Source organism: Cibotium barometz, chromosome 17 (genome assembly GCF_041138505.1).
Source record: "Cibotium barometz isolate CiBa-2024 chromosome 17, ASM4113850v1, whole genome shotgun sequence".
NCBI lineage: Eukaryota > Viridiplantae > Streptophyta > Polypodiopsida > Cyatheales > Cibotiaceae > Cibotium > Cibotium barometz.
In genome coordinates, this window is record NC_141062.1 from 35,106,739 (window position 1) to 35,250,917 (window position 144,179).

Here is a 144,179-nt window from a genome sequence, read left to right on the forward strand (position 1 = left end):
TCGCCACCTAAAGGACAAGGACATCAAGGTTGGGGATAAAGTCCTGATATATGGAGTGCGTAACGAAAAGAAGAAGCTCAAATATGCTGGTAAGGGACCGTATAGAGTATGTGAAATTACCCCGCAAGGTACCATCAGAGTGGAGACTCTCGACGGAGTTGAAACCATTGGATTCCTTAATAGGAGTAAATTCAAAAGATACTATGATCCCCTAAGCCAAGAGGAGTTATATGCAATCCATCAAAAGAAGGCAGCTAAATAACAAGTTGAGCTTAAGAAAATACAAGCGAGAGTTGAAGCAAAAGAACGTCAACAGCATGCTAGGCGCCAACGAGAAGCCAACTTGGGAATTACGCAAGTATTTTTCGAGGAGGCAGAGGAGGATTCACTAGAATCTGACCCACCTCTAAGATACCCAATTGAGTTACAGAGTCCTTACGGGGAGGTGCTGTATAATGCATTATTGGATACAGGAGCTCAACACAATTTGCTATCATATGGCGTGTGGTCAACTTGGAAAACCACCTTTATCCAAGAGTGCTATCCAAGTTCAAGGTATCAACAAGAAGAAAACCCCTGTCTCAGGAATTCTGCACACTCCGGTTGCCTATGATAAGGGGACCGTAATTCAAAGCTTTTTGGTTATGCCTACTGGTACCATGGAAGGCAGTGTAAACTTAGGGTGCAAATGGATGTTGGCCACCAAGTGCAATATCGATTGGGCAACCAGATGAGTCACAACACAAGAACCAACACTCAGTATGACCGCTCAAAATCCCGCTCCTAAGCCATCGACTCTGGACAAAATGTTGGATAACAAAAAATCACAAAGTCCAGTGGCAAAACCATCTTTGATTGTTTGCCACCCCTCTAACGCTTCAACGCCAAGAGTGGAAACATGCAGGGTGGTCTCTAAAGCTCCGCTTACTATGCCAAAAAATACATACAAATGGGTCCCTAAAGCTTTGTTAACAGCTACTTCCCTAGCTCAATCTCATTCAGACAAGCAGCCTCGTAGGAAGAAAGCAGCTACCCACCCGAGAAAGGGCAATGTAACATCACGATGGATCCCTAAAAAATTATTAGTAGCCCAAGGTTACTAGGAGGGGAATGACCAGATTTGGGTCCCTAAACATAAGCTGAATCCCTCTACATCACCTGTAAAACCTTGCAAACCAATTGTTGCCACCCCAACAACAATTCAAGACCGTGCACCACTTCTTCCAGAGTTAGTTTGGATCCCCAAACGATATCGATCAATACCACCTAGCTCAGGAAGGGGGGAGCCACATGAAGCTTCTAGCTCCTTATGCCAAACACATGTTGATATAGAAGTTTCTTCATGCTCTACACCTACTCTTGTCAACACCCAACAAAAGACCAATGAGTCTACGTCTCCCCTTGTAATAGTATCGTCGAAAACCATTTCCTCCATTCGTCAATGGGAGCGTACACTAACATCTCTGCAATTGGATGTGGCCACAAGGGTCATAAAAAGCTATTTGCCCACATCACAACCTATGACCCGCTGGACAAATTGGTTCCAAGAGGCTGCAACATCATTGCAAAAAATATGATCTACCCAAGGAAAGGGGGAGCATGTACTCACGCTCGACAGTCTAATGCTTCCTCCTTAACCTTCTCCCCTGACCATGTAATTGCCAAATTCAAGGGGATGTATATATATAGCTTCATACACAAAAAAGAAAAGAAAAGAAAAGCAAAAAATAGTAAAAGGAGCAAGTGCACATTAAGCAGAAATATCTGTATATACAATCAAGAACTAGATTGACGTGTCATAAACCTACTGATGCTATATCTGTGTTTGCAAATATGGCAGATGCATGATCATCATACACTTCATCCACTCCCACCTTTGGTGAGAGGTATCATCTGTACCTTTCTCAGATATTTCACATGTGCTATCCTGTAATTGAAACTGAATGGAATCATATAGATGTACTAGCCAGAGAGGAAAATGTTGAGGAATTAGAATGGCTAATTCGCCTATTGACCATGACTGACCCCTACTCCGTAGAGGACATATCCCTGATAGCCCAATGCTTTCCTTTTCCACAAGATGACTATCCTCGCATGGTTACATTCTTGATGAGTTTATGTGGATGGGAAAATGAAAAGGAAATATCTGACAATGATGAATGGACGGATGAAACTCATGGCACCACTGAGGTTGACTTTATTTATTTGGATGATGCGGATAGAGGCTTAGCCTTAGGGCTAGAGCCAAGACTCTACAACATCCTCTTACCGTATCCTCAGTAGCAGATTGGTAGGTAGGTTAGTGTTTTCAAGTTTTTTCTAGTTTGGATTCCTTAAACGAGCCTTTAATTTTTCACACTGATGTGCCTCTCGAGGTATAGTGCTTGTTAGTTGGTTGTACAGGTGGAAAAGTTTGAGGTGGGTTTGCTTTCAAGTCGTGAGATAGCCGCAACGCTCATACATAAATATCTCATCAAATTGCAGGCATTTTTCTCATCGAATCAAGGAGATCTTCAAAATACAGGTGTAATTCTTCCATACCCACTCTCTTTCGTTTTTACTATTCAATTAATTGCATGAACTATAATGCATGACCACATGGAAATTGTCAATGTACTACTTAGTTTTTGAAGTTGCCTGACGTGCTAGTGTGAATCATTAATGAGTTTAACCTTATTGGATATATTCTTGAGAATGCATGCAGTCTTTAGTTAACCTTGGAATACGATTGTCTTAGGTCTAGGGTCAAACCATCTTAATGTTTGACACCTGGCCATGTGTGTGTTGACCTCTAGGACATAGCTTTTACCCCTTTGTCTAAAGGATGCAAGACAAATTATAGTTCAGGAGCGAAGATCAAAAGAAGTAAATTTAAAAAAAAAAGCCTACAATAAATGGCAATACAAGTTTATGATGTGCTTTAATGTTGGCCTATCGCCTTATTGATACTTGGTAGGCGAGGAGTATTCTACTCCAAACCGATGCCTTGGTTGGTAGGGGGGGTAGCCTTGCCTAAGGTGAACTAATAGATTCCTGGATAATGCCTTGTGTTAGACATGGTACCAGGATCGATGTTAGTTTTACCTTAGGAAGGTCGCCATTATGTGTAAAAATTGTCACGTGCATAAAAAAAAATAAAGGTAAAATGCTCCTGTAACTCTAATGTTTCTTGTGTCCCTAGACTCGTGGTATTAACTTGTTCTTAGAGTAGACACAGTGTGGTCATCTGTTTATTTAATAAGCTTGGTTATTTTCCTTGACTTAGGCCAGTTATAAACCTTGATTAACCTTTGACACCTTGCTAACTCTTGATTTACTTTCAATAATTATTAAACTCCTGTTAATTTGCTACACTAGCTCATTCATGTGACCCCTTAAACTAAGTCTCATAGTAATATCCATTGTGGTCTAATATGCTTGAATTTATAAACTTTATATCTTTTGAATTCCAGTATACTTTCACTCTACTTCCCTGTTTTGCAGACGGTCTACCACAACAACCCTATCGAGCTTACCATACCATAGCTTCCGAGGACAGAATCTACATCAAGAAGGGGGGCATGTTAACCTATGACGGACAATGAGACGTACTATGTTTTATGTCATGTAATTAGTTTAACTATTCTGAGTCATGGGCCAGGCTTGTCGGCACCATATGCAAAGGATAAAGGGATTGGGTGATCGCCGATGAGAGGCGCACCTTGAATATCAATAGGATAAGAGTTAGGATCGGCCGACCATGTATGGACGCCCATGTGTGAACGGCCAAGTCACCTATAAGAGTCAAATGTAACCCTAAAACCCTCATTCTCATGTGTTGAATACAAGAGTGCTCTTGCCTTATCCTCTTGGTTTCCTTCTCTTGTGTGAGAGAGAGAGAGAGAGAGAGAGAGTGAGAGAGCGATCGAGCACTATGTAGCGGCACGGCGGCGGCGAGGCGGTAGAGCGGCGACGACGGCGGCTCCTTCTTCACAGCTGCGACGCGGGAATCCTTCACGGCGGCGGTTTGAGCGGTGAGTGACACACCCTTGCATTCTGTTTGAGCTTGCTTTCCTGGTTGTATGCTTGCAGCCATTCGTGGCTCGCATACGGTGTTCGGCAAGTCCCCAGCAATGACCTGTTCGGCAAGTCCCCAGCAATGACCTGTGCGGCAAAAGCGCACACAGTCTTTAACCTTTATGGGCCTATCTTTCAACAGAATCCATACGCAAGAAAGGAAATCCCACACCTTCTTTTCCCACCACTGGACATGAAATGAAAAGATGCGAGCATGTTTCCAAGCATGTAGTATAAAACACACAATTACTAGAAGCAATCCACCGCTTTCGCAAACTGGTCCCCCACTAGTAGGCCTCCAACTAGCATGTGCCATAGGAACACCTTCCCTTGATATGGAATCTTAGACCACCAACCTTGTAAGATTACTTCCTTCCTTTAGGCCCTACTTTTCTTGGTGTTCCATACCCTATCGGCCTTCTCAGTGATCCATCGCTTATCTTCCACCATCATATGGTACACTTGATTTGTACACACTGGACAATTTCCTGAGGCTTTCTAAATGCCCAATCTAACGAAGGTTTCTCATCCTCCAACTGAGGAATATCACCAAATGGTGTAAGGCATATGCTCACCTTCTCCCATAACTGTACATATCCATGTGGAACTCGAAAATATTGATGGATTTTTCAAAAAGACAATAAGCGGCCTCTACCTTGCAACAAAGCATCCATAATTATCACTAGTCCCAATCAAGCCATTTTATTAAATTTTGGCCGCTCAACAAGTTTGTCAGGCCACTCCAGAAATCGTAAAGTAGCCAACACCTCACCTACCATAGAATTCAATTGCAACCACTAATCTAAAGGCTTCCATTTAGTGTGTGCCAACACCTCCTTCCATGAGATCATTAAATGAGAAAGGAGAGGTGAAGCCACCACTCGAACCTGTTGGGAACCATTCACTACATCCCACCATGTACCATCAAGCCTAGTATTACCATGCACAAGTGCAACCTCCTCCACGAGGGACTTAGCCATTACCACCCATGGCTCTTAAGATACACACATATCTTGAAATAAAGGCCATCTCCTAGCGACCATATGTAATATGACATCTAATAGGGTTGCCCTCCACTCCTCTTTGGAGTAGTAACATGTTCCCAAGAAATCCACATCTGCCCTGGCTTATTTCCTGCTCTTTTCCATAGCATAAATCTAATTAGTTGTTATATTGGATGCAATGATTTGCCCGTCCATGGCAATAAAAGAAAGAAAAAAGATATCATTCTAATCATAATGGATTGTGCCACTTTGAGCCGAACATGCATAGGCTACCAACCCTGAGCTTTCCAATACACAAACTTATCATTTATCCTTGCAAAAAATCCATGCCAACAAAGCCTGTGAATCAACATTTATCCTTGCAAAAATCCATGCCAACAAAGCCTGTGAATCAACATCAACTCCAATCGGATAACCCAAGTGACAGGTGATGCATCCCCTTTGTATGACCTATCCATTCCATCCCAAACCAAGAAAATTGCTCTCGGCACAGCTTATTAGAGTATATTTCTGCATATTAATGTATAACCCTAAAGCAAGACCAAAAGTATGCTAAACAGCTATAGCCTTCTGAACATTATCTCTTTGAGCCTTAAGGAACATGAAAGAATCATCTACCAATGCCTGACTAACCATCTACTCTCTGCTTGGAAGAGTAAGCCCTACAACGTCACCGTCCTCCACTAGCTTATCCAATCAAGATAAGATTGGGTGTGTAACAATTGCAAACAAGAGAAGGCTAAGTGGGCATCCCTGCATGACCAATCTCATCCAATGAATGGGCTCAGTCATCCCACCATTAATCATAAGCCTAGCCACCGCATGTTGGCTAAGGGTATAAATCAAAGAAGACATGCGAGAGCCAAATCCCATATCCTGCATAAGCTGTGAAAGAAAAGACCAACTAATGTGATCATAAGCCTTTTCAATATCCAGTTGAATCATAACCACCTCTTGCCTCGAAGCCCTTGCATAATCAATTCCAATTTGTACATTTAGTATATTATGTAAAATATTTCAACCTTTAATAAATCCAGATTACCTTGGATGAATCAAAGTAGGAAGAAATCGTTGTGCAACTTGTTGTGGCCAAGACCTTTGCAAGTATCTTATACATGGCTCCCATCAATGCGATTAGTCTCCATTGACGTAGATTAACTGGGGATGGAAAGAGGCTGGTCGGTGCTTCAGGATACCTTGCTTCTTGATGCACCTCAAGAAGAGAACCATGAGGTGGCTTTTGACTTTCAAGTTACACAAGCTAATCGGATTTTGTAGCCATATGTGATGGCCAATCATGTTAGGGCTACCAAGGTTCCAATAGAGGAAGTGGTAGATGCCCGAGTGGAAACATGGTGGTTTGTGGCACAAGTGGAATCCTTTCTTAACAAGGCTGCAATTTTCTTTTTTACTAGATGAATTCCATTCTTCAACAAGATTACATATTGGTTAAAGGATGTATTAGATGGTAATTTTGTGGAGAAGATCTTTGTATGATTCCAGAGGATTATATGAGGCCCTATTATCATTCAAAGAAGTTCAAGATTTGGTTATGCAAAAAGTCCCGTTATTTCTAGATGGACAGTTAGAGCATGTTATACCCTGGTGCCCTATGGCAGAGTATAGAGATATGTTGCACCATGCATGCCCTATTTGGATTGAGGTTGTAGATTTTCCATCAACTATGTGGGAATTGTTACCATTGGCCACGTGTACTATTGGGGAGGTGTTGGTGGAGCCCAAAATGTTGTCCAAGAATAAAAACAACGTTTGCATGCTGTGGGATACTAGGAAGCCTCAACCTCAATAATTGAGGTTATGCATGGATGGATTCGACCCTTTGTATTTTGAATTAAAGTGGGGATTGTTTTGCAGGCCATTGCTTTCGTTGTGGGGAGATGGGTCACTCTCTCTGTTTCTCTATCTCTCTCTTTATTTTTTCGTAATAGAAGACATATTACCAAAATTTACTTTACAAATGGCCACATGGCCGCCATGCGATGTACTAGCTTTCCCTCACTAATTACTCCGTACCACATGTGTAGCTCAGAGTACCCTCATCCCAATATATAGGTGTCATTCTCTACCAAATGAGCTTACCCCCCGCGCAAGGAAGAGACTTGCCATAATAGTAGCCCTTTTATACCACCTATGTGAGCTGTAATACCCACTTTTGCGTCAAATATGAAAGAATTCTTAGTTAACCAAATATGCCACATACCTGTCCACCTAAAAAATGAAAGAAAATTGTAATGTTCTGGGTTATTTGTCCCATTCAAAATCTTGCAAAAATCCAACCTTTAACCTTTATGGGTCTATCTGTCAATGAAATCCCTACACGAGAAAGGAAATCCCACACCTTCTTTACCACACCGGACATGAAATGAAAATATGCGGGCATGTTTTCAACCATGTAGTACAAAACACAAAATTACCAAAAGCAATCTGTGGCTTTCACAACTAGGTTCCCCAATGGTAAATCTCCAACTAGCATATGCACCATAGGAACACCTTCCCTTGATATGGAATCTTAGACCACCAGCCCTGTAAGATTACTTCCTTCCACTAGGCCCTACTTCTCCTGATACTCCATACCCTATTAGCCTTCTCGGTGATCCAGCGCTTATCTTCCATCATCATATGGTACACGTGATCTGTTATATGCTGGACAATGTTATGAGACTTTCTAAATGCCCAATTTAACCAAGGTTGCTGATCCTCCAATTGAGGAATATCACCAAACAGTGTAAGGCCTACCATTACCTTCTCCCATAACTGTACATACGGAACTCAAAAATATTGATGGATTTTTTGAAAAGGCAATAAGTGGCCTCTATGTGGCAATAAAGCATCCATAATTCTCACTAGTCCCAATCGAGCCATTTTATTGAATTTTGGTCGCTCAACAAGTTTGTTAGGCCACTCCAGAAGTCGTGAAGTAGCCAACACCTCACCTGCCATAGAATTCAACTGTAACCCGCTGATCTGAAGGCTTCCATTTAGTGTGTGCCAACACCTCGTTCCTTGAGATCATCAAATGAGAAAGGAGAGGTGAAGCCACCATGCAAACCTATTAGGAACCATTCACTACATCCCACCATGTACCATAAATCCTAGTATTACCATGCATTGCACTCAAGAATCAATAAGTGAGATATAAGCTTATGGCTTGAATGGATGCCCTAATGGATTCTAATTGCCAGTCACATACATTCTTTGCTCATTTATAGCAAAAGCATGCACGGGAGAATATTGTTAGGATGCAAGATAGGCAAGGAGTATTAATTACCAATCCTACTTGTGTTCTAGATGTGTGAATGGACTTTTCTTGCCATTTGTTGGGTCTGCAAAACAACAAGAGGTTATATCTCCTGATGTCATTGCTGCTAGAGAGTCTTTGTTTCACTTGGTCCATCACCAGGTATCAACATTTCTGTAAATGAATTGGAAAGAGATATTTCTGTGGGGATGAGGTGGAAGATGTGTTGAATCATTTGCATAAAGAGAAAAGTACAAGATGAGCTTTTCATGAAGTATGTTGATGAGTTGAAGGTCCCTCTTGCTTCTATTTTTTAGGAGGTGTGAAATATAGGTATCATGCCTACGAGTTCGAAGATTGGGCGTGTACGCTTATTACCTAAAGTTCCATCCCCAGTTAATCTATGTCAATTGAGACTAATCACATTGATGGGAGCCATGTATAGGTATTTGCAAAGGTCTTGGCCAATAGGTTGCAACAATTTCTTCCTATTTTGATTCATCTAAGGTAATCTGGATCTATTAAAAGTCAAAATATATTGCATAATATTTTGAATGTACAAATTGGAAATTATTATGCAAGGGCTTTGAGATAAGAAGTGGTTATGATTTAACTGGATATTGAAAAGGCTTATGATCATGTTAGTTGGTCTTTTCTTTAATAGCTTATGCAAGCTATCAGATTTGGCTCTCGCATGTCTTCTTTGATTTATACTATTAGCCAACATGTCGTGGCTTGGCTTATGATTAATGGTGGGGTGACTGAGCCCATTCATTTGATGAGATTAGTCAAGCAGGGATGCCCACTTAGCCCTCTCTTGTTTGCAATTGTTACACATCCAATCTTATCTCGATTGGATAAGCTAGTGGAGGACGGTGAAGTCGTAAGGCTTACTCTTCCAAGCCAAGGGCAGATGGTCGGCCATGCATTGGCAGATGATTCTTTCATGTTCCTTAAGGCTTAAAGAGATGTTCAGAAGGCTATGATTGTTTGGGATACTTTTGGTCTTGCTTCAAGGTTATACATTAATATGTAAAAATCTACTCTGATAAGTTGTACCAAGATTGATTTGCGTGGTTTGGGATCGAATGGGCATGTCATACAAAGGGGATGCATCATACGCCACTTGGGTTATCCGATTGAAGTTGATATTGATAAATAGGCTCTATTGGCATGGATTTAAACAAGGATAAATGATAAGTTTGTGTATTGGAAATCTCAGGATTGGCCTATGCATGTTCGGCTCAAAGTGGCACAATCCATTATGATTAACATAATATCTTTTTTCTTGACTTTATTGCCATGGATGGGCAAAGCTTTGCATTAGATACAACAACCAATTAGATTTATGCTATGGAAAAGAGCAAGAAATAAGCTAGGGCAGACGTGGATTTCTTGGGAGCATGTTAGTGACTCTGAAGAGGAGTGGAGGGGCAGCCCTATTAGATGTCAGATTACATATGGTCGCTGAGAGATGGCCTTTATTAGGCATGGAGGGAAAAAATATATAATACGAAACCTCTTTTGGACTCTCATTAGACAAATGAACAATGTGCACACACAATCTTCTAGATCTTATTTGGAGAGAGAGAGAGAGAGAGAGAGAGAGAGAGAGAGAGAGAGAGAGAGAGAGAGAGAGAGAGAGAGAGAGAGAGAGAGAGAACTATGGGCTTGTTCTTAGTAAGTTTCAATTTCTATCCATTGGCACTAAGCAAAGCAACAATTTCTTGTACTTCTAAGTGGTCAATAGCTATAGTAGCTTAGCTTGACTAGCAGCCTAAGAACAATAGCGATATCAATAATGAGTGAGAGATAAAGGTTGAGGAAGCAATAGAACAAAAGAGAGCACTTATACCACTTGTCAAAGTATCACTTGTACACCTATGCATGTTGCAAATTATAACGGTGGTAGTTGACCATTTAATTGTTACGGTAATTAGTAGCACGTGAGCAAGATGTCATATATGCCCTCATGTTGCATTCTACCGACGTGAATACCTCTCTCTCTCTCTCTCTCTCTCTCTCTCTCTCTCTCTCTCTCTCTCTCTCTCTCTCTCTCTCTCTCTCACTCTCTCTCTCTTTGATGTGAGGGACTGCCACACAAAGAAGGGAACAAAGTTCTCAAAGCACCCGGCCACAAGCAAATTTTTCTTCAGCACATCTCTCCCATGTAGCAAATCATCTGACTTCCATTAACCTATTTGCAACATCTCTCCCATGTAGCAAATCATCTGACTTCCATTAACCTACTTGCAACATGCATGGGTTCAAGTGATACTTTGACAAGTGGTACAAGTGCTCTCTTTTGTTCTATTGCTCCCTCAACCTTTATCTCTCACTCATTATTGATATGGTCTCCAATGTCAATCTACTTCTCTATAGGAGACCTTTTGCCATGCCCCGCTCGATTTTCTAGTTTGCTCAAAAAAAGTCGCTCTTGGAGTATGGTAGAACTTGAATTCTCAAAAGAAACTTATAGTTAATTACTATAGTTAAGCTAGTTTAGACGTACAACAAGTGTAATGTCAGCATAGTGAACACAATTAGCTAAAGGATAACTTGTCAATTGGGAAAATTACAATGAGATACAAATGGCTTGCAAAACACATGGCTAAGATCTACCGTAACTCCTCACAAAGTTAATATACCTACCATGTCCTTAGAAAAAATATATCACTAGTGGAAAGATCTATGGCACATGGAGAAGCTATCTAGTTGGTAGGAGAAGCATTATAGCAAAGTAAAGCTACAATGGAAAGGCTCAATAAGCAACTAGTGGAGAGTTCTATTTTTGCTAAAAAAACAGTGTCATGAAAAACGACAACAAAATCATGCAAATGACAACTCAACTCTGTTTTTGGAAAAAAAACCCCCAAAATATACATTTTTTAAAAAATTATGGAGACAAAAGACACACATTCATGTCAAACATTAAAAAAAAACACTACTTTTGTGAAAAAAAATGCATAAAACATTACTTACATTTTACTCTAAACCCAAAAATGTCCAATTAAAAAAAGAATTACAAAAGAGAAGAAACTCTTCCAATCAACTACGAGAGTCATTGGACCTTTTTCTTAAAAATATCAATTATTTTCTGGTGCAAGTGTCAAGAAGTTTTTTAACTCAAATCCATACATAACAATTTCTATATCATGCAATTTAAGCATATTCACATGTCGACAAATTTCACTTTCCTTCCCTTTTTTGCTTTGCTTAAGCATCTCTAGATCATACTTTCCCTTATGCATGGATAAGTTTTGTACTAATACACATTTCTACACTGCGTGTTGTACGTAGCGTGTTATCAACAAACAGGTAATAAAATTGACTTTACTTTTAGACCTAATATAATTTGATGAAACTTTTACATGGGGTTAGTGCATTGTTTAAGAAAATAAATTTTCTTTGTATACAAAGTTGATCCAATGGTTGAATTTAAGCATATTTTGCTATTAAGACATGTAGATTATGGAGTCCATGGCCATAGAAGAGGTTTATTGAAAGAAAAGATGTCTCTAGATTTAGATAGAAATCCAACAATCGAAAAGGTCAAATTTTAGATGGTAGTGAGTACTATAATTTATCAGTTTAATTTATTTTGATTTAATAGTTCGATTTAGAGTTATAGTCTTTGTAAAAACAGTTTTCAGTTTATAACGTGAGTCATAAAAATGATAACAGTTGTCATTTTAAAAAACTAATGGAAATTTTGGATTTCACTTTGATGACAAAGTGGATTCTGGAATCCAAATTTTCATTGAGACTAACGTTTCTATCGTGACATCAAAATTTTCGTTTTAAAAAAAAAGAAATTTTGGTCCATAATGAACAAAAATTTCTCTTTTATTAGATAAAAATTTTAGTTCGTCAAAAAATTTCGTCGATGAAAAAACATTCCATTAAAAAACTCCATCGATGGAAAAATTCACGTCAAAAAATTTTGTCAAAAAATTCCATCGATGGAATTTTATTTCCATCGACGGAAATTTGGATTCCATCAATGAAATTTTTGCCAGAATTTTTTCTGTTGATGAAATTTTTGACGAAAATTTTTTCATCGACAGAACTTTTTGACGAATTTTTTTGGTCGATGGATTTTTTTTTTCCATCTAATAAAAGCAAAAATTTTATTTATTATAGACCAAAATAATTTTTTTTGGATGAAAATTTCACTCTCATAATAGAAACGTCAGTGTGTCCCAAATTTTGGATTATAGAATCTATTTTGTCAACAAAGTGGATTTTGGAATCCAAATTTTCATCAATTTTTCAAAACGATAGATGTCATTTTCATGCCTCAAAATTTAACTGTTATAAACTAAAAACTCTGTTTTCTGAAAGACGATAACTCTAAATCGAACTATTAGACCAAAATAAAGTAAACTGATAAATTGTAGCACTCACTACTATCTAAAATTTGACTATTTGGATTGTTAGTTTTCTATTTGAATATGGAGAAATCATTTCTTTTAATAAGCCTCTTCTATGGCCATGGACTCCATATACCTACTTAACATTAAATATATGCTCTTATTCAATGATTAGATGAGGTGCAATGATTGGGATGAAGTTAGTTAAATTTTTGGAGAAGAAAAAGTATATTTTTGTAATTCTAAGTAAATAATATATTATAAACATGCATGAATTATTAGTAGTTTTAAAGAATATTAGATCTCGTATTGACCTTGTTTTTTCTATTTTGTTATTTGACACGAAAAGTGAAAAAATTTTCACCTTTAAATTAGTAATATGTACATTTTTAAAAAGAAGTTTAAAACTATGGTTATTTTGTAAAAATTTTAAATAAATTTCTCTTCAATGTCTCTAAAAGAGTGTAAAATTGATCAATATTTAGGACTAGTGAAAAATCAAGACAACTTGTTGCAAATGACAACTCATGACTTGTTGTCGTTTTTCATGACTCATTGTTTAAAGCGCCATAAGAGACTATGATAGTCACATGATAAATATATATGTGTGTATACCACACATTGAATAAATTTATGACTATTTTAAAAGTTCCTCATAGCAACAAGGAATAACCATGCCAACAATTGTAACCTCCCAAATAACATTAACCACTAGAAGTCACCGACCCTAATATGTTCAATTTAGAAAATTAACCTCCCTAGCAACATTAACCACAACGTCATTGACCTTGACATGTTCAATTTAGAGAATTTATTAGAGCTACCAAGATACCTCCTATCAATTCACAAGAGTTGGCCACCACTGAACATGGAGATTCAAGTTTATCAAGATCCACCACTAGTGAGCTAATGCAATGAAGATAACCTCCTATGCCTATGCAATTAAGATGAAGGAGACTTATATTTCTCAAAAGGCTTTTAGGTAGCTGCAAGGTTGACCCTACATAAACATGGATGTCAAAAGGCTCAATCAAGTGCTTACATAGGCTGCTCAAATAGGTGAGCATTCATGCTCACCAAGGTCACATCATCTCACGCGAGTGCTTACATAGGCTGTTGAAATAGGTGAGTATCCATGCTCTCCAAGGTTGCCATCTCTTCAATACTAACCCTCCCCTTTCTCCAACAAATATTAACTACACAAAGCCACTCCCACCATATCACTTTACATAAATCATTGAGCACACCATATTCACCTTACATAAATCACCGAGCACACCATATTCACCTTACATAAATCACCGAGCACACCATATTCACTCTACATGAATCATTGAGAACACCATTTAATGTACATGTCCCTTAGTGGGTATGGAATTCTTCCATGAAGAGGTTACCCTAGAGACATGTAGAAACTTGTTTGAGCTTCCTTTACATCCATTTCAATTTGTGGTGTTCAATTTTTTGTGTCACATCCTATAAGACACAACACTCCTCAATGATGATGATGAAGAGACCATCTTGGAAATGGACTATGACTTAACACCAAAGGGCTTACTTTGATAAAGCCTCCAATGGTTCTATGGTAATTTATGGAGAGAAGCAAGATCTACCCATAGGCACTTAGTAAACTACAATCATATAGTGGGGTAGTATCGTTCAATTATACAATCATTTGCTTGCCAACCTAACTAGAAAGGTGTTTGTTTTATTCATTTGCTTGCCAAACTAACTAGAAAGGTGTTTGTTTTTTATTCATTTTCTTGCCAGCCTAACTAGAAAGGTGTTTGTTTTTTATTCATCACATGATGCCTACTATGAGAATGAGAATCTCTTTAAAGATACAAATCACTTTTTTGAGGGCAGAAAGTCACCCTTGCCAAATGACAAAGGAGAAGTGTCTTGGGACTAAAGATGACTCTATCTTGATTAAAGACCATAGCCGCCAAGAAACCCCTCATATATTAACACAACATGCTACCTTTTTCTCTTCTCAAGGTCTTATTAGTAAAGTACAAGCTAAATTAGCTCATGTTCTTAAGTAAATGGTCAAATACAAACCCTTTATCACCTCCAAAGCACATTTCAAACCCAATACCTAAACTGGTCAAAGAGCTTCATAGAGCCTCATATAGTGAACCCAAAGTCTTGTGCAAGAACCAATGATCCCTTAAAAACAAAATCTAAGGGAGAAATTAATTTCAAAAACAAAGAGCCCCAAGCCACCCAAATGAGACCAAGCATTGATTGATGTAGTAGTTGTAGACTTAGAAGAAAGCCACAAAGGAAAGCATGCCTCCATGGGGAATCAATGATAACTTCCTTTTCTCTCCTTTTTATGCTTAAACTTTAAACGAGGTATTGGTACACATAGCTTACATGAATTGTAGGTTCAATCCCACCTCTGAGTAAATATAACTATTATATGAGGGACTTAGTAGGACTAACAACCTTTTACCTTTGAAAGCTTAAGTTTGGATATAAGTTCTCCCTTTGTAAGGAAATTCAGAACTATGGAGAGACTTGTCTAACATTAGATGAATGGAAACTTAAGAACCCAAATTGAAGAGCTCGTAGAGATAGAGAAAACTCTCATATTTTGAGCCATAAAACAATAAAATTATTGCCCAAAGTACTCATAAACAAACTTGGGTAGTACTTTGAAAAAGTAACAACATTCTCTCCAATGTGCATAAAAGAAAAATTGGTAATCTAGTATTGGAGTTAGCATAATATCCAAGAGTTACTAGGAGCCCATGGTAGATACAGGCTTGATGGTGAAGTTTTCTCATGAGAACATCACAAAACCCATGGGAGTCCATAAGGATGTAAAAATTAAAACCTTAAGATCGAGTTCCCACCATTTATATGTTGTGATAGGCTTCCAAAAAAGAAGATCCTACAATGTGATCCTTGGAAGGACTTGCATGTGTGATCCTTGGAAGGACTTGCATGTGTGAGATGCAAGGCTAAACATGATTGGGACACCAATCACATCTAGATTTGCAAGGGTGATCATAACTTGAAAGTTATTTTAAAAATTTGGAAGACTCACATAATGCATGAAGGAATTCTTGAAGACAAGAGCTCAAACTACTTTCACCAACCTCTGCTAATCATGCACTACTAATAGTGAACATGATCCTTGTTTTAGATTGTGTTTTAGCTTCAAATCCCATTTTTGTTTCTTATTCCTATTAACTTTCATCCTATTTTTTTCTCTCAGCTTTTTCAAGAGTACCCAATATATACAATGGCACACTTGGTCCTCTGACAATTCTAAATGAGTTTTGTTTGGAAACTTGTAAATCCTTATAGTCCTGTTCTATGGAGCTCTTTATGTCTTGGTATAACTCATGTTAAGCCCTTAAAGGTGCAAGTGCTGATGTTATGCTAGCTTCACCACCATGAGAGAAGAGCATTCCTCCAAATGAGGTTTTGAGAGACTGCTTTAATTTCATAAGGGATTCATCGAATTCCTCACGTGATTTCTCAACGGTATAATTCGTGCAATCTATCTCTAATGACTCTTCTGTAGAGAGTATGTCTTCCTCTTGAAAGGGGAAGCAGTACTCCTCTGGGTTTTGTATTTTGGTTGCTTTTTTAGGATTGACATTATTAGGTTCAATCACAACCACTGGTCCTGTAAGATACTCAACCATGCTAAGCATGCTCTCCTGAGCTTGCTTTTTGCGTTCTACCCATGTCATGTGATCATGATTTTTAATCTGGGGTGGTTGGGTGGGTTCTAGTTTCTTGATTGGTCTATTAAGTGCATTGAGTAACGAATCAAAACTTGTTTCATCCTCACTAAGTGATGTATTAGAGCTTGTTTCATCTTCTAACTTTCTTTGGATCATCAAGTTTTCTTTATGTTTGCCCATGCGACGAAATTGAATACTCTTGGGCTTTTGTGTCATGTGTCACATGTATGGGTTTTGTGGTTTGTGTGGTAGCCCTTGAGGTAGATGCTTCTGTATCATGTGTAGCTTTTGGCTATTTTGGGTTTATGTCCTCCACAGGCTCCTTTTCCCTGTCCTCTATTTTAAGCTTGGTTTGGATAGTTTGTTATTCCTTGTTTTTCTTGGTTTTAGAAGGTTTTGTTTTCTCTTTTGGTTTTTGCTTTAAGGCATGTTCTTCTACCCATTTCGAAGTGTTATCTTTTGTATTGTTTTTTTTTAACACTCTCTCATGCCTTGGCTTGTAAGCGTGTAAGCACATTCAAGAGTACCGTGGACAATTGCCAGTTTTGTACACTTAAGATATTAAGAGTTGTATTTTGTGAGACAAGTCACATTGAAGCAACTCGTCTTGGGCAATCTTGGAACATGTGGTCAATGCCACATCATTCACACATGGGTTGCAAAGTGTTAGTGACTATGGGCATGGAAGTATTCCAAACTGTGTAGTCTGCCACTTTGTGAGCTCCATGACAATAGAAACACTGAAGGGTTTGCTTAACTGCTTCCTGAGCAGTTTCTACCCTTTGGACTGTTTCTGTTTGGTGCATGGAAAATCGAGTTTTTGAGTCAATTATTGATGAATGAGGACACTTTGTAGTATCATGACCAAAGGATTTACAATATATGCAGTACAGAAAGACAACGCCTTGTATGCACAATGGGGATTGGGATGCTCATAGTGATTGCAGCTACACAAGGCATTTCTCTCCTCACTAGTAGAGGCATTAAGGATGATTGGTTTTGAAGGAACTCATCCTCTCTTAGAGATGTCAATTGAAAGCTTTTAAGCAAGGCTACATAGAATTTGGGGAATGACAATTCCGAGATCAATCTTTCTTTTGCCAATGCTTCACTTGGTTTAGATGTGGAACACCTCACAACATGATCATCTTCCAGCATGTTATCATCTAAACGTACTGCTTCTTTACAATATTGATCAAATGTTTCTGGATTGGATACAATGATTAAGTTGTGTAAGCAGTTTTTCTTTAAGCCCATCATGAAATATCTTTTCAATTAGAAATCGTTTAATTTTTTCCATGACTCACATCGTGAGTCCAAGAGTTTTATCCGTAGGATAAAGTCTCTAATTGTTTCGTTTGGTCGGGCTCAATTGAATAGAGTTCTTTTACTGCACTCAATTGATCACCTTGTCTTGAAAAAACGTGGATAAAGGATGTTTTCAAGGTTCTGAAGTTGGTCTTGATTGCCGGCATCAATGCGATGAACCATCGACTAACTTTTCCCTCTAAGCATAGGTTCAATGCATGTACCTTGGTGGGGCAGTTGGGATTTCCAAAGGCTTCGCATCGGTGTTCAAACATTTGTATGAATTGAACAGGATTAGTTGTTCTGTTGTATTCACACATAATTGTGGAAATCTATATGACTGTATTTTTGTATGAGTCACTGACGCCGTTATGTGAGTGCTCTTATTGGTAGGAACTCATTGAGTTCTTGGGCAACCCCCCTTCCTAGACTAGTCATTAGTATGTCTAAAGTGTGGGCATCCAGGGGTTGGAAAGGGTTGGTACCTATAGGATTTTTGGAAATGTTAGGTAAAGGACCAAAGCTCGGTGGGATTGAAATGATATGGGGATGTAAAACCCAATGACATACTTGTTGTAGGCATGGCAAATGGGATTGGGAGTATAGTTTATATAGCCTTTGTACATATCCAGAGCAGGTTGCACAATTTCTTTTTAAGATTTGTATCATTTCAATGTGGCTTGCAAGGTTAGAAAGGGACTGATGTGATTGTTTTTATGGTTGTTGCATTTGATGTGTGGTCTACGTGGTGTAAATGGTTCATATATGTAGAAATATGCATGCTTTGTATTTAGTTAGTGTATATACTGTAAATGGGATCCGCTTTGGTCTATATGGTCCATATGTTCTATATATTGTTGGAATTAGTTGCATGTGATTTTTATGTGGGGGTTTTGGTCTTATCTAATTTGTTATGTTTTGGTCTTGTCTAATTTGTTATGTCCATGTAATCCGCATATAGCAGGGATGGGTTCCATTTGATCTATGCATGCTTGGTATAGTCCCTATGTGGTGTGTAAAGTTGACAGTACCATACTGCAAGGAAGAGGATCCAACCTTAATGGATTTCTATAATGTTGAATGCAAAAAGTGGTTCATATGATTAAGCATTATTTTCAGTTTATTATGGAAAAAATTATGCACTCATATTATCATTTGTATTTGCATTTCTGAGGATTTGAGAGAGATTTGGAGCTGCCATTCTAAGGTTTGAGAGGAGATTTGCAACAAGGAGGCTGCATAGAAGCTACCCAAGAGTTGCAAAAGGGATTTTTGCAACATGGGAAACCTGCTCATCATCATGGAAGCTGAAAATAGAGATTTCAGCAAGTATGAAGGCTATGGAGTGTTCGGTGTCAACAAGGAAGCTGCCAAGGAGACAAAGGTGTCTCAAGAAGGTTGGTTTTGTGAGTTTTGCCTCATGAAATTTTGGAAAAGGGTTGCTATTTTGGGATGTGTGAATCCCTTAGTAACTTGCAGTTTGGCAAGGATGTGAGGTGCATGCTTGTTCATGTGAAAACAAGCAACTGTGGGGGTTGGTTGGAGCCCAAGTGGAGAAGATTTTTCTCATTGAGTAGCTATGAAGATGAGGCAAGTTCGAGAGTGCTTCAATGGGAAGCACTATGTTAATGCAAATTTTTTGTTTCCGGTTGTGATGAACACAAAGGCATGAGCAAATGGTGAGTGCTTTATGGAAGGAAACACTAAGGAGTACACAAGGGTGATGCATAAATGAAGAACCTTGGATAGCATGCAAAGGAGAAGCATACTGATTTTGGAGCTCATGTGGGATCAGCAATCAAAGCAAGTGGATTATCAAGCAGCAAAGAGCTATAGAGAAGAACTAGTAGAGTGCAAGAGCCGGATATGGAAAGAAGAAGAAGAAGAAGAAAGAACAATGATCATGGCCAGCCCAATCATGAGGTATGGAAACTGTGGAGCAATCGATTGTCAAAGTAGCAACCACGATCTGGGAGAGAAGGTGAGCCACACGGCGCCAAAAGCCGTGCACTGGCGTCGGAGGCTACAGTCGTAGTGACGGATGGTCGGAATGATAATGTCAATACACGATTCAAGATAGACATGAATGCAATACTATCGATTCACGATTCAATATTACTATCAAAATTTTATGCCTCGATCATCAAAGCCTCTTCCTCAACGCAACACTCAGAGGCCAAGGAAAAAGAAAAGTACTCCACAATGCCAACCAACCTATGCGAGTTTCTCAAAGAACTCCACCAAGTCAACAAGTGTGGGTACCAAAAAGATTACTACCAGCACAAGGGCACTATCAAGATAATACCAAAGCTTGGATTCCCAAGAGCATCAAAAAGTCTCCTCAACCTGTTCAAAGAAATAAACCTCAACACCAAAGCCATCAACCCCACCAGTTTATAATGTACATCAAAGATGGGTGCATGTGCATGTGCTTCAACAACAAGGATACTATGATGGTAATCCCATCATATGGTGCCAAATTTGAACAACGCGAAGAAAGCCTCACCACCGACTTCAACCCCAATAGCTTCACGTAAAGTTCGATAAGAATGGAAACCCAAGCAACACCAAGCAAGTCACTCAACCACTCTTGTGGATGCAACACCTATACAAGAGCTTGTGTGTTCAAGCAACCCCAACGGTAACCAACTAGCAGTCTTACCTATCGCCTCGATAGCATTTGAGCCAAAAATTCAAGAATCAATTCTCACGTCTGTACACGAAGACTTATGAGCGCATCAAAGACAAACTCACAATGCTCTTTTCACCCCTCTGGATGTGAAGCGTAAGTGCAGAAGCTACATGGCGGACATAAGAACCTATTCTCACCAAAGGAGAAGAACCACAAGAACCTGTTGCTCGCAAGGTGGTAGTAAAAAACATACAAACACAAGGGAGTTACACATAGGGCCTACCTAGAAGTTGTAGAAAATCACAAGCAACTCCCAAAGATCTTCAATAGCCATTATATTTTCTTAAGCTTATAGCTTACTGTTCTTTTGGCTATGTTAATGTAGCAACTGCTCCATGAGTACATATCCATACTCATGCACTGGAGAACATTTGCACCAAAGCCTCACCATTGATAACTTCCGTACGTAGAGGGTGAAAGCCTGGTCAATGGTACAACCCATCGCCTGGAATTTTCCTTCAAATTATAAACCTCTCCAAACGATGCTACCATCTTCACAAATTAATGATCTCCAATCCTCAGTAAAGATATCTATATTAGCCTCACAAGTCGAAGTAATTCTTTCAATCCTCGCCCAACAATGGCTACTTCAAACGCAGAGCAGTTCAATAAGAGTCTATATGACTCACTTCTTGTACTTCATGTATATCTGCGTCATAAGAGTACTTAAATACACATAAAATAAAATAAAATAAGAGTACTTAAATACACATAAAATAAAATAAAAAACACATGGGAAAAGCACGCAGGAAAAGATCCTACTCATCAACAACATTTGATAAGAATCTTGCCACACAAAGGGACATCATCGAAGGCCAATTTCTTCAAATGATGAATGTCGCTTCAATGAATTAAATGAGGAATTAAAAATCACCGTCTCGTTCTGATAATTATGTCTACTTTCCTCCAAATCCTTCCCTCTCTTCTCTCCCATCATTAACATCTTTTAGCGTCCCCACACTAACACAAATCACATGTAACCTTGCTTATGATTGCCAAAAACAAAGTGAGCAAAAAAACCCCAAAAAATGCTCACACAAATATAAAATTGCAATCATTCGCAAAAAAACCCACCCTCCACCCCGTTTTAGGAACTCCCAATAAACCACTAACCTTTTCATTCCCTAACTAGCTTTTCTTATTCCTTATATGGAAGAACAAAGACCATTGAATGTCACTCAACATCAAAACCATTGACAAAGCTTGTCCATTCTCCCCACACAAAGGTTTTCAACGTGATCACGAGGATGCGATCGCCATCAGGAGGGGGAGATGTTAACCCATTCCTAGGGTTAACAAGAGCTACCACAATTATCTTATATCAAGGAGTCAAGGTAGATATACCAAAGGGTCATACATTCAAGATACAAAGCAATAGTGTCCAAAGCTACAATTTGGACGGGCGCCCGTATAATGGTGTAAGAGTATTTATGGCAATTCCCGCTTCAAGAGCATGTGGTAGCATGTAGAAAGAAGTCCCAAGTGATGTACTCCATTGTTATATTATGAGAGTAGTTATTGTAATAGCATTAGGCCTCTTATGAGCCTAAAGTGCCCAGCCGACCACAGTTTGAGTGAGTGTGAACACTTATGGCCATGTATATAAGTGAATTTCTCTTATAATACAACATACTCTCCCATTGTGCAATTGAGTCTTGATCTTGCTAACCCTCTTGCTAATCTCTCTCCCTAATGCATTCCACACAAATATGTGTACGTACCTGCACGTGTATATACACTTACATTCGCTCACATGTACACCCACATTTGCACGCACCTCCAGTCACACACATCACATTTACATACACATTCCCATTTACATACACATTCCCATTTACACGTATACTCACCCTTGCATAGCACATGTAATCGTCTTTTCACACGCCCACATTCATTGTTGACACATGTGCATCTGCAAGCGCATGCACACACTCGTGTGACTGAGGCCCTTTGTGAAAACTTTTTCCTTGGCTCTATTATGATTGGCAATAGCTCTTTATATAAGTTTAGAAAGCATATAGCTCTACAAGTCTATTTCTATCAACAAATATCTCCATGTAAGGGCTTGTTCCTATGCCTTCTAGCTTTTCTTGAGCTTGCACTCTCAATGCTCCCCCTCAAGATCAAGTTGAATTAATGTTCCTGTCTTCAACTCCAAGTAGTTGTCAAATTTTTCAAACTTCTCTCTTGCCAATGCTTTGGTAAGATATTTGTAATTTGATCTTCAATCTTCCCAAATCTTAGATCAACTTGAACTTACAACACTTTTTTCTCTGATAAAGTGATAATGTACCTCAATGTATTTTGTATGCGCAAGAAACATTAGATTCTTTGCCAATTGAATGGAACTAATGCTATCACTATATATAGGTACCAGGTTATTCAAGGTTATCTCTAAGTCTACTCAGAGTTATTGCATCCATATGGAGCTTATGCTGAAGCTCTATATTCTACGTCTATATAGTACTCAAGTCTACTTAAAATTGTTTCTTTGATGTCCAAGAAATAAAACCATTCCAAATTGAGCAACACATGCTTATGGTGCTTCTTCTTGTTGATGGATCACCTGCCCAATTTGCATCACAAAATGTATGAAGTTTAAACTCATCTTCACACCAATAGTAAAGTCCATGATTTACCGTGCTTTTGACATATCTCAAGATTCTTTTCATTGCATCCATGAGAGGTTTCCTTAGGCTTTGCATAAAGTAGCTTACCATTCCAACTATATGAGAAATATCTAGCCTTGTAATTATGAGATAAATGAGTTTTCCTACAAGTTGTCTATACAAATTTTGATCCTCAAATATTAATCATTCGTCTGCAACAAGATTCAAAGGTGTGGCTATAGGTTTATAATTTGTCAAACCATAAATAATTTTTTTCGCTTTTGATTATTTCCACTCCAAGGAAATATCTTAAGTCCTTCATGTTGAATTCTTCACAAAGTTGTGCCTTTTCTTTCGCATTCTCTTCTTCATCATTCCTTGTCAAAATAAGGTTATCCACATAAAGTACTAAATTTATAATGTTACTTCCTTCTAACTTACATAGATTTAAAGATCTACATAACTATGGTAAAGCTTAAATTTCTCAAATAATCCATGTGTTAGATGATGCAGGTCTTTATACCCTTGAGGTTTTTCCATATAGACCTCTTTCTTTAAGTAACCATTGAGAAAGGCATTTTTCACATCCATTTGATGAAATATCCGACCTTGATTTTCTCCTAAAGCAATGATGGTTCTCACCATTTCCATCTTTGAAACAGGTGAGAAAGTTTTGTTTCCATCTTTGAAACAGGTGAGAAAGTTTCTTCATAGTCTACTCCATAAATTTATGAATATCCTTTAGCAACAAGTCTTGTCTTGAACCTATTTACACTTCCATTCGAGTTGTATTTGATCCTATAAACTCATTCGCATCCAAGAACCTTCATGTCATATTTGTATTTGATCCTATAAACTCATTCGCATCCTAGAACCTTCATGTCATATTTGTATGATGTAAGATCCCAAGTTTAATTCTCTTGAAGAGCATCAGTCTCTTCATCCATAGCCACTTTCCACTCATGGCTTTGTATAGCATCCTCAAACCTTTTTGGTTCTTCCAATTCTATCACTTTTGTCATATAAGCATAATTTTTAACCATAAAAGAGTCGTAGGTCAACCTTTGAATTGGATGTCTTACCCTTGTAGATATTAGAGGTTGAATATCTTCAAGGTCTTCACTCCCTAGTTGATTTAAGGAATCACTTCTTCAATACCACTAGTGCCATTGATTGATTTAAGGAATCACTTCTTGACTACCACTAGTGCTCGGTTCAATCCCTCAATTGATTTAAGGAATCATTTCTCGAGTACCACAAATTTTTGGTTCAATAGTGATGGTGAAGGCCTCTTGTACATGAAGGCATCTTCTCCTCTTTTGCTTCTTTGTGTAAAGGTTAGACCTCACTTGTTGAGAATTATCTCTTCATGCTTGTCATACCATCCATGTGTCTCATCAAAGTCAATATCTATGCTCACATACATCTTCTTTTTTGTAGGATAATAGCATTTCTAAATAGCATTTCTAAATACCCTTATGCTCACATACATCTTCTTTTTTGTAGGATAATAGCATTTCTAAATACCCTTATGTAAATTAATTCCGATGAACCCACATCTTAAAGCTTTTGGCTCAAACTTTCTCAAGCTTTGTTCGTATCTCATCTGGCATATGTGGATAATGTGAGCATCCAAACATTTTCAAGTTTGCCACATCAGTCTTTTGTCTTGTGAACTTCTCTTTTGGAGATGTATGGATGAATTGATGTTGAAGAGATCAATTACTCAAGAAAACATCATAATTACATACCTCTTCCCAATAATAGTCTAGCATGTTTTTCTCATATAACATGGCTCTTGCCATCTCTTCACTGTACCAATTCTTCCTTTATGGCATGTATCTTGGAGTCAACTATCTTTTGACACCTTGTTGCTTTAAGTATTTGTCAAATTCCCATGACATATACTCTCCTCCACTTGCTTGGAGTCAACTATCTTTTGACACCTTGTTGCTTTAAGTATTTTGTCAAATTCCCATGACATATATTCTCCTCCACCATCACTTCTCAAGATTTTGATCTTGAGACCACTTTTTTTTTCAACTTTTGCTTTGAATTATTGAAACTTATCAAAAGCTTCACTTTTAGCTTTTAAAAAAGATATCCAAACCTTTCTTGAATAGTCATCAATGAAGGTTATTTAATATCTTGCTTCTGCAATGCTTTGTGTTTATGTTGGCCCCCCTAGATCAGTGTTTATAAGCTCCAAATACTTTTGATAAATTTATCCTTCTTTGTTGAAAGGATTTCTTGATGACTTTGCTTTTTCACATGGTTCACATAATCCAGCCACCAATGATCCCCTTTAAGAGTTGGTAATCTCTTTACCAGTCCTTTATAAGCTATCTCCTTCAATCAAGAGACACTTATGTGACCAAGTTTTTTGTGCCAAAGCTCAATCTCTAACATAGATGAGCTTCTCATATATGCACATGCCTTTGATATAGGCATCGCATCTAAAATGAACATCCTTCTAACTTTTTCACCTCTTACTAAACCTTAAGTGTGTTATAATCTTGCACAACACACCCATATGTATTCCTTGTTACTTGCATATTTTGCTCCACAATATGTTCAACTGATACTAAGTTCTTTGTAATGCCTGAAACATAAAGAACATTGCTTAAATGTTGAACTTCGCCTAGTAGCAAGATGTGGTGTATCATCTCCAATAGATACTTTCATCTTCTTAGTGACTTCTTGTTTTGACGCAGACAAGTCTTCTCTTCCAGCATGTGATTTAAACATACGGAATCTATGTATCGTTTGTCTTTTTCTAAAGACTCTACCATTGACTGATGATACCTAGCAAACAGGTTATGTTTGTCTTTATCTTTTCTCTCTCCTTCTGTTGAGGCATAATAACCTTGCTTTAAAGTGCCATTCCTAATGTCTCTTTACTTCAAATAGCAATCTCGAGCCTAATGTTCCATCTTACCACAATAAATGCAAGCATCTTTGTTGTTTTGTTCTCTTCCACCATTATAGCCTCCTCAATTTGAGGATTGTCTTCCACCTCATCCTCTTTGATTATCTTCTGCCTTGTCTTCTTTGAGTGTTCCTTTTACTCCCCCTATCTGTGGAGTCATCATGGCTATTGTTACCCTAGCTTCTTTCGAAGTTACCACCTCTTTGACCTTGATGTCCTCATCCTCGGCCATCACAAAAACCTAACCATTAAACACCCTTTTTTGAGGCATCACATTGGTATTCCTAACCATGCTTTGTGACCCTTATTAATGATGCACAAGGTAGAAGTTGATTCATGTAGCATCTTGAAGACCTTTAAGTATGATTTTTTAGATTCATTAGGTATCCTACCTTATATTAAGCATCCATACTAGTTGTTGACCGAATCATTAACATGTAAAGCTTTAACGGAACACTAAACCTTATTAGAGGCATGCTTATATAAGAGTAAATAAGTCCCTACTAAAACTATAGATTCATAGTAACTTAATATCTAGCAAGATATTGATCAAAACCTTCTTCAAATATAGTTTTGACAACCCACAATGACATAGTTGGGCCTGGTCAGATTTATGTCCACCTAGCATGTAGTGCACGAAGAGAGCCCCAAGAAAACCCGCCGACCAAGGAGAGACACACATGGAGAAGTGAAATTTTTTGTTTGGAGAAGTGCACCCACATGGGCACACCCTCCGCCCATTGCCCATGCACGTCACCACCATATCTCACTACATGCATTATAATCTTTTCACTTCTTGTATCTCACGGCACAAACAAACACTTCCACCTATAATTAATCTCGTCAATGCTAACCCTGTACATCTGTGGATGGGGGAATCATGGGGCACAAGTGTGACCCATGGTACGACCCATCGCATATAGAGAACCCTCTTGACCTTGCAAGTACCTCCGAAGCGCTTCGATGCTTATGACCTCTACTTTAGCTCCAATTCAACACCAATAACACCTCACCCTGACCGATGTATTTGCCACAAAGACACCCAATCTCTAAGCATCACACTATGAGATCCAAGCATAATTCCCTATTAGGCCAACACATCCTGGACTGCCATCTACTTCGGCTCCAATTCAACACCAATAACACCTCACCCTAACCAATGTAATAAATGACAAAGGCGCCCAATCTTCTCTAAGCATCACGCCATGAGATCCAAGCAGAATACCCTATCACGCTGACATCCTAGACTACCATCTACGCCTGCAGATCATTCCATGATGGTCCTAACACTTATTCTGCCAATTAAACGATGCGGACCACTTCTACCAACTACCTCATGTTGAAGGGTCCACACCACATCTACAACCAACGAAGATCTGGCATGAAGCACCTGTACATCGCTTATCAATTTCCATGCTGCCTCAACAAGCTACCTATCATCAAAGGTACCCAAAGCTACTCATCACTTTGCCTTGCATTTGGCTATGAATTGGTCCCGAATTAACCACTTAAACTTGGCTGCCAACTCCAGGCATATCGTGGACCATTCACACCATCCCCTGCTCGACAGCAGCTTCACCACTAACTTGGGTACGCGAGGACATGGTCATCATTAAGAAGGGGATATGTTAACTAATCCATAGGTTAATATGGTTTCGCTTACCCGACCTATCGTAAGATTCTTGGCCATCTTCCCTGCGCGAACGGAAACTTACTTTTGTAAGACAATGCTAGAATATATACAATCTTACCATGCACTTAATGTCAAATAGACAGAGTCTATCGACTTAGTGTACATGGTTGCTTAAGACTAGTAATAGAGACCGGACCATTTTTTAGTTTGCCGACCTAGTGTGAAATCTAGTCACTTGTATATAAGTCATTTTTATAGTAAGCAATGGGACGATCATTCCCTTGCAATATTTTACTTGTGAGCTCTCTCTCTCCCCTGTATGTGCTTGCTTGTATGCTTTGAATCTTACTTGCTTGATGGATGCATGCTAGATAGGTGTGATTATAGATTAATAGCTTCCTCTTCTTCCTTCACCTACATAAGAGAGAACCATCATGAAGGAACATATCTTCTTGCCTCCATCTAGGCATTGACAACTCTCCCGTCACCCCTTCGACAAGGAGCATTCTGGTGTGAACAGAGTGAGAACATAACGATGAACAAGCTAGTGCACCCATAATGGGAAGTTGCATTTTTACAACTCGAAGGCAAGCCCCAATGACACATGCTTCAACAAGGCTAAGGTAAGCTCTTGAACAAACAGATAGTAAGAATCTTTGTATACATCATAGGTTAGCATGCATGAATTGGATCTATAAGTCTAGATCCAAGAACCATTGTATGTATTCTTGTTTTGGAATATACATTAGGTTAGAATTACGTCTCTTATATTATATGTGTTTGCTAAACATAAGATTAACATTTAACTTAAAGCTTTAACTTAATGTTAATCAAGACCACACTCAACCTATAACAATCGTTCGATAGAAGTTTTTGCATGTTAATGAGCATTTTGAAAATTAAGGTTTACATTTTAGGACTTACATACCAAAATTAGGCTCTCTTTTTTTTCGTGCATTAGTTCAACCCCAAATTCAGTGTGCATATTTGCAAACCAAATTAAGGTTTGTGTTTTAGGATTCATCCCATTTTTGCATTAGCCTAGGTTGCATGCAGTCCAGGACTTGTAAAAGTCTTACTCTAGATCTAACCTAGGTATGAAATGAAATCTTTTAGATACTCGCTCTACAAGAACCCTCACCCCAACGGAGAAATTTCAAGAGATACATGCTCGCCATTAGTAGAGTTAAAGAGATTGAAGCCAACAAGTCCAAACAAGAATTTAAAGAACTTGAGGCGGAATGAAAGCACAAAATCGGCAATGGGAGAAAGAAGTGCGTCAAGCAAGGCTTCATGCAGAGCAGATGCAAACCATGATCTTCAACGAAGTGAATGATATATTCATGGCGTGGGTATTGAAGGAGAGCTGGGATACTTGATGGAATCACCCAAGGTTGAGGAGCCGGGAGAGCTTTCAAGACAAGATGAGCTCCTAGGAGACACGATCACTGAAGGAGGTTTCCAAGGAGGTGTGTCTTTGTCCAAGGTTTCCAAGGAGGTGTGTCTTTGTCCAAGGTTCCAACCAAGGAGGTGTGTCTTTGTCCAAGGTTCAAGTGCCACAACCAAAATCACCGAAGCAAGTCTCCAAGGAGGTGTTTTTGTAGTGCCACAACCAAAATCCATGACCGAAGCCGAACTTCTGATCTTGTAGGTGGATCTGTCCAAATCCCATTTGGAAGAGGAAAAGATCAACCTGACAAACCTCAAGGTGTCTCTCTCCAAAATCCTCTTTGAAGGATGATGTCAACCTCACAACTTTCAAGGAAAAAAACTCTCCAAATCAAATGAGGAGAAGGATGAGGTTACATGTGATTTAACAGATCCAATGGACATGGAACAAAGCCTGCAGATGGACCAAAGCAAAATCTGACATGCTTTCCCATTGCATCCAATATCTTGTAAGCCATGGCCTATTTGAGGCTGTATTGGCACAGCCCAAATAGTAACTGAACATAACCAAGACATGCACCCATGGATGGGACATGATTGGGGCATGGTTTGGTTACAAAATGTGACTAATTGGACAATGCTTTATAGACTGAAAAGAGAAACCAACTTGAAGACAGCTTCCCTCCTTGCAAAAGGAGGCATCAGACACTTCAGTATGCACGCATATGCGAGACTTTACAGGACCACAAGGACAGGAGCTACTTCTCTTATGCGATAGCAAGTGAAGCACATCAAGAATCTTTTCTATGCATCATAGGTTGGTAAGCATGAGCTAAATCTACGTGCAAATCCAAGAACCATTGTACATAATCATGTTTTGGAATATACAATAGACTAGGATTACCTCTCATCTTCTATGTGTTTGTTACAACATAGGATTAATGTTAACCTCTCTTGATTAGCTCAAATCACGATCAGGTTTCTGGAACACTTGTGACACTTTCTGCGACACTTTAATATATAAGATTTCAAATCATCTTAGTGTAGAGAGTGGTAAAATAAAATGTTTGAAGAGGGGTGTGCCCTTAATTTACAAACTAAGATTAATTCAAGGTTTTTATATAAATAAAATAGCTCCAACAGAATCCTTCCAGGTCCAACTTACCTCAATTGAAACATTTATTCCAAAGCTCATGGACAATGAGTAACGTTGCTAGGAAGCAGAAACTCCACCACTTAATACCTCTATCAAAGAGGTCTCACAAGCTGAAGCTATGAACCTTTGCTGCTTACAATTTTCATGGAATTTCCACACCCCATCAAGATAAGATAATCCTTTGTGTCGATTGCATAATGCAATGAGAACCTTCAATGTTTTATTCAATACAGAGGGACAAAACAACAGTAGTGGCCACTTATTATATCCCTTTGTATGCATTCATATAATAAGAAATGAAAACTAATAATTCTCTATTTTTGCCTATACAATGCTTCCACTATTAAGGAATGGAAACTAAAAATTATGTGTATTTGCCTATCCAAGTCAGGAGGTATTGTCCATGTAAGCGAGCAGCAGGTCCTTCACAGTCCCTCTGTCCGGCATCTTTGCTGCTGCTCCATAAATTGGGGCCATGCCATCTTCAAAGCTACCAGGATTTTCTTTCACCTGCACACGTGCCAAAGGTCAAAAAGCCAAAATATGTATACTCTTTTTGCACAAACAAAAAGCCAAAAACATGAGGAAAAGATGCTTAAAATTTCCAAATAGCCAGAAAGAAATGTATGTATGTAATGTATCTATCATTTATATATCAATTTTATGTACATATGTGTGTATGTATCTGTTATATTGTATTGCATATATGCATGTATGTGTGTGTGTATCTATTGTATTGTATGTAAGTATGCATTGTATTGTATGTATCATATGTATATATATCTATTGTATGTGTGTGTACGCATGTGTGCAAGTGCAAGTGAAAATGGTGTATAATTCTAGTCCTTTCCGCTAATGGACTTCAAGAAAATCAAGAAAAGAACTGGAGTAGCTTTTACTGTCTTCACAGCCATTGCCAAGTCCTTTAGAAACTCCTCTATCACCCCGACATGTTGCAAAGTCACACAAATATGTATGCTGCAGTCAACAACACAGAGAAAGTAATTACACGAATCTCTTTCGTACAATTTTTCTTTTCCATGGTTCAGTTTTCATCATCGATACACTTTACTACCTTTTTGGTCTCATGGACGCTCTGGATCTTTTGAAGCCCTCAAAATCTCTCTCTCTCTCTCTCTCTCTCTCTCTCTCACACACACACACACACACACACACATGCGCCCACACAGAAAGCACATCTATACACTAATCTACATACATGAATACCCATGTATAAACACACACATACATGTATAAAACATATCATTATATGTCAAGAAAGAAAAAGCCTCCATGGACACCGTTAATTACCATATATTATCATCATGAGTATCCCTGTACCTGCTTGGTTTATGCAGTGCGTTGAGACTCCACCCTTTAGCAGTCATTGCATCATTCACTTTGTAAATGTCAACCACATGTGAGGCAAACGCGATGACTGTCATGTCAGGCTTTCCCACAACATATAGATCTGCAATTTCCGAGATTCTGCCAAGAAAAAAAACACAGTCAGCATCATTTTTAGTCGAGATGATCTTACCTTTGCTTTTGTCTAGAAAAACTGCACGACGCCTTGACACATGGGTACTCACCCCTTCTTGAGCTTTTCTGATGCCTGCATCACTTGTCGGGATGCATCCATGTATCCTACAAGACACAGGACAAACACGGCAACAATGATACACATGTAAGTAAACAAGAAGCTCTCAATCAAAGAATTAAGCTGATATTAGAACACCAAATATAAATTAAGATCAAAATTGTTTTTACCATCCATTCCAAGAGAGATCAAAGAGGCCCAAGCCCCAGCAATCAAACCACCAGATCGGCTCCCAGCCATGGAGGGTGAAATATACAGCCCCCCCGACCACTCCGTCACTTACAAAGTACGAAAACAACAATATCTTGATTTGAGACTAGATGCATTACCATCAGAAATGAACTTTTAACTTGCAAGAAAATTTATTTGCATACCAAAATTAGTTATTTTAGCTAATGCTAGTTGGGCAGTTCGATACACTCACACATACATGCATGAATGCAAACAAACATGCACGTGTCTATGAGTATATGTATGTATGTGTGCATACGCACATATGCATGTACATATACAGAAATACATAGATATGTGTGTGTGTGTGTGTATACACACACACACACACACACACATAGAGAGAGAGAGAGAGAGAGAGAGGTGCAAGAGTTAAAGCATAGATGAGCTGACCGGCAACAAATTGATGCTGTTGTAGGAAGATATTTACGACAGTTATCATTCCCGAATAGATTTGCAGCAATTTAAAGGATGTGTAAGTAACTCAAGATTTTGATTTTTTTTAAACCAAATGATGTGAGAAACATGAATCTTTTCAATAAATTGCGCAGGTATTTCTAAAGAAGCTGCATGCCGACAAAAGCACCCATGTGAAAATTATCAAGTGTCAGAAAGCTACAGACGCACCCGACGAATTTCATGGTTTCGGTAGAGCACAACGCTTGTGCCTTTTGGTCCTAAACCATATTTGTGTATATCCACTGATATGGACGTCACTCCTGGTACCGTGAAATCAAATGCTGGAAGGGGATACCTAGAGAAACAGATCAAGTGAGACGATAAAAAGGTTACCACACCAACTGCATAAATTCTGTAGATTTCTAAATAGTTGAATAAAAGCTTGTTGCAGGAAAGCACGATGTGAGAAATTCCCATTGAACTTAAAAAACCCCCACCAGCTTTTTCACTTGGCAGCTGAAAACTTCTTTAGAGTAAACATTCAAATGACACGACACGTAACGACACTGAAATACAAAGTTTCTTTTGGAATTCGATGTTGCCTGGTTTTTCATATGCATTTCTCCTCAATTTTTGTGAGTGCACACGCATGGTTTGAAGCAAGGATCATATGTGTAGGCGCATGTATCACCATTTGGTCAGGACACCCTGGTTCTAGCTAGTCTCTAGGACAACCAGGTGGACAAGTTCAAGCTAAATGAAAGGAAGATTGTCCAATGCAATTTATTGCAAGGCATATCTGCATGCTTAGAACTATTTTTGGCGTGAAATGTTTTCCTGCCCGCAAGTTCTGTATGTTCAGTTTACAGGTAGTAGACACCCTTCTTTGAACCGTGCACGTGAATCTATATTCTGACCTTGCTTGTGGGCTGTAAATGTTGAGTTACGCTTAACCCTAATGAGCAAGAAATGGGGGTAGAAAACGAGAGAGAGAGAGAAAGCGCAACACGAGCAAGGCTGAAGTCTACAGTTCACCGTGAGAGGAAAGAGGTGTCAATAACCTCTCACCATGCTTCTACACCACATGGTACTCCATCCCATTATCATGCCTCGTCACTCCATACAATCCATCACAAGGAACCAACTCATCTTTTCGCATATACAAGGATTGAACCAAAGCGCTATATTCCTCGTGAAGATAAAGGCAAGAGTAGAGCCGAGACTAATGAAGAGGATGATCATCACAAGAAGAGAACTAAAGTGTTCAATGCAAGATACAAATCAGTTAAGTTTAAGAACTTTCATGGAGAGATTGACTCTAGGCAAGGCTTTATCTTTTATCTCCTAGTTTGAAATTTCATTTCATGAGCGAGAGTTTTTGTCAAATCCCCGTAGGATCACCTCGCAGAACGCTCCTGATACAAGACTTGCTCGAAACCTGCAAAACAAACCAAGCAACGTGAAGGGGGTGCAGGCCTCACTCACCTCCCAACCTTGACAGTCGTGGGCAAGCCCAGCAGTCTTGGCTGTCCCCATCGAGCCACAAGCTGAGCTAACTAGTTGGACGTGCCGACCAATCTCTACCTCGTGACGTCCCATACCGCCATGAAGCTGCCCTCGCGGGCCTCGAGACTGCTGCGGGCCTTGGCTGCATAAAGCAGGTGCAAGTCTGCACTAGATCCAAGCTCCTAACCATAGAGCTCTCACAAAGACACGTGAGACTCTATGAACTATTGACTAACCTTGGCCACCCTTTCATAGGCTCTTGGCCGGTCATCAAGCATCAACACTTGGGCGCCCACTCATCCATACTTGGGTGCCCGCCCGTTAGTCTATCCCTAGCCCAGCTCTCCAATCAGCCTGCCTAGCTCCAAGCTTCCCCAAGCCTCAAAGCTAGTCTTGTGTGCGTGTAGCACACGGTAGATACATACTGTGTACATGACATACTCCCCTTCCTCTAAGAGCTCACTAAAAACCCAGGGTAATCTTTCTGAAGGGTAGTCAATGTCTCCCATGTAGCGTCCTCCTCAACACGATCCTTCCACTTGATCTTGTATTCCGTGAGAAGTGTATTACGCAATCGTCTTTCACGAAATCCAAGGATCTTTTCTGGTTCGTGTGGAATAAATGTCATGTCCTCGACATCTATGATTTCTTGAAGAGTAACTAACTGGTCTGTCCCACCCAGTACTTCCTTAAGAATACGGAATGAACTTTCACATGAGAAGGTAAATCCAGTTCATATGCGACTGAACCAATCTGTTGTGTAATACGAAATGGTCCACAGTATCTAGGGGATAATTTCGGAGATCGCCCTGTCCGTAAAGTCTCGGAATCTTTGGGAACTCGCAAATACACTATCGTTCCTTCAGAGAACTCTCTCGGTGAACAATGTCTGTTAGAAAAAAATATGTCTCTGTCTTGAGCACTTCTAATAGATTCCTTCGCAACTTGTAACATTTCTTGCATATCTTGCAGAAAATTACGTACTGCATCATGTTGAAGTCCTAAAAACTCCACGGTAAGATGTGATCTAGGTTGAAAACCATACATAAGCATAAAAGGACTAAAACCTGTACTCGTATGCTTAGTACTATTATATGCAAATTCTAACATAGGAAGATAATCCTCCCATGAACTCTGTCTTTTGGAGACATGCTTGAAGCATATCCTCCAAAATCTGATTATTTCAGTCTGGCCATCAAATTGAGGATGATATGAGAAACTCAAGTTCAAAGTTGTTTCCAACTTCTCAAAAACAAGTCTCCAAAAGTCAACCGGGAGTGGACTCTAGAGCTCGCTCTCAGTACTTTGAAGACTCAGGCAGTTGAGTTTTCGCATCACATGAGCGATCTGGAGATGACAGATGTGATAGGCCGACTTTGGGAGTTGGCTCATTTTTTCTTGGATCCCGGGAGTGTGGATACCTCAGGGATTCGTCATTTGGTCGTGCGCATAGTGGCAAACTTGGCACGCGACCCTGGATATGTTAGTATACACGAGGTTGCTCTGTCAGAGCAGGAGGCAGTCGCCATGGGCCACAGCCACTGGCGCCTGATCCGGGATTCTTGCAGTACACCGGGTGGGCAGATTCGCAGCCGTTCGGATGGGGACTACTCTCCATCCAAGCCGCTTGCGAAGGCCCGCCGTACGGCTGAGACAGCATCCACCTCAGCAGGGCATCCATGAGGATTATCTCATGGAATGTACAGGGCCTTGGCGGAGCACACTTTATACGCTATCGAGGCTGCTTGAGGCAGGAGCTTCAGAGATGCCTGGTTGGTGGCAGCATTGACATTTTGATGATGCAGGAGCACCACTTGGGTGAGAGCAGGATCCGGAGATATGGTTCGGTGATGCCTGGTAGATGAGACACTTTTTGGTCTGCAGGGTTTGGTCCTTTGGGTGGACAGGGAGGAGTATGCATGGTTATTGCAGATGTATGGCGGCAGGCCATTGTGGATCGAGGGATCATTGTGCCTGGTAGAGCACAGTATGTCATTCTGAGGATGCATGATGAGCTATTGGGTGTGCTCAACATCTATGCGCCCAATCATGCTAGTGCCAGAGCAGAGTTCTGGACTCAGGTTACAGATGCATTGCCAGAGGCCGCACATTGGTGTGTTGGGGGAGACTTCAACATGCTTGAGGACCCGGCAGATAGGGTGGGAGGCAGTCATGTTACAGTGCACGGCACGGAGCTTGCAGCTTGGGACCGGTTTTGCATGTCACTGAGGATCACTAATGCATGGCAGCATGGGGCTTTCTCCCGGTCTCAGGACAGTCTTAGTTTCTCTCGGTCGGATCGCCGGCAGGGAGGGACTAATCTATCACGGATTGATCGCTTTTATGTGGGCGACTGGTTAGGGGAGCGAGGGGGCTCCGTCGGCATTCTCGCTGGCACCTCATTTTCAGATCATGCGCCAGTTATATTGGCATTGGAGGAGGGGACCCGGGAGCCCAGCTTGCAGTTGAGGATCCCAGAGAGGGTACTTACAGATCCCAGTCTCGCTGAGGACATTGAGAGGATCTGGCATGATAGTCAGTGCTCTGACCAGGATGCAGCGGGCCAGTGTGCCCAGGGACTCATTGATCTTAGCTCTTTTCTACACGCTGCAGCTTTGACACGACTGGGAGAGATTCGCGAGCGGGAGCAACGGCTGAGACGCAGCCTTGCTTCGCTACAGCGCCTTCAGGAGCAGCAGCCTGCATGTGAGTGGGTGGCGTCCCAGCTAAGCCAGGCACGCCAGGAGGTTAGAGAGGTAGAGGAGCAGAGACATGAGTTTTACCATCGTCGTCAGGCCTCTCAGTGGACGCAGCTTGGTGATAGAGTGACTGGAGAGTTTTTTGAGATCACTGGACCCCGTCATGCGCGAGCAGGAGTCCGCCAACTTGGTAGACCGGATGGATCGGTAACTACTGAGCTCGGGGAGATCAAAGCCATTGCTACTGCATTTTATAGTGACCTGCTTTCAGCGGAGCCAGCCACTGAGATCGAGATGTTTGCAGACAGACTGTGTGGGCCCATGTGCAGAGGAGGGTCACAGACCATATGCGTACAGTTTTAGGTGCGCCTCTGTCAGAGATTGAGCTTGCCGAGGCCTTGAGGGTCCTGCCGCGACATAGTTGCCCAGGGGAGGACGGACTGACGCCGGCCTTTTTTATGCGCTATTGGGACCTTTTGGGGCCAGGCCTCCGCAGGGGCTTTCAGCATGTTTTGGACACTGGGGTGATGCCGCAGAGCTTTTCAAAGGGCTTGATCTATCTTATCCCCAAGGGGGAGGGAGTATCAGATGACATTCGGCATTGGAGGCCTATTACGATCCTCAACACTGTCTACAAGGTCTTGGCAAAGGCCTTGAGTTTGAGGATCCAGCCCTTCTTGGGGGAGTTGATTCATGCTACTCAGACAGGATTTGTCAAGGAGCGCAGTATCCTTGACAACATCTTTACTTTCTGGGAGGCGACGGCCCGAGCTAGATTTCTTGGCGAGGACTTGGTCGTGATGCTTCTCGATTTTGAGAAGGCATACGATAGAGTTGATTGGGGGTTCTTAGAGGGCACTATGCTTCGCCTGGGCTTTGAGCCAGGATGGATCAGAGGGGTGGCAGCTCTGTATTCCACAGCTCGTAGCCAGGTGCTGATTGCAGGAGGACGGGGGCCGAGTTTTGAGCTGACCAGATCAGTCCGTCAGGGGTGTCCTCTCGCTCCTTTCCTTTTTCTCTTCTTTGCGGAGGCTATGAGTATGTATTTGACGGCAGAAGAGGTTGGTTTGAGAGGATTGCAGCTCCCAGTCCGGGGGGAGGACCTGCTTGATGCTGAGTTTGCAGACGACACGGGCTTATTTTTGCATGGCCATGAGGCCAATCTTATTCGGGCTGAGCAGTCACTCCAGGTTTTTAGTGCAGCTTCGGGAGCACTGATCAATTGGCGCAAGACAGTGGCCTTTTGGATCAGTAGTGCTCCCACTCCGGCATGGAGCCCGGACCCCGGTTTTAGATGGATTCCTCCAGGCACAGCAGTGCGGTATTTGGGATGCCAGATTGGCCTTGATTTGTCACCTGAGCAGCAGATTGCCCCGCTTCTTCTGAGCATTCGGAAGAAGCTATTGTATTGGAGTACAGCTCGACTATCCTTGGCTGGGAGGGTGGTGGTGGCAAATCAGGTGCTATTAGCGACCATGTGGTACATTACGTCTTGCTGGATTTTCTCGAGCTCTTGCATCAGCCAGGTATAGAGGCTGATCAGGAACTTTCTGTGGTCCGAGAGGGACGGTCAGCCAGCTCGGCCAAAGGTTGCATGGGCAGTTATTACACTTCCGCTGGCTCAGGGCGGTTTGGGCATTATAGATCCAGTCGATCAGAGTAGAGCCTTATTGGGGAAGCTTATTGTTCGGGGGTTGCTTCCAGGCGCTGAGCCTTGGAAAGAGCTCCTCTTGCAGCGACTACAGGCTCGGGCGCCCCCAGCAGGGGGTACTTGGGCACCAAAGATTCGCTGGATCTTCATAGAGATGAGGAGGACAGGCCTCAGTAGAGGATGGGAGGACAGATTTGCTTTGAGCATCCTGAGAGCTTGGGAGCTGCTGAGACCGGGGCTCTCTCAGCGGCCTCCTTCTTGTGTTGAGGAGCGGGCTAGACAACCGCTCATCTGGAGCCCAGCGGTTCGCACGGAGCAGGGTCATATGCTGGGTTCTCGGCCTCGTCTAGCCTGGGGACCTTTAGCGGCAGGCCCAGCTCGTAGTTTTGGAGACTGGCAGGCTTTCTGCAGTCTACCAGAGGAGATCTAGGTGGAGAGGCTGAGTCACTTCAGAGAGGGGTTGATTATGAGGGATGATATACAGGAGGCACACAGAGGAGTGGTTCACGCCTCTCGAGCCAGTGGCCCCAAGGTGGATGGGAGCCTTTACACAGTTGGAGATCCTGATTGCTGTCAGAGCTAGCACTGAGGATGGCAGATGCCTCTACTATGAGATTCAGGATGAGGGCAGACTCCAGAGAGTGGAGGTGGAGTCGCCTTTGGTTGCTGAGTGCACCTTTCAGAGGATTCGGGTAGTGGCCGCCGCTTCTCGGAAGTGGCATATTGACCCCGACCCTGCTGATGTGCTCCCGGATTGGCGCATATGGGCATATGCAGCGCGCCCCTTGGCCCGGCTACAGTGGGACCCCAGGGAGTACGAGTGGCATGATCCTTATGCATCCCTTGAGGCCACAGAGATCACCTTTTTCCAGTATACTGTTCGGCTGGGGCGGCATATTTTGACGGCGAGGAGGACGGTTTCTCCAGCGGCAGCGGGGCATTGGCGACTACAGGGACTCTCACAGGAGTTCCTTGAGGATTTCTGGGCTCGGCTCTGGGCTAGTCGGCAGGCCCGCAGGATCTCGGCTTTTCAGTGGCTGGTCGCCCACAGGGGCTCAGCAGTTGGCACTTGGCTTGTTTACAGCGGTCTTCCGGCGGCCTGCGTCCGATGCGGCCACCCTATGGAGACACAGAGACATTGCCTTTGGGACTGCCCTCAGGCACAACAAATTTGGCTGCGGATGCTGCGTATTCTGGCCCCCCTCTCTCCAAAGGGTATGTTTACGTGGGGTGCCGCTGCTTGGTCGACTTCGTCAGGGCCTGCTATGGGCTATGAGATGGAGCAGGGCAGTCAGGCCATCAGATTTATTAGGGGTCAGCCTCGCCTGGTTCCGGCACCGGATTTCTCGTCCGCCAGCTGGACACAGGAGAGGGATTTACGATGGGAGCTCCTCAGCAGCCTCACCATCTGGTTCACCTGGAGGGCTCGGTGCTTTACGGCCTTTGAGGGGAGATTGGAGCCACCAGCAGAGACTGTACGGGGGATTTGGCAGGAGTTGATTCACACCCTGCGAGGACAGTACGACCGCATCCGGGGAGACTCGGATGAGGCGATCTTACGGCGCCAGGCCTTTCACACCACTTGGCGCTGTGGCCCTTTCTACACCTTACACACGGGATCCCCCCGCTGGCACTACAGGCCACCTGATTGACTTTCCCCCCCCCCTATTGTATGATTTAGCCGCTCAGTTCTTTGTACTGATGCTTGTATTTTGCAGCACCTAGGGAGAGTCTCCCAGGCTGCCATGATGTATTCGCTGCTCTATCTCTCTTAGGAGCAGGAGAGATCTTTTGTAGCCCTACGGGCGTTTTTATATAACTAATGAAAGGATCTTTTCTCGGGGAAAAAAAAAAAAAGTCTCCAAAAGTCACTTCTAAACTTGGAGTCCCTATCATTGACTATGTCCTACGGTAAGCCGTACAGTCTAAACAATTGCTCGATAAACTGCCTTGCTAATTGCGTAGCTGTAATGGTCTTTTGTGTCGGTAAAAATCTAGCCATTTTTGTCAAGCGATCCACCACAACCCAAATAGAATTGTGGCCTTGACGTGTTCTTGGCAATCCAGTAATAAAATCCATGGAAATACTTTCCCATTTATTACCCGGGATTTGTAAAGGATGCAACATCCCAGCTTGTCTAAAGTATTCAGATTTATTTGCTTGACAAACTTGACACTTGAGGACATAATCTTCTACATACCCTTTCATCTTTAGCCAATAAAAAGTGTGTTTCATTAAAGCTAATGTCCTGTGTACCCCAGGATGTCCAGCAGAAGGGGGGTCGTGACACTTCCTAAGAATCTTCGACCTAATGTATGGGATCTGTGGTACACAAATTTTGTCATTACGGAATAGTAAACCATTCCGAATCATCCACTGGCCTCCCGCAGCCTAAATGGTAGGCTGCTTAGTCACTGAGTCTTGGTCAATCAATGAGCTCCCGTCCTGGATCTTCTGCCAATATGGACCAAAATAACTATCAGTTCTGCAAAGCTCTCTCAATGACTGAAATAAGTCAGTAGAAATCTCGGTGAACGACAAAGTATTCACCTCTCTAATTCGACTAAGCGCATCTGCGACACTATTCATAGACCCCTTTCGATAACGAATCTCAAAAGCAAAATCTTGCATTAACTGAGCCCATGGAGCTTTCCTTCCTCTCAAATCATCTGCATCACACACATACTTGATTGACTGATGATTAGTCAATACCACAAACTTGGAGCCATATAAATAATGTCTCCAAACCTTGAGTGTGAATGACAGCATAAAGCTCCTTCTCAAGGGTTAGCCAACAAGACTGAGTGTCGTCTAGCTTTTTACTCTCAAAAGCAACAGGTCTATCATCTTGAAATAGAGCAGCCCCGATTGCATAGAGTCACTGGCATCAGTTTCAAGAACATAAGGCCTACTAGGATCGGGTAGTGCTAAGATAGGTGCTTCCTTAACTTTATCTTTCAAAAGTCTGAAGGCCATATCCAAATCGTTATTCTAAGTGATAGGTTGATTCGACTTACGTCCACGACCTTTCAACAAGTTGGTTATCGATAGTGTGAGCTGAGAGTACTCCCGCACAGATTTTCGAGGAAAAACAACAAAACCGAGAAAAGAATGAAGTTGTTTCACAATCTGCGGTATAGGCCAGGCAAGAACCTTCTGAACGCGGTCATAATCAATGCTCAACCCATCTCGAGTGATCTTGTGTCCCAACTAAATGATTTCTGTCATAAAAAACTCACATTTACTTAATTTAGCATATAGTTGATTTTGACTTAAAATAGTTAAGACAATCGTGAGGTGTCAAACGTGATCCTCAAGAGTACGACCATAAACTAAAATATCATCCAGAAACACAAACAAAAATTTTCCCAAATGTTCACGAAAAAGATCGTTCACCATTTGCTGAAAAGTGACTGGAGCATTGGTTAATCCAAAAGGTAATACGAGAAACTCGTAATGGCCATACCTAGTCCGAAAGGTGGTTCTTTCTACATGCCTTTCATGAATACTTATCTGGTGATAGCCAGTCGTAAATCTATCTTTGTGAAATACTTTGCTCCGGCTAACCAGTCAATCAAGTCATCTGATCTAGGGAGAGGATAACGGTTCTTGATTGTCAGCTTGTTTAATCTCTTGTAATCTACACACATTCTCTAGGTGTTGTCCTTCTTTCTCGTAAGTAACACAGGTGCACCCCAAGGTGATTTACTTGGACGGATCTGGCCCATCCTCAAATAATCTGCGAGTTGTTTGGCCAACTCATCTTCCTCAGCTTGGCTCATCCTATAAGGTGGAATACTAACAGGTTGAGCACCAGGGACCAGGTCAATACGATGATCTACTGCCCTTTCAGGTGGTAAGCTTGATAGCAGTTCCTTAGGAAATACATCTTGAAACAAATCAAGTATCTTCTTTAATTCTCTGCTTTCAAACACACTCCGTAGAAGGTATGAGAAATGAAGAAAGTGGAATCAAGAAAGCATTATACAAAGAAGAATCCATTATATTTCCAAAATCAACGTTATTTACAAGAGGTCCCTGAGAGAGATGTATACAATCACCTAAGATACAATATTCGGTGTTCCTATGTTCAAAAGAAAAAATATGACTAGACCAATCTATCTAGACCTGAAGGATCTTAAACCACTCAATCCCTAATAACAAGTCTACATGCTCTAGATGCATAACATAGCACTCCAGAATATCTTCATAGTCTTCTGGATCGGTAGCTTCTCCACCTTTCGATCCCATACTTGCTGTCCCGCAAGTAGGCGTACTTCATAGGTATGATCGCTAGGTGTTGTGTCCAGACCCAATTTCTGCACAAGTTTGTAATTAACAAAGTTATGTGAGGTGCCAGGGTCCAAAAGAATGTGGATTCTATGGCCATTCACTTCTCCATAAACTCGGAGAAGATCATGCAAGCCAAAAACTTTAGAGTTGAACAGACAATCAGAACATGAACTAGGGAGAGAAAGTACAGTGACTGAAGTACCTGTCAAAGACAATTTGTTGGCTGCCTTTGGCTTGGGACCTCGTAGGATTTTAAAAAAATAATTTAAAAAAAAACAAAAAATTACAAAAGGAAAGCTTTAAAGCTACACATGTTTTTTGAGAAGGCCTAATAAATATGCCTCCAGTGGGCTTCTTGCCACACATCTCCTCAAGCTCTGTAGGACTCTTCCTTGTTCAAAGCCAAGCTTTTCTCTCCTCTTGCTCTCTTTAAGATGTCGACCCAAGAATATGAGATGGAACCCATTCCCGAACGTGAAGACCTGCCAATGGCGATCTTTTCGACGATTTTGTTTCAAAATCTATTTTTCTAGAGTTTAAAGTTGCTTTTGAAGCTTCTTTCTCGGAACGTCAAGCACAAGTCGCCGCATAGATGCAGGCTTTACAGAATTCCATTTCTTTATTGATCACTACCCTATCTACTCTCTCGGGTATGGATACCTTGGCATCTGCTTTAGGCCCCAACATTACTCCAGAACAGTTTGGGGACGAGCAAAAGCAACCTACCAAGAAGATAGTGGACACATGGCTACACAAGTGACAGGTCCATTTCCAGTTTTATCCATATGACAATGGCAAAAAGATTCAGTTAGCAGCAGGTTTCCTCTCAAGCAAAGCTTTGCTTTGGTGAAAAGAACTCAAACCTAAACCAACTTGGGCACAATTTGAAGAAGTCTTCAAGAAAGAATTCCTCAGAAAGGAGGATGATTACGATATCGTTGCTCAGTTTGCCAGTTTGACCATGACCTCGCAGAGCCTCACTTATGAGGTCTACCTCCAGAAATTTAGAGGCTTGCAGATGAAAGCTACGAAGATGGATTCTACTACTCTTTTGGGTTTCTTCATAGCCAGTTTACCCGACTCGTACCGTTTACAGGTTAAAAACAACAAATGCAAAACTTTGGACGAGGCCATTCATTCTGCTCGTATTTATGACGATACAATGGTCTCTTCCAAATCTAAACCTGTGACCGAGCACAAAATGAAGTTCTCCGCACCGATGACTAGCATGACACAAGGAAAGTCTTCGGACCAACCTTCGAAGAATTCTACTTCGACCCTAGCAAAGAAAAACCGTCTCCTCAAGGCTTTGAAGCTCAAGAAGGAGGGACATTGCTTCATCTGTGAAAAAAAAGGACATACGTAACCAGTGCCCGAAGAAGAAGGATGTAAAGACCAATGCAGAACCCAAGCCAAAGGCAGCCAACCAATTGTCTTTGACAGATACTTCAGTCACTGTACTTTCTCGCCCTAGTTCATGTTCTGATTGTCTGTTCAACTCTAAAGTTTTTGGCTTGCATGATCTTCTCCGAGTTTATGGAGAAGTGAATGGCCATAGAATCCACATCCTTTTGGATCCTGGCAGCTCACATACCTTTGTTAATTACAAACTTGTGCAGAAATTGGGTCTGGACACAACACCTAGCGATCATACCTATGAAGTACGCCTACCTGCAGGTCAGCAAGTATCGGATCGCAAGGTGGAGAAGCAACCGATCCGGATTCAGAACTACGAAGATATTCTGGAGTGCTATGTTATGCATCTAGAGCATGTAGACTTGTTATTAGGGATTGAGTGGTTTAAGACCCTTCAGGTCAAGATAGATTGGTCTAGTCATATTTTTTCTTTTGGACATAGAAACACCCAGTATTGTATCTTAGGTGACTGTATACATCCCTCTTAGGGACCTCTTGTAAATAACGTTGATTTTGGAAATATAATGGATTCTTCTTTGTATAATGCTTTCTTGATTTCACTTTCTTCATTTCTCATACCTTCTATGGATGTCAATGAATTAAGTGTGTTTGAAAGCAAAGAATTAAAGAAGATACTTGATTCATTTCAAGATGTATTTCCTAAGGAACTGCCATCAAGCTTACCACCTGAAAGGGTAGTAGATCATCGTATTGACCTCGTCCCTGGTGCTCAACCTGTTAGTATTCCACCTTACAGGATGAGCCAAGCTGAGGAAGGTGAGTTGGCCAAATAACTCGCAGATTATTTGAGAATGGACTAGATCCGTCCAAGTAAATCACCTTGGGGTGCACCTGTGTTACTTACAAGAAAGAAGGACAACACCTCGAGAATGTGTGTAGATTACAAGAGATTGAACAAGCTGACAATCAAGAACTCTTCCTAGATCAGATGACTTGATTGACCGGTTAGCCGAAGCGAAGTATTTCACAAAGATAGATTTACGTACTGGCTATCACCACATACGTATTCATGAAAGGCATGTCGAAAGAACCACCTGCAGCCAAGGCCGGCAGCAGTCTCGAGGCCCGCGAGGGCAACTTTCTGACGGTATGGGACGTCACGAGATAAAGATTGGTCAGCACGTCCAACTCGTTAGCTCAGCTTGTGGCTCGGTGGGGATAACCAAGACTTGTGGGCTCTGATACCACTATCAAATCCCCGTAGGATCACCTCGTAGAACGCTCCTAATACAAGACTCGAAACCTGCAAAACAAACCAAGCAACGTGAAGGGGGTGCAGGCCCTGACTCACCTCCCAACCTTGACAGCCGTGCACAAGTGTTGGTTGTCCCCACCGAGCCACGAGCTGAGCTAACTAGTTGGACGTGCCAACCAATCTCTACCTCGTGACGTCTTATACCACCACGAAGCTACCCTCGCGGGCCTCGAGCCTGCTGCCGGCCTTGGCTGCATAAAGCAGGTGCACGTTTGCACTAGATCCAAGCTCCTGACCATAGAGCTCTCACAAAGACACGTGAGACTCTATGAACTATTGACTAACCTTGGCCACCCTTTTATAGGCTCTTGGCCGGTCATCAAGCATCCACACTTGGATGCCCGCTCGTCCATACTTGGGTGCCTGCCCGTTAGTCTATCCCTAGCCCAGCTCGCCAATCAACCTGCCTAGCTCCAAGCTTCCCCAAGCCTCGAAGCTAGTCTTGTGTGCGTGTAGCACATGGTAGATACATACTATGCACATGACAGTTTTCAAAAAGATCAAAACTCACATGTGGAAGTGTAGATGGAAGGAATTGCTACACATTGGTGGTTGAACAAGAAGCCTTCCGGCAACACCATCACCACATGGGCTGAATTTAAAGACAAGTTTTATGCCCAGTTTTTGCCACCCAATTTTGCCAAAAACATATGCAAAAATGGGGATTGGTTGTATCATACATGTTTGGAATCAATGCCTTACCTCTGAGTTTGTGTGTGAATCCACTCTTAAGAGTGAGAAACTATGTGAGTGTGTGAACCACCTCTTAGGGGGGTTTTGAATAATATCTAGATATTTGTGAGTAGACCTAAGCAGTGATGTCACCGAGGCAGCCTTTTGTACGTATAAAAGGTACTTGTACTCCAAGGATTTAATCAAGCAACTATCGCATCATTTGGGTTGTGTACTTTCACTCCCTCTATAGTTTTCACTCTCTTTCTCTATCTATCCATGTCGACTGCTTCAACACACCAGTCATGGCTGTAGTCTATGAACCTCCCTAGCCTGTGGATTGTACCAACATTTGGTATCAGAGCCGCACTTGTGTTGCTGCTCCTACCATCGCTGACGTTACTGCCTGCACACACAAGTGATGCTTTAGATTTGGGACAGCTCCAGCAAGCAGGCGGCAATGTGCAATAAAGTAGTGACCTCAACAACAGAGAAACAGCAGCACCATAAGCAAATCAAAGGTCAATTTTAGGGTTTTTGCATTTTTCAAAAATAAGATAAAATTAGGGTTTTGGGCAGATTTTTTCAAAAATTGAAAGTACATCTGTGACATTAGGATCATGCTCTACCCTGCTAAAGATTTAAATTAAAAAAGCCCCTTAGTCAAAAACCCAAATTTTTTAGGGTTTCATAAGCTGAAACTTTATTTTTTGGGGACTGGGGCATTTAGCACCATCTTTGTAAGGTTAGACACTGGCTCATCAATAAGAGCTAAGACCCCTTATCTCCATCATTATGGGTTCACATTTGTTCATTGAAAAGCTTGATGGGGACAACTTTCACACCTGGGAGACCAAGCTAAAATTCAGCTTGATGTGTGAAGGCAGATCTGGTCTTACTTTGAGGGGGAAGAAAAGATGCCTAAAGTAGGGAAAGATGCAACACTAAAGTCTGGAAGCTCAGAGATCAGAAAGCCTTTGGTTTGATAGTCCTAGGGTTGTCCGGACAGCTTCATACATCATGTAGCAGATCTCCTAACTTCAAAGGAAGCTTATGTGATGTTAGACAAGCTCTTGGGAGCTCGGGGGGGCCGCGGGGCGGGGGGGACTCCAAGGTTCCCCTATAGATTGAGTTCTATGGACACTGATACAGTCACATGAGAGCTTTGACGCTCATGTAAATAAAAAGATGAAGTTCCTAATGAACCAGCTTGCAACACTCACAGAAAATGTGGAGGAAGATGAAGCCACAGCTGTACTCATCAAGTCAATCCCTGAAGACTCCTACGGATACCTCATCACCACACTCAAAAATCTATAGTCAACTTCTTCAAAGAAGAAGAGAAGAAGCTCAAGAACAAGGGAGTGGGGGAGACCGTTCCTTTTTCATCAAGAAGAACAATAAAGCAATATGGTGTTTCTTTGTGGAAGAAACAACCATGCTGAGAAGGACTATTATTTGAAAAAGTCATGCAGACGTTGTGGTAAAAATAACCACAGTGAGAAATATTGCTACCACGAGAAAGAAGATGCAAACATCACTAAGGAGAAAGAGCTTTCCACAGAGAAAGCAAATTATTGTAATGATGAATGGGCTTTCTAAAGTCCTAATGTGTGTCTGTTTGTATACAGTTGAGTTGTGTGTTGTGTTGTGTTTTGTTTTGTGAGCTTGTGACCTGATCCTACGTGTACTCTACCCATCAGATCCCATAACTGGCCTGTGATACTAGAGTCATGTGATTTATCCTTGACCCGGAAAACTGGCATGAGAAACCATGTGCCTAGATTTATCCTTGATACGGTATGAGATACTCCCTTGAGGGGGGGATTGTTGGGAATCAAGATCTTACTTGTGAGTTTGTGTGTGAATAATCCACTCTTATAGTGAGAAGCTATGTGAGTGTGTGAACCGGGGGTTTTAAATAATGTCTAGATATTTGTGAGTAGTTGATCAAGTAGTGATGTCACTCAAACAACCTTTGTACTTACAAAAGATACTTGTACTTCATGGAATTAATCAAGCAACTACCACATCATGTGAGTCGTGTGCTTTCACTTGCTCACTAGCTTTCACTCTCTTTCTCTCTCTATCCTTGTCGACTGCTCAACGCCATAGCCATGGCTGTAGTCTACGAGCCGTCCTCACTTGTGGACTCAATACAGAGGGAGAATCAATCACTTCATAAGTATCGAAGTTTTGGAAGGCATTTTCAGAGGTGATTCCCTTCATGAGAATTGATGAAGAGGAAAAGAACAGAAAGTTTGAGTTGGACCTTCAACCCATCTTCCAACATGGGCTTGAAATTTATCCGAATCAAACTTTATAGCAACTCATAAACTCAGCTTTCCCCCGCCGAACTAATCAATGTTAATGGGTGCAATCCAAGATTGATAACAGCTTGGAGAAAGGGAAGAAAAAAGTTGGTCCATTTTTGCAAAAAGGTGGACAGCCAACTAAAAGGGACATCAAGGATGCTAAGAATGTCCCAGCAGCTGAAAATGAACAGAAAGAAACTGGAGCTGCAAAGCGTAAGAGGTAAGAGACATCCCTAGACTTTCCAAAGAGAAGAAGGATTCTTACATCTGCCAGAAGAGATGCTAGAAAAGACCACGTGCTTTCTCAATGTCCAGAGATACACAAGAAGATAACCAAGCTGTGAGCACTCCTACTAATGCATAGTTATGAAGTAGAGACAACTTGGGACACAGTTTGAATGCATAAATGATTCAGAGAAAAAAATCTATATGGTTGTTGTTGCCATGGGTCTATGAGTACCTAAATAAGGATGGTTGCTGCCATGGGTTTGTGAATATCCTCAATGCATATGCATAGTCATCTGGACATAAAGCATGGTTATTTGGAATGCTTATATGCAGACTTTCACCTAAAAGTACACTTATGCTAGTATACATTATAAATATATATGTGTGTCTTATATCTCATATGTTTGATACATTATGAGCTTAATCCATAGGGATTAATCACTTTGATCTGACTTAAAGTTATGCAAGTAATTACAAAGTGTTTGTAATGTTTTTGATACAGGGGATCGTCACTAATGCATAAGATATATTCAGCCAATGTCTCCAAGATTTGAGAGATGCTTTGAAGCAAGCTGTAAACCGGCCTCGGTCCAGACAAAACCAAAGGGCGGTGTGAAACAAACACTTGCACACAAAACACTTCAACACCTTTGAGGACCAAGAAAAGGAAAACAAACAGGGGGAGCTAGAGTGCTCCTGCAAACAGTACACGAACACCAATTGGCCCCAAAACGCAGTGGCGTCCCTTGCGGTATTTCTTTAATTGATTATACGAGAGCTTTGATTAAAATAAGGCTAGAAACTCAGCCGTCACAGTAGAACTCCTGAAGCCTGCAAAGACTCTGCATCATGGCTTCATATCCACTCAGCATCCACAAACAAGTCCAACCATTGTTCACATCAAAAGACTCACACATTGAGTCTGCATACAGAAGCTTTCTCCCATGATCAGGGCTGCCACAACCATCCATAGTCTCTCACCCACCCCCTAACACATCGAGTGCTTCTGCATCACAACACAAACTCCCAAACTGTCTCCCAAAAGAGAACTCGCATCACAGCACAACATACCATACAGTCGACACACCTGTACCAACCCTCTCTACCTTCCAAGGATACTATCCATCTCTATCATGGATTCCCTGTCCCCTGTCCAATCAATAGCAAGGCTGTACCAAACATGTGTTCATTCTTGTACCTTCTGCCTGCATGTGACCTATCTCCTGGAGAACCATGAACATGTTTCCTCGAGAAACCTACGACCTCTTTCCACGTGAAACCCTTAGGCCTATTTCCCTTTGAAACCTTTGTCCTGTTTCCATACAGAACCATTCATAGCACCATTCAACAACAGTGCCAACAACGACATAAGTTACCTGTTCCCTCATGAAACATCTGGAAACATAGAGATGCCTATAACTATAGGGCCCTCTGTTCCTTTCCAGCAAGAAGAAAACAATCTGCTCCATGAGCATGCAGCCATACGAGCTTGCATCACTCCCATGACAAGGAACACATTCAAGTGACCTGTACTTGCAGCAGGAAACCCAAACACATAGTTGAATTTGCTGCCCAGCCTTGTACTCCCTCCTACAGTCCACGCTTCTATGTCCAGCACTGTTTGTATGAACAACAGTTCAGCTGACAATCAGCTTCTTGCCAAAAGGAGAGAGAAGAAGAAGATCATGTAGGCGCCTGTATATTCAGCCACACAGCAACCAACCAGTCCTCCAAGAGCCAAAGAGCGAGAGAGAAAAGAAGGCATGTGTCTCTGCCTTGAAGCGCAACACAGCAGCCAACTTTTATATCCCAAGAAACATGCATAAAGAAGTATGAGGCTGTGCCTCTGCACTCTGCAGCACAGCCCGCCTGTATCCCCTTCCAAAAAGCAACATATGATCAGCAGCGCAGACCCCTTCTCTAGCTGATTTTTTTTTCAAAAGCCAGAATCCAGCAAGTCATGCGTAAACTGCCTTTTCAGCTGTGCCTGTAGCCTCAGTAGCATAGCCCACCTGCATCCTTCCGAAGAGCCACAGTAGGCCTAAAGCGCAGCCCTGAAGCACAGCCCGCCAGCCCCTTGTTTTCTCCCAAAAAGCAAGAGAGAGAGAGAGAGAGAGGCGTGTCTCCCAAAAGTGGAGTAGCCTCCCAAATTAGCTTTTGGGCCACCAAAGGTTATAAAACCTTTTAAATTAAATTCTCTTTGTCCCCTTCACACTTGGGGTTGTCCACACATGGGTTTCCTTTTTGACTCCAAACTGATGCCATTCACACTGTCCACCATGTCCCTGTGCACACCTATATACTATCCAAAGAAAAACACAGGGTCGTGACACAAGCTATGGTCACTTTATGCCCTATGTTTAGAGGTTATGTATCTCATGATGAGACTAAAGTAGGAATATCTATTGGATCTTCAAGAAGAAGAACCCAATGGCTTGCTTTGTCACATATGAAGTATGTCTTACACATTGGAAATCATGAGTGCAAGTGGATTAGCAAGCTCATATCTTACTACAGAGAGACAAGGGCATAACAAGAGCTTTACTGAAATCCACCTTTCTTCTATGTTTGGAGACAAATACAAACTGCATGCGGTAGAGTATCACGTGAGTCCACCTCTCCTCCGATATGGAGTGCATGTGGTAGTATCACAACCACCTCTCCTCCAATATGTAGTGCATGTGGTAGAGTATCACTTGAGTCCCCCTCTCCTCCAGCATGGAGTGTACGTGGTACAAGTTTTATTTGAGTCCACCTCTCCTGTGTGGTAGATCTTCTCGATCCCATCTCTCTTTAGTGTTTGTAATCAAACACTAAGTGCATGTGGTAGAGCTGACCTAAGTCCATCCCTCTATGTTTGTAAATCAAACACAGGGTGCATATGGTAAGAGTTCTCTTGGTTGAACCTCTTTCAATTGAGGATTGTTTAGAAGCCGGAGGGGATGTCACCATTTGGTCCTAACACCCTGGATCTAGCCAGTGTCCAATGAGGCTCAAAAACCAAGTGGACAAGTACAAGCTAAATGAAAGGGAGATTGTCCAATGCATTTTATTGCATGGCATATCTACATGCCTGGAACTGTTTTTCATGTGAAATGTTTTACTACCTGCAAAAACTGTATGTAGCAAGGTCAGAATACAGCTTCACACACGTCTTACAAAAGGGCATCCGGTGTGGGTACCCAAGCACCTGTGAGGGCATTTGTATGGGCACCTCTCAGTTATGGAGAGGTGTGGCCATTGGCGAGGTGGCCCAATGGCCACCTTTGAGCATGGGAATAACACAAATCTCTCTATCTTCAAGTCAACTATGCGCATCTCTACAGGAGGAGATTTTCAGCCATCCCTTCTACAAAAACAGTCCATACATGTTCTTGAACTATCTATAATAGTTTTAAGTGTGTGTCAAGCGTCTGGGGTACATGCGCTCGCGCGTGCGCGTGTGTGTATGTGTATATGCGTGCAGGAAGGTGTTGTTAGCAGTCATCTCCTGTCTGTACCATTTTTCTGGGTCGTTGAGGGCTGTCTGCACTAGCCGACTCTATCTATGGTGGCCGACTATTGTTGTGCAGGCCGATTGGCTATTTGCCAATCGTGGACACCCTGGCAGCCTGTCGGCTGATTTAGAGCTGGCCGACTGGTGCCGTAGGGTGGTATAAATACCACCCTTGCCCCCACCTCCCACATTGTACCGGATCTTGTATATAGAGCAGAGTTCATACAGCTTCTCACACTCTCTCTTCTGCGTTTGTTCTTCCACGCTTAGTCCTACGTTTTCAGGCTGGTGGTTCTCTTGCGTTTGCTCATCTTCATCGTGGAGTCTTGCTGTGTGTGCTCTCAATTGTTTGTCTCATATCCACTGCGTAATCCGACATGGTATAAGAGCCCTAGGTGGCTTGAAGGTTGGAGACTTTGGAGGGCTTGCGGGACTGTTTCTTGAAGACATTGGAGCTTGCGGGAGATTTGAAGAGCTTGCGAGACTGCTGGTTTTTTGGTGCTGATTGGAGATCTCTTGGGCTGTTCGGGACTTGGAGATTGGGTAGAAGGCAGCCATCACCGTTGGACAGCCACCTTGCATAATGGTTCAAGCATCTTTTTCATTTTTTTTCCCACCCACCCTCCCTTCACAAGACCAAAGTAACCCCCCCGAGATGGCAGACTTGCTTGAGATGGCCGAGAAGTACGTGAAGATCCCTACTGGCTCTTCAGCAGGAGGTTCTTCAGGCTGGGAAGGAGATATCTTCTTTGTTCGTGAGAAGATTTTTGCTGACGACATCTTGCTAGAGTTTTGTTTGACGGGGTACAATGCGGCGGACCTCTTCACAAAGTCTCTACCGCCCATTAGGTGTTTCTCCATTTTCCCTTATTTTTCCATGTATGTTTCCCATTTTTTTGGGTCGTGGAGGGCTGTCCGCACTGGCTGACTCTATCTACGGTGGCCGATTGCTATATGTGTCCTGGCCGACTGCTGTTGTGCAGGCCGACTGGCTATTTGGCAGTTGTGGACACCCTGGCAGCCTGTCGGCTGATTTAGAGCTGGCCGACTGGTGCTGTAGGGTGGTATAAATACCACCCTTGCCCCCACCTCCCACATTGTACCGGATCTTGTATATAGAGCAGAGTTCATACAGCTTCTCACTCTCTCTCCTCTGCGTTTGTTCTTCCACACTTAGTCCTGCGTTTTGAGGCTGGTGGTTCTCTTGTGTTTGCTCATCTTCATCGTGGAGTCTTGCTGCGTGTGGCTCTCAGTTGTTTCTCATATCCGCTGCGTATTCCGACAGGTGTGTGAGTGGGTGTGTGCATGATTGCGCGTGCGTGCGCGCGCACATGAGTGCAAGTTTGTGGGCAGTAAGGGGGGTGTGTGTGTGAGTGGGCATGCATGTGTGGAAGGGCAGGTGTGTGAGCACACGCACGACGATAAGTGTAAGCTAGTGTGTATGTGTGTGTGTGTCCATGTGCATGTGCATGCATGCATGTACGTGCGCGTGCGCGTGCTTGGATGCCTCTGTGGGCAGGCGCATGCATTGTGTGTGTGTGTGTGTGTGTGTGTGTGTGTGTCGTGGGTGGGTGCATGTGCATGCGCAACTTGGTGTGGTTGTGCGTGTGGGCACATGTGCATGTGTGCCAACACGTTCATAGCCCAGAAAAACTTGAATTTGAGTATGACTAGGAATATGCATGCAGAAGTAACAACCGTTTCAAAGTCCTGAAAGCCATACCCCAGTTTGCGTGCAAACGGTAGCACAAAACCACCCAGGCAGAGATCAACATGAAAACAAATGCCCCTCTTCTGAGCTAAGGCACCCAATTCCTGCATCAACAAAGAGCCCGTGTCAATATCAGTTCATCACACCGAACAAATACTAAAATTCTAAGTACCAGCAAAATCCTAAAGAAAAAAAGCTTGTTTAGATGGTATAGAAAGAACCATGGAGATTTACTTCAATTGGATCTATAATTCCATGGGGAAAACCCGGAGCAGAGCCGACAATCTGCATAAATCATTCCCGTAACTCAGATCACCAAAGCAGTGGATTATTAAAGAAACTAGTCTACACTCTTTACACCTTACCAGGATCGTGTTTCGGTTCACCAGCCGTCTGATGCTTTTCACATCTGCTTGGAACTCTCTATTCACAGCTGCCCGCCACAGCTTAATCTTGAAATATTGGGCTGCTTTATCATATGCTGAATGTGCAGATTCAGGTATAATCCTGCCATACATGAGATGGTGCCTTTGAGCCAACTAAAAGCTAGGCTGGATTTTAGAGACCACACAGACTTAATGGTCTTCAATGTTTGCTCACATCTCAGGGTTTGTGATACCCTTGGTTGATCTCATGTAATCTCGGGTAGACTTGACCGCCATCAAAATGCTCTCTGTACCGCCCGAGGTCATGTTTCCGCATACTAGATTTCCTGCAGGCTCCTCCTTGGCACCTAGCAAGGAAGCCGTAATTGCGACTACCTCTGCTTCAAATTTTGATATGCTTGGGAAAAGGTCCGGATGCAATGGATTGGTGTGTGCAAACCTTCAAGAAAATGCGAGTAGAGAGAATCAAAAGGTTAGTGAAACGCCCATTTGCATTTCATCCATGCTTACAGCATCTATAAAAGAGCACTTCTAGCCAGGAAACCGGATCCTCATGAAAACCTACAGTAAGTCTATCCCTCTCTACGTCTGGCAGGCTTCAAAGGCCATCAATTCCCCAATGGAGGAGACTGAGCCTCTATCCCACCACTTATCATATAATCACTGGCTCCCAAGGGGGGGCACCCATGCCCATCACGGATGGAGTCGTTCCACGTGATGGGTTGTCTATCTTTGCCTCCATGGCTGGAAATAACTGTCTCAGACCAAACCTAAGCAGACAGTTTGAAATTGCACTCACATTGCATAAGCAGCATTTAATGTGTTGAAATGCCCTTCAGTTTCATTCCCGCCAATGTACCTAAATAGTAAACATTAACACACCACAAATAAGTATAACCTTCAAAGATCCAAATGCAGGTGTGCACTATAGTCTAAGGAAATAAGTCCATTAGCTTGTAAACACACAGTAATCCAAAGACCCAAATGCACGTGTGCACTATAGTCTAAAGAAATAAATCCAACACGTAGTAATCCATAAATGCAGAGGAACTTTCTTCCTTTCACCTCCCAGCCATGCATCAATCTTAGCATAGCATGAGTGCTCGCATATCTTTTGCCTCTTCATGTAAATCTTCCAGAAGCTTCTTCAATCGTCACCCGTGGTTTGAGTAAGTCCCCAGTGGCTTTACACCCTTTGGGATGTTACACCTTTAATCACTTCAATCAATGCCTTGGGCTTAACCCCCTTGGCATCCTTATTCAAAAATTGTACCTTTTTCAATCATTAGACTGCTTCTTAACATCCACTGGGGGCTACCCCCTAGATCCCCAACTAATGCCAGACACCTTTTCCTTGCATTCTGAGGCCAAAACAAGCACCCAAACGTATCTGCATGGGCCCAAAGCTGAGCTAGTGTACAAGGAATGGTTTATACAGACCCATTCGATACTTATCAAACTGTGATCACGGAGATCTCCAAAGTCTGACCATGGTCTACAGAGGCTATTTAGAGAGTCACGGTCTAGCCTGTCCACACACCAATCATATACATTCATTGTCTATTGCACCCTACTTTTCTTCTAGCATACTCGTCCAGCTCCAAATAAGACATCGAAGCTCCCTTCACCCAAGCACACAGCTGTGGAGCTTACAACCATCAATTGTAACAGCAACGTTAGTAAAACAGTATTTTTCTCCATCTTATTTTTGTACGCTTGTCAAAGTTACACTAAGCCTGCTTCAAAAATATAGCTCGGGACATCTGATATCACGTCCTGAAACTGTTTCTGTTTACCTACATCACAATGGAGTAACAAAAAAAAATACAATGATATTAGTACCTACACTGCCCCAGAACTTCTCCCTTGCCACACTGCATCTTTTGACTTCTCGTACTTCAACCTATCAAGAACTTCAACACCCAATCCTTTTTGAGGTAATTCAGATAGCCAACTCTCTCGACCGGATTTTCCACCACTTTTCATTTTGTTCACTACCTGTAAAAAGAAGAGATGCTATCAGATAGAATCCATTAAGGCATGAAAACCACTTTGGATTGAAAAGCCTAGTGCACAGTCCATCTAAACAATTCAAACTTTAAACTTGGAAAAGCAACACGCAGCAATACCACCTTGCAACACACTCTCTAGGCATTACATGCCCACAACCACCTTTCCTAGAGCCATGCACTGTCCAATCTTTGCTTCACATGAATCAATGATAACAAACAAGCCCAATTCAGGCATTTTACACACTATCAAATAACCATTAGAAACTAATATGATTACCCAAAATCTTGACATCTTGAAATAGCAAAGGCTCACTTTGTACAACCCTGCCCATGAACATCAGCAATCCAGCTGCACAGATCCACAACAATACCTAATGGACATTAGCTAGCAGTTTGCTGGTAGCACTACCCCATCTCCCTACGTACCTCACATGCACCTTGAGCCTCCTAGCCATGTCCCTCTTTCCCACTCCCAGTACACCAAATCTTACAACATTGGTGCACTAACAGAGTATCCTTTTAACCACCTTTTATCAATGAAGAAACAATGACAGGAACCAGCTGAATGTTACATGCACGGAATCTGATCGTACTTGTTAGCAGTGAGAACATGCTAAAACACTGATTAACATGCAAGGAAGAGCGAGAGAGGGAGAAAGAAAGAAAAGAAAGAAAATAATATTAATGTTTGCCAAAGACCCCAAAGGTCTATGAGACCAGAAGCGATACAATGGTACCATGGATATATTGAGCCATGAAAAAGTAAAAGAAAAGGTAAAAAGAAAACATCTAACACTAGTGTATGTACATGTAATCAGCAAACGATCCTCTAGAGCGAGAGATTCCGTGATCAGCTAATGACGATACCCGCCTCAACTAGAACCGATCTACTGGTGGAGGGAATGTCAAGCCTTTGTGATGGAAGCATGTATGTCATATCGACAAGAATCTCATGGATCTGTTCCTCTCGAGATGGAGGGTCGTGGTTGAGAAGAATGCGGGGGAGATGGTGAGCATGAGCTCCTTGTAAGCAAACTTTTCACACACACACAAAAGTAAACAAGCACATGAGAGAGATGGATGGCTGAATTTTCCACTAGCTTCTTCACTTCTCTACAACCATAACATAAAGAAAGAGTACATGCTATAAGGGAAAGTACTCTACTACTAAAACATACAAGGTCCATAGTAAGAACCCAACTATATGAGTCACACCTTAACTATGCTATAACTCTAAAAACCAAGGTGGTTGTCATTCAGCCTGTAAATACTGCCAGCATATCAAGCATAATCTCACCCATCCCAACGTGTCATCCATATCTACCCTAGTTGAGCTCGATAGACTACTCATCCTCCTCATCTTCAAGCTTGAATGATGATGAGTGAGTGGTGAACCGGTATCTCCTCAACAATGGTGGAGGATCCAGGTCTGTCCTCTGAAAGAGTCGGCATCTGGTGCTCTGGATCTCCTCTACCAATCACTCCTCTCCCTCTCAAATGTGTACTACGAGTATACACCCTGGTGCCTTTAGAAGTGGAAGGACGACTCTACTGAGCTGAAAAAGTGAGAGAAGTGGTCGTGAGAGACCAAGATTGAGCTCGAGTGACTCGTCTATCAATGCCCTCGAGCCCTCTGTGAACCTGTCTATATATCTTCTCATGCTCATCATGTACTAGTTGCACTCTCCTCAGCATGCTGCTGTTTGCAACGATCGAGCTTCTCAACGTCAACCTACATACCATGTATTCACTAGTAGTTATTAGTGACTAGTCACTTTAAACTTTTATTTTTAAGGGTTCGAAAAGCATGGTACCAATGCGGTACGTATTGAAAGTACCGAACAGATGAGTACGAGTATGGAATGCAACTATGCAGTGAAGAATAGGTTCCCAATGCCCAGGCATAGTTGCCAGGCGTTTCATGAAACGTGTTTCATAAACGTTTCATTCATTTTCCAAAAGTTTCAAAAACGTTTCATACAAAAAGGGGGGGTACAGGCCTCAAAATTTATATACATGTTTATAATATGTTAAAAATATGTTGCCTTCCCTGCAAAACAATATTAAACATGCATCATTTACACATTAAAACATGTTTACAAGCTAAAACTAAACAATCTAGGTGACCCAATTACAGTGGGCACCCAACTAAGTCACTGACCAATTGGCATAAATAAATTGGCAACATCAAGAATCAAGATCTGAATTTCATCATCGATAATGGCAACTACTCAATAATGGCACTCAAAGTGATCACAAAAAGTTTGAATCCTGAGCTGATACAAAAAAAGTAAATTGAAGTCTGAAATACACAAAGTAAAGCATACTGAAGCCTGAAAGATACAATCATGCATGAATGATGACAAATAGTAAACTAGAGGAGCTTGATAGCCCCAAAGACTAGAGTCCTCAATATGGAGTGTGGACACTGCCAACTGGGCACTCAATCCTCCACATCCTCGATGTCCTGATCAGTACTCTCCTCGGTAGACTCAATGTCACCCTCGTAAGAGGAGGATGCTGGCTCAACTGCCGCACTCGTCTCAGCTGTTGCGCTAGTACTAGCACCTCCTGATAATGCTACTGTAGATGCTCGTGTGCCATGAGCAAGTGCCATCAACTCCTCATACAACATAGCATATGTCGCGCTCCTCGTGAGGAATCTTTGGGACATCTTTCATCTTCTCAATGTCGATTTTATCGACATTGACCTGACGAGGCTCTATCGGATTGCCCGACTGCTCAATTAGGCGGAGATTGCAATGGCAATACACCAACCGCTCCAACTGAGCAATAGACAACCTAGTCCTCTTCTTTGTGTGGAAGAGGGCCCATGTGCTCCAGTTCCTCTCAGCAGGACCCGAACTGCAATCCTATGAGAGGACTCGAATGGCGAGGTGTTTTTGCCATTAAAGTACAGAAACTTTGTAAGTACAGGCCCCAGGGTACTAAAGTCTAAGTATAATCATCATTGATCAATGTATTATGTAAATAACAGACTTGTCTTTTAGAGTTGTACTCACCAAGTGAGGGCTACTGATCCCATACTTCTCCCACCATGAGACTGGTTGAAGCTGTCTCTCTCGCATGCATGCAATCTATCTACCAAATGCGTGGCTGGCATTCCGATACACTAGCCGCTCATCCTCCAAGCGTCTCATGAGCTCCACGTCTCCTCCTGTCTATTTCTCAATGTAATCTTGCCATCCATCTTCCAACTCTTCATTAATATACTGGGCCTCATTACGCCAGAGAGGGTGCAATATGTGGGCAACTGCGTGGATTGGTCTATGGAACCAATCCCACCGGTCATTCCAAACCCGTCGAATGTCCTTAACCCTGAAAATTAGCCATGAATGATCAAAGCTATTAGCTCACTCCTACAGGCTACGATAGATCATAGTGCGATACAACTTACAAGTTACAACAAGAAGGCAACTAGTTGGAAGTTCAGTACCTCTCATCTGTCAAGAGAGTGCATCGGTTAAGATGCCTCTCCAATCCGGTCCATGAACTCGTACAAGAGTCCAAGAGTGCTGCCCTCCATGTCATGTGCACAGTGTGTATCTACCGTGTGCTACACGCACGCAAGACTAGCTTCGAGGTTTGGGGAAGCTTGGAGCTAGGCAGGCTGATTGGCGAGCTGAGTTAGGGAAAGACTAATGAGCGGGCACCCCGAGTATGGACGGCAGGCGCCCAAGTGTGGACGCCCGATGACCGGCCAAGAGCCTATAAAAGGGTGGCCAAGGTTAGTCATTATGATACAGAGAGTCTCGCGAGTTTGTGAGAGCTCTATGGTCTTGGAGCCTGGATCTAGTGCAGACGTGCACATGCTTTACGCAGCCGAGGCCGGCAGTAATCTCGAGGCCCGCAAGGGTAGCTTCGTGGCGGTATGGGACGTCGCGACGAGGAGGAGATTGGTCGGTACATCAACCTAGTTAGCTCAGCTCGTGGCTCGGTGGGGACAGCCAAGACTGTGGGCTTGCCCACGGCTGTCATGGTTGGGAGGTGTGTCAGGCCTGCACTCCCTTGTTGTTTGTTTGTTTGCAGGATTCGAGTCTCGTACCAGGAACGATCACGAGGAGATCCGGTGGGGATTTGACAGTGGTATCAGAGCATGCCTCGTGTTTCTGTGCATACTGCTGTTTTCAGATTTAGTATGTTGTTTTTTTTCATCATAAGAACCCGTCATGATAGCGACTGTGGTCTAGAAAGGGTTGTTTGCTTTGCAAAGAAGAGGAAAGATGGTTTTGAACTAGAGAGAAATCAAAAAAAAAAAACATGGTTGTTTTTTTGAACGCGAGAGAGACTGAGAGGAGAGATGTGATTCTTTTGGAGCTGCTGGTCGTGAAGCGTTGCAGGCGGGCAGATATGCGGGCAGCAAGCTTTGCAGTCAGCCAGGCCTATGTAGGCCGGCGCTCAAGCCTACGTAGGCAGACGCCTAGGCCAGGCGGGCAGGTGCCCAGGCCAGGCCTACGCAAGCGCCTAGACCAGGCGGGCAGGCGCCCAGGCCCGGCCTACGCAGGCACCCAAGACCACGCCGCCTTGTGGTCAGGCCTACGCGAGGCTGGCGCAGGCCACCTGTGCGACCTCAGGCGCTGACATGAAAGCAAGCACCGGCAGCAGTCGGCGACGGCAGCAGCGTGGGTGACGTATGCAGACAGGCAGCCGGCGGCGCTAATCCGGGAGGGATGGAGAAAAAAAAAACGATGCTTCTGATTTCTCTCTGCTGAAACTGTTTATACAGTTCAAAACCATCTTTCCTCTTCTTTGCAAAGCAAACAACCCTTTCTAGACCACAATCGCTATCATGACGGGCTCTTATGATGAAAAAAAACAACATATTGAATCTAAAAACAGCAGTATGCACAGAAAAAACAGCAAGCTTTTTGAACACATACCTTTCTTCGACCTCATCTTCTCTACCTACCGCCTTGCTCGTTCACGAGGCATGCTCTAATACCACTGTCAAATCCCCACCGGATCTCCTCGTGATCGTTCCTGGTACGAGACTCGAAACCTGCAAACAAACAAACAAACAAACAAGGGGTGCAGGCCTGACACACCTCCCAACCATGACAGCCGTGGGCAAGCCCACAGTCTTGGCTGTCTTATGGCCCTTGATTGTGGGCTGGCCACCCTATTTTTTCCTTATTTTCTTGGGTCGGGCTTGACGTCCAATCAGTCAGCTCCAGTCAACCAGCCCGTTACCTATATATAGGTGGGCTGGCCTCTCCCATTCATATGTTCATTAGTATTGTTGTGTGGTTCATGTGTTGACACACCTGCTCCCTTTTGTATCCTTCACTTATGAGCCTACAAGGTCTCCTGCTCGGGATTGTATTCATTGCAGTATTTTCAGCCTTTTGGGTTCATATATCTCTCTCTCTTGTACTCTCAGTTCAGCACATTCTAGTGCTCCCTTTGCTTCCGCTCTGTGCACACTCTATCATGGTATCATCACTCTAGGCTTATGCATTTTTTGCCTCATCTACAGCCCTGTTTTCAGCCTCTCCTTGCTGCGTTTTCTCAGATTTGCTACTGATGATCTGCCTCATCTACAGCCCTGTTTTCAGCCTCTCCTTGCTGCGTTTTCTCAGATTTGCTACTGATGATCTGCCTGTTTTTTTCAGGACAGTAGCCCATTTGTTGACTGCGTTTTCTTCTCTAGTGGACACACATCACTTGCAAAGGGGGTCTGGTGTGGCTGGTTGCTTTGAGGCATCTTGGTAGCTCCGGTGGACACTTCTTTCTTTTGAGTTGTGAGTTTTTTTCTCTGAGATTAGAGCCTCTCTAGTGGACACACATCACTTGCAAAGGGGGTCTGGTGTGGCTGGTTGCTTTGAGACATCTTGGTACCTACGGTGGACACTTCTTTTTTCTAAGTTGTGCGTTTTTTTCTCTGAGATTAGAACCCAAGTATAGTGATGGCTACCTCAATTGTGCTTCATATGTTTTCCAAGTCTGCCAAGTTGGATGGCTCCAACTATACATTGTAGAAGGTGAAGGTGAAGTCGGCCTTGCGTGGAGTGGATCTCTGGGACCTGCCAATGCCACCCCTCCCGCCCTCTCTACAGTTGGTGTGACTCAAGCACAGGTTGATGCTTGGGAGGAAAATGATCATCGTGTTTTCTCCTTTCTCATGTTGAATTGTTAGGATTCTGTACTCTCTCATGTGCATACAGCAGATGCGGCACATGAAGTTTTGAAGGCCCTTGTAGATCTTTACGAGATTAAGTCTCCGGGATGGATTTTGGCTTTGGAAAAACATCTTATGAATCTTTCGGTTTCTGCCTTTCCTTCTTTATCTGCTTTCATCACAAAGATGAAAGATCTCCAAGACAAGCTTGCTGTATATGGCAAGAATATCTCGACTCAAGATATGGCTAGTCGGCTTCTCTCCAAGCTTCCAAAGAGGTTTGATGCTTATTTTCAGTCTCTTGTTTCTTCTCCTTGGGCTATTCCAGTTACTTGGGAGGAAGAAATTCCCTCCGTTATGAAGATTAAGTCTCGCTTTGAGGAGCGGACCAACGCCTCTAGTGGTTCTGTAACCGACCGAGGACCCGGAACAATAGACAAACACTTCAACTATGAAAACAAGGTATAAACACAACAGAAAACCACAATAATATAACGACACCGCACTGAGCCGAAACGTCCAACGATATAAAACAGGTTGGTTGGTTGCTGCTGTGTACAGCCAGTGCTTGGAAACCACCGAATGATGACTGTTGTACGGCCAGTGCTGAGAGGAGAGAGGGAGAGAACTACTACCAGCCAGGAGATGTGAGCGCCTAGCCCCTCCTTGCTTTTATAAAGTCGACCAGGTCTACTTTTGGGATTGTGCTTTTCCTTTTTGCCAAAAGAGTCTGGGTGTGCTCAAAATATCCCTCTTTGGCTTTTCCCAAACTTGCTCCCTGAGCTGGAGCTAGGCGCCTCCTTTTGTCCAAGGATCCATGCCCATGATAAGTCCCGACCGAACTTTAATGATGTGTGAACCTATTGCCTTCTAAACCTTATAAGTCACGTTAATGAAATAAAATCCCATGGTGCTCATGCAATGTGGCCATCTTTCAGGCCAAATTTTGCTAGTGAATGCTTCAACTTTTCTTCTATGGAAAATCCCCATTCTCACCTTGGTTCTGTTCTGTGTGTTGACTTGCCCCAAAACATTGGTCAAGGGACCAAATGGTGAGTCTTATAAAACAGTTGTCCGCAACTATATAAGCTTGATACCACTGAAATATTGTTCAAGTGTAGCAAATCCACCAGTCACATGAAAATGTGTTTCTGGAGTGAGAAACCCCGAAACGTTTCAGGAACTCCTAATTTTTGGTTTCTCAAAAAAAAAAATTGGTTCTCAAAATGTTAAAAGTTCCTATTGTTTGGAACTTTTGAAATGCAAAATTATATCGAAAAAAAACCGAAACCTTGGCGTTTCTTAGCCGAAGGCTTTTGCCCCCGAAACCCCAAAAACCCCAAAACGTTTCTGGTGACTCTGAGATTCTGATCCACCGCCATTTTATAAGTTGGGCATTAAAGCCATAAGTTGGAAAGGCTGCGCTCTGATACCACTGTGACCGACCGGGGGCCCGGAACAACAAACAAACACTTTGAGTATGAAAACAAAGTATAAACACAGCAGAAAACCACAATAATATAACGACACCACATTGAGCTGGAACGGCCGGCCCCCCTTAGGAACTTCTTTACTTCAATAGATGTTGCATGTGCGGAAGCCTTGCTCTACTGATCCACAGCCCTAAGCATGATTATGCTAATTAACTTATGATTAAGGCAGAGGAGAGAAAAGAAGAAAGAGATTAGTGTTCAGGGTTTCCTTATATTACTATGAAACAAAAAGGTTACTAATGCTTGTACATGATTTAGGGCTTGTGGTCAACCTATGGGCTGACCCTTGGCCCTTCTGCTTATGCTCTACTACTTGTCATGATGAAAACGATGATGGTGAACTAACTTATCTTATGCTGAAAATGACTACATTGCTTATATATGTTGCTAGGATGCCAGTCGGCCAGCATATAATGATGTCAACCAGCTGCTTGGACAAAACCATGGTAAAATGATGACTTTTAATGATGCGCTTTTGTTTGGTCCTGCCCACACGTGCTACCAACCTGTAGCCCCATGGCCGACTCCTGTCACAAGGTCCTATAGCCAGCCGACAGTACCTTGAGCACATTAGTTGATGATAACGATGCTACTGAATGGTCTTGATCCTGATGTTGGTGGCCATGTTGATGAGGTGCTGCTAATACTACTGAAGATGATGTTTCTGTGCACATTAGTTGATGATAATGATGCTACTGAAAAGTCCTGATCTTGATGTTGGTGGCCATGCTGATGAGGTGCTGCTAATACTACTGAAGATGTTTCTGCTGGCAGCTATGATGACTGGTGAATGACTGAACTACTGATTAGTCAAGAATTAAGACAGTTCCTGCACAGGATTAGCCATGGCACAGGCCGTACACGTGACATTTCCTTCTGCTAAACTTAATGACAGGGTGGAACCCTGTCATCCTTCCTCCCTAGACTTGACTTTGACCTTTGACTGCTACTGCGTTCTAACTTTGACTTCTACTGATTGATATTTTTGGTCTGAACACCTTCACTCCTGATCTCCACTTCCCAAGTCTTTGATGAAGAACTGAGCATCTGTTTACTGTTGTCCCCATGCCTGTTGTCCCTTGACCTTGACACAACAGTGTGTCACCTGCCGGAACTGATCATGCCTAATGCTAGGCCTTTGGAGCTGATCTAAGAGCTTACTGATGTACTGGGTCTGCGTACCTACCCTCAGGGACTGCATCCTCTAGCTTCACCTGTTGCAAACCACACCATCTACTACCTTGTTGCATCCTTCCTGCTGGAATTGTGCACCTTCCTTGGGACATAGCTGTCAGAATACGCAGCGGAGATGATGACCAGATCTGGGAACACGAGCAAAATGCAATGCAAAAAATAACAGCACAAGAGATAGAGAGATAGAGGCGTGTAACTCTGCTCTATATACACAAAGAAGATCCCGGAATACTACAAAATGTGGCAAGGGACTGGGGGCCATTTTATATGGTCCCCCCTACAGCAGTCGGCCTGCTGTAGGCCAACCGACAGAGCATGAAGCTCTACGACCAGCCATGAGGACCAGTCAGCCAAAAGCATGGTGTCGACCGGCTCATCTGGGGGGTCGTGGACCTAAAGCAACACAAACAGCCAGCAGCAGCATGTCAGATGCAGTCGGCCAGCTTCAGAGGTCCACCTTCCACCACGGGGCTGCCACCCAAGCCACAAAAAAATAGGGAAAAATGGAGAAAAAATACGGGGAGTGGGAAAAATGATAAGACACCTACAAAGGGCGGGCACACCCACAACAGAGGCCATGGTGTAAACAGACAGACAGGAAACGACTTCTAACACCCCCTCTCAGCTCCTGGCTGTGAAACCAACCACAAGGAGCTGAGGTGCCGCCTGAGCAAATCCTGAGATAGCGACTTCGTGAAGAGGTCCACCGTACTGTCCTCCGTCGAACAAAACTCTAGCAAGATGTCATCACCAACGATCTGTTCACGAACAAAGTGCCTCTGGATGACCATGGGTTCCTCCAGTGGAAGCCCAATCCTGCAAAGCAACCTCTGCATCCTCACCACCTCACAAGCAGCATCACAAGCAGCCCGGTACTCTGCCTCTATCGTCGACAAGGCAAAAGATGACTGCCTCTTACTGCTCCTAAGCCTGAAGTAGATCTCCTCGTGTTCGGATCTCCTCCCCAAACTGAGTCACTCCAACTGTGGAGTTGGACTCCATCAATCAATCCCCCTCCTGTGTAAAAGAGTCCATGATCCTTCGCATGCCGCAGAAACCACAAGATACGCAATCCTGCCTCCCAAAGAGTCATCTGCAACCATGAGCTCAACTGCCTCATCAGGAAGCTCCCGTCCAATATGGTGTCCATCAACCACATCAATGAACCATTCTGCTTCCGAGTCAAAGAGGCATCACACTGCTCACAAGGATCACCACCTGTTACGGTGCAAAGCCAAGTCCTAGAAACCTGCTGAAGACCACGCAAGGCCTTCTGAAACCTGTTAACCACCCCCTCTAAATCCGGAACCACAAAGCCTGGAGAATGCACCTCCTCCTGCAAGTAATCAACTACCACCTGTCTGGCTTTCCGAGAGGTCCCTGTGGAAAGAACATCCTCATCTACAGGAGTTTCTTTGTCACGAATGCTACGAGACATCAGAGCATAAGTTACCTGTTCAACTTCCTCTGACTGGCGAACACAAGAACTACCAACATCAGGACTGGAAAGTGAAACTCGCGGTGGGTGCCCGGGGGACTAGGGCCTTTTACACACTTGTTGATACCATCAATGCATATTAAAACACTTAAACATAGCCACACCCTTAACACATATCCATCATCACTTTGCATAAAACATAAAGCTGGACAAAACATCCACAAATGCTGAAAATGGAGCTTGCACGTGTGACACCGCATAGAGGCCGGAATGGGCCGACCTCCCCCTTGGAGTATTCTATTACCCAAGGAGAATAATATCATGTACAAGCTTTGAGGGCCTTACTCTCCCCACGGGAGATGCCGGATTATCCATATACAAATGCCATAACACAGCCCAACACAAGGCAACTGAGCCGGAACATAGGCTGTAGAAATGCCGAGCCAACAATATAATCCATATACCTCCGTGTGGGTACTGATTCTTCCCCAAAAACCACGGGTCTTCATGCAATAGAAAGGGTACAGCAAGTACAACTCTCCATTCAGCCGGTACAGCAGGTACAATGGCTGGTACAGCCGGTACAGTGGCTGGTACAGCAGGTACAGTGGCTGGTACAGCCGGTATGGTGGCTGGTACAGCAGGTACAGCAAGTACAGTGGCTGGTACAGCCGGTACGGTGGCTGGTACAGCAGGTACAGCAAGTACAGAAGCTGGTACAGCAAGTACAGTGGCTGGTACAGCAAGTACAATGGCTGGTACAGCAAGTACAATGGCTGGTACAGCCGGTATGGTGGCTGGTACAACAGGTACAGCAAGTACAAATGCTGGTACAACACATACAATGGCTAGAAATCATAATAAATGATTGAATACCCTTGCCTTCAGTATTTCTTCGCGATGGAAGCCTCCAAAACAGTCCCATACAGCCGGTATTCTTCATGGGCAGCCTTCAAGTGAGAGAGAAAGAGAGTAGCCGTCATTAGAGAAGCCTTCAACGGTGGTAGACGCTAGTGTGCAGCAAGAGAGCCTCTATTAATGAAGAGAGAGGGCTCCAATTTATAGATTTGGGCCTCCCATGAGCTGAAATGGCAAGAGAAGGCTACAATGACAAGTGGAGAGCCACACAATAGCTGAAGTGACAAGTGTGAGGCCACTTGTCTCACTTTGATCCTTTTTCTAACAAGTGTCAGGCCACTTGTCTCACTTTGGTCCACTTTCTTGCCACATGTCCCAATCTAAGAGATGGGTCCTTCCATAATCTTTACCTCTAAAAATATCCCAACTGGTAGACATTCTGTCATAGGCACTTTGCCAACTCTTGGTATTTGCTCAATTCCAGATGTAATGACGCGAACAGAATTTCCATCGGAGTCGGGCCAAAAATAGCAACTCTCCTAAATTTTAGGAGTGTGGTCCTTTGTATTCTAGGATAATCCCCCATTCCCAAAGCTTGTACTTTCCAAATATTTAAACATCCTGGAGTCCACCAGACCTCTTTCAGACTAGGAAATGTCCAGGCTGGTGACATCCTCCCCAACTTCTTAAAAGTTGTCCGCAACTTTAAGCTTCAAGCCATATATTCAAGATATAATCATGTCCCATCGATTGGGCGAGACGAGACAATATAACTGAAGAATCCATGTCCCAAAGAAATGGGCGAGACTAAATAAGTCTCCATAATACCAATATCAAAATCATGTCCCAAAATAAATGGGCGAGACAAAAACAGTCCCATAAGTCCAGATATCATAATCATGTCCCAAGATAAATGGGCGAGACAAATCAGTCCCATAAATCTAGATATCATAATCCATGTCCCAAGTAAATGGGCGAGACAAAACAGTCCCATAAGTCCAGATATCATAATCCATGTAGATCACCAAGGAGCTGCCTTGATGCCCGGCCCGACTTCAGTGCCCATATTCTCTACCATTGGCTCTATGTTCTACCAAGCAAGGTAGCAACATCTTGAAGAGCACTTAGGTCAAGAGAAATACTACACAGGGCGGCTAAACAAGGAGTCCTGAAAACAATCACTCGCAGGCATAGATAACCTGGTGTTCCATACGCATTTCTGCTACACATAGTTTATAGGCATTTCGGCCACCAACTCACACTACCCTCTCAAGTGCCCATGTTCCCTTCCATCTGCTCTCTATTGTTCCACCCACACATGGTAGAAACAATCTTCAAGAGAGCACGTAGGACAAGAGAACACTACACAGGGTATGTTGTGCTCGACACTACCCTTTGAAGTGCCCATGTTCCCTTCCATCTGCTCTCTATTGTTCCACCCTCACATGGTAGAAACAATCTTCAAGAGAGCACGTAGGACAAGAGAACACTACACAGGGTATGTGAATCATGAGTTTCATAAGTCCAATGCATCCCAAATAAAGGGAGCCAAAAAGAATAATCCATCCCAGTAAAAGGGAGCCATAAACATAATCCATAAACCTGAGGATGGATCCAAATCTCTAGAAAAGAAGTCCAGGAATCCATAGACCTGTATACCATAATCTTTGTATACCATAACTCTTACCACATACTCCGTGCTATCCACACACCTTGAAGTAGAGGTGGACTTTATCCATAAAAGCATCATATCCATGAGATATCCAAAGATTTCTTCTCTATAAACTGGGACAGATTCGTCCATAGAAATTGCTTGTGAAGCCCAATATGTATATAAATCTCCTCCAAGAAAGAAATCTCCATAGATATATTCCATCCCAATAAAGAGAGCCATGAAAAGAATTCATCCCATTAAAGGGAGCCATAAACAATGTTTCCCTGAAACCATCTCAAGGCAAACAACACCACCTTTCTCCTTGCATAGCTATACAAGGGTTAGTGAACATCAAAAACACTTGATAGCAAAAGCACTAACTTTGCAAACTCAAAGTATACTTAGCTTTTCTTTGCCAGGTTGGTCATGAAGCCAAAAGAAATATCTCCTCACCATGTCCTTAAGATATCCCGAGATATATCTCCATATAGCTTGCCTGTAAGCTTGATAATATAATCCACAATATCCATATGGAAAGAGTGCTAAATGTGTGCACATAAAGCCAACTCCATACTTCCAAGATAAATTTTGTGAATTCATAAATCCTTAGACCAATCTGTCTATTGCTCATGCTCTTGCTTCATAGGCTCTGAAGTGGCTGGCCATGCTTAATAGCAATGATGGTAAGTGTGGTCCCCACTCGAGATCTTTTCTCTTCCTTATTGATAGAAGGAAGCCTCCGCTTCCAAGAAAGCCTATGCTCTGATACCAATGAAACTCGCGGTGGGTGCCCGGGGGACTAGGGCCTTTTACACACTTGTTGATACCATCAATGCATATTAAAACACTTAAACATAGCCACACCCTTAACACATATCCATCATCACTTTGCATAAAACATAAAGCTGGACAAAACATCCACAAATGCTGAAAATGGAGCTTGCACGTGTGACACCGCATAGAGGCCGGAATGGGCCGACCTCCCCCTTGGAGTATTCTATTACCCAAGGAGAATAATATCATGTACAAGCTTTGAGGGCCTTACTCTCCCCACGGGAGATGCCGGATTATCCATATACAAATGCCATAACACAGCCCAACACAAGGCAACTGAGCCGGAACATAGGCTGTAGAAATGCCGAGCCAACAATATAATCCATATACCTCCGTGTGGGTACTGATTCTTCCCCAAAAACCACGGGTCTTCATGCAATAGAAAGGGTACAGCAAGTACAACTCTCCATTCAGCCGGTACAGCAGGTACAATGGCTGGTACAGCCGGTACAGTGGCTGGTACAGCAGGTACAGTGGCTGGTACAGCCGGTATGGTGGCTGGTACAGCAGGTACAGCAAGTACAGTGGCTGGTACAGCCGGTACGGTGGCTGGTACAGCAGGTACAGCAAGTACAGAAGCTGGTACAGCAAGTACAGTGGCTGGTACAGCAAGTACAATGGCTGGTACAGCCGGTATGGTGGCTGGTACAACAGGTACAGCAAGTACAAATGCTGGTACAACACATACAATGGCTAGAAATCATAATAAATGATTGAATACCCTTGCCTTCAGTATTTCTTCGCGATGGAAGCCTCCAAAACAGTCCCATACAGCCGGTATTCTTCATGGGCAGCCTTCAAGTGAGAGAGAAAGAGAGTAGCCGTCATTAGAGAAGCCTTCAACGGTGGTAGACGCTAGTGTGCAGCAAGAGAGCCTCTATTAATGAAGAGAGAGGGCTCCAATTTATAGATTTGGGCCTCCCATGAGCTGAAATGGCAAGAGAAGGCTACAATGACAAGTGGAGAGCCACACAATAGCTGAAGTGACAAGTGTGAGGCCACTTGTCTCACTTTGATCCTTTTTCTAACAAGTGTCAGGCCACTTGTCTCACTTTGGTCCACTTTCTTGCCACATGTCCCAATCTAAGAGATGGGTCCTTCCATAATCTTTACCTCTAAAAATATCCCAACTGGTAGACATTCTGTCATAGGCACTTTGCCAACTCTTGGTATTTGCTCAATTCCAGATGTAATGACGCGAACAGAATTTCCATCGGAGTCGGGCCAAAAATAGCAACTCTCCTAAATTTTAGGAGTGTGGTCCTTTGTATTCTAGGATAATCCCCCATTCCCAAAGCTTGTACTTTCCAAATATTTAAACATCCTGGAGTCCACCAGACCTCTTTCAGACTAGGAAATGTCCAGGCTGGTGACAGAAAGTTTCTACCAACTGCTGCCATCAACTGGCAAGCTATCCATCATCTGGTCCCGGAAAGCTTGCACCTAAAGCGTATCCACACTTAAGTGGCCATTACCAGACTGCCACTCATCACAAACCTGAGGACCTGGGAGAGAGAGTGCTGTAAGCTTGTAAACTCCATTCTCCACTCCGCCTTCCCAAACCACCTGGCTTGTTGCTTTGTCTCGGAGAGCAACAAAGTGCTCATCAAACTCCTGTCAGAATATGCAGCGGAAATGATAACCAAACTTGGGTAGACAAGAGCAAGTAGACTGCAGAAAATAAACAGCACAAGAAACACAGAGAGATAGGTGTGTAAACTCTTCTCTATACACAAGATTCCAGAAAAACTGAATGAGGAAGTGGTGGGGGCAAGGGGCCTATATATACATCTCTGGAAGAGCAGTCGGCCAGCACATGAAGTGCCCACGACTGCTAAACATGGTCCCACAACTGCATAAATGCAGTCGGCCAGCAGACAGGTGCCACGACTGAGGAACTCCAGTCGGCCAGCAACCCAGTAGCCCACGACTGATAAACATGCAGTCGGCCAGCCCTGGAGTGCTCCTGGCATCCTCTGGCAACCCTCCCACCACTAGGAAAAATGGGAAAAAATAGGAAAAAATACGGGGAGTGTGGAAAAATGATAAAACACCTTATACAGGGCGGGCACACCCACAACAGAGGCCCTGGTGTATGAATATAGACAGGAGATGACTTCTAACACCCCCTCTCAGCTCCTGGCTGTGAAACCAACCCAAGGGAGCTAGAGTGCCGCCTGAGCGTAGCCTGAGGTAGAGACTTCGTGAAGTGGTCCGCCGCATTGTCCTCCGTCGAACAATAAAGTAGCAAGATGTCACCAGCCAAGATCTTCTCACGTACAAAGTGATACTGTATCTCTATATGCTTGGTCCGGGCATGGAAAACCGGGTTCCGAGCAATAGCTATACAACTCTGGTTATCGCACTGGATGACTGTGGGCTCCCTTTGTGGAAACCCAATCTCGCCTAGAAGCCTCCGCAGCCATACAACCTCACAAGCAGCCCGATACTTTGCCTCTGTCGAAGAAATGGCAATAGTTGGCTGCCTCTTGCTGCTCCAAGAACCTGCTCCTGAGCCGAGGGTAAAACTGTATCCTGAAGTAGATCTCCTCGTGTCTAGATCTCCTCCCCAATCTGAGTCACTCCACCTTGGAGCTTGACTCCATTCCCTCCTGTGTAAAAGAGTCCCAGATCCTTCGTACTCTGCAGATACCGCAAGATCCGCAATCCTACGTCCCAATGAGTCTTCAATGGCGTCTGCATAAAAGAGCTCAACAGCCCCACGAAGAAGCTCAAGTCCAATCTGGTGTTCAGCAACCAGATCAATGAACCAACCAACTTCCGGTACTGCAAGGCATCAACTGGCTCACAAGGATCTGTAACGGTTAACTTTGTGTTCGGGTCCATTGGCGAAGTAATAGGCTTGCAGTTCTCCATCCCAAAGGCCTCAAGCAACTCATGAACATACCGCTGCTGAGAGACGAAAAACCCCCTCTGGGTCTGCCAGATCTCCAATCCCAAGAAGAAGTGGAGTAAGCCTAAGTCGGTCATCTCAAACTCCTTTGACAAGGCAGCCTTCGTCACTCCAATGTGCTCCACATGACCACCGGTGAGAATGAGATCATCCACATAAAGGATGATAAGTGTGACCATGCCACGTTCCCAAAAGAGAAACAAGTTCGGATCTGCAACCGATCTCTGAAATCCAGTCCGAATAAAGAAGGAATCAATCTTCTGATTCCAAGCCCTAGGAGCCTGCTTAAAACCATACAAGGCCTTACGTAACCTGTAAACCATCCCTTCCGATCCTGGAACAATAAAGCCGGGAGGCTGCTCAACGTACACCTCCTCCTGCAGGTCACCATTAAGAAACGCAGATTTTACATCCATCTGATACACGGGCCACCTCTGAGAAGAAGCAAGGGCAAGAACGGTCCAAATCGTGGTCATCCGCGCATTCGGTGCAAAGGTATCCTCGTAGTCGATGCCTGGCCGCTGAGCATAACCTTTAGCCACAAGCCTGGCTTTGTGTTTGTCCACCGACCCATCAGACGCGTATTTGGTCTTAAAGACCCATTTGACACCAATGACTGACCGCTTTGACGGCCTCGGAACCAACTCCCAAGTGTTGTTCTTCTTGATGGCATCAAGTTCCACCTGCATGGCTTTCCTCCAAGTATCCTGTGAAAGGGCTTCCTTTATGGAAGTGGGCTCTTTGTCCCGCATGATACGAGACATCAAGGCATAGTTCACCTGAAGAAGCTCCGCCGTGTTGCTTTTATCTCGGACTCGATGTGATCTTCGAGGGCCGTCCTCTGTGGTCCACTCGGAGGGTAGCTCCGTGACACCTGACTCCCGAAGGGTGTCTAACAACCACCTAGGTACTCGAACAGATCGTGGAGCCTCCTGTGGTCGCGGAGGCTCAACTCCAACTGCAGGCTCAACCTCTTGTGATGACTGAGGTGGATCAACTGGAATGAAAGACTGGGAATCATCATTAGACTCCTCTGGATCTCCAAGAAGTGGCGGCTCCTCGACAGTGGATGCTGGAACATGCTCGTCAAAGACCACATCCCGGCTGACAACAATCTCATTCCTCTCTGGATCATACAACCTGTATCCCTTGGAAAGAGAGTTATACCCCACAAATACCAGCTTGCGGGACTTGGAGTCAAGCTTCCCCCTCTGCTTCTTCAGAATATGTACATACGCGTCACTCCCAAAGACACGGAAGTGCGAGACATCGGGTTTCCTGCCAAAATATGCCTCAAATGGAGTCATATGGGGTACAGAAGTCATCGGAGAGCAGTTAATGGTATGGACAGCCGTTGCCACAGCCTCACCCCAAAGTGGACGAGGAAGATCACGATGCTCCAGCATCATCTCCACCACAGTCCTGTTCTTACGTTCAACAACTCCATTCTCCGAAGGCGATCCGGTATTGGCCAATTCCCTTTTGATGCCATGATCTGCACAAAACCTGAAAAATACAGTCGAGGAGAATTCACCTCCTTTATCAGCCCTGAGAGTCTTAACCTGATATAACGACTCTTTCTCCACCATCACGTGCCAATCCTTGAACCGAGCAAAAGCCTCGTCTTTCTGGGAAAGAAAGTAGACCCACGTGAATCTGGTACAATCATCAAGCAGCAGCATGAAGTAGAGAGATCCTCCCAAGGATGGTATCTGCTGTGGTCCACACAAGTCAGTGTGAATCAACTCCAATGGTTTCGAAGCCCGCCTGGAAGCCTGCTTCAAAAAGGATTCCCTGTGCTGCTTACCACGTATGCAAGAACTGCAGCGTCCTTGCCTATTACCAACATCTGGCAAGCCAACCACCATCTGGTCCCGGAAGGCGCGCCGCAAAGCATCCACATTTAAGTGGCCAAAACGAAAGTGCCACAAACCTCCAACCTGAGAGCCTGTCAATGAGGAGAGTGCAGAGAGCTTGTAGATGCCATTCTCCACACCGCCTTCCCAAACAACTTTGCCTGTCTCACGGTCCCTTAGAGCAACTGAATGCTCCTCAAATTCCACCCGAAAGCCAGTCTTGCATACCTCATGCACTGACAGAAGATGAAAACCCAGAGCAGGGACATAAATAACACGGGAAGCATGCTTGCCTCCCTTGCCGTCGGGAATAATCTCCATCCGGCCCTCACTATGTATCGGAATAGTGGAGTTATCGCCAATAAAGATACGACCTGACTGCCGTTTCAGATCCAGAAAGAAGTCACGGGATGGAGTCATGTGCCTGGAAGCACCACTGTCGAGAATCCATTCCCGGGTATCCTTCGCGGTGAAGCCAACTGCCTCCTCGCTCGAAGATGACGAAGCATCGGAGTCCACCATCTCTAAGTGCACAAATGCTGGAGTCTTTGCAGCTGAGGCTGAGGAATCAGCACTCTTCCCTGTCTGCTTAGGGCACTTCCTCCAGTAGTGGCCTTTCTCGCCACAATCATTACAAGATCTTTCGGCCTTCAGCTTCTCTCATTCTGGCTCAGGCTTCTTCTCAGAAGACTTCTCCGGTGAAGCCTTCCCTTTGCCCTTGTTGGAATTCCGGCCTTTCGACCGTTGGCCAGTTAAGGCCTCCGAACCTGCGCCGTGAGGAGGGTTCGTGAAACGTTCCTCCTGGTCCAAGACCATTGGCACAAGCTCCTCCCAAGTAATGGTGCTGAGCCTGCCACTCGTGATCAACGAGGAATAGAAAGCAGAATACTGACCAGGCAAGTGGGAAAGGAAAGTGATGACCATATCTTCATATGATATCTCTTTCCCAGCTTGTAGGACTTCCTGCTGAAGGGCCTGCAGCTTGTTAATGTGTTCCCGCATCGTCGAAGACTTTGCAGGGTTCATAACCCGCATCTGCACTTCCAAGGACATCCGTTTCATGGGTGACACCCTATTATACAAAGAAGCCAAGTGCTCCCATATGCCTCTCGCCAGCGTCATGTGATGCTGATGAGGTGCTGCTAATACTACTGAAGATGATGTTTCTGCTGCCACATTGATGACTGATGAATGACTGAACTACTGATTAGTCAGGGATTAAGACATTTCCTGCACAGGATTAGCCATGGCACGGGCGTGCACGTGACAATATAAGCTTTTACAAGAACTCAAGGTGTGGTTGCAAACGTGCACCGGATTTTCCACAAAGAATCAGCAAGACTCTTGCCTAGATCTCAACCCAATGACGAGATACAAACAGCACTAAACGCTGTCCAAATCTGTCTCAAAACCGTCCCAAAATCTGTCCTTGAACCAATCCCTGAAAGATGAACAATATTAGGCACTTTAAGGCTGCAACCTCCACTCTGAAACTGTCCAAAAGAACAAAAGAGAGAGAAAGACCAGCAGCTGTACAGCCAGTGCTGAAAGCGAGTGTTGCTGTACAGCTGTTTGAGTCGACCAGCTGAGGGAGAGCAAAGAAAACGACCAGCTGCTGTCGGCTGATCAAAGTGCAAGGTGAGCTCTGCTGACAGCCAGTCCAGAGCTATATGGCCAATGCAAAGTGGAGAAGGGAAAGACAAATCAGCTACAGTCGACTGTTCAGCCAGTGCACAGAAAAACACCAGAGAGTATCTGCAGTACGGCCAGCGCTAGAAGGAGAGAGAGAGAGAGAGAGAGAGAGAGAGAGAGGGCTGCGCTGTACAGCATGTTCTCTACGACCGGGAGACAGAGAGATAAAACAGGTCGGCTGCCTGCTGCTGTGTGCTGCCAGCACTTGGAAACCACCAGATGATGATTGCTGTACGGCCAGCGCTGAGAGGAGAGAGCAGGTTCAGCACACACTCTCTGCGAGAGAACCACTGGAAGATAGCGATGTAGTTATTAAAGTACATAGTGGGTAATTGGGACCCATTACTATGTCGACTCTATCTTGTCTCTCTTCTCTTCTCTCTCAAGTAAAGTGGAATTGCATAAATTCACGGGTATAAAGAAGGCTTTGTTGCGCGTTACGACAATCAACCTATTGCATGCTACATGGGTTTTCCCCGGAGGTCTCACAAACGAACAAATACTCTTCTTTTTGTGTAGCAATTCTGCGCAACTCAGCAAGTTCTAAGCTCTGATACCTATGTTACATGCACAGGAACTGAACATACTTGTTAGCGAAAAGAGCTAGCTAAAATACTGATTAGCACGCAAGGAGAGTAAGGGGGAGTGAGAATGCTCACGACACCAATTAATGTCCCAATAACCCAATAAAGGGTTCCCACCACAAAGGTGCACTTGCTTGTTATTGCTGTAGATGCGAAATGAAGTAAAATTGGACAGTTGGCCTATGTTTTCCTCCACAAAGGGCTGAACGCACATACTGCTGTGTTTTCTCCTGTTGCTGCCCATGTACCCATTGAGGCCTCCTCTGCAAAGAAATAGCTGAGTTTTACTGCTACACCAGGCTGCTTTGTGATCTGGCAATCAGGTGTGCAAGCTGATGAAACGCTGATGGAGAAGAGGGGACCAGGTTGCCTTTATTGAGGCTCCCTTGGCTGGCTGGCCTGCTGGCTTGCCCCTTCCCAATCTACCGACCTGCCCTTGGGCTGGCCATGGTTAGTCGTGCAGGTAGTCAGTTGGCCCAATCTACCTGACCTACCCTTGGACTGGTCATGGGGAATCCACTGGCCCAACAGCCCGCCCTTGGCCCTTGGACTGTGTGCAAAGGCCAGCCTGTCCCTTGGCTGGTCCTTCAGACAAGGGTGCCCAGACGGCAACCTATGGACAGCCTTCTGGCCCCCTCTTCCTAAGCCTCCAAAAGGTGAATGCTCCTAGCCTTGGTTTTCTGCAACTTGGAATATCACCCCTCTGGCTAAACTGACCTGGATCGCAGTATCCGGCAACTGCCTAATAAGTTCCCAACATGGTGCAACACCCGTGCATTGCTTTTTTACATCTTACACGTGGGTTACAAAGACACTGTGGGACTTGCACGCACAACCTGACCAACACTGGAGGAGCACTGGGGACTTGTCCCCGGACAAGGGCTCACAACGCGCACAATGTCCTCCTTCAAGTCCTTGCACTTGATTGAGCAGTAAGTCCACATGGCATTCAAGTGTGTGATGCAGAGGGAAGGGAGGGCAGGGACACAGGTCCCTGGGCCCAAAACTCCCATTTTCGAACTACATCTTCTGAGCATTTCAACCGCTTCATCACAACTAGCTTTTTCTCTCTTCAAACAGGTCAGATGAGTTCCAATTTAAAACCTCCCCACCCATCTTTCTGCTCCTCTCCCTTTCTTCCCTCCTCCATTTCTCCTCAAATCCCTTCCTTCCTTTTCTCCTTTCCCCATGTTGTGCCTCTTTGCTGGCACGGCATTTCCCCATTCCCCAAAATTACAGACACCGGTATCAATCTACATTGAAGTTCTCCTCTTGATCTACAAGGACTTGGCCATTTGATGTATTACTCATTAAAAAAAACCAAGCTCCTTACAAGAGAGTGAAATTTGCACATAGCTCTCACAACGACAAAAAATTTACCACAAGGTACACCCCATTACAAGGCCTCCAAAGCCTAGGCAAGCTTGCATATATCATGTACAGTACCATCAGTCCCTCATCTGCTTCACAGGCTAGACTAGATCAACACCCACACACTAATGGCTTACATTGCTGACTTGAATAGGCTGTCTAGCCTATTAATAACTCCGGCTTTCAAGGATTTATTAATTGTCCAAACGTCGACTCCTAATATGTTCTTCAAAGTGTGTTCTGTAGAAGCACATGGTTCTTGTCTCATACTGTAAGGTGTGAAGAAGTGACATGGGTGCTTGAGAGTAAAAGCACTAACCTCCTCCTTTTGCCTTTGAATATGTGTATTTACTCCGGGAATTTTCCTGTGACAAAGACATTTCCATTAGATGAACAAAGAGCTTTTGAATGCATGTAGCAGGGTGAAACTTGTCAACAAAAAGCAGCAAATTCAAGGGTGGATGAAATCACAACTCACGTACTGCAAAATCATCATCACAAAGGATGAAAAAGTCGCTTTCAATCCTGCCAAAAAGAAGAAAGGTAGCATTGTGTTACAAAACAATAAACAAAAACAAGTATATTGTCCAAGTTTCAAAAAAAATGAGGAAAAAAAAAAGGCTTCCATTGCACAGCCTTCACTATGATGTGCTCCATGGAAGATGCAAGATCAATGAAAGCTTGATCGATATGATCAATGTATAAAGAACCGATGATCAAGTAGACCAACACACAACAAGTATGGTCCATATGAAAAAGCGCATGGTGCAAATGATGCATACAACCCATGTTGCGTATGCAGGATAAGGTCACCATGAAAAAAACCCAGTTGCGTACAGATCCACAAAATGGGTATGGTCAATACGAGAGAATCTGTGCTGCACAAGATGGATAAGGTCAAAACGAGAACAATGGATGATTCACAGATGGAGACTTTTCAGAAATAGGCAACGCAAGTGAAGCCATGTTGCACATCATGGATAAGGTCGATAAAGGAGAACCCATTGTCCAGATAATGCGATGAGAGAGAGCCGATGTTGAATACAACTAGAATCATCAAAATGTAAACATGTGTGTGCACACAGTACATACATACATATACACGTGTTTATAAGGGATTCCAATAAGGTAGCATGAGAGAGCCCATGTTGATGGATGCAATCTCAAATTTCTACGCAAATGATTTGAATGAGGTTGAAACACACAGTTGGTGCTGTAGTAGAGAAAACTCAATTTGGATATTGATGGAAATTGAGGTAGAAAAGCTTTGCAGAGAAACATACCTTGGTGCTGTAGTTCGCCCAAAAGAGTGCCCAGAGAGGGACCGATAACAAAGATGAAGAGGGAGGCCAGGAAGGGGGTGACGACGAGGGCCAAGGGCTCATATTGGGAGAGGAGGTGGTTGAGAGAGGAGCGCGCCTGCGCTACAGTCTCCATAGCTGCATCCATGGCTGGAAATCCACGCACAAACTTGTGTGAAGGAAGCTGAAAACGAGTAGTTTCTTCGGTGGCTTTTGCCCTCCGCCCTTGATCTGCCCGCCAACCCCCACCTCGGTAGTTGGCCGAAAGGAGACTCATTTTGTAAGAATATTCTAAGAAATCAGATGCGTGCTAACCTAGCCATCCAATATCTTTTGGACATGCAAGAATTTTATTGTCAAACACAAGTATGTAACCTGGACGCGCAACACCGTAGAGAGCACGGATCGAACCCGGAGTTAGGTGTGTGAGTAGTGTATATAAAACCGGTGTTTCCATCCAGAATCTTATACTAAAAAAAAGAAACAAAGTATGTAGTCCTCTAGTTGTTCCTCTTGCCAATGAAGCTACACAATTTAGACATAAGATGTCTCTTTGAGAAGGATTCGTCAGACTTTGGGCATGGATGAAGTGTATAAACAATCTCAAATCAGGTGAGCAATCTAAGAACTCTCCTTGTTTAACAAATGGGGCATGCAATGTCACTAAGTAACATATGATTTGCTTTGAAACTTAAGGATGTACTACTAGGGGGTGGGTACAATAGCCGGGTAAATAAGGCTGCAACCTTTCTCCCCCCTAAGGGCATAGCTCCCAGGGGGCGGGGAACGTAGATTTGATTCTCACCCCTCCCCCCCACTCCACAAAGGGGTGAAAAAGAGTGTCCTCAAAAAAAATAATCAAGCACAAATAAGGATCCTTTATGTGTTGACATAGTAAAAATTACAATTATTGCCATATATTCTTTAAAGTGCTTTTATAAGATGCGTAGGCTTGCAAAGCAAAAATGATGGTTGGGTTAAAAGCAATCATATTTTTAGGAAGTATATGTAACTTTTTAAAACTTAAAGATTTGAGGTTATAACAATTTGATTTCCTTTATCATGCACAAAGAACCTTCGAGCAAAAGTTTCAAGTGCTAATGCCATTTAATAGTGCCTAACACTTATATTGTGTTTTTTAGTTGATATTTTGTCATTATTGTCTAGTGTCTCTCATAAATGTATTCCTCATTATTGTACGTAGACTTATTTATCTAGGATTACTTATAATGACAATAAACATTTGTGATCTACTTATACTGATAAGAAACATTTATGGTCTTTTACGGGTCCACCTATTTGGGTACTCATAGAGGTACTTACAGTTTTGAGAAAAAAGGCTCCATAACTTAATAATATAGCATTACTTGAGTTGAATGAATATGCTTTTGTAAGAACTAGTAGCATTTATTAGCTTGTTATTAGCATTTCTCTCATTTATGCTATAGTCATTGATGGGTGTGGTGTGCTATTTATTAGTTATGCATTAAAAGATTTATTAGATTGAGACATGCTATGAACATGATGTATGTATCACTTGAACGTAAGTCTATGTTTTTATTATACCCAATTTTGCCCCCAAAAAGGAAAAAACACATGGTGGTGCATCAACCATAAGTAGTATCATTCTATGAGATAAGAGAGTAATGTTATGAATAAACCAAGCATGTTCATGTAGACCCTCATGTTGATTGGGCATCTTGGCATGGTCAACATTTTATTAAACCTATGAAGTTTCTCAAGGATCCTCGCTACTAAACTCCATTTAGAAGGGTGTAAGATACGATAATGTTCCAATCAAGGGATGTTATACATTTGAAGACCAATCGCTAAAGGGGTGAGACCAACCACTGTTAGTTCCTAAGCTAGGCCATTGCTTCAATGAGCATGTTATTACAAACATACACATAGACCGTACATAACATCCATATCATTCTCCTGAGTAACATGTGGGATCAATCTCTTGTATAACTTTGACCATATATGCATAATGATGATCTATATACCCATCATATCCCAACCTATCCATTAGATATTTGAGTAGAGTAGACTTGCGTACACCCAAATTGTCAAAATAATGGGGAGTATGCACAACGGAAGCAATAGTTGATGGCAAGATAGAGCAACATATATGAGAGAGAGCAAGAACACAAGATGTATAAAAAGCTTCTATATTACCTTCTATTTCAGCCACTCCAAAGTTGGCTTAACCTTCACCCTCAAGTGTTGTGTTACTTGTGTTATAAAAAGTGAAGCCTCATGTCCTTTATATAGGGTTCACCAAGGGCTAGGGTTGGACCAACCCTAAATCCCTTTTCCACCCACATGCCCACTTTATTTGGGGTGTGTTCACACCTACATGCTTCTCTCACCCTTTATCACTTGTACATCATATATTTCAACACAAATCACTATCAACATTGCTTTACTCTTTGTACAGCAGGTGTAACAATAGGCGAGATCCCAAACTCCTCATCAAGGCCTTGTTCTGAGCCATTATCTCCATTAATAAAGAAGTTATCTAGGCATTAGAAAAGGATGACCCACCTTTTCTTTTCCCTTGTATGTACATCTGAACTTGTTGACTTTTTAGCACATGTAATACCACCACATGACACATCAAACAAAATGCCTAACATTTTGCCTCAACTTACCTGACCAAGGTCTCACAACAATAGACCTATTGTTGTTAGAGGACTCTCTTGGTCCACTAAGTATCTGTAAATTGCTGCTCACCATTTACGACACCCATCTGATCCTTTGCTTCAGCCTCTATAGAATCCTTCATCGATGTATACCAGTTGCTCACTCACATCTCATGCATGGTGGGATTATAACATCTATAAACTTTTTGCTCAAGGAAATAACTAATGAATATATTTTTTTTTTTGCCTTGGATGTGCCAACTTACTTCTCACCTCATTTGGTACATGTACATAAGTAATGCACTCAAATACTTTCAAGTTTGTGAAATCAAGCTTTCTATCAATAAACTTTTATTCATGCATCATGCCATGAACTACCCCAATAGGAATATTGTTTATGATATAAATTGCAATTGTTACTACTTTAGCCCAAAAATAACCAATCCACGAGTAACTTCTACAATATGCATGTTTTCCCTTTCTACAACCCCATCTTGTCGTGGGGTGAACTTGCATGTAAAATACCTCTTTATCCCATGCTCGCTCAAATAGTCATTGAATTTAAATTGAACTCATTAGAGAAATATTCTTATGCATTTTATTTATATGCCTTTGTCTTTATCTACCGTAGCTTTGAAGCTCTGAAAGGGAGTAAACACTTCACTTTTCTCTTTCATGAAATACACTCACACTTCCTAGTGTGATCATGAATGAAAGATGCATAATAACAATATCCTCTAATTGATATCATCTTTGCTGGTCCCCAGACATTAGAATGCACCACATCCAAAGGTCTTTGACTTACATGCTTATTATGCAAAAATGCATGCTTAGCCTACTTGTTTTGCAGCCCAATCAGCATGCTTCACATACTATGTGTAATCCATCCACTTTGAACTTGGCAAAAATGTAACCAAACTTTGGGCATGTATATTCTTCAGCCTCGCTGAATATTGACATGTCCAATGTGTTTATGCCAAATATCAATGTCTATAATTACACCCATACTATGTTCAAACATTGCAACCTTCAGTTCATGCATGCTTACATCAAATGTAAATATTCTTCCAACTATGTTCCCTAAACAACCAAGCGGAAATGGTTATTGAAATCCTCCACATTATAACATCCGTAGGGATTAAACCTCACTTAAAAACACTAGGATCTCATCCTTTTTTTAAATGAAATAAGCCTACCTAGGACACGAAATTGTATACAATAGGCTTATGACAAGGTTGGTGTGTGATTATTGGGCAATAATTATACTTTAGTATCCCAGTAATTACAAAGGATGAAATTTTTCCTTCGAAATTATAGGTGGTACAGATTCTATGAAAAGAAAATCCTTAAAGGATATGAGTAAGTATGTCTTTATAAGTCTTTATAAGATAGTAATAATTGTTGGTACACGTATATTGAGTCATGTCTATTGACTTACATCTCTAGGCTCATGGCTCACACGTTGAGACTTACGGCTCATGACTCTAGGATCATAGCTCACATGTCAAGATTTATGGCTCACATCTCTAGGCTCATAGCTCATGTATTAAGACTTACAACTCATGTCTCTAGGCATAACTCACATCTCCAGGCTCACACATGTTGACTCACGTGTTTTTTTTTGGGGATTATGAGCTTGCGTCTGCCAACTCGAGAGCTTGCGTCTGCCAACTCGAGAGCTCGTTTGGCCTAATTTTTAGTTTTCTTTTAGATTTTTTGAACTTGATAAAGGGATAATTAAGAGTCTTAATCCTAGTTAATGGTGTTTATACAAGTAATTAACAATTGTTATTAGTTTTTCATACTTCTAAGGGACCAATTCTAACAATGCATGAAAAAATATGAAATGCATGAACATAATTTATATATCCCACTGTAATCCACGCCTAATGAAGCTTGATGCTTATGTTATCAAAGTGGATTCCACTCCTAATCATAATTACTAAGATATTCCTTGGCTCAATGCAATGCAATCTAAGCCTTTTGGGCTCTAAAATCATGCAAGTCACAAGAAACTATGGTTTCCCTTCCAAGATATGAAACTAGAATTTCCTAATACAACAAGATTTAAATCAAAATCAAAAGCAACAAAACCAACACATCTAAGGCTTCGAAATCATATGTTTTTTGGAGTGTGACCTCCTAATCACCTAGTCACAACAATACACAATATTAGATGATTCCAATAGCTTGGAATGGATGGATGAATGGAGTTAAGCCCAAGGTTAGTCCCTGTTTTGTGATGGCACTAGATATATTCAAGTCAAGATCTTACCTTAGCCTTGTCGAATCGTGTGTCGTTAGGCCTTGCCTTTAAGTTATAAAATTGTATAGTTCCTCATCACATCCTCAATCCGTTGCTACACCAAAATTCTCCTTTGGGTCTTGATATAGGTCTCTAGTTCCTCATCACATCCTCAATCCGTTTTGCTACACCAAAATTCTCCTTTGGGTGGCGAAGGAAGAGATCCCTATGTCTAGATGGATGCAAAAAAGAGATAGCCTTCATGAGACGGTTCTCTCTCACAAAAGGTGGGGAAAGAAAAAGAGGCATATGTTAAGAGGGAAACCTACAAACAAACCTATCTATTAGCATGCATCCATCAAGTAAGCAAGATCTAATAGAATACATGTAAACAATAATAGAGAAGAGAAGAGCTCACATATATTCTATTTCAAGGGAATGATTGTGTATTCCTTAGTGTCAAAAATGACCTATAAAGTGACTAGTTTTCACACTAGGCCATCTAAACTTAAAAATGGTTTGACCTCTATTACTAGTCTTAAGAAAGGATGTACACAAAGTCCTTAGACTTTTCCTATTTGACATTAAGCTCAACGTAAGTCCGTTTTATGTGTTTAAGCACCATCTTACAAAAGATAAGTGCTTGATCGAGCGGGTAAGATGGAAAAGATAAGTGCTTGATCGAGCGGGTAAGATGGAAAAGCGGCCTTTGATAGGCTGGGGGAGTGAAAGCATATTAACCTACAGACTGGTTAACAGAGGTTGAAGCATTATGCCTCATTTTTTACTCCTTCACCCTTAATATCCTTCAAGATTGGATGATTAGTAGGCTCCTTTCCCTTGGCCTCGTTTGGGATTGAAGGTTTGACACATTTCTTATCCTTGGTCTCCTTTGGGATTGGTGCATGTGATTTCACCCTTGGGGAGGTTGTAGCTCTTTTGGTTTTCTTAGCCCTAGTACTTTCACCTTTGCATCCTAGTGAGGGTATTGATTGGGGACTGTTGGTAGCGCTTTTGGTGTTTTAGCCTCATGTTCTTTCACCCTTTGGAAGGTTGAAGCTCTTTTGGTTTTTCTAGCCCCATGTGCCTTCACTCTTTTGGGAGGGTGTAGATGTTTAGGTTTTTTTAGCCCCATGTGCTTTCACCCTTTGTTGGGAGATTGTAGTTCTTATGGTTTTTATATTCCCATTGATTTCACCTTTATAGCTCTTTTGTTTTTTAGACCCATGTGCTTTCACCCTTTAGGAGGTTGTAGCTCTTTTGTTTTCTTTATACCCCACTAGTGCTCACCTTTATAGTCGCACGAGGGTATTGATTGGGATTGTTAAGATCTTTGCTTATAGTCAAGTAAAGGTATCGATTGTTGGGACAATTGAGATCAGTCACAGTGTTGCATGCTTAAAAGGTTATGACCATTTACTTGTTACAAATATAGGGTGGAAGCTAAGGTTTTCCTTGTGACAAATCTAGTGTGGAGCTAAGGTTGAGGAGGATAGCCTTTATATAGGTGCTTGGATCCACAACCATCACAGGTAGCAATGTGCCAGTTTCTATGGGAAATGTGATTATGATTGTTCAAGCACTCCACTACTTTGGTAGGCTGTGTTAGTGGAAACATTGCATTGGTAGCAGCTTTACTACCTCTTGTAGCTCTTTCCCCTTATGGGGATCTGGATCAAAACACTAGGGTAGGATTATCTAAGGTGGTTCCATATATTTTAAGGGTTTTACTTTGAGCCCTTTTCTTATTGTACCCTAGTGCTTACATGATTTATCGATGTTACTATAAAAATAGGTGGCTAGTGTTAGCAAGCCATAAGCTATATGTTGAGTCATAGGAGGAAGGGCCAATGGTTAACTTGGAGGAGGAGGAAGTTGTGGGCATTGTGTGTAAGCAATGCCTAGGTGAGGACACTACGAGGTGTCCTCACCCAATGAGAGCAATGATCACAATACTTGACTCCTTTTAGTTTGAGGTATAGACAATGAGCATAGCACCTAGATCCTTTTAGTTTGAGGTATAGACAATGAGCATAGCACCTAGATCCTTTTAGTTTGAGTTGTAGGCAATCAACACTTAAGTGATCTTAATCACAAGATTACAAAAAACAATGGAGAACAAAGAAAAATGTAAGCCTCTATCAAAACCAAATGAGGAAATTACCATGAGTGATATGAAGGAAAGTTACATAATGTGTCTGTAAATAAGTTGAAACATTACTGAAAGTGATAAGACCAATAGAGTGTTACCAATGGTATAAAAAAATCAAGGAGTCACATGAATAAATCATGATGGCATTGGTGTCATGACACATTGTGACCAAACATTGTTAGGAACTCTAATTACCCATGGTGAAATTGGTTTGGAAACTTTAATCCCCCATTGTTGGGAACTCTAATCACCCATGGTGAAATTGGTTTGGCACTACACTGCACAAACTCTTGAGAGATTTAAAGGCGAAAACATTTATGTTGAGTTGCCATCCTACTTTTATAGTTTTATAGGGATGAACTTTCAACAAACATCCATAATCCTATGATGTGGATGTGATCCTCAAGTGACCCTATATGTGGGAAGCCAAAATGGTCCTCCGTGACACACTACATCTACATTAAAAATAAGTACTAGATTGGAAAGGTGAACTTGCATGCATAAAAGGTTCACGCGATGATGTGAGGGTTTCTAATAAAAGAGTTAAATACATGGCTAGAATTACTTTAGCCAACATGTGCTAAATATGGAAGGTTCACTCAATGATAGGAGGGTTTCTAACAGAAGAGTCAGATACCATGGCAAGAATTACAAAATTAGCTCACATGTGCTAAACATGACATCCCAAATTGGAAGATGAGAACGAGAAGCTAGAGTATATACCATTACCTAAACTTGAGGATTGGGAGAATTAGAGATGCATCTTTTAGAACAATTATAAAGAACCATTTGAGGTAAGACTTGGGTGGTTGGATTGACACCACTCCTACAAGCTTGAAGTGGCTAACCCCTTTGAGCCAATAGAAACACTAGCTCTAACACTAACCCTTGGGGGGTTAGGGGCTAATCTAGCAAGGTTAAGGGAGCCATGGGATTAAAAAAGCAGGTCGATTCAGGTGGCTAAGGTTTAGATTTAATAAATCCAAGGTTATTGGCTATTTATGACTAGATTGTTATTTATAGGAGCAAGAAACACTATATTAGTGAGCCTTGGGTTATTATGGATTCATTGACCAAGAGGCTTACTCCTACCATAGATATGGTGGATCATGATAATGTTGTTGTCGAGGGCTGACTGGCTAACTCCTGCAATGGACATAGTGGATCACGTGTAATGTTGCTATCAAGGGCCTTTGTGGGTAGGAACTTGTGGTATGGGATGCTAGGGATGATGACTGGCATAGACCCATGGGAGTGGAACCTTAGCCCTTGGCTCATGGGGTGGTTTATAGACACAAACCTATGGTTGGATGATGAGCTTGCCTACACCCTTTTTTGTTTGTACTAATCTTATTTATGCTTGTATGTTAGGCGATCCTTTGGGAGGAGTCCCTTATAGTTGGCATCAAAGCTAATCTAATCACGAAGGTTAAAAAATCAAGGTTTTCATGTTGTTTATGTTTTTTCAAGGTCACCCAATCCATGTATCTCTCAATCCAGGTATCTCTCAATCACCATATCTGTGTTCTGATTTGCTAAGAAGTGGATGAGTGGAATTAGGTTTTGGAGGTATGCTTTATGCATGACCTCCAAAAACGGAGTCGTATGCTTTATGCATGACCTCCAAAAACGGAGTCGTATGCTTTATGCATAACCTCCAAAATTGGAGTCGTATGCTATAGGATGGAAGCTAATCGATACCTTCTTTTTTTTGAAATCGGTTGTTGTTTCGTGATGATACAGTCCGTGCATTATCGAATTGTGATGAGATTAGGAGAGAGATCTCTTATGATTATTGCAATGCTCCTAATGCAAACTACATCTAGAGATTTGACTAACTTGTGCTTCGGTCAATGGGTAGATAGAGAGAGTGGAATTAGGTTTTGGAGGTATGATTTATGCATAACCTCCAAAATTGGAGTCGTATGCTTTATGCATAACCTCCAAAATTGGAGCCATATGCTTTATGCATAACCTCCAAAACTATCACTTGGAGTCATATGCTTTATGCATACGGCTCTGGGCGACAACTTTATTGGGAGAGGAAAATCCCCATGCTCACGGTTTCCTATGATACTACTGAGCATATAGTTCTAGCAATATCTAGAATATGTTTTGGTAGGAGTTGGGCTAAAACCCACCCAATTTTGCGAGACTTTAATTGCTTAAACGAGTTATGTGGCATCTGATAGTTTTAGGAGTCTCTGAGAGGGAGGTATAATATCCCCTAGGTATGAGGATTTACTAGATCTTAGAAAGGATGGGTATGATGTTGCAGCAGTAGATAGTTGTCTTGACAATTTTAGGTTTCCAATTCCACAAGGATTTAGAGGATTGAAGGATGGGTTATATTCTTCAAGGACTTGAGAATTTTATCTTGTTCCCATAGTCATATGCTAGAGGAACAACAATCTCAGGTGCGATGGTTTCTTGATACATGGTTATATGGATTTGGTAGATATGTATAGACCTGTGTTGACGATATTTGATGCTGGTAGCTAGATTCTTCTTCATTTATTTCTAAGAGTGGAAACCCTAAGTAGGGAGGAATGTTATGTACCTTACACTAACCTTTGGGATTAGGGGAGCCTTAGGACTAGGAATAGGAGGCATATTCATGTGGCTAAGGTTCAAATTTAAAAAATCCAACGTTATTGGTTGTTTATGACTAGATTTTCATTTATGACATCAATAAATACTATATAAGTGAGTCTGGGGTTATTATTAAGGGTAGATCATAGGTGGTCTTGCCAAAGGCCCTTATGGGTAGGCATTGGTGTATGGGACACCACGGCTATCTGGCATAGACCTGTGCGCGTGGAACCTTAGCCCCTAGCTTGGGGGTGGTTCGCATCCATAAAACACCCCCTAGCTAACTAGGGGATGGTTTGCGTGCTAGGTTTGGGGTGGTTTGTGAACCTACGGTTGGGTGGTGAGCTTGAACGCACTCTTCTTTATTTATACTTATATTGTTTATACGTGTATATTAGGTGATCCTTTGGGAGGACTCCCTTACAAAGGTTGAGCTCGCAATGGAAAACCATGTGGTTTTAACTCTTCAACTAGTCACCACTACCCTCCTACTTGTTAAAGATTCATTATTAATTGATTCATTCAACAACTAAATTAACAACCTAAGACATGAATCAAATATCTAAGCACTTAGGGAAACACTGGCGTAACTTAGATTTAGAAATGTTAGGTGGCAGGTGTTAAACCGATTGCCAAAGACATCCACAATGTCGATGCCGGCCACCTTACCATCTTCAACAATTTTGGCCGAAGCTGTTGAAAATGCCAGATTTCATTGGAATATGCTTATATTGTATTATTTTGCATGTGTGATCGCCTCTTGTCTATTAAAGGCGTACCATGGGATCTTAGGTGGAGAGTACTAGTTGTGGATTAAGTGTTTACAAAAGCTAGAGTGGTCAAATAAGCCTTAGGCCCTAATTTTTAACTTTGGCCACCCAAGAATGTAAACCCTAGAAGCCACATATAAAAGATAAAATGTAACTCTCACCACTCATTATCTTATGCATAATCTAAGTGGGTGCTCTTTTGTTCTCCTCCCTTGCTTATCTCTTGTGTGTGTTGAGCTCTTGTGTGCTCCATTGTGTGAGTGCAAGTGCGAGTGGGAGAGAGAGAGTGAGGGTTGAGCTTCTATTAGAGTGCATCGGGTGGCACAACAGTAGTGGAGTAGAGCTTTCACACCCTTACTCTGCATTTGTGTGCTAGGCCAGGACTTGTTGGTTTCTTGGTTGAGCTATTGTGCTCCAGGGTATAGAAGGGCACCCTGAACCCTTCCCATGGTGCTAGGCTTCTGATAAGTGGTGTCGCTTATTGGTGAATGGCCCCTTCACCACATGGCCAAAGTGCATTTTTAATGGTTTAATTTCATGAGATTTTTGTTTTCGGTTCAAGAATGAAGTAGAAAGGAAACCCCCAACGAATGGTACATTTTGCTACATTGCGGTTACTTTTTGTTACAACTTCTTATCATCTTAGGGAATTGATGTTTAGCTTTACAACTTCTTATCATCTTAGGGAATTGATGTTTAGCTTTTGCTTCTTCTAAATTGGGGTGTATTTTAATTTCTACAATTTCTGTGATTTTTGTTGCAATTATTTACCTCTGTAGAGAACCAGCTACCAACAGGGCATCAACAAGGAAAGACACAACCTTCCCTTAAGTGGGTCCTTAAAGCTTCTCCACTAGTCCCTCACTCACCAATCCACTGTTAAGAAACCCTGGAAGGCACCCTAACAAAAATCAATCCAAACCACAAGTTACCTCTCGATGGATTCCAACTTGTCTTCTTCAAGTTCAAGGTTACCATGAGGGTAACACATGACACCACAAAATGTGGAGTTGTACCTTTATACATACTTTAAGGAAATATACATACAAACTTATCCACATAGCAAATATTTTTTTAAAAAAAAGAGACACGAGAAAGGAGCATAAAAATAAATAATTATAAAGAGAACGTTTAACCTCCGGAGAATCGGCTATTTCTAGGATGTCTGAATGTTGTGTTTTCAAGTCTTGAGAAATTGATTCCTATTGGTGCGACACCAGTGTACCCATTTTGGATGCCATCAGTATAGAATAGTACTTTCAAGGGGAGTTATTCCTTACTTCCAAACCCAATTCCTTACTTCCAAACCCCCTCGCGATATTTTTATGTGTTCTTGGGTGAAGTTTGTTGTGAGAGTGCATTTGATGACCTATTTTGTTTATAATTCCACCCCCTTGAACAATGTGAGCACCGCATGCTCGTAGTAGTTATGTTCTACCTTTGTTGGCAGTGTAGAACCTATTTTAGAAGGTATGGGATCGGACTTGTTTAATTCCTTATAGGAGTGACCCCACAACAACATGCTGATCAAAGTGTTCTCTATTCAATTGGTGGACCCCATCAAGGGAGGACTGTCCAAGAGTAAGAGGTATAGCAATGGAGGATAGAATATTATGATACCTTAGCTCCATCACTCTATGAGATTTTACTACCATGTACTTGTCCGTTTTGGGTCACTGTAGGTGACTTCATTGATAGTTACCATGGGGATAGATGTTTGGTTTACCTGCCCAACATCCAAATGCCATTCTATAGTGAGGATGACCTAAGACCTTTACCAAGTATGCCACAAACAACATATGAGCTAGGAGTTACCTCATGAGGATGAGAGACCTAATGATGATGAGTTTGAGTTTGCACTCACATTGCATCTTTCCGATGATAACCTTTTACGATAAGTTTTGCTCTTCATTTTTGTTATTTTCTTGTGTGTCATCAAGTGTACAGACAAGTTTACAAGTTTGCTAGGATATGTCCATCAATGTAGCCTTTCATATCTCCACATTCAACCATCTTTCAAAACTTGCTCTTCATATGTAAATCTTTTACAATTTTTTACTTTCATTGTTTACTTGGAGAATGTTTTCATTGCACCTGGACTGGTCCGATTTTCTCTTAGCTTCTATCTAAATGAATATTAATGCTAGCATTTTTTTCTTAAGAAAGTCCTAGTCTTCCTATTTTGCATCTAAAATTAGGTATGCCAAGTACTTAACTCTATCTTTATTGAGCCCCCTTTAGCCATATTCTAACTCTCTAGTCAATTTGTGAGTGAAAGGATAGCAGTTACAATAGATAAATTAATTAATTAATTAAGAAAAATAAAAAGGGAGGAAAAAAGAGAAGACCAAAAAGAGAGCCATCACCATGCAGGATCCTGGTTCGTGTTTGGGATACCAACAATGGTACTTTAGACCGATGCCTTAATTTTTCATGGGGTGGAACCTTGTGATTTTGCTCCTCTAGAAAACCATTGCTGTAGGAGGTTATTATTAGAGGTTCTTAGATTCTCTTAGTAGAGGTCTTTGAGCCATTGCTTTGGTCTCCATGGGGTGGTAGCTTATCTCTATTTACTGTAAAAAAAAAGAGCACCAAAAACTAAATAAATCAATCAATAAAAATAACTGTCTAATCTGTGCAATGTTTCTTCTAGAATTAGTATTTGGTTGAGATGGTTCATGTGCATCATTGTGTTTTGAGATTGCGGTCATAACCACTCTTGCAATAAGTTCATGGATAAAATACTTGTACTCATTTATATGTTAGATCTACGTTAATTTTCATCTTTGTAGCATCTTTGGAAAGTTTAACCAATCTTATCTCCATTGTATGATGACTACATCTATAACATTCTTTTTTGCTAAATCTTACTTGTTTCCCCAAGAACACCTTATTGTTGCTATGTAGATAATGCCAAGCTTCATGTCACTTTCCTCATGTAGCATTGACTTATCTTCATCGACATCTTTCGAGGACGGAATTTGTATTAGGAAGGGGGGCATGTTAATAACCACTGCTAGAGACATCCACAACGTCGATGCTAGCCACCTTACAACTTCAACAATTTTGCCCAAAGCAAAGGAAATGCCAAATTTTATTAGAATGTGCTTATATTGGAAATGCCAAATTTTATTGGAATGTGCTTATATTGTATTATTTTGCATGTGTAATCGTTGCTTATCTATTAAAGGTGCACCACGGGATCTTAGGTGGATAGTACTAGTTGTGGATTGTGTTTACACAAGCTAGAGTGGCCGAATAAGGCTAAGGATCTAATTTTTAACTTTGGCCACCAAAGAGTGTAGACCCTAGAAGCCACACATAAAAGCGAAAATATAACTCTCACGACTCATTCTCTTATGCATAATCTAAGTGGATGTTGTTTTCCTCTCCTCCCTTGCTTATCTCTTGTGTGTTTGTTGCTGAGCTCGTGTGCTCCATTGTGTCAGTGAGTGAGAGAGAGAGACAGTGAGGGTCGAGCTTCTATTAGAGAGTGCTAGTGGCACAACGAGAGGTGGAGTAGAGATTTTGGGTGCTGTTGCATGGCAATAACACTACCTATGAGAATCCTAGGTGACCTGCATTTATGAGGTGAGTGACACAACCCAACCATGCATTTGTGTGCTAGGCTAGGACTTGTTGGTTTCTCAATTGAGCTGTTGTGCTCCGAAGTGTGGAAGGGCAAAGCCACACGACATGTGGCTGCACCCTGCACCCTTCCCATGGTGCTAGGGCTTCCTAGCAGAGGTAATTGCCAAAGTTCAATATATGAGGTTTTATCATTTTCAATATCTAAAATAATGATAGTGGGTGCCGGCCAAGCTTGAAGCATAAGGATTCTATTATGGCAGTGCTATTGTATGGGGATGTGCTAACTCAAAAGGTTAGGGTTAGGGCTTAGCAGGAATAGGGATTGATAAGGCTTACCACCAAAGGGCTAAAAGCTAGCAAAGTTGAGGTTTGGATTGGGCTATGGTTAATGAACTAACTTATATATAAGTGAGTTTGAACTAACTTATAAGGATTACGTGAAGGTATCCATAGAGTAGAGGGAGGTCTACCAAGATATTCATGATCTCAGCGTAAGAGTGGTTGCAAGTGATTAGGCAAGAAGTCTAGTGGTATGAGACACAAGGGCATGTTGTTAGTGCTTGGTATGACTCATGGCAATCTGACCTTTGGCTTGGGGAGGTGGTTCCAAAAAAAGCCCATGGTCGGGAGGAGATTTTCTAGTTAAAATCTATCACGGTCTCAAAAAACCTCAAATTTAATGCAAGTTATTCTAGCCCTAATAGGGTTTCTAGGTATATGGTCCTAACATTTGTATTAGAGCCAAACTTGATAGCATAAGGGGTAGGCAAAACACTTAGTAACCAAGGACAAAGTGAGTTCCTTGACTAAGTGAGAAAAAATCAAGCAAGTCAAAGTTCCTTTGAAAGTAAGAGCCATATTTTATTCAAAAAAACAAATTTGCAGGCACTCCCCCCCCCCCCAACTTCTACTTAACAAACCACATTGTCTCGTTCTCTCACTTTTAGTGGATGGAAAATAATATGGTAGAAGGTCACATGCCAGTAGAATTTACTGGAAAGCAAACAATAACATCCTTTGGTGTCAACATTTACATATTTTGGATTGTAACAAAAAGAAAACACAAATTTAAAAAGAAAGGTACTTGAAAATGATCCTTGAGGTCCACACAAGTCATAGCCATATCACAAAATAATTCAACAAAAAGCGAAGCATATTATCAAAGAAATTCGTGTCAAGACAATATGAACAGTAGGTAACATCTCATCGATGCCTATGAAATCAAGTAGGTTTTTGTTGTTCTTCCAATCTTCAACTACACTTACATTACAAAAGAATCAATTGGAAAGTGAAAACATAACCTTTGGTGTATTTTGGATTGTAACAAAAAGAAAACACAAATTTAAGAAGCAAGGTAATTGAGAATGATCCTTGAGGTCCACACAAGTCATAGCTATATCACAAATAATTCAACAAAAGGCGAAGCATATCATCAAAGAAATTTGTGTCAAGGCAATATGAACAATAGGTAACATCTCATCGATGCCTATGAAATCAAGTAGGTTTGTGTTGTTCTCTCCCAATCTTCAACTACACTTACATTACAAAAGAATCAAATGGAAAGTGAAAACATAACCTCTACCAAATTTGTATTTGACACTATGAAAAACATAACATTTCTTTGATGTCATTGAAACATATCCATCCATAAAACCATCTTACTTCTTGAATTCACTCCATGATTAATTACATACTTAAATTGTAACAAAAAATAATACAACGTAATGAATGAATGTCTACACAATCATCCTTGAAGTCTACAAAACTTATATGCAAGAATGTCCATTTAAGTGCCTAGTCCTCCTCACTCATTATCCACAAGGGCACATTCTGATTATTCTTTGATCCTCTCTAATTTTGTCAAAATACCTATCCTTCATCACTATCCTAGCCAATAAGAGGGGGGACACTACAAATTATAAAAAACAAACAAAAAAGACATGAGCCTTTCTAGTCATAAGGATTATTCATGGGAAATCATCATAATCTATATCCTTATTCTCCAATACTCATGCCCTTTTATGAGATAGGACATGCACAAGAGGAGCCACCACACCATGAAACCATTAATGATTCTATTGTCTCTATCAAACCAAAGGAATAACAATGTCTTCTCGAGGCCTATGCTGTCTTCCACCATCGAATTACCAGAATACCTAAATGAGGTTTCGAAAAAAAGATTCATTCACTAGATTCATTTACTATGCAAAGGACTTTGATGATACGCTTGCTTTTAAAAGGGGTCATGAACTTGTAGGTAACTCTTGCAAGAAGAAGAACCTCTAAAAGGATAAGAAGCAAGGCTTTACTAGGATGGTAAGTTATAATGCAATCCCAAAATGTGCTCAAAAGAAAGTAAGAAGAGAACCGTGTCACTGACTGGTGAGGTGTTGGCGAAGATGTGGAAGGATGATTTATGAGAGTGAAATGGGCCTGACCATATCAACCATATTATTAGAATAAAAAGGCCCTAAGACTTCGGTGCATCTCATGGAGCCACAAGTTAACTCTTTGATCTCATTTGTTGAAATTCATCATCTTGATAGTTGTAGTTGCTAAGGTTGATCTCATCTATTGAAATTCATCATTTGGATAGAACTAGTTACCAAGGTTGTTAGATTAGTAAATGTAGTTGTAGTTGCTAAGGTTGATCTCATCTATTGAAATTCATCATTTGGATAGAACTAGTTACCAAGGTTGTTAGATTAGTAAATGTACCTGTGGTCCACATGATCTCTACTCACAATTTATTTCTTTGTGTTTGGTGCAGACACTCTGACTACCCATAGTGGAAAGTGACCATCACTATGTGGTCAGACTTGCTAAGGGTGTAGATACAGAAGTGTGGGACTGTAGGATGCCTATGCACAATGCCTAGGTTGAAGGCCTAGCTATGTGGTTAGACTTGCTACGGGTGTAGATACAGAAGTGTGGGACTATACGATGCCTATGCACAATGCCTAGGCTAAAGGTCCTGATATAGGACGAGCGGTAGGAGGCTTTGGACTTCCACATCATGGACTTGGATTTGGCTGATGTCATTTTAGGAATGTCCTAGTTTTTTAAGAATATCAAGATGATGATGTTAGATTATTGTTTTCTTTGATTCATGATGGTGAACTTCTTGTAATCCAAGGTGATGTGTAAGAGGATACAATGTGCAGTGCATACAAGAGTACAAGAAGTAGGATCTTTCATAGCACAAAACTTTAAATCTCAGATTGTACAAATATAGAAATGGAGAAGAATATTATTGAAGTGATATGATAGATGGAAAATCTTCACATTTGTGTGCTTTAGTGAAGGAAACTTTAATGGCTAATTGAAGTTAGGGAGAAAACTCATAGTGTTGATGGTGGAGAAGGGACTGGGGGTGCATCTATATAGGCATGCATACCTGTGGGTGTAGACTTGGCCCACTGATAGCTATAACTCCACTCCCACAACCATCTAGGCTCATCTTGGGCCTTGTTTTTGGACCCCATAGATGGTGTGTAATCATGTAGATATTTCCCATTACAAGCTAACAGCAACCTCTTATGGTATAAGGATCAAACATATCTCGTTTCTACCTCATCCTACACACCAAGGTACTTCATGAGATGCATTCTTCAGTTATTAAGTATTATTAATAGGAAGAAATAATCATCATCTAGATCCTCATTCCCCAATACTCATCCCCTTTATGAGATAGGAAATGCACAAGACGAGCCACCACACCATGACACCATTAATGATTCTATTGTCTAAATCAACCTAAATGAATAACAAGGTCTTCCAGAGGCCTATGCTTTCTTCCACCGGATTACTAGAGTACCCGAATAAGGTTCTCAAGAAAAATATTCATTCATTGAATGCTATCTACTACTATGCAAAGGACTTTGATGATACTCTTTCTTTTAAAAGGGGTCATGAACTTGTAATTAACTTGCAAAAAGAAGAACCTTTCAAAGGATAAGAAGCAAGGCTATACTAGGATGGTAAATGACAATGCAATCCCAAAATGTGCTCAAAATAAAGCAAGAAGAGAATCGTGTCATGGATTGGTGAGGTATTGGTGAAGACACGAAAGGATGATCTATGCAACTGCAATGGGCAAGTGCAATGGGCCCGACCATATTAGCAATATTGTTTGAAGAAAAAGGCGATAAGATCTCGGTGCATATCATGGAACCACAAGTTAACTCTTTGATCTCATATGTGTTGAAATTCATCATCTTGATAGTAGTAGTTGCCAAGGTTGATCTTAGATGTTGAAATTCATCATTTAGATAGTAATAGTTACCAAGAATGTTAGATTAGTAAATGTGCCTTTGGTCCGCACATGATTGAGCTGAGGGATCTATAGTCAACCATAGGGTGTGGGTTTTGTTTTGATAACAGATATACTCACAATTTATTTCTCTGTGTTTGTGTAGACACTCTAACTACCCATAGTGGTCAGACTTGCTAAGGGTGTAGATATAGAAGTGTGGGACTGTACGATGCCTATGCACAATGCCTAGGTTGAAGCTCTACATATAGGACCATTGGTAGGAGGCTTTGGACTTTCACATCATGAACTTGGATTTGGTTGATGTCATTTTAAAAATGTCCTAATTTTTAAAGAAGATCAAGATAATGATGTTAGATTATTGTTTTCTTTTAGCCATGAATGTGAACTTCATGTAATCCAAGGTGATGTGTAAGAGGATACAATGTGCAGTGCATATAAGAGAATATAAGGTAGGATCTTTCATAGCACAAAACTTTAAAACTTAGATTGTACAATAACATAAATAGAGAAGAATATTATTGAAGTGATATAATAGATGGAAAAGCACCACATTTGTGTGCTCCAGTGAAGGAAACTTTAAGCTAGGGAGAAAACTCATAGCGGTGATTGATGGTGGAGAAGGGTCTGGGGGTGTATCTATATAGGCATGCATACTCACGGTGTTTACTTGGCCCACTGATAGCTATAATTCCACCTCCCATAGCTATTTAGGCTCTTCTTGGGCCTTGTTTTGGACCCCACAATGTTAAGAGATGGTGTCTAAGAGTAAGTATATCTACTCCATGTGTAGACCGTTATGGGAAATGGCAGTCTAGCATAGCATGTATCCTATTTGGAACTATGCCAAATCTAATCTAAGCCATCTCTAAACTATTTGGCCTCCTAGGCCTTCATCGTATGTGAATACAAGGATGCCAGGTGCCTCTAGGATGCTTAACCACCACGACTACTCCTCAAAATGAGGGTCATTCAAACATGAGCTAGCCGATGCCTAGACAAAAATATGAGGGTGGAGTATTGATATCTGACACCCCTCCTCTCAATGTTCACCTAAAGGTGAACTACCTATGTTGCTTGGCGATGCTAAGTCGATGAAGATGTCGCTCCATGAAGATAAATGCATAATACTGTGTGACGTATCGTAGACCATCTTGACCTTCTTAAACATGATGAGCTCATGCACAAAGAGATATGAAATCTCAATGTGTTTTGTGCAAGCATAAAACACAAGATTCTGAGCAATGTCTATACAACTCTAGTTTGCCACATGTCTATACAACTCTAGTTTGCCACATTGCTGCATTGTAGGCTGATCTTGCACCACACACATATGTTGTAGAATCATCCTCATCCATAATGCCTCACATGATGATCCAAAGCATGCAACTTCATACTCAACCTCTATTGAGGAGAGTCTAGCAGATGGTTATTTCTTATAGATCCAAGAAATGCATCCCAAACCAAGAAAAAAATAGTTCCTCCTATTACTGAGCATTGGTGTCCAAATCACCTACCCAATCTAAGTAAAAAAAGCCACTGAGAGTATTACTTATAGCATAGGTGATGTCATTGTACTCTTGAGTATCTTGGTTATATCTCAACACCCATGACACCTCAGGGCTTGTTGAAGAACCAACTCAAATCACCAACAACAAAACTGATGTTTGGTCTCATCCACGATCTTCCTTCCAAAAGCAACACTTAAAAAAAAGAACACTACCATCACAAGACAAAGTTAGGATGGCAAGAAAATTTGATAAGTCTTATGAGTGCTTTAGTGATGTCACAAATGCTTGGTTTTGAAATGACATAATAGTTTTTTTTCTTAGGGCTTGTCAATGACAATGTGACTCACGTGGATGCATTGTGCAGAGGTGTGGCCATACTCCATGTCTTCATTTGGCGGAGAGAAAGAAGTGGTTTGATAAAGATGGAATGAGTTTTCTCATTATATTATCACCCACTACTTGCCCCATAGGAGCAAGATTCCTCTTTCCTCTTGGTTTGAGGTACAAAGAGAAGGGTTACCTTTATCTGTTGCTTTCTAGAGGTCTTTTTCCAGCAAAGAGGTTGTTGAGAATTACAATCAAGCCTTTGTGCGCTTGATTGTTGAGAATTACAATCAAGCCTTTGTGCGCTTGAACCTTAGAGGTATCTTTATGGTGTGTAGATAAGCTCAAGGGATTTAGGGTGCATATGCAAGGGTATAGAGCAAATATAGGAGTTTTTTACTCACTACCAATGCGTGGTTTATAGAGTGAGGATGTTTTTGACAGTACTTCATATATGGATTTCTTTTTAAACTTGTACTAACACATGATTAGTGAAAAGCTTAGTGCTTCTACTCTATAGACACTCATGGCCTCTTGTTCCACTCTTTCTTCTTAGTTTTTTGCTTGTATATTATCCGAGAGAGAGTGAGGGTAATAAGATCTTTGTGAGAAATTTGTGTACTAATTTGGTATTAGATCTCTTCGTTCCAAGGGCTCTGGATTGTTTCATGCCTATTGAGATCTTGTTTTGTGAGAAAGAGAGCTTCTAAAAATTGAGAGTTCTCTAAATCTGTGTAAGAGTTATGGTGGTGGCAAGGCTAGTGAGGATATGCTTATTAAGACTTATGTGGAACTCAACATGGAACACCTATGAGTGGTCATATATGGTGTGCACAATAAAACAATACATACTAGTAATCAATGCAAGAGTAGCATATGCTTTTGTGAAAGCGTCTCTTCTGTGTGGTGGGTGTTTTATTCTTTTGTGTAGTCTGTGAAGCTTTTCAAAGTGAAAATCCAAAAACAATAATGTAGATACATGAAACAATTTTCTTGTGTATCTTTGAGGTAATTGTTTTCTTTGTCTTCATGTGACAAGAGAGTCGAGCACAATCTAGGAGCTTGGAGTGTAAAAATTATTAAATATGAAAGTTCAAAATGAAAAATTTATTGGTTTTAAGGCATCTTTGGGAGATCACCATAGATTTAGGGAGAAGACCAATTTAGAAACCTAAGAAAGGGGTGATTGAAATCAAAGAAGGGATCTAACTTAATGGGATGAGCCTACACCCAGAGAGAAAAAAAAGTTTGAGACTAAGCTTTAAAAGGTATTGAATTTTGATCAAAAATCCCAAAGAGCATTATGTAAATCTATGCATATTTGTGCAAGGCATAATTAATATACACATAAATTTGGCCAATTCCCTAGTGGAGGTTTCAAATATCCTTCACAACATTGCTTTACTTAAGGTAAAAGCTTCATAATTTGAATATGAAAGAGCATGAGTTGGTGGAATCTTTCTTGACAAACCTTAAACAGGTATGTGATGATTTGTGTGGAATCGAAGTTGAATTTTTTGATGTGGATATGCTCCTTATGCTCTACCTCCTAGATATATAAGTTTGCATAGAGCCCTAATGGTATGTGAGCACAGTCCCTCCTTTGAATTCTGGCCATTTACTCCAAGAAGATCTGAGCTCTATGGAGATAAATCCCAAGGGTTTAAGGGGGAGTGAAGAAGTATACAAATGTGGGATTAAAAAGGAAGAGGATATCTAGTCCTTCGAAGAGGTAATTTAAAAAATGCTTTTGGTTGACCTATACAAGGTGAGAATACTTCTTTTGGTTTATCAAGGGAAACAAAAACAAAGGTGAGAACACTTCTTGTGGTTATCAAGGGCAACAAAAACAAAGGTATAATTCAATATTTCACTTTTAGAGAAAGTGGAAGCTTTGAACCATTCAATAATCATGTATTTCAAAGCAAAGGTTCTTGTTATTATTTTGAAAAGAAGGATACGTGTTGAAAGGAATTTCTACATTAAGCAAAACAAGTGCAAAATGTGAATGGAGGAAAGGGAAGAGGAAGAAACTTTCCTAATTGAGGAAGGAAAACTTATTCAAACTTTGTTGATCAAGGAGAGCAAAAAGATGAAATGTTACTCATGGCAACAAACAATTTCACTAAAGATGGTGAGTGGTTTCTTGATTCTGGTGCATCTTCTTATTTGTCTTTTCATAAATATTATTTTTCAAGTTTCCAAAGAGGATTGTAAGAATAGTGTTATTCTTGGAGATATTAATGCTCAAGGCATTGCTTGGAGATAATTATGCTAAAGGCCTTGAGGGGGATGGAGATATTCCAATTTAACTTCCTTCCTATGTGAAATGTCAAAGATGTGTTGTTGATTCCAAATTTAGCAAGAAATTTGATTCCACTGATCAATATATGTAAATAGGATTTTAGAAAGATAGGTTCCTTATCAAGGACATGAAGAACAACTTGCTGAATTTTCACCTAAAAAACAAGATAGCAACTCTCTATCTTGGTTTAATGATGATGATGATGTGAGTTAAGAAGATTTTTAGCTTGTTCATAATGTGAATGGTTTAGCACATAATCAAGATGTGTTATCACTTCAAAATCTAGTCCAAAACAGCCCAAGGGAAGAGGAAAATGATGCTAAAGCACCTTAAAAGGTGGTGAAGAATATTCTGAAGTGGTACTTGAAAATGATTAGCAAGATTAAAGATCAACTTGAATCTAGTGAACAAGCTTCAAAGCGTTTCTTAAGGGAAACAAAGACAAAGAGGCATGTGAAAATGATTAGCAAGATTAAAGATCAATGTGAAGAAGCTTCAATGCATGTCTTAAGGGAAACAAAGACAAAGAGGTATGTAAATTTTGCATTACTGACAAATATGTTTAAAAAATTTCAAACCATCTTATGTAGAAGCATGTCAAAGTAAGAAATGGATATAAGGAATTCAAATCCATCTTAAAGAATGATACATGGAACAATCCTCCAAAGCGATACTTGAAAAGGACATCTTGAAGAATGATACATGGAAGCTTGTTCCATTACCAAAAGGAAAGAAGGAAATTGTAACCAAATGGGTTTACAAGATTAATAGATGGTTGTATTGACAAACATAAGGCAAGGTTAGTAGCAAGAGGATATGCTAAAAAAGAAAGCATTCATCATGAAGAAATTATTGCGCTCAAATTATTAAAATGAAAACAATTCGAACCGTTCTTACCATTGCTACAAATTATCATTGGGATGTTATTCAAATGGATGTAAAACATGCATTTCTTAATGGATTTATAAAGAAGAAGTTTGCATTTCTTAATGGATTTCTTAAAGAACAAGTTTGCATTCAGTAACCAATGGGTTATGTGGCAAAATGAAAAGAACATTTTGTGTGCAAATTGGCAAAATCTTTGTATACTTTGAAGCAAGTTCCAAGAGCTAGTACTCGAGTAATGATGAATATATATGAGATAACATAGTACTCGAGTAATGATGAATATATATGAGATACCATGGTCACTTAAGGTTACTTCTTATATATATGGATGATCTTGTTATCACTGGTAGTTGCAATATTCTCCTTGACAAAGTAAAGCAAATTATTTCAAAGGAATTTAGTATGAAAGACTTGGATGTACTTCATTTATTGGCATGGAATTGAGGTTTGGAGACAAGATTCAAGCATGTTTTTCAATATGATGGTTATAAACAAGTTTCTACTCTGATGGAATTGAATCAAAAGCTTTTAGCTTTTATACATAGGAAACAAGCATTGACGATACTTTTTTCAGAGAACTTGTTGGAAGTCTAATATATGTGACAAAAATTACTTTTCCTAACATAGTTGATGCTTACCATAAGTCAACATTTGGCTGATTTGAAATAGTTACATTGGAACAAAACAAAGCGTGCACTCGAGTATCTCAAAGGAACTTTTGATTTTGGTATTGAGTATACATCATCTTGTGATTTGATACTTTTGGGATACTGTGATGTGAATTGGGCAAGCAATATTGATGATCCAAAAGTCAATAAGTGTAATGTAGAGGTCATGGGCCATGTAAATAATGCCTAAATAATTAGCATTATGGGCTAAAGCCTTGGGACCATGGGCATGGACAATAATAAGTGTAGTGTGAAAAGGGGCCATGGTATATAAGTGAATATGGTTTCCCTAATCATACTTAACAAGATATAATCATTTTCACTTTGCTAATGAGATTTCCATAGCCTAGCCTTGTGGTACTTTAAGAATGAGTGCAAAGATGTGGTACTCTATCTTTGAGTGCATGACCTTCTTGCAGTGGTATGAGAGCTCTTGAGTTTTGATCTAATTGCATGATTTTCTTATTTTTCCAAAAAATTTGACATTTTCATAGATCTATGGGTGCAAATTTTCTAACCCTAATTCTTATTCCTTGTCTTGAAAATTTCTATTAATTTCTTGAGGAATCCTTGAGAGCTTAGGTAGCTTGAAATTTGTTCTAGGTATTTTCCAAATTTTTTGCATACTTTTTTTTTCTAATTTCTGATTTTTATTGATTTTCTCTCTTCTTGCACATAAAGAAACCCTAGAAATCCAAGCTCTAAGGGGTAGATCTTTTCACATATAACATCTAGGGAATTTAAGTCTTGGTCTTAATCATGTTTGACAACATCTTCTTTTCCAAAGACCAAAAAACGTAAGTGGTGAAGTCACACTAGAATGACAGCGAAAATCAGCCTGGGAGCTCATAAAGATCACCATTACTTGCTCCCAAGTCTCTCTCAAGCGTTTGAAGGCTTCTATTTCATATTTGGTGGTTACTCCTTGTATTTTCATGGGTGAATGGAGGGCTACAAAGCTAAAAATGGACGTCCACATTTTTGTTTATATATATTGATGCATGTAATGACATGAAGATGCATGACATTGGGATGTCTATGCATGATATGGCTTGAGGCCAAATGATTGGGTAAACACTTGGCTATTGGTATTGGTTACAAATAGATAAGAACACTTTTTGGTATTGAGATTTGACTCCAAATACAAAGGAGATGCTACCGAAATGCTTCCAAAAGGCCACATGAAGTTGGACATAAAACCTTGATTTAGTCATAAATCTTAATTTTCTCATTCAAAGTAATTACACCCTTGCAATGTACTCAAGAATAGCTACAAGATGAGTCGACAATCATGTCAATTGGGTTGGTGAAAGCGAGTTGGATTTTTGCATAGTCAACTTTGGTTAAAGGAGGGTTGACTTTTTCAAATTTGTAATTGAAGATCCTTAACCTACTCTTCAAGACCTACGCGTGGTTGTAAAGGACACTGATACACTAGAAAGTGGGCGTGCAGCACAAATCCCAAAACAGAGGTATAGCACACGTAAAAAGTGTGATCCAGGGTGGCACACGTATTCCTCTTGTCATTGTGGATGTGGCAAGATATAGCTCACTAAATTTGGATTCTGTTTGGCCAAATTACAACCGAATTGGGATTTTGATAGTTTTAGCCACTTACAGTAGGGTACAAAACCCTAATTTAATTGAAACGGATGTGGATGTTTTGGAGGTGCTTACATAGGTTGAAAGAGGTATTTGGTAGCTTCCTTTTGAACTAAAAAGTTTCCGTTTTCGATATCGGAGGCTTAAATTACAAGTACTATGGGTAATCGTGGATGCCCATCCAAAGTACAATTATAACAAATTCTTATGAAGAGCAAACCAATGATGAAGCACATGTGAATGAACTTGCACAAGACCCAAATGATAACGTTAATGAAGTGGCACCATTATATCCGAAAATGAAAGCAATGATGACAATGATGTAAGCTATGATGGACACTATGGTGAAGGGTTTTGATCATTTGTATGATGGCTTACATTCATTGCAAATTGCACCCTCCAACCATGTTGAGGCTACTTTCACACATCAGATGTCAAGAAGGGATGACCATGCAAATATGGGCTTCAATCCGCAAGTCACATCTACTTCCCAAGGAAGCCTTGCAAACAAGGAAAATATCCCGCCTCCTGCATTCCCTTTAAGTGGTGCTTCACAAAGGAACAAAGAAAAGGGTGTAGTGATTGAGCTGATAGACTATGCGTGGAGCAATTTTGGGAGAAAGGATTAATGCGAACCAACATCCAAGGATACGCAATGCTTCTACTCAAGATCATGAAGAGGAGTTTAAGGACATCAAAGATAAAGTAGTGTTGACCAAGTTCAATGGTGGAGGCGATACAAACAAGGAGTTTGAGGAATGGGCCAACAAGGTTAGGGACTTGTCTAATGCTCTTCTCAATAGATTTGGCCAACCATTAAATGTAGATTTAGACAATTATCCAGATCTACCTACAATCCATACATCACCCCTTTTGGGGACATGCCTAATGCTGCTATCACTACATTTGGCCAATTATTCAATACAAATTTGGACAATCCGAATCTATTTACAATTCCTACCCCACTCCTATTAATCAACTTGCCTAATTCTTCTTTCACTAGACCTCATCTCCCTATTGGGGGCTTGCCTTATACTTACCCTTATTGGGGATTTGACTAATGCTTCTCTCACTATTTTCAATTCATAGCTCACCCCAATCGGGACTTGCCAAATGCTTATCTCACTATATGTGGCCCAACCATTCAATATAGATTTGGACAATTGTCTAAATCTATCTATAATTCATAGCTCACTCCTTTGGGAACTTCCATAATGCTCCTTTCACTATACATCACCCCTATTAGAGACTCGCCTAAGGCTAACCCTTTTTAGGGACTTGCCTAGTGATCATATCACTAGATTTGGCCAACTATTCAATATAGATTTGGATAATTGTCCAAATCTCACTACAATTCATAGCTCACTCCTATTTGGTACTTTCATAATGCTCCTCTCATTAGACCTCACCCCTATTGGAGACTTGCCTAAGGCTAACTCTTATGGTTATTTATCTAATGCTCCTCTTGTTAGATTTGACCAACCATTCAAAATAGATTTGGATAATTGTCCAAATCTATATACAATTCATAGTTTACTCCTACTGAGGACTCACCTAATGCTCCTCTCACTAGATTTGGCAAATATTCAATATAAATTTAGATAATTAATTCATAGCTCACTCCTATTGGGGACTTGCCTAATGCTCCTTTGACTAGACCTCACCCCCATTAGAGAATTTCCAAATGCTAACCTGACCAAAAAATTACCTAATGCTCCTCTCACTAGATTTAACCAACCACTCAATGTAGATTTGGACAATTGTCCAAATCTATATATAATTCAAAGCTCACTCCTATTAGGGACTTGCCTAATGCCCTTCACAAAAATTTTGGCCAACAATTAAATGTAGATTGGACAATTGTATAATGTTGAGGATGTTGTGTAGTAATGTATCGAGCTAGCACGAGTTGCATTTAGTGATAGTATTGCAACCGAGGATGCACACACGATAATATGCCTAGATGACATGCTGGCATATTCATGTTTTTATAGGGTTTAGATGAGGAGAATATTAAGATCATTCAAGAAGAAATATTGGATTCCAAGATTGTTCTAGTTAGGGGAAAGCATGATATAGACAAGATGGATATGGCAAAAAGAGCACGTCAAATGAAGGAGGATAAGGTGTTGTAGAGGAAGAGAATGTGAAGACGTTTAAGGAAAAGTCAAGTGACAAGGTTGACAGGGCATGGGACTAGTGTGTGGCTTACTACAACATCCAATTAGAAAACTATGAAAAGATAGTTGGATCAAGTCAAATATGGCTAAAAAAGAAGCTTGCTTGTAGGGATCATAAAGATGCATTACCTCCATTAGCACAAGCATACATTCAATGGATTATAAACCAAAAGGAGTGAGTTTGTATTTTGACAAGTATCCTTGGAGTGTACATATACAAGGTTGGATCAGGCATGGAAGGGATGGGTGATTGATGTAGTTCGTAGAGTAGGCTGGACCAGACATGGAAGGGATGGGTCATCGGGTTCATAGCATGATATAGAGATCAAGTCAAATATGGCTAAAAAAGAAGCTTGCTCGTAGTAGGGATCATAAAGATGCATTGCCTCCATCAACACAAGCATACATTCAGTGGATAATAAACCAAAAGGAGTGAGTTTGCATTTTGCTAAGTATCCTTGGAGTGTATATATACCAGGTTGGACTAGGCATGGAAGGGATGGGTGATTGATGTAGTTCATAGAGCAGGTTGGACCAGACATGGAAGGGATGGGTCATCAGGTTCATAGAGCAGGTTGGACCAGACATGGAAGGGATGGGTCATCAGGTTCATAGCATGATATGGAGCTCAAACAAGTTTTAGATGATGTTACATGGATTGTTAAAACTAGTTGCTGAACCTTCACAATTCTTCCCCATCACATTTGTAACATTCAAGCAATTTATAGCCTTGGAGAGTGCTTTAGAGAAGGTAATTAGAAAACATAAGCAATTCATTAAGTTCTTAGCATGAAATAAAGATCAAACATGTTTCAGATTATATTACATGGATTGTTAAAACTAGTTATACTGAACCTTCACAATTCGTCCTTGGCGCATGTGTAACATTCAAGTAACTTGCAACATTGGAGAGTACTTATAAGCTGAAAATTGGTAGCGTGGATATTAACCCTCTTAATATAGATAATGTGGATAAATCAATCAATACTTTTTTGATGCATGTATTAGTGAGCAAAGAGAAGGAATTCATGGACAACAATCGTTGCTATCAAGATTTGGAGCATAGACCATATATTTTGGATACTGCTCACAATAGTGATAGTGATAATAGTGACTTATATGCATATGAAGAGCAAGAAAGTGCATATACAGACTATTACTAAAGATGGAACTTGGAAGATGTTATTTTTGTAGCAATACAATATTTTTGCAGGAAGGATAAGTATGTTTTTGATGTATTAACATTGGGAAGTGCATGTAGAATGGCTCTTATAAACAAATAGAATACAATGGCAATGGTTCCAAGTTTATAAGAATTACATGAGATCGAATCAATGTGTTCAAGCTTTGTTGAGGGGAACCTTAAAATCAGTTCATGGGCTAGAAACACAAAGGAGGGAGGGGATTCTATGTTTACAAATGAGTAGTTTCTGATAGAAGGCCCCATACTAGAGTATATAGCTACACTTAAAAAGAAGCATATAGCTACACTTACAAAGGAGCATGAAGGGGCGATGTTAGACTTTGTTGATCAACTTCTTTCTAATGAGCTAGACATAACAGGTGTTTAAAAAGCACGCTTAGTTCTCATTTTATTAATAGGATAGTTTTTTCCATTGTGATATATATGTAAGTAAATACTCTACGAATATCATCACTTAGATTTGTATGTATGTTACATGTTACTTATGAGATCAAGAACTTCTATTTCATTTCGTTAAATTCAAAGACCCTATTATTGAGCTAACTTGACTGCATCATAATTTGTTCATAAATGACAAAGTGACTACATCATAATTTGTTCATTGTTATAAAGTGAAACATATGCCATGTTCATTAGATCAATTAGACCATTTGATTGACACCCCAAACAAATATTTGGACACTTATTTAAATTAAACCTCGCATATAGTTGATCGTTTGGGTATGTCAATAACTAGAAATTCACATCCATATATAAGATTTAACCACTATCATTTCCCACCTTAACATACATTTAGACAAGGAATCAAATCTAGTCAATAACACCCATGCACAAGACGTCTACTATCATCTAGTAAGATTTTGATAACTGACCAAATCCAATATTTAAATCTATCCAAATATGTGGCCAACTGACTATATGACCAAATTTAATTTTATGTACTGAAAGATATATCAAGTATTTAAGAGCAATGAAAGCATGTGTTTGTGATTTTAAAATTAAGTTTTGATCGATTGCCTAAATGTCTTCTGTCTTTTTTTTTTTTCCTATAACACCCATGCACAAGACATCATCTAGTGAGATTTAGATAACTAACCTAATCCAATATTCAAAACCATCCACAATATGTAGACAACTAATCATATTGCCAAATTTATTTTTATGTAGTGAAAATATATCCAATTTGAGAGAAATTATATGTCTATGATTTTTTGATTGAGTTTTGGTCGATTGGCAAAATTTCTTTCATCTTTTTTTCTGACAGATAAAGTATATCATAGATGTGTTAACTAAGATAAACAACATAACAAGGGATGTGACATGCTAAATGTTTCTATTACTGGATTTGAATAGATTATTATTAGATCATTTCTTCACAAAGTCAAATAAGGATATAAGTTTACGTTGTGGAAAACAATGAATTGTACTTTATCTAAGATATATAGAGGTTTTAGCCAATCTATTCATGATTATTGTGTGGGGACATGAGAAGTGTTATGTGTATAATTATGATAAGATATTTAGGCCAGAAAAGATAGGTGTGGAGGCCATATTCAAACCACTCAAAAAGGTTTGGCACCAGTGTAATGCATAATGCTATGTAACAAGGACAGTTCTCATTGATGATAGTCCATACAAAGGATGTGTAAGTCCACTAGAGAATTGCATTTTTCCATCCAAATTTAATATCGATGTATATGAAAATACATTGGAAGACTTATATGGATACTCGTGCCGTTTGGATATGGTTGATGATGACAATTACCAGTTCAATAAGGACATACTTTGTATAAATACTTTTGACGAGTGATTATAAAGTGAGAGGAGATGTATAAGGATGAATCTAACAGATATGCATCATCAACATATAATAAAAATGATGTAATCAATTCATGCTAAGGTGTTATTAAACATGCATCATGTGATTCTGAAGTTACATTTTCAAGAACAATACACTCTCCTCTATCAACTCTAAGTACTGCATAATTAAAGATATTGAAAAAAATGCTACTAGTGTCAAAACTAAATGAAATGTTTGCAATGCACTATGCCAAAAAACTAGGTTATTAGAAAAGGTTCATCATCACAATCTAAGGTTTTCATATCACAACTCCAAGCATACCATAAGTGCAAACACTAATTGGGTTCTTTTATATTGTTTAGCCTAGTGAAAATACTAATGATCATGGATTTTTATTGTTTTCAGCATGAGGATATTTGATGTTTCTTCACTTTGCATTTACAATAGTAGTGGAAAACATTTACAACAACCTCATTGGCCAGTTCAAAATGGTGAAGTCTTCTACATTAATGAGGTTGCCTTCATGTTTAAGAGCTCGATAATTACGGGTGTTGATCAAGGGCTATTCATCCAATCAAGTGTTCCTCTTGGCTAAGCTTTGTTGCACTAGTGTGAATCTAAATTTCTTCATGATGACTAGAATTATATACAGGGAGACAATTACCTTTTTTTAATTGTGTGGGGACAAGAGAAGTGTTATGTGTATAATTATGAGAAGATATTTAGGCCAGAAAAGATAGGTGTGGAGGCCATGTTCAAACCACTCCAAAAAGTTTGGCACCAATGTAATGCACGATGCTATGTGACAAGGACAGTTCTCATTAATGATAGTCCATGCAAAGGATGTGTAAGTCCACCAGAGAATTGTATTTTTTCATCCAAATTTAACATCAATGTATATAACAATACATTGAAAGACTTATATAGATACTTGTGCCGTTTGGATATGGTTGATGATGACAGTTACCAGTTCAATAAGGGCATACCTTGTATGAATACTTTTGACATGTGAAGGATGAATCCAACAGATATACAGCCTTAGTATGTAATAAAAATGATGTAATCAGTTCATGCCAAGGTGTTATTAAATATGCAGCATGTGATTCTGAAGTTACATTTTCAAGAACAATACACTCCCCTCTATCAACTCTAAGTATTGCATAATTAAAGATATTGAAAAAAATACCACCAATGTCAAAACTAAATGAAATGGTTGCAATGCACTGTGCCAAGTTGTAAGAAAAGGTTCATCACAATCTAAGGTTTTCAATATCACAACTCCAAGCATACCATAAGTGTGCAAACACTAATTGGGTTCCTTTATATTGTTTAGCCGAGTGCAAATACTAATGATCATGGATTTTTATTGTTTTCAACAGTGAGGATATTTGATGTTTCTTCACTTTACATTTACGATAGTAGTGATAAACATTTACAACAACCTCATGGTGGCCAGTTCAAAATGGTGAAGTCTTTTACATTAATGAGGTTACCTTCATATTGAAGAGCTTGACAATTATGGGTGTTGGTCAAGGGTTATTCATCCAATCAAGTGTTCCTCTTAGCCGAGCTTTGTTGCACTATTGTGAATCTAAATTTCTTCATGATGACTAGAATTTGTTGTGTTCCATGCACCGAGATCAAGATGGTACTTCATTCTTGAGGACCCAATAGTTGACATCGAAGAGGATCGAGTATATATCATGGGTGATGTTTAAGATGAAAACGTGACAGGTTACATAAATAGTTGTAAGGGTTTTAGTGAAAAAGGGAATGTGAGATATATGTTTTCTCCATCTTTGCTATCTTGGCATAAACAAACTCGCATATCAATCAATAACTTTGAATACGGATAGGCTTATGCCGAATCCATATGTAACCTCAAGGTGGGAGATGAGCTCTTTGCCGTCTATGAGTTTTGATTGCAATGTGTTATCATTTCATCATTTGTCATTCTGTTTTATTCAATCTGTTTATGAGTGTTAGTCCTTTATAGTCATGGCAATTTATAAGTGTCATTGTTAAGGCCTTATCTTTAATGATTGGTGTATCTACAACTATATTTTTATTGGATTCACAAACATGATATCTCCATTATTATCTTTGGCTTACTTACAAACAAATATGATAATTGATGCCATATTGGTAGTTATATAAATGGACATAAGAATGTCATCAAAAGTGAACACACTCAATGATGAGTAATGTTTGTGTGGATGTAATCTTGAGTTCATGAAAGTGAAGATATTTGTGAACTTTGCGTTTGGAGTATGACATGTTATCCTTGTAAAAGGGTTTGTCGCTAATTAATGACTTTGAATTGATCAAAAGTCATTTTCTATATTTTTTAGTGTATGGTTGAGGCAACATAATAAGCATGGTCACAACATTCGTGGTATACAATGTGCATTTGAATCATAAGGCTTTCCTTAAATATAGTATACTTTGAGTATTGTAAGTCTCAATATCACAAATATGCACTTTGGAGAAAAGAAGTTAATACATTTTATTGACCTATTATTGGCTAATTTTTTCTAAACATATAAAAATAAAAATTGAAAATTTTTCAACTTCCCTAATATGGACTTCTATGCTAATGATTATCTCCCATCTTGAACTGGTGCCTAGAGACTAGGGCTCTGCCGACATGTTGGGAGTGGGAACTACATCAATCCTGCAGTGAGAGAGTTGGAGGGTCTGCCCACCTCTTGCTTCCTTGTAAATAAGAGCTTGTACGCCCAAGCTACTGCTCCCCACATGATAATACGACACAACAGGGATGGCATCGCCGTGTATAAGCAAAAGATCTTGTGCCAAACTTGTTGCGCTTTGGGGCAGCCCCAAATGCAATGACATTGATGTGACTCCGTGGGGTGGCAACATCACACATTGTACCAGTCCTCCAATGGCCAACCATGAAGTTGTAGTGGGCTAACTACAACCTCATGGCCAACCATGAGGTTGTAGTGGGCTAACTACTAGCGGAAGAGTGTGATCTTCCTAGGCCAATAATTGTCCCATAGATGCTTCCTAAAATCTTTGAGGAAAACAGGAGAAGATGCCTTGGGAGGCCTAGTGGTCTACTGGGGTGCCATCTATCTCATGAATCTGGGGTGCCATCTATCTCATGAATCTGGGCTTAACCTTGCATATGCTAGTCATTTGGACCATCCCTGATTGACACAAGCGATCAACCCACTAGCTAAATAAAACGGGTAGCAAGAACAATAGGCCTTACAAAGACCTTTCACTTTTCCTTACCAACAATGGACTCAAACTAGTAAAGCGATGTGCACTTATAAGCCAATAACTCATTGACTTGGGGCTAATAATAAAGCAGGAAAACACACTTTTTAATGTTTATAATTATATAAAGCCTTTCACATTAACCCACACCCAAAAGCGCCCATAAGTCACTTATTCCTTGTGTGTTCCTTCTTGGGTACAAGCCTACCCTCGAATTACATGCCAATCATGACGGCCAATTCGCTCGTAAACAACACCCTTTATACATCAAAGTAGCTTTCTTGCTACATAATTCTTAAGTGTGCATGCTAAGGCGCTCCCAAAATTTCATCACATCCCTGCAGTATTGCAACCAATAAATTCTTATGATCCAAATAACTATGTCATGTTTTGATAATTTTGCCGCTTACTAGCACCACATTTGCATCCTTGGAAAGCTTTCAAAGGCACACACCAAGTCTATGGTGGCAGCCATCTCAATAGATATGAAGTCGTCTCACAAGAGAAATCATCAAACATAAAGACAATTGATCATCCAAAGTGGGGGTTCTAGACACATGACCAATCGTAAGAATTAGTCTTCCTCCCTAAAGCCTGTGGGAGATGACATCATGGTGGTAGAGTAGGTAACGATGGAAAGTGCCCAATCAAAAGCTCATGTACTATTTTCACTTATACACAAAGAAGGTTGTACAAAAAGTTTTCCAAATGTTCTACATGAGGAGGAACCTCCTTTCTATCTAAGCGATCACGGATAGTGACTTGTGGGTTCACTTTGACAAGAATGGGATAGTCATTCTTGTTAGCATTCATGGTGCCAGGATGGAGCATATGCAAAGAGAGGGATGAAGGATCAAGCCATGACTATGGTGGATAGAGGATAGCCATGGTGAGTGTGTGTGTGGAGAGAGAGAGAGAGTTCTATTAAACGTCTTTCAAAAGACCATAAAGGTCTATGTGAAGCTGAACCACCCGCGGGACTAGGGCTTTTGACACACTTTCTTATACCATCGATGTGTACTAAACATCAAACATGGCCACAACCATTCAATGCACAATGGAAACAACACTAGGGTTGGAATGGGCTGACCCTAGTGTCGTTTAAGGGGAGATCGGAATGGGCCAACCTCCCCTCAAAAGATATTTGTAAGCTTTGGGGGTTTTCCCAGATTCAGGAAAAATCGAATTATTCACACATAATACCATATTGTCATAATCATATATAATAAATCCATAAATCTTGGTCTCATAAAACCTGGCTAATATCATGCGATTCTTTCCCTCAATGCACATAGACTAACATTAGCAAATAATCATGAGGCTACTACAAGAAATACAATAGGCTGGTACAAGATTTCGGGTATCCAATAGAGCTGGTAGTACATCACTTAGGACATCTGGTATAACTAGTACGTCAAGTACAGTAGGTTTGTACAACACTTCGGACATATTGTACAATTGGTACATTAAGTACATGAGACTGGTACATCATTTAGGACATCCAATATAGTTCGTATATTAAGTACAATAACTAGTACACCAATTTCATTGACTGCTGGCAACAAGCACAGAGGTTGGTACAACAAGTACAATGACTAGTACAACAAGTACAATGACAGGTACACCTAAAATAGAAAGAATACCGCCATAGAAAAGATAGAGGTAGAGTATCCTTTTGTAGAGAAAAGTGAAGTAGTGTAGAGACTAGTTTGTAGCAACATAGCTTGCTTAAATGAAAAGAGAGAACTCCAATTCATAGATGTGGGGCTCCCATGAACTAGAATGGCAAGTAAAAGCTACATGGAGAGTTGAAATGACAAGTGTGCGGCGACTTGTCTCACTTTGATCCACTGGTCTCACTTCAATTTAAGAGATGGTTCCTACCCATAAACTTCATCTCTAAAAATATCTCTACTCGTAAAGCTTCTGCTAAAGGTGGTAAGCCCTGTCATTTGCTTTGCTTATGGACGTAATGACCAGAATGGAATTTCCATCGGGGATTGTCCAAAAATAGTAACCCTCCTAGATTTTGGAAGTTTGTTCCCTTGTATTCCACCTTATTAGAAATGTATGTAAGCACCATGTAGAATCACGTGCCATATATACTTTCCACTTGACACTTGCGCTCCAATGTCCATTTTTGTGTCCAAGAAACCATCTTTAAGCTTCGTAAGAAAAACTACAACTCCTGTACAAATGTAACAAGTGTGTGTTACCTGAAGACCTTAATTATTCACTTGATTAACAACACAATGAAAAATATACAAAATAATAAAATTATGCTAGTGTATGAATGTTATAACACTAGGGGTTGAAGATGGGACGCCCCCCTTCTTGGAATATTTTATCACCAAAAAGGAAAATTGGTATATAGTAGAGCACTTGTGCCTATGTGCTAAGAGGGGGTGAAAGAATGGTACTATGCAATGATACCCACAAAGAAATGCTGCAAGAATTGTACAACACTGTGTATGGACAGCAAGCATAAAGGAGACAAGAAGATCACTGCTGAATATCACCAGAAAAGGTAGTACATCATGTGTAGCACCATGAGGGAGGTCGTGTAGATGCTACCTATCACTGCAGATACTAAAAAGATAGATGATAAAGAGGCTAAGCCTAGCCACCTTTATATAGGTGGGAGAGGAGCTGGTCGGCCAGTAGCAAATCAGAGGACTAGCCGACAATGCATAAAAATCTGAAATAATGCCTAAAAATAGGCAAAAAATATATAGTGCCTAGATGCATATGCAGGGCTTCATATGGAGCCAGATACAAGCATGAATGCGCATGGGAAAGTCCATTTGGGGATGAAATAATTTCCTACACCTCCTCTTCAGTGCCAGATGGGTGTACCAACTCTGGCATGCTGCAAAAAAATCCTCCAAAAAGTCTGAAGAAACAACCTCCTCATAAATGGCATAAAGCATGCATATGGTACATTTGAATACTGAGAAGGTCTCCGGAAGAAGCCACGAGAAGATCAAGAAGATTGAGAAGATATCGAAGATAAAACACCAAGATCAATCTGGAGAGAGAAGCCCTCAGGAGATGGAACCATAGATGGCTCCGAAAAATGTGGTACCTCTGCATCTGCAACAAGTATCGGGACCGAAGTAGAACCCTCCTCTGAAGAAGAAAGAAATGAAACAACCACTAGAACAAAAGGATCATCAGTGATAGCTGAATTTGCCAGGTTCAAATAGGAACACGCTCCAAGATACTGAAAGATGCCTCCTCTCTGAAACATAAGAAGGAGAAGAAACTGCAAGGAGAGAAGCCGCCAAAGTAGGGAGCTCCAAAATATGTGAGGATATCTCAACAAAATCATCCACCTGCTCTGTAGAAGAACCACTATCCTCCTGATAAGGGCTTTGTCAGAAACTCCTGTAAATAATCCTCTGTCAGAATTTGGGTAGAGGGAACACGTATCTGTGAAGAGGACACCTGTGTACTGTGAGTAGGGGAAGAAAAGAGAATCCCCGAGAGGGGAGAATGGTGATCTCCAGAAGCCATCATCTGCAAGAGCCCAAACCTCCTTTAGAAAGACTAGAAGAGAGGGTGGGTGGTAGGGAACCAGAAAGAGAAGAGAATAGAATGACTCTCCAGTGGTAAAGGCTGTAAAGCAGCACTGTAGGAAGAAAAATGCAGCACTTGAGGCAATCCCAAGTGAAAACACAGCTCCACAGGAGAAAATGCAGATTACTGATGAAAAAATGCAGCAGTGAACAGATCCTACATGCTGTAAACAGTCAATAGCAGCATGGGGAAAAAACGCAGGTCCTTGTAGATGTTACCCGCTTTGATACCATGAAAGAATGGGTACTATGCAATGATACCCACAAAGAAATGCTGCAAGAACTGGGCGGCACTGTGTATGGACAACAAGCATAAAGGAGAAAAGAAGATCACTACTGAATATCACTAGAAATGGTAGTACATCATGTGGAGTAGCATGAGGGAGGTCCCATAGATGCTGCCTATCACTGCAGAAACTGAAAAGATAGATGATAAAGAGGCTAAGCCTAGCCACCTTTATATAGGTGGGAGAGGAGCTGGTCGGCCAGTAGCAAATTAGAGGACTAGCCGACAATGCATAAAAATCTGAAATAATGCCTAAAAATAGACAAAAAAATATGTAGTGCTTGGATGCATATGCAAGGCTTCATATGGAGCCAGATACAAGCATGAATGTGCATGGGAAAGTCCATCTGGGGATGAAATAATTTCCAACAGAGGGCGGAATCACACATACACCACACACAAGAGTCCTAAACTATTGATCTGTATTATGTACAAGAAAAGAGACTTGCAGCTGTACTTTTAGTACAAAAGATGACTGTCTTTTACTTGCGATTCTAGTTCATGGGAGTCCCACTCAGAAATGAAGAGGTCAAATCACATCCCAAACACTGTTGAAGACCTCCTGGCTAGCCCACGCTCTAAGAGAGATGCTCTTTAGATAGACTAGTACTGAGAAATGCAGATGAATTTGAAAAATTGCTTGGGCACATATATATATGCACATTGGTGCTGTTCGGCTTGCATATGGAGCTGTCAGCATGCTGAGAGGACTGCCCACGACCTAAGACCACTACCTGTGCCTGCCCAACTGATGGCCCTCATCCGGCTGCTCCCCTTGATGGTGGCTGCACACCTGTTCGAGACTATTCCTTGATGCCCGGCTTTGGGAGATGCATCCTGAATACCCGTAGGTGTCACTTCACGTGTATGTGGAGAATTTCCTACAGCAGAATTGGATTCCCAAGATATTTCAAATCTGGTCAATGTAGAATCCTCTACTAGGCCACATGCCCGTCGTGTCTCCAACACTCTCCCTATCGGGCAACCTACCCAATAGGTTTTCCAATGCTTTCTCTACCAAGTGGCTTGCCTCATAGGTTCTTTAAAATTTTTGCTACCGGCAACCTGCCAATAGGTTCTCCAAAGCTTTAACCAATGCCAAATTTGCAACCTCGGTCACACAACCTGCTGTAGGTTCTCCACTTACCTGTGTATGATTGCTGCTACTGCGAATCATTGGACTGTTGTCGTCCAGAATTTTGGTTTCCTCCATGCTAAATTTGCAACCTTCATCAGGCAACCAGCATACCAAGATAGAAAATCCCAAACTTGTCAATTAACTTCATCTCCAAGCAATGAACATGAAGACTGGGCTGCATGTAGACAGTTCCACGTAGAGGAGGAAATAGGACAAACAGCCCAAAGGTAAACCTTTGGGTTTTTTGACAGCTCTCAAATGACATGTGCAGCCTTCAAATCAATTTCTAGAAGCACAAAATTGTTCCATGCAGCACATACGGGTACAGCCAGCTTCATGGGCAGTGAGAGCAGAGGAGATCCCTCCTACCAAGTCCATCTGCTCCATATGGACTGATCTCATCCACACTCTATGCTGCCATTGGGGGCACCTTTGTGTCAGGTCCAAAGCTAGGCAGGAGAGACGGTCAGCTACTTTGTGCATTTGGGAGCCTCAGGTGTGGCTCATCCCTCTCCCCCCAATATGTAGTTTCCCACTGAAAGGGGGCAGCCATTGAGGGAGCCACCCATCTTGATTTCCAGGCCTTCTCTCTTTTTGAGTGTTGATACCTGTTTTCATCCAGATACACTCTTTCTTACCAGGACAAGAATCTTGTTTTTTTTTTTTAAAAAACACATCCACTCCTTGGAAGGTCAAGAACATTCACCTACAAGGTTAATGAAGTGAGAGTTCAGCTTTGTCTTCCCAACTAAATCATCTGCAATTGCACACAAAAATAAGACATCAGCTTTCATGCAGCATAGTTTACTATGATGTGATTTCAGCACTATGGAACATCTCAAATACTACAAGAGTGATGTGTCACAAATACTGCAACCAAAAACCCACCTGAAACTGATAATCATGACAGTTATTAAGGCACTCACAAGTCGGCTGCGCAGCATGAGGCTTGTAGCTTGCTGATGCCTGGTCGTAGGCAAAACAAACATAATGCGTGTATCTTTTCTTCTTGACAAAGGCTTGTCATCTTACAACCTCATCTTCATAGGAACCTTGATCAATCACTCCATATAAGTTTGTCAAAATTGTGTATGGGGCAGTGTTTTCTGGATCCAACACAAATACATGCTTTGCAGCACGTTCTCCCCGTTCCAGATCACTCTGATATCTGCAGGCACCCAGCAATGTCCTCATTGACACTACACAGTGTGGAACAGGCATGTTGTTAAGCATATCCTCTGCCTCGTCCAACTTCCCAGCTCTCCCAAGAACGTCAATGACACAATTAAAATGATCTCGAGTTGGCACCAAACCATAGTCTCGATTCATCGAGACAAGAAAATTACGAGCCTCGTCAACGAGGCCAAAACGGCTACACCCGGACAAGATGCTGGTGAAACTAATAATATCTGGCAAAATTTGGTCCAATCTCATAAGTTCATAGAGTTGAAGGACGTTCTTGGCCTCACCATGCAGTGCATATGCATCAAGCATGGCATTCCATGAAACTGTATTGCGTTCATGCATCTTGTCAAACACTTGCTGTGCCTTGTCTAGGCTGCCACACTTTCCATACATGCTGACAAGGGCATTGCCAACCAAAAGATCTGAGTGAAAGCTACTGATCATGACCAGGGCATGCAGTCGTATCCCTTCATCAAGAGCTGTCTTCAAAGCACATGCAGAGAGAATGCTGGAAAAAGTAGTCTTATTTGGCATTGCTCCTTCAAGCTGCATGTGGGCAAACAACTGAAAAACCTCATCTGCCTGATTATACTGTACATAAGTAGCTACCATAGCATTCCATGACACCAAGTCATGCTCAGGCATCACATCGAATGCCTTCTGTGCATCCATCAAGCTGCCACATCTACGGTACATGTTAATAAGGGCGTTTCCAATACTGATGTTCAAATCAGACATTCGCCTCACAACCCGAGCATGTATCTGCTTTCCTTCACGTAGATCTTCATGACTTGAAGATGCAGAAATGATGCTCAAAAAGGTGACATCGGTGGGCAACATGCTTTCCTTCTGCATCTGATGAAACAGTGAAAAGGCCCGTCTCCCTTCCCCTTGTTGAGCATAAGCTGCAATCATCGTGTTCCAAGAGATTGTGTTTCGCTCAGGCATTACTTCAAACAGCCTCTCTGCATTCTCGATGCGATCACATTTACCATACATGCTGACCAGGGCAGTATTTACGACAATGTCTGCTACCAAATCCCATGCGGCGATGCAGGCATGCACCTGCATGCCTACTCCCAAGGCAGCCCGGCTTGAACATGCATGAAGAGTGCTAACAAAGGTGATGTTGTTTCCCATTATTCCTTCCTGTTTCATTTGGTCAAAAAGTTGGAGGGCCTGCTGCCCTTGCCCATGTTGGGCATGCACAGCAATGATAGAATTCCAAGAAACCACATTCCTCTCGCGGACACTGTAAAACGCCGTCCTTGAGCACTCGAGGCTGTCACACCGGCCATACATGCTGATGAGCGCATTCTCCAGCATGATATCTGAGTGCAGGTCACTCCCTAGAATAAGGGAGTGCAATTGCTTGCCATGAACTAGGACGACTGCGCCAGTACACGCAGAGAGAAGGGTAATATAAGTAACCTTATCAGGAAGGGCACTCTCCTGCAGCATCCTCTTATATGCATCGATGGCCTGTTTGGCCTGCCCACTTTTGACATGTGAAGAGATTGCGTAATTCCATGAGAATGCGCTTTGTACATGCATACACCCATGTGTGCTGTGCACAGGCATGCCCCCATGTATATGCTCTAGGTTGCCAGGACCACAATGGCTAATAACCCTCTCATGATCAGGCGCTTGGGTTCGACAATCTCTGCTCACCCAGGCAATGCCAAACAGTTGGCTGCCATGGTCTGTAAGGCAATTCAATTGGCTGCCATGCTTTCTACCAAGAGTATAGATTCTTCTCGTTAAGAAGAGCATCTGATGACCATCTCAAGGGTGAAACGAGGGCGCAAAAACACTGACATAGTGCTGTTTTTGACGCGTAGCCACTAGTGACTAACCATAGGTGATTAAAAGACGGGCCATGGTAAGGATGCGGGTTAGATTCCAATGACTAAACATGGAGGGTGTGCCATGTGGACAATACTAAAAGGCACGCCGCGGGGGCAAAAACACTTATCTCCTCCTAGGATGCGGGTTCGATCCCAAGTGATTAAACGTAGAGGGTGGGGACAATAGCCACGTTACTAAAAGGCGGGCCATGTCACCAAGGGTGGGGAAAACAATCACCCTTCTCCTTAGTTTCGAGTGACTAAACGTACAGGGTGGGGACAACAGCCAGGCAAGCTGCAGCACCCTTCTCCTCCCAAGATGCGGGTTCGATTCCAAGTGACTAAACGTAGAGGGTGGGGACAATAGCCAAGTGACTAAAAGGCAGGCCGCGGCACCCCCTTCTCCTCCCAAGATGCGGGTTCGATTCCGAGTGACTAAACGTAGAGGGTGGGGACAATAGCCAGGTGACTAAAAGGCAGGGCGCGGCACCCTTCTCCTCCCAGGTGGGTTGGATTCCGAGTCCTGACCACCCATCCCTCTCACTCTACAAAGGGTGGAAGAGTATGTGTGTTTCTCCTTCCCAAAAAAAAAAGTGTACCTACATGTGTTCATGTTGGCCTAGTGGCTTGCACCTTAGAGTTTACACATTGAAAATTCCGAGTTCAAAATCTTTTCCACTCTACTTCTATGGTCAATAACCATGAACCCCCTCAAGAACCTTCATGCCAACTTTGGATGACATCTCAACTCTTTTCATCACCATTGCATATGGTATTGTAGCTATTTCTCCTCAAACCCCAAGTTGAAATCTCGGCGCTTAGATTTAATAAGCTTTATAGTGTTTGGAAGTGGAATGTCTTTTGAAAAAGGTACCTTAAGGTTTGGTCAATAAAGGATAGTCATCCATATGAAAAATACTCGAGAAGCACTCTTATTTATTTTGGTTCATTGTGCCTTATAATGCACATAAGACCCAAGGAAGTTTGTGGGAAGAACCCTCCTACCAAACAATCCTATACATAAGTGGGGGTCCATCCATACAAAATGGCAGGGGCAGTAGGCCTATTATATGGGACCCCTAGTGTGCCCAATGTATAAGACTCTCAAAATAACCTGCATATCAACAAGAACACCATGAAAGATAGTTCTACCTACTCAACCTTCATAGTCTAGCTCTATCAAAGCCATTATTTACAAAATATTTGTAGGAGGTTTTTAATGGATAGGGTAGCATCATGAGGGTTATTGTAGAAATAAAGTATTGGTTTAATTTGTGATAATATAACCAAAAAAGATAGTTCTACATAATCAACCTCCATAGTATAGCTCTATCAAAGCCCTTATTTTATAAAATATTTACAGAATATTTTGTAAATAGTTCTACCTAATCAACCTCCATAGTATAGCTCTATCAAAGCCATTATTTTACATAATAGGGTAGCATCATGAAGGTTACTGTGGTAATAAAGTATTGGTTTAGTTTGTGTGAGGAGGGATGGTTGCTCCCTCTATGGATAAATTTGTAGACTTTAAAAGGAAACTTTTTTGACTTGACATATTTGTGGACTTGACATATTTGTGGATGTAGAGTTCATCATCAAGGATTGATAGATCCATCAATAACAAAGTGGTATGAGTCCAAAGAAAATTACCCATCTTCCCATTGTATCTAAAAAGTAAAGTCAACAAGTAGCTCTTTTGTTTAGATGGTCATAAGGAGATGAAGTGGTGTATTAGCATCAAAAAAGGTGGGTGGTACAAGTTTAAAAATCCCTTTTTCATATGCTCCAAGGTGTTAGTTCTATCAGCTCTTAAAGTGAAATCGTGCTTGATTAGTAACAAGGGGTTCTTTAGGGCTTTATCAATCCTAGTAATGAGAAATGTTTTTTGAGATAATTGATATATTTAGACATTTTGCCATGAGGGGGAGGGATTTCATGTCATTACTTGAGGGAGCCAATCTCTAATGAAACAAAGCTCTGCAATCTTATAAACTTGTCAATCAACATGTTATCATTGACAAGTATAAGGCCATCATTAACTAGCTTCTAAGAGAGCATACTTAGTTCATGCATGACTTCATCAATATTGAAACACCTTGTTGGAATATGATTGAGGTTTTTTAAGATTGTAGCTTTTAAATTATGATATTCAATAAAGTCAAGCTCACATGTCATGACAAGGCTGCATTGTTGATGAATAAGCATGTTTTCATCATCATGAGGGGGAGGGATTTCATGTCGTTACTTGATGGAGCTAAGATCTAATGAAATAAATCTTTTAAATCTCATGAAGTAGTCAATAAGCATGTTATTATTGACAATTATAAGGCCATTATTAACTAGATTTTGAGAGATCATACTTAGTTCATGCACAACTTCATCAATATCAAAGCACCTTGTTGGAATATGTTTAAGGTTTTTCAAAATTGTACCTTTTAAGTCATGACATTTAATAAAGGCAAGATCACATGTCATGGCATGGCCCCTTAGTATGATTGTCTATGTATATCTATATAGAAAAGTTAAGGGACATTTCCATGATGCTTGTAGAGAGGCGGAAGGTCTTAAGCACTTACCCTTGTAGAGAGCCGGAAAGTCTTAAGCACTTATCCTTGCTCGAGTGTCGACTCAAATGAATTTGTGATGAGATTCATTTAAAATTCTTCTCAACACACAACAGATTACTGAAGTATAGGAATTCTCTTCAACTCTAGATCCTTAAACTTTCTTAACATCTTGAGAAGTCTTACTCTCTTGCTTAAGCAATGCAATAACATGCATAAATTTTTTATCCGAAATCTTCTCCTTGATCTCAGTGGGTAGAAAATAATGTAATCGAGTAGTTCATGCTAAATATATCTACCACTACATTCTCCTTTCTTGATTTGTACTTGATCTTAAAATCAAACTCTTTAAGGGTTTTCTTCTTTACCTTATGTTAAGATCATTCTAGGTGAAAATCCACTTTAAACTCTTATGATCTGTAACCAAAGTAAACTTCTACCTGAGAAGATAGTGTCACCAAAGCTTCAGGGCATGCACTATTGCAAGTAACTCAAGATCACAGATAATCAACGCATAATCTAAGAGTCCCATCCTTTTTCTTTTGGAAAAAAACGAACAAAACTTTGCTCCAAAAGCTGCCTCAATTGCTCTTTGAGCTAAATTGCTTTTGGAACAACTATCTTATAAGCTCTTTTTGCACTTGGTTGGGCTCGAGGAATTAATTCTATCTCATGATCAACCTCATGAGTCGGGGGTATTTTAGTCAAATCTATAGGAAGTATGTCAACATACTCACTTAACCATTCTGATTCCTTTGTATCTATTGACTCTTTGCCTACAAAATTGAGCTTCACAATATAAATCGCTTGCTTCTTTCTGAGTCTCTTCAGTAACTTTGATGTCTTTACAAGTTGTAGGGCAGGAGTTCTAGGTACTCCAATTCTTTATGCCTTGTTCTCGTGAGATCTTAGAAGGAAATGGTTCCTTTGTGACAATGAATATTGCAATGCTTGGTTTTACGTGAGCTAATCCATACAAAAAATTCCATCATACATATACCAAAGGGAAAGACTCTAAACTTACATTCAGTTGGGTTCCCATCCAAGGAAAATTGAACTCATGGCGGCACATGAAAAGAACTTTTCCACTTGCATTGGTTTACATTGCTTTTGGTTGATTACTAACTTACACATGCGTCGTGGCAAAATAAAAGAACAAGTGTATGTTGAATCAACCAAAAGGTTAAAATATTTACCTTGGAAATTGGTAGGGGCCTGAATCATAGAAAACTATTGTTCTTACCCCCTAGTGGATTATGCCTCTCTCTTCTCCTTCCAAGTCGCTCTATCATCGTCATTGGCTTAGCATTAGAAGCAATTGATTAGGTTAGAATTGGTCTCTTTTAGGGGGAAGTCCCTGATTACTCTAGGTTGAGACCATAGGCCTCTAAAAATGAGCTCTTGGAATAAAGGGAGATGGATAGGTGACATTAACTAGAGCATTGAAGCAATCATACATGAAATGTCTTGCTAATATCTAAAGCACTTATGCTCCTTTTTTAGCCCAAAACTTCTAATCCAAAATTGCAGATCTATTGGCATTTGGGGAAGAGTCTTGACCTCTAGGTCCACTAGCTTTAGACACTTGGCTTTGATCATGACCCTTATTCCTCTTAGACTTGGGCGTACAGGAATTTGAAGGATCTCTCTTCGAGGGAGGGGGAAAAAAGTAATTTTGTTGGGCCGTCTCTTTGGGAAAGTCTTGGGAAAAATCCTCAACCATTCTAACTGCTTCAACTACTATAGATGAGGGTTTTTCGCTCTTCACCAATCTTTTGTCCAAAGGAGGATCTAATCTTCTAATAAATAGATGGATAAGAGTCTCATCATTCATTGCTGGATTGTATCTAACAAGGCTCACATAAGACTGATGATACGTCTTGATAGGTTTGCTAGCCTAGGATAACTCTAAGAACTCATTCATCTTTTCTTCTTGAAACCTAGGGGGATAAAATCTCTGATAAAGGTAGTTTCATGTCCTCCCATCTCAGCTGGTCCTAATTAAGATGGTTGGATTCAAGATAATTCCTCTAACTGCTTATGGCCATACTAGTAATCTTTAACTTGGAGCCATCTTCTATCATTATATCTTGTAATATTAAAATACTCACCCATAGGGTATGTCCACCTTAGGTTGTTGCCTTCACCTCGAAAGGGTCTTGGCTGAGATCTATGGAGTGCCTCTTGAACATCATTATCCAAAGGCTCCATTTTGAGTTTATTATTTATGAGCTTGATGTCCTCACTAATGATTCTTTTGAAATAAAAGACTTTTCTTAAATCAAAAGCTTGGAAATTATTACATAATAAGAAAATATGTTTTTATTTCCTTTTAAAAAAATTATTACATGGCTAGGGAAAAAATTTGAATCCTCGGATCCAAAAGGCTAAAATTGACAATATTGCCCTATAATTACAAACTATTAGTAGTGAGGAAGATACAGACTTAGATGATTTAGCCTACCTAAATACTCATCTAGGTAAAAAGACTTCTACCATGAAGTCTGTATTCATATACAAAAAATATAAACTTTCCATAATCGTTGGCTAAGATTAGGTTTGAAGCATAGAATAGAAGATAATCTATGTCTATTACTACAATAAACTTTTGTTCATCTTCATTGTTATGACGATGCCACATAAAATAAAGATTGATAAAGTTGTTTGAAATGAATTTCTCTACAATCAAGATAAAAATTTACAGCCATCACTCTGTCACTAGATAGATTCTCAAAAGTAACCAGGATTTCTTCTCCTTCCAAAGGAAGAAGATAAGACCTAGGTCATACTACATTTTTAATTTTACACAGCATTACTCAAAATGGAAGACAAGATTTAAATAGAAAACAAGATAACATATATTTTATTCTAGTTTTATTTAAATACATCAAAGGATGTTCATCAACGACCAAATCTAGCTCTCATCATAGAGTGATGATACATCCAAAAAAGGAGCATGTCATAATACACTTGATCAAAGGCTCAACTATCTGTTGAGATCATATGTCAAGGATTGTAGCACTAAGAGTCCTATTTATAAGTCTATGAACCTTGAGATATCTTCAAAAATGGTCTATAAAGAACTATGCCTCTTACAACATTCAGTCAAATAAGGATCATTACAAGGGTAATGTTCTCTATGATAGACTCTCATCCTTGTTACAAGTAGCCATAATCCACAATCTTGAGTACCATCTTTACCTCTAATTAGCAATGGTCAAGAAATAAAGTCTCTCATAAGGTCAAGCTAGGGTGACTCCAATCATGCAATGAGCTGAAGAAAGGAGATGCTCGAACGTGGAAGTAGTGGTCGAGAAATAAAGTCTCTCATAATGTCAAGCTAGGGTGACTCGATTAGTGTAATAAGCCAAAGAGAGGAGATGCTCAAACCTAGCAGCTATCATGTTGTCCACCTAAGATAGCTAGGGGGCTCCAGGTAGATAAGGTCTGGTAACTAATGCTCCATTTAAAAGAGAAACCTAGTAAAGTACTATACGTCTTGATTTCATGTAGTGCATCATAAAAATACATCTAATAATTGTAATCTCACATCTAAACCTACCTTAGCTTTGGTACCAGCTGTGAGACCCTTACCCCTCTATTCATAGCAACAAAATCACACTAAGAGTAGAGTAATTCACTTGGGGCCTTATATTATAATGTACTAACACTTGGCTATCCCATCAATTCCTTTTAGTCTAACTAGAATAATCCTCACATAAGAAAGGTGAATGATTCCTCCAAGTGTACTACCTTTATAATTCTCACAAGTAGATCACATCGAGCAGCAACTCTGGGCTCAACAAGATGTCCTTACTCCTTGATTATAAAGGCAATACATCAATCCTTATTCATGATTTGCTAACTAGACTGCTCATCCTAGGTTTTTCTTATTCTAAAAGACATATATTTGTTTCATTTTGGAAAGTACCCCCTTCTTGGGTCCACTTGGCTACCCACTTTCTAGTGTCTAATCATTTTCTACATTGACCTAGCCCCATCCAATCCCATGAGTCTAGCCTTTCGCCCTCCCATGAGTCTAGCCTTCCGCCCTCCAATGGACCTAAGGAGGCAGTGTGAACTCGCACACCCATACTTAAAATTGCCACTTTACTCACATGCACCACTTACAAAAAACATGAGTTCAGATACACACATCACTTACAAAAAACATGAGTTCACATACACACTCCTTTATAAAGATAGTCCTTACAAAAGAAAACATACATCACACTGTCCTTTTCAACCATGTATTTATTATATAGCCACATCACATAACAAAGGTCTAAGTAACACATCAGGGTCACCATAAATCTCCTTACACCACAACCATGATCCTTAGACCAGGACAGTATGCACCAATGAGCTCAAATACTCTTGTACCATCATGATGATCAAAGGATGCCTATAATGTCTCACATCCACTCAACACAAATGTTAATAAATCCTAAGAGTCATTTCTGTCGATTTTTATCTATCTCACAAGCATGAACACTCCATGTAGTACCAACATTTGAAGCCCTACAATGTCTAGTACCAACACATATACTTAGCCACCAGGCACTACCCTTGAAGTAGAGTAAACCATTGCAAGCTTGATGAGACATCACAACTCTCTAGTTAAAAATATGATGAGAACAAATTGAATTCCTCCAGCCGTAACATAACCTGGCAAGGTCTTCTCAAGAATCTCCCTTTCTTAGGATCATTTCCAAGACTTGATTCCATAGACAATGCTTCCATAGGCTAATGTTTTCTTAGGGTCTTTTGCATACAAAGTTAATCATTCTAAAGTCATTGATTTAGCACGAGAATATATGAAATAGCATGAGATTACAACAGAAGGATTTTTTAAATTTCTTGTTTTGAGATAAATTAACATAAATATATTACAAGAAAGGAAGCATGACCAAGCTGAGATATGGGGGATGGATCTAGTCAAGGCATGGAGTAGGCATGAGTGTAGGTCACTATCATAAGGCAATAGCCACACTGAGGCCATGGAAGCTTGGGCATAAGCTCCAAGAAGACAAGATGTCTATATCAATTGGTAAAGTGATAAAAGGTACAATAGCCTAGACCAAGGTCACTTATATAGTGTGTGGCCATTTTACACTGGCTAATCAATAATCCCATGCCCCAAATCTATGCTCAAGGGACCCAAGGTCCATATACCTAGACCCATACCCTTACATGTGCATGTGCATATATAATTGCTTCAGTACAAACCATCCCCTCGTACAATGATTTCGTCCTTAAAATCGAAGGGTGGTTGTGCACAAAAGATACATACAAATGCTATATACAAAAGCCAAATATCACATCCAAAACTAAATGTGAATGTCGACATAAAGGCATATGACCCCTCGTGGATCAAATGGAAAGGAATGTAGTACAAAGTTGATGATGAAGCTAACGATACATCCTCCAAGTCCAAAGCATAACCAAGAAGTCATATGAACCTCAGGGACAAATGGAAAGAATAACATACTCCCATTGCTCGTGTGATGATAAAGCTACTCATGCAATCGCCTAGATCGAAGGGAAATCCGGAGCATCCAAACTTCAAAAGAATGGTCCTTCACCCACCTAGATCAGAGGGTAAATATGCAAGACCAACGTAGATGATGATGCTAGCCCCAAATCCTCATGTGTTGAAGGGAAGAACAATAACTAACACATCCACACAGTCATAATGTGAGTCCAACACTGAAGACATCCGCATGGTTGAAACTTGTGGGATGAAATGTCAAAATGTCCTAGCACAAAAGGACCATCGTGCAAGCCAAGACTAGGATATGCCATAGGTGCATCTGAATGTCGAGCCATATAATAACACTACAAATGGCAAATGATGCACCCAAAAGTAAATGTCGTGGCTCTGTAAAACATAGGATCATGTCGACAATCAGAGGAACCAAATGTACATAGCTCATAGTCAGCATCATGTAAAGCCAAATAAGAATTAATGCTGGCACAACTCGAAACATCTGAGGCATGACACTCTATATCCATTTATGTATATGTATGACCTGAACTATGCATCACATCCTCATGTGCAAATCTCTCTATGTGTGCATGATCCTCCAAGATAAGAGAATGATTAATAGGATCGTCATAAACGTCATCATCTCACCAAGGAGTTGACAATGTATCCACACATGAGAGATAAATGGAGTCATCATCCATAAAATCCCTAACCCTAAAATCTACAAGGTCACTAAATTAATGCTCATAAGTAGGGTCTATCTCCATCAATAATGGATCCAAGAAAATATCTAAATCAAATGTGAACCTCTCTAGATCCATAATCACATGTCTCCTATGAGATCTCACCTCAGTAAACTCAATATTACCCTCATGCACTATCCCTAATTGCTCAAACACATAGAATATACCTAAATGAACACTGCCAAGCATACTATGAAGGCTAGGAGTAGTCCTGTCAACCAAGTTGTCACCAGGACTCAAAACAACAAACCCAATGGAAGAGGAGGTGGAAGATTTGGACAGAGGGGAATCAGGCTGACATGTTACTATTGTAATGCCCTAAGGCATAGACAAAATGACTTCCCCATATAACAACGTCATCAGTATGAACTACAAGAGGTAAGGCCACAAAGAGAGGCAAACTAGTAGTGATGGTTGTGACAAGATCCCAAGGACTTTTCAAGATGATAACAGGCAAGAATTCTGAGCTAGAACTGAAGCAAAAGCTAGAATAGTGGGCAGGGCAGTAGAGGGCCCGACAGCAAATCACCAAGCTTGTGTAGAGTGCACAAGGAATGGTGTGGGCAATGCAAGAAAGCCCACTCCTGAGTGAGCATGATGACACAAATCCAGACAAGACTAGCCTAGTCAAGGAGAGGAAAGAGACTGCAGTAGGCAAGAAGCCGCTATGCAATGTTAAGACAACTAAAGAAAGGATGCCGAAGTACTAACTGGAGCCCATTATAGCCTAGAGCAGTAGAAGCGTCCTACAAAATGGAATGGAAAGAAATCTGGAGCTTTTTCGGATAGGAAAACTAACAAGGGATGGTCAAGAAAAAGAAACAGAAGCAAAGGAAAAAGAAGGAAAAGTGTACAGAGGCCAGAGTATGCCTAGTGACAAGGTGAGGAGCAGTAACCCCGTGGAGGAATATGGCCAGAGTATGCCTAGTGACAAGGTGAGGAGCACTAACCCCGTGGAGGAATACGACCTGTGGGAGGATCTCAGCAAGATGAAGTTGAACATCACATTGGATCGAATGTTTAATCTGGTTCCCAATTACAGGCCATAGTGTGAAGTGAAATATTGGCATAGATGCCCGTGCAGGAAATGGAGAATCCGTTCACAAAGTGCAAGAATGTGGAAACAATCCACGACTATGACACAGCCGTTCCAGAAGTGACCATAAAAATTGGAGGGGAGATGGTGTCAAGGGTCATCCTAGATGGAGGATCATGAGTTAATATAATATCAAACAGCCTAGCCAAGAAGCTAGGAATTACAGATATGTAGCCTGCTCTATTCCAGATCCGGATGGCTAGGAATTACAGATATGCAACCTGCTCTGTTCCAGATCCGGATGGCTAATCAGAGAAGAGTCCATCCAGTTGGAATCATCCTCAAGAGAGAACAAATTGAGGTGGTAGAATGCATGTTCACTACCGTATTTATAGTCTTGAAGATGATTGAGATTGCAGGTGCATACCCCATGCTACTGGGAAGACCATGGCTCAGAAGTGGAAGAATCAAGCACAACTGGGATACGAACATGATTACAATCTGAAGGGAAAAAAAGAAGGTACTTGTAGTAGATCTGGCAAAAGGCAAGATCATTGTAAAGTTGCAGCCATCCAAGATTTCTAAGGAGCTAGCCAGATTCTTGGGACTGATCAAATGGCATAGTAGATTCATGAGGTTCCTAGGCAATACCCTTGTACAGTATGATCGTGAAGGATGCAAAATATTTTTTTGTTAGGATCCTTTCAGGAGGCATTCTCGAAGCTGAGATGGCTACTATCATCGCCATCAATTCTTCAACAGCCAAATTTTGATCTGGTGTTTCATGTATTTGTGGATGCTTCTGATTTTGCCCCATTGGAAGTGCTTTGATGCAAGAGTCACATGAAGGCTGGTTCCGACCGGTCTACTATACAAGCAAAAGGTTGTCAAAGCCAGAGATGAACTATTCCACCACCATAGGAAAGGAATCATTGGGGATGATCTACTTGATCAAGAAATTTGAAGATTTCCTATCCACACTAGAGTAAGGAGAAACACCAGATGGGGTGAAGGATGACTTCCCAGATGCTCACCTCTTCATCATAGATGGAGAGAGACCTAGCTAGCATGATGAGATGCTAGAATTCCTCTCTGACTTGTCTTTTTTGGAGTATATGGCCAGAGATTAGAGGAAAAAGCTGACTCTCCAAAGCAAGTCATTCATGGTAGTGGCAAGACAATTGTACAAGATGGACATTGACTAGATTCTAAGAAGGTGCCCCCCTTAGCATGCACATCAAGCTGTGCTGGAAGAAGCACATTAAGGAATAAGTGGAGGCCATTTTTCCAGAGAGGTCACAAGATGAAAAGTGTTTCAGGCAGGATTGTGGTGACCGATAGCATTGAAATATGCACACAAGTTTGCAAAGGAATGTGACATGTACTAGAGGCTAGGGCAACCAAACGATTGAAACAGAATGCCCCACACCCCGATACTGCCAGAGCTATTCCAGAAATGGGGTCTAGACTTTGTAGTTTCATTCAAGCTAGTAGCTCAAAGAACAAGGAACATATACATACTAGTGACCACACATTATTGCCCAAAATGGGTAGAAGCTAAGGCTTTGAAAGACTGTAAGGTATCATCAGTGGTTGCAAAGTTTATGTACAAAATTATCACGGGTGACAAGATTTGGATACCCCATAGAGAGAGTCAGCAAGGAAGCCACTTCCTCAATGAAGTGATTAAGAAGCTGACAAAGCAATATATGATCATACATAAGAAATTATCAGTCTACTACCCATAGGCAAATGGTTAGGCTGATCCACCAATAAAATCTTGAAAGGACTTCTAGGCAAGATGGTAAATGAAAATAGGACAAATTGGGACACGAAGCTACGTTCAACATTATGGGAATTCAGAACAGCTTACAAAAATGCAATAGGTCTTATGCCATTCTGCATGGTGTATGGACTGGAAGCACTAGTGCCCATGGATTTCCTCACACAAAGCCTCAGGATTGTGAAGAAAAGAAGAAAGCTCTAGGTGGACAGAAATACAAAGTTCAAAATCTTCAAGGAAGGAGACACAGTCTTGCTAATCTCATCAAGAATGGGACCTCACCTAGGAAAGTTGAAGATGAGATGGATAGGCCCATTCAAAATTGTCAAGAAAATGGGAATGGGAACCTTTGAATTGGCAAGCTTGGATGGTGAAAGGTTAAAGAAACTAGTGAACGGATATAGGGTGAAGCCTTATCATGGAAGGATGCCAAATTAGGAAGGGACCCAAGCAAGAAAATCACATCCAGATCCAGAGAATATCCAAGAAATAGAAGTCAAGTCCAGTCAGGATCAAGAATTGGAAGTGGGACAAGATTCTAGAGAGAGAGAAAATGGAAAAGAACAAAATCTAAAAATAGAAACTGTCTGTGTAAATATGATCTCAGTGTGCACAGAGAGCGAGGAGCCAACTGGCAACTGCATGGAGGTGGTGGGAAAATTGTTGTTGTCGCCCCAAAAGGATGCATGGATAGAAAGGGAAAGGCGTTACGTCACTTTCGCCCCACCACAACCCGGCCATAAATGACACTTGCATCTCATGGAATAGGCACTCATAGACATAATTTGAAAAGGATTAGGGAGAATCATGGAGATATCACGCAGTTATGGCTGTACCAATGGGAGGCATGCACAATGATAATGGCTAGAAATTGCTGGACTTTCTCAATTGAATGCCTAATTTGCATGTCACTATTGTGCAAAAGCCCTCTGCTTCAGTGTACTTCCTACACTCTCTTTGCTAAACTTTGCTATCATCCTTGCCTTGTTTCTCTAAGCCCTAGCTATCTCTTGTCTAACAAGATGGTGGAATTCAAATATCTATTGTCCACCCTCTACGAGGAGGTAGATAAACATGTAGAATGGCTGGAGAAGATGGGTCTAAAGCAATTCATAGAGCTGCTCTCTTGAAGGAGCTCCAGCACAATTTCAGAGCAATAAGAGGGTAGTTGGAATAGCTCTAGAAATCCAACATTATTACTCTGCCCTCACGAGAGGAGGGAATTCAGTTCCTTATATGTGGTTGAGGTGTTTCGTCTACCGATAGAGGGAGAGGTGGCGATCAAGCCTGCTGAGGATGACGACCTCAAAGCAGAATTCGGCCCACTAGAGGGGAAGGCCAAAGAATATTAAATAACATGCACATCGGACAAAGACAGGAAAAAGCAGATGTGGTTTATTGGTGGAGATGATAAACCTCACTCACAAGCCTTATTACATGTCCAGGAAAACTTTTGGAATGGTGAAGGATGCTAAAGAAGGCATAAGAGTGGTATTGGAATTCTTGAAGAAGCATAAGATTAAACTAATCGATGCTAGATTGCTATCAAATGATGATTATATACATATTAATCCAAACGAATTCATGTCCGATTACTTGAACACATTGGTTGGTTTTATAATTAACTGCATGAGGTATTAAGTAATGTCTTAGCCTTTTGGTGATGGTCTAACTATGCTTGGTAGTAATCTATTAACCAAGATCAATGAAGGATTACTCGAGAAGTTAACCATTTTGGAACCTGAGTTTATTATTGACCATGAGATCACCACTACACGTACTAGCAACACTTTTGTCAAGTATCTTGTGACCTTCAAGAACCATCCTATTGAAGATGCTAAATGGATGCCAAAAAGGTTTTTTCGTTCTTACCAAAAAATGCATTTAAGGTTAATTATAACTTGATCAAAAGGGAATGTTAGTCATGAACTCTATGGTCAAGTGGGGATGCCCGTGTGATCATTGTTTTCACATAGGAATGTGGATGATGCCATTATTTTAATTCCATATGTGAAGTATGTAGATTAGGTTAGTATTTATGTATGAGATGCGCCTTTTATTTATATCATTTTCTAGGATTAATATGTTTACTCAGCTGTGTGCGCTAGTAATATAGTCAGGATTAATGTGTTTAATCGTTTGTGTGCACTAACTAATATTATTTTGGTGTAGGTGATGATCGAGTGGCAGACTATGTATTAGTCACTCACGGATGGAACATGTGTTGGACCACAATGAGATATCTTGGAAGACATGCGATCACCTCTTAGGTTTTCATATTTGGCATTTATATTTTTGGAAGGACTTAGTCTCAAACCTTTATACATACCAACTAGTATTTTATACTTTTGGTAGGCCCAAGACTCTATAACTAGGCTTGCTATATTTTTTGAAGGAGCTTGTATGCTCGAAGACTCAAAAAGCTATTAGGCTTTATTTTTGGAGTATCTTTTTATAAAAGAAAATATCAATATATTTTGATATGGGTGAGCACTACGATGGGCCACACTCACCAAGGGAGATTGAACCCACGGTGACCTCTTCTCTATTTTCAAGCTTTCATGGTTTATGCTATTTTGTTTACGTAAGGTTTTTGTATTCAATTTATGCAAAGTCTATGTTCTATTAATTTTTGTGTTTAAGTTTGAGTAATTCTTCTCCAAGTGTCATAAGATCCTAACAGTTTTTTATATCTCTCTTATGTAATTTAATAGTTTTTTTCTTTTAATATCTCTCATATAATTTAATACATTTTTACTTTTAATACATAATTATACCTTTTTTACTTTTAATCTCTCTTGTAATATCGAGGGAGAGAACGAGAGAGGGGGGTTCCCCTCTCTCTCTCTCTCTCTCTCTCTCTCTCTCTCTCTCTCTCTCTCTCTCTCTCTCTCTCTCTCTCTCTCTCTCTCTCTCTCTCGGAATGTTGAATTGAGGCTTGCAAAGGAGATAGTAACTCAATCGTGTAGAAAGCGAATTAGGAACATTTTGTAGAGAGAGAGAGAATTAGGAACATTTTGTCGAGAGAGAGGGATATAGAAATTTATGATGTGTAGAGAGAGAGATAGAGAGAGAAATTTATGCCACCCAAAGTAATTATGTGCCTCCCTTGGCCATGCCAAGATCTACCCATTTTCCTAGAGAGAGAGAGAGAGCATGAATGTCCCATTCTTTAGCCAAGGGATCATGCACTGAGAGAGAGAGAGAGAGAGAGAGAGAGAGAGAGAGAGAGAGTATTGCGATGTAACAAGACCAAATACTATGAAATGGGACAATTGTTCAAAACACTAAAAAAGAAAGATGATTCTGGATCTGTTAACAAAAGCAAGCATCAATAAACTAAACCACTATACCATGCAAACCTTAACCAATAAATAAATAAAAATAAACAACTAATTAATCCACTCCAGTAAAAAAATGTGGGTCCCTATTTACGTGAATTTCCCTCTCCCTCTTACGTTTTTTCGAGACTCTCTCTCTCTCTCTCTCTCTCTCTCTCTCTCTCTCTCTCTCTCTCTCTCTCTCTCTCTCTCTCTCTCTCTCTCTCTCTCGTACTCTCATCTCTCTCTTTCTCTTATACTCCCTTTGGCTTTCCCACCTCTTTGGCCTACCATTGCCCCCTTAGATGGGTCCCCAAACAAGATGGATTCTTGACCTGCGCAAATAGAATACCATTACGACCATGGATAGCCCAATTGGAGCCTTATTGGCAACTTATTCTTGGCATTGGCATGCCTTCACATTCAGTGGTGGATAGCCCTTGAAAGCATGGCCATACCTCTCTCTATTCTAACAATAAGTGTACTCCAAGTTAGACAACCCATTCTGAGACTAATCTAAGTGTTATGTGGACCCATGGCAAGCATGGCCATACCTCTCCCCGTTCTAGCAATAAGTGTTCTCCAAGTTGGAGAACCCATTCTCAAACCAATCTAAGCATGGACAACAAAGAGCCCATCCAACTCAAAAACAACCCATCCCATTGGCATACATCCCATCTCACGTATATGCACATATATACATTCCATCCCACACACACATGTAGTCTATCGCGCTCACATGCAGCCCGCCGTCTTGCACACATATAACTTATACGGCTCATATGAAACCTATTCGGTGCCCATACAATGCCTCCCACACACATACAACCAATCCAAACATGTCCTATAGCCATCTCACACAGATATAGCCCATCTCATGCACACATATATAGCATATCCCATGCACACATGCAACATCACACTTACATGCAGCCCATCGTGCACACATACAACTCATACCCAGTCACCTGCAACCTATGCATTGCCTATATAACCCATCTAGATTACAAAAAACTCATCCCAGATCCATACATCCCATCATGCACACACACAGCCTATTTGGTGCCCATATAGGCCCTCCCATATACATACAACCCATCCATCTCACAAACAACCCAATCTTGTGCACATATAACCCATCTAGAATCATAAACAACCCATCCCGTCATCTATCGTTTAGATCATAAACCAGCCCATCCAGCTCAAAAATAGCCCATCCCATCTTACACACATATACAGTCCATCCCACGCACACATGTAGTCCATCATGCTCACACACAACCCATCTTGCACACACACAACTTATACCGCTCATATGCAACCTATCCAGTGGCCATACAACCTCTCTCATATACATACAACCAATCTAAACATGTCCTATGGCCATCTCACACATATATAGCCCATCCCATGCACACATGCAACATCACACTCACATGCAGCTCGTCGTGCACACGTACAACTCATATACTGGTCACATTCAACCTATACAGTCCATCTCGCACACATGCATCCCATCTTGTGCCCATATAGCCCCTCCCACACACATTTAGCCCTTTTAACTCACAAACAACTCATGTCATGGCCATTCAGCCCATCCCATGCACATATAACCCATCTAGATTACAAATAACCCATCCCATGCACATATAACCCATCTAGATTACAAATAACCCATCCTGCATCCATACATCCCATCAAGCACACATACAGTCTATTTGGTGCCCATATAGGCCCTCTCATATACATACAACCCATCACAAATAACCCATCTCGTATACATACAACCCATCACAAATAACCCATCTCGTGCGCATGCATCCCATCTACCATCTAGATCACAAACAACCTATCCCACATCCATACATCCCATCCCGCACACATATAGCCTGACTGGTGGCCCATACAAGCCCTCCCATATACATACAACCATCTAGCTCACAAACAACCCATCTCATGGGGGCCACACAGCCCATCTAGAATCACAAACAACCCATCCCATGCATATACAACCCATCTACAATCTAGATCACAAAGAACCCATACATCCATACATCCCATCCTGTACACATATAGCCTATTTGGTGCCTATACAGGTCCTCGCGCATACATATAACCCATATAGCTCATAAACATCCCATCCCATGGCCATACAACCCATCTTGCACACATACAGTTCATCCATCTCATAAACAACCCATCCCATAGCCATTCAACCGATCCCATACATACAACATGCATGGCATATCATGGGCATACATGATGGTATATGATCGCATGCATGACCATCATGTTGATGTTATATGTATTGCTGACATGGACATGCTCTTACCACCTCATCACCTCAAGTCCACGTCAGCAAAATCTTGGCACCACAAAAGCTCGCCAAAATGAAAAACTCTCACCGCCAAATGCTCGGCCCAAAAAAATAACCTCCTAATCCACCCAAGGCTCTTAACCTGTCAAAATTACCTCCTGCAAACTTTCCCAAGAAGCCACAAAATAATCCTAAGGGAAGAGTTGATTCCATTCAACATCCCAATCAAGTAAGAAATGAAGTTCAAGGCCCCAAAGGTGGATATCATGGACGAGGTCTTGGAAGAGGAAGAGTAGCTATGATCTAAGCTGAAGAAGAAACCCTTGAAGACAAAAAGGAGGCTAGAGTCCGGGTTCATGCTGCAGTAGAGCACCAAGGTGAAAATTGGCAATTTTCAGTGATCCAAACACGAGCATCTCCTCATGGTAAACATTCTAAATTGTTGATTGATTTTGGAAGTACTCATTCATTTCTTTCACCAAAGTGCAACAGATAATTAAGTCTTAATCAAAGACCATCCAGGAAAATGGTCATCAATCTAACTAGTGGCAAGGAAGTAATTTTCCACCATACCATCGGGGATATAGAGTTTGTCTTGATGGTATATAAGCCAACTGCTACTTCCATGTGATGCCCCTAGGTTTTTATGATGGTATTCTTGGAATGGATTGGTGAAAAGCAAAGAGGGTTGCCATCCACTATGAGAGTGAAGAAATCTTATTCAAGGATATCAAAAATGAAGAAGCAACTTCAGGGTGACTAGAAGACCCAACTTATAGCTAGTAAAGGGTAGTAAGTTACTAAAGGGTCTCAAGAATAATCAAAGGGAATTCGTAGTAAATCTCAACAAGGTAGAGAAAGATATTGTAGGGAGTGAATTCGATTGGCTATAAGACTATAAAGATCTCTTCCTGGAGGAACTTACCTAGATGTCTCCACAAAGCAAAATTGACCACGAGATGAAGCACAACCTGTGGATAAAAAGGGCATATAAAATGTCGGTTCTAGAGTCAATAAAACTCAAGTAACAACTCTGATTGATGTCAGAGCAAGGGTTCATCAGGCCAAGTGTATCACCTTAGGGAGCCCCAGTCCTATTTTTGAAGAAGATGGATGGAACCTTGTGGTTATTCATTGACTATAGGAGCTTAAATCAACTCACTATTAAGAATAAGTATCCAATCCCTAGGATTAACAAACTTCTAGATCAACTTCATAGAGCCCAAGTCTTCACAAACATTGATTTGAAGTCTGGTTACTATTAGATTAGGGTCAAGGAAGAAGACATCCCAAAGATAGCATTAAACTCCAGATATGGGCATTATTAAGACACCGCCGTGATGTCATTTGGGTTGGCTAATACACTAGCAACATTCAACAGGCTCATGCAAGATATATACACTAACAATATTCTACAAAGGAGTTTCTTTTGGCCGGGATTAAGGAAAGATATACTCAGGTATGTCACACAATGCTTAGCTTGTCATCACAGGAACAAGGCTAAAAGGGTAAAGATGCGAGGCAAGCTACACCCACTAGACATTCCTCAAATGAAGTGGGAATGTATCAGTATGGATTTTGTCACAGGTCTTCCTTTTGTGCAAGGGGATATAACTCTATCATGGTGGTGGGAATGTATAAGTATGGATTTTGTCACAAGTCTTCCTTTTGTGCAGGGGGGATATGACTCTATCAAGGTGGACATATTGATAAAAGTAGCCCATTTAATCTCAAAAATACCTACAAGGCAATTGACATTGCAAGAATATTCATCGAAGAGATTTTCAAACTACATGGGATACTAAAAAGGATTGTCTCACTGGTGGACAGAGATACAAAATTTACTTCTCGGTTTTAAACCGCTTTTTTTGAGGGGATTGGAACTCAATTAAACTTTAGCACAGCCTATCATCTAGAATTAGATGGTCAGATTGAAAGGGTAAATCAAGTCATTGAAGACGTACTCTGGGCTTATTGCAATCGCAAGCCAAAGCTTTGGCTTCATTACGTACCGTTGGTAGAATTTGCCTATAACTCAGCGCCTATCACATGAGTATAGGTATGTCCCCTTTCAAGGCTTTATATGGTCAAGATTGTAAAACACCATTAAACTAGTTTGATCCAATGAATAGAATAGAAGCCTCTAAACAAATTCTCGATGACATGGATCAACAAATAAAAGCTATCTAGAAGGAGACCAAGGCTGGCCCAAGATAGACAAAAGCATTATGCTAACGCCAGAAGAACTCAACGATTATTCAAAGAAGGAGATATGATCTTTCTAAGGGTACATCTAAAAAGAAGCTTTATATCTTTAGGAAACTACAAAAAGTCGAGCCCTTACTATTGTGGATCTTATGTCATCACCAAAAGAATCAATGACCAAGCATATGAGCTATTGGTACCCCCTCATCTAAAAGTCCATAATGTATTTCATGTAAGCCTTTTGAAAGAATAAGTATCTAGTCCTGACCATATTCTAGATGATGAGGAAATTGTTATGCCATCCCAAAGAACTTTGAAGATTCATTAGGGAACATTCAGTTCAATGGAAAGACTTCCTAGTAGAAGATGTTACCGGCTAGGAAGATGAGCCTAAGTTGTATCAAGATTTTCCCTACCTATTTTCAAGATGAGGATATCTCAAATTTTTAAAGGGGGGAAGGATGTAAAATTTTATTGTTAACTCGCGTGGGAACCCCCTTCTATCTTCTTCTTTTTTTAAAGGGAGGCAGCGACCCAACACTGTCGATCGCACCTCCCCTACATCTCTCTCTCCTCGACGTGGCATTGATCTTCTTCTCCTCTCTTTGATGTAGCACTAGTAGGATTTTCTTTCTTCTTTTTTTTTATCCTCCACTAGCCAGCCCATGCTATCGCATAGACTGTCCTTGTCTTCTCCTCCCCATCGGCTAGCCCTGTTGCATTTTTTCATCTCCTTACACATTAGTGCCAGTGCTCACTCCTTCTATCTCATGCACACTGCTCCAGGTCCCCCCCTCTTTCCCCTATAAAGCCACCCTACTCTCACCTCTCAATAGTAACCCCTCTCTGGCTTCCTTCACTCCCCCTCTTCCACTCTCGTAGGCCCTCACCAGTCTCTCTCCCTCGCCAGCAACCCCCTCACCACTCACTCACCAACCAACCCCCTCACCACTCATTCACCAATCAACCCCCTTGCCACCTTTACTCACACTTCCCTCAACCCATATTTGCTCACCCCCTCTCACTTGCCCTTCGTTACTCTCTCACTAGCCAACCCCCTCACCACCCTCATTACTCTCCCTCACGCCATCACTCACCACCTCTCTCTTTCCCCTGGTTATTCTCTTGCCAGCCAACCCCCTCACCACCCTTGTTACTCTCCCTTGCCAACCCTCACCCTCTCTTCAACCCATAATCCCTCACCCCCCTCTCATTCCCTCACTATCTCCCTAGCCAGCTCACCCATCCTCTCATTAACCTATACTCTCTCACCCTATTCTCCACTACCTCACCACCTACACTTCCCCTCCATCGCTAGCTCTCTCCCTGTTTCATGCAATCTCTCTCCCTCTCCCTCACTCACCCTCTTGGTAATCCTCCTCCCATGATAATTATTGTACTCCCTCCTAATTCCATGATAATCCTCCTAATCCTACTCTTTCTTTGAGTTCATCTATATTACTATCACCACTAATATACCTTAAGAGCTTGTAATCTCAGGTTTAAGTACATCCCAAACTAGAATTCAGAACCCAAGTAACAAGCATACCAATATGATCTTCCCTTCTCCTCTTGTGGCTCCACATTATTTAGGCATGCTTTCCATATCTTATACTTCCTAAGTATCATCCTAGCCCAATCACATCAAACTATGGTCTCGCTATGTACATGTTCTGTTTTGAGTAAATGAGTGACTAGTTAAGCATTGCCAGTATACGCAAAAAGGAGTAAGTTACTTCTTGGCAAGCAAAGGCCCACCAACTAGGGGATAATGGCTTGTGGAGCGTGTGCAAAATGTGGAGGACATGGGCACCCAAGGGTAGCTAGCCGTGATGAGGTTACAATGGAACCTCAAATAATGATAGCTGCAAATGTCTCCAAAGGAAGTGGAGGACCGGCTCACCTCGCCCATAACCGTGATTATTGGGCCTCCACCTTGGTGTAAGTGGGACCAAACCCTAGAAGTTTTTTATTAAGAGAAGGGATTGTCTAATGCATTTAACTAGGGATTTTTTCTTTAAGAAAATAGAAAAGATTATCTATCTCATGTGAGAATGTTTGTTGCCTGGATTGCTACTTGAAATGTGGATGCAAGATTGTGACAAGATTGGTAATATATTCTAAAGTTGTTGTTAAATAAACCAAGGGACATGCTCTCTTGGGGATAACCATGCCGAAGCGATCAGTCTGGTGCAACTAGGTATTCCCCCAACCAGGGCAACCAACTCTTGAGCATTTACAGAGTTGGGGCAACTACTTATGATGGTGAACACAAAGTAGGACAAGGTTTCCTTATGGGATTGCAAACCATAGCTTGACAAGTTTCATGTTGAGGGGACATTTCACCTTACTAATATGTGATAATTTATCACCGCAATGGTTTCAATGCCTAGATTGTATGTTACTCGGTGTACCAAGGGATATTTTTCTAGATTATGTTTAGGATATAAATATGTTGTTTTTAAAATGATTTGTTGGCATTAAGGGATAAAGGAACTACTGAACGAAATTAAATTAAGGAACTTTGTTATGTGATGCATCTGGTGGTACTTTCCAAAGAAAAAATATAGATAAATATTAGGTAAGAACCCCAAGACCATGAATGTATTTGTATATCGAGTAGTCTAAAATTGGCTCCCAATTAGGCGATCTTCATAGAAAGCTTGGTGTGTTACTTACCAGTGAGATCCATCTCTACCTTGAAAGAAGTAAGGGTACAAGAGGTATCTTACATGCTTTGTTAGATCCCAATAAAATGGCTAGAAGCTTATGGATTTTACAAAGGAAACCCCCACATCTGGGTGCCGAGATCAAAGAAACCCGTGCTCTAGACCACCGCCAACCACACCTTCAAATGTCAAATCTAAGTGAGTGTGGAGATCCAAAGCTATACCTTTGATGCCAACTCCAAAGCTTAAGCAAGAATGGAGACCCAAATCCAAGTGGCTGTGGAGACCTAAAGCTATGCCTCCAATTCCAACTCCAAAGCTTAAGCAAGAATGAAGAGTAGTCGGTTCCACCTCGACTCATGTGCCAACACCACCTTCAAAAAAGTCGAAAGAGCCCATGGACTCCAAGAAACAAGAGGTATCACCTTGCCCATGTGCAATGATGGCCATACCCATCCTTGTTCCCATCGAAGCCATGGTGCCAAACCCCAAAGAGAACTGTGCACATTCTTATGTGGCACCGCCAAGCAACCCCAAGGTTCAAAACGGTCACCACACACAACACTATAATACCTATGTGTGGCACGCCACAACACAAGCTAGAACTAGAACACGAACTCACAAGCTAGAAGTAGAAAGACGGCTCAATCAACAAGCCAGTCGTCGTGGGGCAACATCCAAGCTTTCA

At 41.3% G+C, this 144,179-nt stretch overlaps 2 protein-coding genes across 7 annotated transcripts; both read right to left on the reverse strand.

The window, feature by feature from the left end:
- Positions 1-30,312: 30,312 nt before the first annotated feature.
- DPL1 (dihydrosphingosine phosphate lyase) lies at positions 30,313-79,631 on the reverse strand. Of its 2 annotated transcripts, XM_086811451.1 has the most exons (16): positions 79,315-79,631; positions 78,514-78,556; positions 78,351-78,396; positions 55,839-55,990; positions 54,792-54,851; positions 54,207-54,431; positions 53,972-54,113; positions 53,841-53,891; positions 53,619-53,710; positions 32,571-32,697; positions 32,337-32,352; positions 31,883-31,990; positions 31,705-31,759; positions 31,454-31,600; positions 31,012-31,090; positions 30,313-30,622 (listed from the first exon to the last, which is right to left on the reverse strand). In XM_086811451.1, exons 1-16 carry the CDS (start codon positions 79,607-79,609, stop codon positions 30,500-30,502), a joined length of 1,761 nt encoding a protein of 586 aa, XP_086667577.1. In that variant the 5' UTR covers positions 79,610-79,631; the 3' UTR covers positions 30,313-30,499. The 2 variants fall into 2 exon arrangements, with proteins under 2 accessions (XP_086667577.1, XP_086667578.1); XM_086811452.1 differs by lacking the exons at positions 78,351-78,396; positions 78,514-78,556; positions 79,315-79,631 and adding an exon at positions 56,282-56,327.
- Positions 79,632-117,226: 37,595 nt separating this feature from the next.
- LOC147629927 (pentatricopeptide repeat-containing protein At2g13600-like) lies at positions 117,227-121,316 on the reverse strand. Of its 5 annotated transcripts, none has more exons than XM_086811457.1 (3): positions 119,258-121,310; positions 119,042-119,088; positions 117,227-118,939 (listed from the first exon to the last, which is right to left on the reverse strand). In XM_086811457.1, exon 1 carries the CDS (start codon positions 121,287-121,289, stop codon positions 119,355-119,357), a length of 1,935 nt encoding a protein of 644 aa, XP_086667583.1. In that variant the 5' UTR covers positions 121,290-121,310; the 3' UTR covers positions 117,227-118,939; positions 119,042-119,088; positions 119,258-119,354. The 5 variants fall into 5 exon arrangements, with proteins under 5 accessions (XP_086667583.1, XP_086667582.1, XP_086667579.1 ...); XM_086811456.1 differs by having other exon boundaries at positions 119,220-121,310; XM_086811453.1 differs by having other exon boundaries at positions 117,227-119,088; positions 119,220-121,316.
- Positions 121,317-144,179: the final 22,863 nt, after the last annotated feature.

Coding starts and splice junctions, on each gene's coding strand:
- DPL1 (XM_086811451.1), bottom strand. CDS start 79,609: ATGAGTCTCCTTTCGGCCAACTACCGAGGTGGGGGTTGGCGGGCAGAT. Junction 78,557..79,314: donor GGGCGAACTACAGCACCAAG/GTATGTTTCTCT, acceptor TCTTTTTGGCAG/GATTGAAAGCGACTTTTTCA. Junction 53,711..53,840: donor GAATTATAGATCCAATTGAA/GTAAATCTCCAT, acceptor TTGTTGATGCAG/GAATTGGGTGCCTTAGCTCA.
- LOC147629927 (XM_086811453.1), bottom strand. CDS start 121,289: ATGCTCTTCTTAACGAGAAGAATCTATACTCTTGGTAGAAAGCATGGC.